General features: G+C 39.6%; 2 protein-coding genes across 4 annotated transcripts; one reads left to right on the top strand and one right to left on the bottom strand.

Moving 5' to 3' along the window:
• Positions 1–34971: 34971 nt before the first annotated feature.
• BTG3 (BTG anti-proliferation factor 3) lies at positions 34972–55564 on the top strand. The gene is made up of 5 exons (XM_058522947.1): positions 34972–35104; positions 39167–39345; positions 43329–43466; positions 49036–49243; positions 54888–55564. Exons 2-5 carry the CDS (start codon positions 39173–39175, stop codon positions 55125–55127), a joined length of 759 nt encoding a protein of 252 aa, XP_058378930.1. The 5' UTR covers positions 34972–35104; positions 39167–39172; the 3' UTR covers positions 55128–55564.
• Positions 55565–55722: 158 nt separating this feature from the next.
• CXADR (CXADR Ig-like cell adhesion molecule) lies at positions 55723–126016 on the bottom strand. Of its 3 annotated transcripts, none has more exons than XM_058522944.1 (8): positions 125643–125793; positions 101711–101877; positions 97992–98196; positions 81329–81484; positions 80062–80184; positions 79377–79515; positions 77787–77970; positions 55723–56080 (listed from the first exon to the last, which is right to left on the bottom strand). In XM_058522944.1, the coding sequence occupies exons 1-8, from the start codon at positions 125683–125685 to the stop codon at positions 56039–56041; spliced, it is 1059 nt and encodes a 352-aa protein (XP_058378927.1). In that variant the 5' UTR covers positions 125686–125793; the 3' UTR covers positions 55723–56038. The 3 variants fall into 3 exon arrangements, with proteins under 3 accessions (XP_058378927.1, XP_058378928.1, XP_058378929.1); XM_058522945.1 differs by lacking the exon at positions 55723–56080 and adding an exon at positions 73687–76714 and having other exon boundaries at positions 125643–125792; XM_058522946.1 differs by lacking the exon at positions 55723–56080 and having other exon boundaries at positions 76735–77970; positions 125643–126016.
• Between the last annotated feature and the right edge of the window lie 7876 nt (positions 126017–133892).

Here is a 133892-nt window from a genome sequence, read left to right as displayed (position 1 = left end):
TCCATAACCATGGATGAACAATAAATAGCACTTTATTTTCTGAAAATCATAGTAATCTGAATCTGCACCCCCAGGAAAATCCAACCTTAGTCGTTATTGACCACTCCCCTAAGTGGGAGAAGAGGAGGGAAAACACAATAGCACTAATTATGTATTTAAGTTACATCCACGCTTTATATTTTGTATAGATTTTCTTACATACCATGCGAACTTGAATATAAATGATATTTTCTCCAAAAATTATTCCATAGAAATAAAAGGAATCACCTTATATTTTAGTCTTTACAAAGTCCTTCCTGTTTTAAGAAGGCCTATTCAACTATTTTGAAAAGCTAATGGCATATACCTGAATAAAAGGTATAGTGTTTCCCAAATTTTTTCTTAGAGATAAAAAAACTCACCTTATATTTGAATTGTTATGGGAAGGCTATTCAATTATCCTGATTCAGTTTCAATCAGTAGAAGTTTAAAATGCTTGTGGAAGTCAGCTGATAGAGTCGGTAAAAAAAAAAAAAAAAACAGGAGGCAAAAATATTTTACACAGATTTGAAATTATTCCTGGAGGTATGCATTATAAATTATAAGAGTTGGGTGACACTGTAAATAGTCCTTTTAAAGATCAACTTAAAAAGCTGTATAGTAAGTGATTAGATTGGAAAGATCATAAATACAGACCCATGGTATGGACAGAATGTTTGTGTCTCCCCAAAATTCATATGCTGAAATCCTAACCCCCGATGTGATGGTATTAGGAGGCGGAGGCTTTGGGAGGTGATTAGGTCATGACGGTAGAACCCTCATGAACAGGATTAGTGTTCTCACCAAACACCAAATCTACCAGTGCCTTGATCTTGGACTTCCCAGCCTTCTTTCCTTACGGTATTTTTGTTATAGCAGCCTGAACAGACTAAGACAACCTACATATGAAATAAACCAACTGTGGAGTAAAGATGACTGACTGAACATACTCGTTTGTTTTTTATACTTTTCTGAAACTCCACTAAAACATAATAAAGAATTTTTTTTCAAGACATCAAATCAGGAGGACAAAGAATAAGGAAAGACACAACAGCATCAAGATTTGAAAGTTGGGAAGATTAATGAAAAGTAACTGATATACCAGATCCAAGAGTGCTGGGTCCCAAGATGGTGGCAGAAAAGCCGAGAAGCATTGATTACACACAAGTCTGGGCAGCTGTGGAAGTAGGATTGAAGATAGAGCAAAAAATAAGAAGTAGTTAGAGCCTCAAATCCGCTATTAAACCCCAATAAAAGCCTAGAAGTTTATGTTTTGGAAAAGTTAAAAGAGATGGATCTGGGAGAGTTGAGGGGCTGCGAACAGAAAATTAAGAAGAGGTGGATCTTGACATAATGAAAATGAAAACTCACCCCTGTCCCCTGGTCCTCTTTCTCTACCTGGCCCTCGGAATACTAGCAATCAAGCCTAAACCTTCCAGAAAGGAGTTCAAAGCTCTTTCTCTAAAGAATCCAATGCAATTCACTAAAGAAAAATTCAAAGAGAAAGTCTGGACCTGCACTGTCCAATATAGTGACTTACATTAAAACGTAATTAATTAATTGCTTAATCAAAATATTAAAGCATCAGTTTCTCAGTTGCACTAGCCACATTTTAAGTGATTGAAGATACATATGGCTAGTGGTTATGGTATTGGACAGTGTAGATATAGGACATGTCCATCATTGCATAAAGTTATATTAGATAGCACCAATCTAGACAGATCTCCCTGAAGCAAAGTCAACAGTCTCCACTCTCACAATCTAAGTGTGCCACACTCTCAAACATATGAAACACAAGGATCACCAGACAGGTAAGACATCTTTTAATACAAAAAATAGAGAAGTGAGTTACAGTTTAAGCAAACTGGAAGAACCAGAGACAATACAGAGAAGAAAACGTCATCATTAATAACTTCATGGGGTTTGAGAAGATATTGTTTCTATGAAACAAGTATAGCCTGTTGTAAAAAAAAATTCAATAAATAAAAATATAAGATATTAGAAATTTTAAAAACACAATGGTATATGTGAAAAACTCAATAGAAGTGTCAGAAGATAAAACTGGAGAAATCTCTCAGAAAGCAGAGCAAAAAAAAGGTAAAGAATGGAGAAGAGAAAAAAAATCATAAAATTAGAGGACAAGTTCACAAGTTCAACATGCAAATAAAAGGAGTTCCCAAGAAACGGGAGAGAAAATGAGAGGAGAAAATTATTTAAGAAACATCTCAACTGAATTTCCCAGAACAGAATGACCTAAGTATCCAGACTGAGAGAGAATCCAGAGTACCCAGCAATGACTGAGAACCACACCAAAGTCACATCATCACGAAATCTTAAAACACTTGGACAAGGCAAGCTTGGAGTGGGTGGATGGGGGGAATGGTCACCTAAAAGTATTAAGAATCTGAATAGCTTTGGATCTTTCAACAGCACACTGAAAGCAGAAGAGCAATGTTTTAAAAAATTCTTTTTTTTTTTAAAGATTTTATTTATTTACTTATTTTCCCCCCAAAGCCCCAGTAGATAGTTGTATGTCATAGTTGCACATCCTTCTAGTTGCTGTATGTGGGACGCGGCCTCAGCATGGCCGGAGAAGCAGTGTGTCGGTGCGCACCCGGGATCCGAACCCGAGCCGCCAGCAGCAGAGCGTGCGCACTTAACCGCTAAGCCACGGGGCCGGCCCTAAAAAATTCTGAAGGAAAATATTTCTCACCATGGACATATAAATCCAGCCAACCTATCAATTAAGTATGAGGGAAGAATTAAGGACATTTTCAGATGTTTAGGATATCAAAAATCTTACCTCACCTGCACCCTCCCTCAGATAGCCACTTACAGGCTCTGCTTCACTAAAGTCAGTGGGTAAACAAAAACAAAAACAAAAACAAAAAGGAAGACATGAGACCCTGGAGACAGGAACCCTATGGGGGAGAGAGGTGGAGGGAATGGCAACGATTCCATGATCCCAGCTGTGTGTGGGCTCTGAGAACAGCCTTTCCAGATTTGGGCAGGTTAGCGTGCTTCAGGAGGGAGTGCTTCAGGGATATGCAACGCTGGAATACCTTATGTGTCTGAACTCTCCAAGAAGAGACTTAAGCAATTGGCAGAAAGTTTCAATTAGGAATACACAGAAAACTAAGCCAAAAAAATTTTTTTGGGAAAACACAGTTGTGAATCGGAGGAATAATCATACTTGCATAAATCACTGTATTCTACAAGGCATAGCTGTGAATAGCATTTACGTCATCATCATATTGCAATAATTTTGATCTAACCCAAATTATGAAATAACTAAACTAGAAAGATGGGGAGCAAAAAAGAATGCATCTGATGGGCTGGGGTGTAGGTATGAGAACTCTTTTAAAGAAAAATGATTATTTTCCAAAATGGGATATATTAACAGATAATGACTGAAACCAAAAAGGCAAGAATGGAAATATTAGCATATTATTTAGAAACATGAAGATAATATACCTAAGAGAAAAAAAAAACAAAACAAATAAAAGAGTTGAAAGTGGTTGCTTCTAGGTAAAGAGAAATGGATGAGAGAGACTAAGGTTTTTTTACACCATCTTGTTATTTTATTGTCTAAACTTTGTGCACCTCTAACTTTGATTTTTTTTTTTTTTTAATTGAGGGGAAAAAAGGTAGAGGGAAAAATCCAAACTGGCTGTCCAGACGTTATATGAATGGCCACTTGTGTCTCATGTAGCATGATACACAAATTCCCTTCACTGTTGCCATCTCTTCCAAGCTTCCACTAGGTTTTCTGTTTTATGGCATGATTCCTGCCTCCAAATTCTTCCATTCAATTTCCCTATGGCCTCTCCCATGTTTCACTTGCCTGCATTTCTGACTTAGAGATATGAACCTAGTACTTCTAGATAGTTCTATATATTTCAACTGCATCTCTAATCACAACAAAATTCTCGAGAACTAGAAGTATGTCTTGTGTTTCTTTGAAAATCTAGCACCTGATTCAATTCTTGTAACAGTATGGAGACACACAAATATTTCCTGGTGATAATTTATTGAACACGTATTATGTGATATACTCACTTTATAAACTGACTACCATATAAAGTGATATAGTCACTTTATACATGTTATCTAATTTAATGCTAAAACAACTCTGCAAGGTGAATTCAATAATCACCATTTTATAGATGAAGTGGAAGAAAGAGAAAAGGCAGTGAAAATTTCACCATTAACTCTGGGTGTAAGAAATATCACATTTCCTTATTTTGTTTAAATCAAATTGAGCTGCTCAGAGCAGCAATCGGCTGGCAGGAAATTCCATTTCAGTCATTTCCAGGAGATACAAAGGTCAGGGGTGGGGAGATCTTCTGCAGTCCAAAATATTGAAAGGAAGGCTTATGGTCCCCACTGGTCCCCACTGATACGATCATTGTCCAGGCCACATGATCATGTCCCCGAGGCAAGCTGTACTCACAGATAAGCTTTAACAAGGGTCTCTGTCATCTCAATTCCTGAGACCATGGCTCCTAGAGTCCTTCCTCCAGAGCGTCCTGTTGCAATCCACCCAATTGGGAGTTCACAAGCAGGACCTGGGCTACCTTCCTTGGAAACCACCCAAACCACCCTCTAAAAGCCCTCATCTTTCTTCTCTTCCACTCTAGGTGATGTGGCATAATCCCCTCAACAGGTCTAGTCTTCTAAAACAAAACCCAAAAAAAGGAACGAAGCATCCTCTGGCAACATCTGCTTTCCATTCAGCAACCCAAAGCCCCTGGGGCAGAGGAACACAATGGCTTGGCTACTTTCTTGGAATGGGAAGGGGAAAAATCCCTTCAGCAGTGAAAACAAAGCAAAAATTTTTTTTTATAGAGCAATAAAAAAAAAAATCCTGCCTCCAATATAAATACACATAAACATATATAATATAAACACGGAGAAGCAGGTATTTATATAATTATATTTATAACATACACAGTTGAATGAATGCCTGTGTGAAAAGAAAATTTTCACTGTAAAAGCAGTAACTTTCATTACGATGACCTACATGTCTCACTCTCTAGTCTTCTATGATTGCAAATGAACCACATTCCAAACCCAGGGAAAAAACATGTTTATAAAACTGCAAAGGTGAAGGCCAGTAATGGAAATTGATTTTACATGCTCAGCAGAGTGTTTTTAAATCCATGGAACAGTCTAAGGGAAAAGAAATCTATGTAATTATTCGACAGTCTTTTGTAGTCCATTAAAAAGGCTCCACAACTGTCTACCTCTCCTGAACCAACTTAACATAAATCCCTCCCATTAAAGAAGCACTTCTTAGAAATTGCACAGAGTGCACCCTTCTGAAGAGGTGAAAACTCGAGGATGAACTCAAACTGAGAATAATGATTCCTACATGAAGACAAGCTGCTTCCTTTAAGTGTTTTTAATGAGGCAGAAATTTTCACTCGAAGCTCCTGCCCAATACCTGAGTAGCTAGTCCCTTTGAACTTGTATTTTTCTCCCTTCACTTTCTGTTTGATGAGATGATGGGGCAGAAATCAATAGCCTCTGCTTCAGAGGCAATTATGGGGCATTTCTGCCTTTATTCTTTCTGAATTTCAGTCTATCGTGGTCAACACTAAAAATATTTTTCCCACATTTCAAAGCAAATGCATGATAATTTGAAATATGATTTCACTGTTATGAACAATTGACTATTTTTTAAATTCTTACCATTTTAGATAGGAAATAAAGAAGAAAAGGGTACACAAATTAGATTTAAGGAGCTATATATCTGAATGGCTACTTGACTATACAAGTAAGGTGCTTACCTTGATAGGTCAGCGCTCAAATGAGTCTCCTGGGACAATTGTTCTCCAGCTAGGCGAGGTCAGACTGCAAGTTCTTCTAAATATCAATATGTTCATTAGATCATTAATTCAATTAATTCCATTTAATTGAAGTTCTTGAATAAGTGTGTTGTCAAGCACTATTGTTGGGAATTTTAGTAGTCTTTCTATATAAACCATAATTAATTAATTATGTATTAACTATACAGTATCTATTCTAGGAAAGTAACTTGGAAACCATGACAAATGGTTTGTACTACCACTATTAGTTTGAAACAAATTGTATTTCAGATTGATTTATAGAGCTCTCTCCCCTATACAGACAAGACTTCACTACACCATAACTGTTCTGTCAAGGTAGGTACTCATCTAAGGCTACTTCTACCTTCTTGTCTTAACTGAAATTTACCTTTCTTCTGATTCCTTCCCTTGCAGCCCATTCTAGCAATAGCTGCTTCCTTCTACTAGTCCTAAACGTGCAAGAGAGTTGCCATTTTTCTTCTTCCAGACTGTAGTTTCCAGCCTTTTTTTTTAAAACCAACCTCAATAATTTCAATTGCTCTTTTGAAATTCATGTTATTTGCTTATATTAGCTAGACCCATCTCAGCCAATTACCCATGACTTTCCATAACATTTTGAATTACTAGGTCAGTTTTCTTCTCCGATAGGCTAATAAATGGGACCATGAAATATATCCATGCTCTAATCCCTGGAACCTGTAAATGCTATCGTATTTGGAAAAGACTTTGATATGATTAAATAAAGGATCTTGAAATGTGATTGTCCTGGATTATCTGTGTGGGCCCTAAATGCTGTCACATGTGTCCTTATAAGAGAGAGGCAGATAGAGATTTGACACCCATACAAAGGAGAAGGCGATGTGAAGATAGAACAGAGAGATCTTAAGATGCTGGCCTTAAGGTTAGAGTGACGCAGCCACAAGCCAAGGAACACCAGTTGCCATCAGAAGCTGGAAGAGAAAAGAAACCGATTCTCCCTTAGAACCTCCAGAGGAAGCACAGGCCTGCTGACACCTTGATTTTAGCCCAGGGGTACTGATTTTGGACTTCCAGCCTCCAGAAGTGAGAGAGAATAAACTCCTATTGTTTTAAGCCACCAAGTGTGTGGTATTACAGAGCCATAGGAAACTAATATACTTTCCTATTCTTGACTTTCATTCTCTAAGACTTCACCGTCTATATAGTGCCAAGAAGTCATATAGAAAACTAGTAGAGAAGGATTCATAAAAGCCCAGGAATAGTCTCAAGAATAAGGGAGCAATCAATATTTTTAAATATTACCAAAAGGTTGAGGTAAAGATTTTAAAATGCCTGTTGGATTAGGCAATTAGGAAGTCTTTAATAACCACCAGAAGAATAGTCTCAATATGGTGGCAGGGATGGCAGTCCATATCCAGTATTCAGTAGACTGAACAGTGAATGGGAAGTCAAAAAGATAAAACCAATAAGATAGACTTAATTTTCAACAATTTTGCCTGTACATAGAAAGAGAAATATAAGGTAATTATCTGGAGTGGAATATAGAGCCAAAGACAAATTTATTACTCTTCAGGGGGCGACCTGAGGATATTCATAAGCAAACAACCAGTGGAGGGAGAAGATTGAACACACAAGAGGAAAGACACTTGACAAAATGAGGTCTCTGACGAGGTGGGCAAAGCTAAGAACAAGCTGCTATGTAAAAAGATAAGCTATGAACAGATATAGGGACACTACTTCCTCTGAGATGGGAACAAAGAAAGTAAAAATGGGCGTAGAGGCAAACGATTTTGTGTTACCATGTGACAGAATGCATTTTCCATCCATATGCTCTTCAGCAATGTAACTGTGCCACTCCTCCATCAAAAGATGGAGTCATTCTCCTACCCTTGAATCTAGACTGTTCTTAGTGACTTGCTTGATCAACAGAATGCAGTAGAACTGACACTCTGGGATTTCCACGGCTTATGACCTAGTTTTGAAATCCTTGCTCTTAGGCCACTCCTTTTCAGACCCAACCACCATGCCATGAGCAGCCACATAGAAAGGCCAACCACATGTAAGTGTTCTGGTCGACAGCCTCAGCCCAGCTCCTAGCTTACAACCAGCATCAATTGCCAGCCATGTGGGAGAGACATTTTGGGCATCCAGCTCAGTCAAATCTTCAACCGTCTATAGGCCAAACTCACTGTCTACAGGTCAAGCTGCAATCACTCAAGAGACCCCAAATGACAACTGCCCAGCTGTGGCTGCCAACGCACAGAATCTTAAGAGAAAAATAATTTTTGTTTTAAGCCACTAAATCTTTGGATGTTTTGTTACCCAGCCAAGGCTAATCAGAACATAGAAGAATGGGGCGTTAAGAGAGTTCACACTTTATTTTCTCTTAGTTGAACAGAATGCTAAGTGATTTGAAATAGCTAATATGAGAAATGAAACAGATAATTGATTAGGGACAGGTAGAAAAATTGTTAAACAGTGTTGAGGACCCGATTCACGTCATAGAACATAATCCGTGATGGCACCAAGCCCCTTTATGATTTTTCCATAGTAGAGCTCAAAAGATTCTTATAGGTTTCAGGCGTGGCAGTACAAATACACAGAAAAACAAGGGGCCAAGAGAGCAGAGGGTGGTGTTGAGAAAGTGGTTAAAGCAGTAACTAAGTGCCAAGGAGCAACGCCAACTGATGCATGAGGTACAGAGCCCAGGCCCCATGAAAACGTTTTAATTTCTTTTAGAAGTGGAAGAAAAAGTAAACTTTTAGGCCAAAGAAAATGTTTTAATACATAGTAATACTTTTATATAAGTTCAATTGTAAAACATAATAATTATTTTTTTTATCTAGGGGCCTATGAAGGCAAAAATGCAAAATGCATAGGGCTCATGAAAGTCATTATGTGGTCCTGCCTAGGAGAGGCAGACAATACGAAAAAAAAGGGAGATGGTAAGCGTCAGAGGACTTAATGAAACTATTATGAATTTGTAGTCAAATTAAGAGAGCAAGAGACCTAGAAGGAGAAGAGATTGTGATGAGGGAGTGGAATGTGAGAGTTTTAAGTTTTTGGAAATGAAGAAGGGTCTCACAGGTGACGAGAAGCTCCAGGATGTGCTGGTGAAAGACGGGAAGGGAGGTGGCTTTTGGAGCAAAGGAGATCAAGGATCATGGTAGGTAGGAGGTTGAGAAAGTGATTAAGGGGGAAGTGATCCACGATGGTGGCAGGAGTTAGAAAGACTAGGATTCTAGTTGGACCAAAGATTTATGTGTAAAAATAAGCACATAAAAATTGAAGTACTAGAAGAAACAAAGGAAATTTTTTTCTTAGTTGACATTTTTTTTGACAAAACTCACATTAAGGGGAATTTTGAGAGGGTCCTTAATCAAATTTTATAATAAGGAAATACATTTTAAGTATTTCTTTTCTACCAAAACAACTGTAAATTTGTTTTTATTGAGGTATAATTGACATATAATATTAGTTTCAGGTGTACGACATAGTGATTCGATATTTGTATATATTGCAAAATGATCACCACAATGTCTAGTTAACATCTGTCACCATGCATAGTTACAACACTTTTTCTTCTTGTGATGAGAACTTTTAATATCCACTCTCCTAGCAACTTTTAAATATGCAATACAGTTTAATTAACTGTAGTTACCATGCTGTATGGAAATTTTTTTAATTATCTCAAAATAGGAAAAGTATTATATAAAACATAGACAGCAAAATGGAGAGATTGATAAACTGGACAATATGTAAATAAAATTGTTCTACATGACAAAACACCAAAACCAAAATGGCAATTCAACAAACTAGGAAAAAATATATTGCAACTCACATTTTAGTAGAGGTCTCTTTTCCTTATTATATAAAGACCTGCAACAAAACAATAAGAAAATAGGTAAAGGTTCTGCATCCAATTCTACCATGTGAGGGCTTTCCCCACACCACCAAGCAATTTTCTGACACTAGCTGGATGTTCTACAACTTGACTCAATTCTGACACTATCTAACTAGAGATAGCATCAGATCCCATCGGTTAAGGGTTCAGTCCCACGATACTGCCCTCCACTTCAGATGCCAATCACCAGTTCAGGTTGTTACCTGAGCTTCTGACTGACTGGCTATAAACCAGAGGTTCCCACAACTCCCTCCCTGGGTTTGATTAGTTTGCTAGAGCAGCTCATAGAACTCAGGAAACCCATTGACTCACTACATTACCCGTTTATGACAAAGGATATTAAAGGATACAACAACAGCCAGATGAAGAGATACATAGGACAAGGTCTCAAACAAAGGAGCTTCTGTCCTCGTGGAGTTTGGAGCCTGGCACGGCAGCACATGGAACAGTTCTGTTTCACCAACCTGAACACTCTCCAAATCCCCTCCTTTTGGGTTTTATGGAGGCTTGATTACATAGGCATGAGTGAGTAAATCACTGCTCGCTGGTGATTGATTCAACCTCCAGCCCTTCTCCCCTTCCTGGAGGTCAGGGGGGTAGGACTGAAAGTTCCAACTCTCTAATTACACGGTTCTCCTGGCAACTAGCTGCCATTCTCAGAGGTTGGACTAAAAGTCACCTCATTAACACAACAAAGGACACCTTTATCGCTCTCATCACTTAGGAAATTCTAAGGGTTTTAGGAGCTCTGTGCCAGAAATGATGAAGACTAAAATACACATTTCTCATTATAATCACAACATCACAATAGGCAAAAGAGATGGTCAATAATTCACAGAAAAGGAAATACAGTATTAAACATTTGAAAAGATGTGCATCCTCACTCAAAGTAGAATTGCAAATTAAAATTTCAATGAAGTATTTTTCAATTATCAAATCAGCAAAGGTAAAAAAATCAATAAAATATTGTGTTGGCAAAGGTAATGGGAAACTGACTCTTGCAAATATTTCTGATGGGTGTATAAATCAGCATACAGGGTATGGAGAACAATTTTGTCAATATCTACCACAACTTTAAAAAAGCAAATAACTTTTGACCCAGCAATCTCAATTCTAGGAGCTCATGCCACAAATAACTCACAAATATAAAAGATGACATAGGTAAAATGTTATTTATAGCAGCCTCATTTGTAATGGCAGAACACTTTTTTTAAAAAGGAAAATTTGTATGTACTGATAAGAAAAGTTATTTAAAATGTTTTGTTAAGCAAAATAAAGAAAGGTTTCAGAGCAGTGTATATAACATCCTACCATTTGTGTATTCCCAAGAAACAATTTATATATCTACATATACATGTATATGATTATATATGCCTAAAATACCTCTGGAAGGATATCTAAAAATTAGTGATAATAGCTGCTTCCAGAAAGGGGTACTGGGGGATTAGAAGACATGGGGGGAAGATAATTTTCATTTCACATTCTTTCTGATGAGGAACCACTTGTCATAGTCCTTAGTGATCGTGAAAGTGACCAGATTAGTTGAGGCAAGGTAGTGGGTGTTAGAATTGGGTGTCATACAACTCAAAGAAAGAGGGCTTTTTTGGATATGATTGGAGTTCCAAGGTTTGGAAGTGACAATGAAGGTCTAAGCGAACATTACCTCCTAGCCCAGAGATACAGATGAAGAAAGAATGGCCAGCATCTTTAAAGAAAGCTGCCTGAGAAGTGATGACATCAAGGAAAAGCCAAGTTTACATTAGGACAAGAACATAGTGAGTTCCGAGAAGAGACTGAGGATGTTGTAGAGAAAAGAATGATTGCCAGAGAGCAGGAGAAAGGGTTGTGAGAGAGGTCAGCAGTGGGAAGCAATGGGAAGATGACTCAGAAAAAAAAACACAGAGCAAGATGGAGAAGAAGATAAGAAAGAGATGCCTGAGGAGCCTGCATTCTAGACCTGAGGGTGACAGCCATAACACGCATGAAAAGAATTAACAGCTAACAAGGTTCTGTGGTTTCATCAACGTCATCTTGGGCTCGAGCCCCAACTTACCCAATGGTATTAGCTGGTGGCCCAGTCGTAAGTGCTGAGATTGGCACTGACTAGAATCCATGTGTTGTCAACATTTGACTATGGCATTTATTCTACAGACTCTTGCCACAATGTCTCTAATAGAAATTCAGTCAAAAATGATTTCTGTGCCACCACAAAATTCAACTCTAGTTAGTATTGACTACCCACATGGAGGGCTTTTCTCCCAACCTCATCACAACCTAAAATTTCACTTTCCGACCTATTTTTCCAACATTCCCAATCACTCACTATAACTGAACTTGCCTTCGCCTTTGTGGACATCTCTAGTATTTTACCATTATCGTTATTTGAGACTCTTAAATGAGTAGAAAAGAAAAGAAACTTGAGAGATCCTCTACCCTAGTGGTTCTCAAGTCTGGCTGCTCAATAGAAATCACCTGGTATTGCAATAACATGGATAGACCTTGAAGGCATTATGCTGAGTGAAATACGTCAGACAGAGAAAGGCAAATATTGTATGATCTCACTTATATGTGGAATGTACAAAAAAAAATTGAACTCATAGAAACAGAGAGTAAACTGATGGTAGACGAATGGGTGAAGGTGGTCAAAGGGTACAAACTTCCAGTTATAAGATGAATAAGTTCTGGGGATCTAATGTGCAGCATGGTGACCACAGTTAACAATACTGTAGCGTATACTTGAAAGTGTTTAAGAGAGTAGATCTTAAAAAGTTCTCATCATACACACACAAAAGGTAACTATGTGAGATGATGGATGTGTTAACTAACGCTATTGTGATAAGCATCTTACAATATTTACGTACATCAAACCATCACATTGTATACCTTAAACTTACATAATGTTATTATATGTCAATTATATCTCAATAAAGCTGGGGGGCGGGGGGAGAAATCACTTTGCACGCTTTAAAAAAACAAAAGCCAAAAAGCAGATATCTAGGTCACACCTCCCAATCTGATTTAATTGTTATAAGATAGGGACCAGGAATAACATTTTTTAAAACTTTCTCAGGCAGTTCTACGTAAAGCCAAGTTTGAGAGCTGATTTATTTCAACATTTTGTTATAAAGATGAAGGAACTAAGGGAGCTTATCCAAGGTCAACCATCTAGGAAGCGGAGGTAGGGTTGGAACCAGGTCTCCTTGCTCTCAGTCTAGTACTAGTTCCTCTGAATCACACGGCTTTGACCCATAATTCTGTCCTCACCTGGCTTCACTTGGCTCTTTACCCAACTTTAAGGCAATAATCAAAAATACCAAAATGTGACCACCATGACCTTCAGGTGGACCCACATGTCCAGCTCCCAACACCTCTGTAAGCCCAAACATCTATGTCCGTTCCAGTAGAGGCTGCGGTGCGCTGCTTGAGAAAGTCGCTTAATGGCGCCAATTAGCATCACTACATATTCATGATCTCCAACCTCAGCATGTCCTCATTCTGGTTGGCCATCTTTATTTCACCCTTCTTTGTTCCTTGTCGTGTCACCCAGAGAGGCTGCTCCAAATCTTTTCTATGCTCCTTGAATCACCTGCCTTAGCTCCATACCCCCTCAGCAGATTTAACCATCTGAAATTAATGCCATCTACTGCCCTAGCCTCTCCTCTGCCTGAAATCATCTCCGTATCTTCACCTATCCTCTTTTCAAGTCTACCTTTTGCCTGTGATTGGACTTAACTTCTCTTTCTCTCTAGTACATGTTCTATCCGTCTGTTCGCTCCTTCTTCTCCAGTCAGTCATTTCTTCTCTACTGCCTCATCTTTCTCAGCTTACAAACTGAGGAGTTTTTCCCATCCTAAAAGCAATCCTTCCTTTACAATTACCTCCCTATTAAGCTACTAACCACCACTCATCTTTTTTCTTTGCTGAATTTTTCCATTGGATGGTTTACAATCACTACCTCAGTTTTTCTACCTTCTATATGTAATCCGACCTCCCATCATCCATCGACTGAAACTATTCTCTTATTTATATATTTTGGCTTAACTGACAAAAATCAACAGTATTATTCATTGTCCCTGCACTAAGGAGCCCTCCTTTTTTTAAAACTTTCTTCTCCTTTTTTTCATTACATTGCATCATTGCATTCTCAATTTTAATTCTCTCTCTCTCTCTGCCTCAGTCTCTCTCCTCCCTCTCTCTCTCTCTCTCTCTGCACCTCAGTCTCCTCTGGCTCTGAATTTTCTAGCCATACCTCAGCACCTCAGGGTGGAGGGCCTTGCTACTCAATATGCCCATGGACTAGCAAAACTGCTGTGACCTGGGAGCTTGTCAGAAATACAGCATCTCGCGTGCCTATAGGAGACCTACTGAATTGGAATCTGCATTTTTATTTATTTATTTTTGTGAGGAAGATTGGCCCTGAGCTAACATCTGCCAATCCTCCTCCTTTTTTGCTGAGGAAGACTGGCCTTGGGCTAACATCCATGCCCATCTTCCTCCACTTTATATGGGACTCAGCCACAGTATGGCTTGCCAAGCAGTGTGTTGGTGCACGCCCGGGATCCGAACCGGCGAACCCCGGGCCGCCGCAGCGGAGCCCGTGCAGTTAACCGCTGGGCTACCGGGCCAGCCCCTGTAATCTGCATTTTAATAACATGTCCAGGTGATTCATATATGCGGTAAAGATTGAGAGACACACTCTAAGGTCCTGCCCTTGGCCATTTTCTCTAACCTTTGTTCACTCTATTGTTGATCTGATCCAAAACTCCAACTAACAATTCTAACCAAAAATCCCCAAATCTATTCTTCTGACCATGAGCTCCTTCCATCCTTTATACCATGTCCCCATTTTCAACGAGCTTTTGAACATTTGCTATGGGTTTTTTTTGTGTGTGTGTGAGGAAGATCAGCCATGAGCTAACATCCATGCCAATCCTCCTCTTTTTGCTGAAGAAGACTGGCCCTGGGCTAACATCTGTGCCTATCTTCCTCCACTTTGCGTGGGACGCTGCCACAGCATGGCCTGACAAGCAGTGCATCCGTGCGCACCCGGGATACGAACCCGGGCCAGCAGCAGAGTGGGTGCACTTAACCGCTACGCCAAGGGGCGGGCCCCTTGCTATGGGTTTTTAATGGACAACATACCATGTTCAAAGGAAGTCTTAATCTCTTCTTTCTAAAAATTGTTCTTTCTTCCCTATCTCAATTAATGAACAGTCTCCCAGGCATCTGGGCTTATAATTTTTTCGTTAATTTTGATTCCTTCCTCTCTGCAAATGACCTTCACACAATAAAGGATATAATCTTAATTAGTTCTCTCCCTTAAATGCCTTTTGCATTCCTATTACTTAACAAACAAAGATAGATGATAAATAAATAAATAGCAAATATGATAGGTAGATAAGATAGATAACTAGATAAACAACACAGATAATTTAGATAACTAGATAGACAACATAGATAGAAAGACAGATAGCAAACATGATAGATAACACAGATAGACAGATAACATAGATAAACGACATAGATAACACAGATATATAGATAACATAGATAAGATAGACAGGCAACATGATAGATAGATAGATAGGGAGAGAGAGAGAGAGAGAGAGAGAGAGAGATAATCACTTATTTATGGGTCATGAGCCAGGTATTCTTCCAAGAACTCTACAAATATAAACTCATTTAAACTTGCCCTTGTTAGACAACAGTGTCTCATTATCTTGCCCCCTTTTAGACTCTGCTCACCTTTCACCTGGCTCTCTCTACTGCCCAACTGATCTGGTTACCTGCTTGCTTCTACACTCTCCTCAATCAAGCACCATATGACGAAAATACTAACTTCTGTGTAGTTCTTTTTCTTTTCTTTTGAGGACGATCAGCCCTAAGCTAACATCCATGCCAATCCTCCTCTTTTTGCTGAGGAAGACTGGCCCTGGGCTAACATCTGTGCCCATCTTCCTCCACTGTATATGGGGCGCCGCCACAGCATGGCCTGACAAGTGGTGCCTCGGTGCGCGCCCGGGATCGGAACCCGGGCCGCCAGCAGTGGAGCACGCGCACTTAACCGCTACGCCAAGGGGCCGGCACCTTGTGTAGTTCTTTATAGCTTGCAAAGTACTTTCACAAGGATCATCTTATTTAACCCTCACATATAAAAAAACTATAAGCGTAGTCTTATTTATATTTCCATTTTATAAATAAGTAAAACAGGACTCAAAGTATTTATGTGACTTGTTCAAGACCAACAGCTGATTTCTTACTTACCCTGTGCAGCCTTATCTTCCTAAAGCACAGATGCAGCCTCCTCTTAACAAAACTGTTGATGTCTTCTAATCATCTGCAGAATGATGCAGCCTACCTTTCCAGTTTTAACACCCCCACACCCTATTCTGTGTTACTCACTATTCCCGGAATGTACCAGTGCTTTCCCGATTCTGCTTCTGTTCACACTGTTCCCACTACCTGCAATGCCCTTCTTCCCCTCATCATCCAGCAAAGCTGTATGCATCACTCAAGGCCCCGCTCAAATGGCCTCACCTCCATGAAGCCCTTTCCCTATCAGCCACGACAGGCCGAATTAACACATGCTTTCTCTCTTTCACCAAATCATTCAGAGGATGGTGAATCAGAGCATTGCTTCTGGAGCCTGAGTGCCTGGGTTCCAGGCCTGGCTGTGTCATTTACTACCTATGGGCCTTGGGCTTCGGTTTCTATCAGTAAAATGGGAGTAACAATACGTAGCTCATTGGATTGTGATGAAATGCCAAGCACAGTACTAGACACAGGTATATAGCAGAGACCAAACTGATGAGGTTTCTGCAGCTGTGAAGCATCATTTCAGAGGGGGAAATAAACAAATAAGTAAAAATAAATGTTGATATATAGTATCTTAGCCAATCACCTATTTAAAAGCCCTCTGAGAGGTGAAGAACGGAGCAGGGGCCAGTCCATTTCATGTGCTGAAAGAAGAGAGCCCCACGTGGAGCAAACAGCATGTGCAAAGGACTAGAAGAAAAAAAGAAGCTGAAATGGTTGCAGAACTGACATGTCCTGTAGCAGAAGCACAGCCAGTGAAGGGGAGAAGAAAATAACAGGAAATTGGAGAGAAAAACCAGGCTCATAAACCATGGTAAAAAGATTTTATTGTATCTGAGTTATAATGGGAAGAATTGAAACATTGTAAGTCGACAAACAACATGGTCCAGTTTTTGTTTTTAAAAGAATGTTCTGGGAAGGGTGGGAGGGATGGAGGCAGGAAGGAAGGGAGGGAGGAAAGGAAGGAACGGGGGAAGGAAAAAGGATGCTTTGGCTGATGTTTGCGGAAATGAAATGGTGATCATGTTCAGACATCAGCGCAGGGGCAGGTAAGCACTTACTGGCAGATTCTATCTTCCAAAGGTGCCAGCACCAATATACCCCATCCCACATGCTCTTCTTTTATGGGTTTTTTGTGTGTGTGTGTGAGGAAGATGGGCCCTGAGCTAACATCTGTACCAATCTTCCTCTACTTTTTATGTGGGTCACCGCCACAGTATGGCTTGATGAGTGGTGTACGTCAGTATCTGGGATCCAAATCCACAAACTCTGTGCCGCGGAAGGGAGAGTGCTAAACTAAACCACTATGCCACCGGGCTGACCCACACATGCTCTTCTTACAATGTGAAGATACTAGTCCCAAAATTGAGGTGGGCCTATGACTACAGCAGTAGTGATACCATGTGACTTCCAGGCTAAGTTATAAAAGGCAATACAGCTTTGTCATTAGAACTCAGCCACCATGCCGTGAGGAAGCCAAGCAACTACACAGAAGAGCCACATGAAGGTGTTCCAGCCACTGTCCAGTGGAGGTACCAGGTAACAACCAGAATCAACCACGAGACATGCGAGTGAGTGAGCCTTCAGATCATTCTAGCTTTCAGCCTTGAGCCACTCCAACTGATGCACAGTAGAGCAGAGAGAACCTTGCCAAAGCCTGCGAAAATGCAGATTTGTGAGCAATTAAATGTTGTCGTCATGAGGCGACCCCGTGGCGTAGCGGTTAAGTGCACGCTCTGCTCCGCTGCTGGCGACCCATGTTCAGATCCCTGGCGTGCACCGACGCACCCCTTGTCAGGCCATGCTGTGGCGGCGTCCCATATGAAGTGGAGGAAGTTTGGCACAGATGTTAAGCCAGGGCCAGTCTTCCTCAGCAAAAAGAGGAGGATTGGCATGGATGTTAGCTCAGGGCTGATCTTCCTCAAAAAGAAATAAAAAAATAAATGTTGTCATCGTTCTATGTCACTAGATTTTGGGGTGATTGGTTGCACAGCATTGGATAAATGGAGCAGTAAGTGTTAGTATTAATATCATGTCTGCTAATTGCCTATTTATTTGATAGCCTCTCTCCCTTCCCTCTTAAAAGAAGAAGCCCACTTTTCTTCGGAGCAGCAAAATAACCAGTTATAAAAACCTATTTCCATAGATACCTTGCCGCTAGGGGTTGACATGTGAATCATTTCCGGCTAATGAAATGTAAGTGGACGTTGACTATTCAGAGCTTCCAAGAAAGCTACTGCATTCCTAACAAAAAGGGACAGACTCAGTGAGTAGATGTCTTATGCCTCCACCTTTCCCATCTTAGTGCCCAGAACTTGACTACAATATCTGGAGCCATTTTGCAACAATGAAGATAAAGGTGCAGCTTCACGGTTGTGCAACCCATGCAGTCGCACAGGGCCCTGTGCTGTGGTTTAATGCTCTCTGCTGTCACCATCTTAATTCTTAATGTTTGAACAGGGGGCTTCCCTATTTTCATTTTGCGCTGGGCCCCACAAATTACATAGCCAGTCCTGGTGCCACTAACCAGAGCTGGAAGTTAGAAGGAACCAGCGTCCTTGAGCACTCACTGAAAGAGCAGCTGCACCAGCCCCAGATTTCTGCCCTCGGTGCTTCCTGTTATGTGAAAAACAACCCCTTTTCTTGTTGAAAATGCAGCAGAAATCAACATTGACGAGACCCTTTCTCTAGCACTCACCCCTGCTTTTTTTAGATCAGACATAACTATACATCAACATTTCCCCTGTTAGACTGCAGTAATCTACAGAAGGGCTAAGACATTTCTCACTGGTCTGTGTGTTCTCCCTGGACTTCAGAACGGAGCTTTCATTCACGAGTCTATTAAGTCCAGGCACCATATTAAAGACAGGACTCTACCGCAGACACATAAAGAGGTTGCTCCACACAATGCATTAATTAAAATGACATAGCTAACACAGCCTTTAGGGAGCCCGGACGAAGGAAGTGAGTCAATAAATGTTTGATAAATGTAACTGTTGAACGATCGATTACTCACTGTCCCCTTACTCACTGCCATCAGCCCAAGAATGGCATCTTGGTATGTGGTTTTGTCCAGCAGTTTTATTATATCTCTCTATAGCTTGATTAGGAAACCAGATCTATGCATGCTTATTCTTTTTCCATGTTTGGGAACAGTATTTGCACTTGCCTCATTAATTTTTTGTTTTCTTCTGAACTCATAATTTTAAAAAAAAACTATAACTATGGAGGCAGTAAAAAGATCAGAGATTGCCAGAGGCTAGAGGGTAAAGAAGGATGAATGGGCAGAGCACAGAGGATTTTTAGGGCAGTGAAACTACTCTGCGTGATGCTATAGAGATAGACACCTCATTATATCTCATCAAAACCTATAGAATGTAAAACACTAAGAGTGAACCCTAACGTAAATCATGGACTTTGAGTGATAATGATGTGTCACTGTAGGTTCATTGACTGTCCCAAATGTACCACTCTGGTGGGGGATGTTGATAGTGGAGGAGGCTGTGGGGGGGTGGCAAGAGGCATACAGGAAATATCTGTACTTTCCACCCAATTTTGCTGTGAACCTAAAACTTCTCTAAAAAATAAAGTCTATTTAAAAAAATAAAGTCGGCTGGCCCCGTGGCTTAGTGGTTAAGTGTGCGCGCTCTGCTGTTGGCGGCCCGGGTTCGGATCCCGGGCACGCACCGACGCACCGCATCTCTGGCCATGCTGAGGCTGCGTCCCACGTACAGCAACTAGAAGGATGTGCATCTATGACATACAACTATCTACTGGGGCTTTGGGGGAAAAAAATAAATAAAAATTAAAAAATAAATAAATAAAAAATAAAAAAATAAAGTCTATTAAAAAGAAAAACTATTAAAAGATATTTTCTATAATCATAATGTATCACCTTTAAATATATCTTACAAATATATTTCTTTCCCTTTGGGGGTTCTCTTGCTAGATTTGACTGTCATGTTCTTTTATTTCTTGAGCATGGACAAATAACATATTATCTGGCATGGGCCGGCCCCGTGGCTTAGTGGTTAAGTGCGTGTGCCCCGCTGCTGGCAGCCCGGGTTCGGATCCCAGGCACGTACTGATGTACTGCTTCTCTGGCCATGCTGAGGCCGCGTCCCACATACAGCAACTAGAAGGCTGGGCAACTACGACATACAACTATCTACTGGGGCTTTGGGGGAAAAATAAATAAATAAAAATTAAACATATTATCTGGCAGTGAGTTAATTGAGAGGGTTTAATTGCTTGGCCTTCAAAGTCGGACAACCTGGCCATGTGAGTTTGAGTCTGTGTGACACCTCTGAATCTCAGTTTCCTCGTTTGGAAAAGCGGAACAACAGTTCCTGTGTTATAGGGTTGTTTTGAGGAGGAATAAATGAGGAGATTTAAGGTGTCTTGTACATATTGTGTGCTGAATAAATATTAGTACAGTGGACTGTTATTGATTCTGGCTAGTCATAATCCACTCCCTCTAAGTTTGGTAGCCATATCCCTATTTCCCTTCAGGGCAATACCTCTGCCACTCTCAGACTGTGTGGTTTTGTTGGCTCTGGCCTCACTTCAAGTCCAGGTGGTACACTAGACACAGGCCTGAGCCAATCAACTCATCACACTCCCCAGGCCAGGTTAATTCATTTAGGGATGGTAAGTAACCCAACCCAGGCCAAAGATGCAGCAAGACTTGCTGAGACTTCCAGGACAGAGGCAGACATTCTTTTCTGGTGGCCTTAAGGCTGAGAAAATCTAAGGTCTGGAACCAATATAGCCATTTTTACCATCACAAGAAGAGAGAATGTCTAAGAATGGTGCCAGAAAGGATAACAGCAGAGATCCTGGGAGAGAGAAACGGGCCCTAACAGCATAAGTCCCTGATGGCATCAAAGTATGACTTTCTATTATATGAGCAAATAATCTCCCCTTTTTACGTCACAATGTGGTTTCTTCTATCCAAAGCAAGATAAGAGTTCTAACTGACTCAGCTATTATTATTGATGAGCATTTTTTTGAAAAGATAACATACATCGAGACTGAAAAACGTAATTGAGATATAATATTTTAATTACTCAAAATTATATCAAGCTGACAATTACTTTTGCAGTTTGCATATTACCTCAGAAAAACATGAATAGAAAGGCACTTCCTCAAACTGATAAGAGGCATATATGAAATTCCTGTAGCTAGTGTCATATTAATGGTGAAAGACTCAACACAACCCTCCTAAAACAGAAAACGAGGCAAAGTTGTCCACTTCCACCATTTCTATTCAACATCCACTGGAGGTTCTAACACTATAATAAGGCGAGAGAAAGAAAGAAAAGCAAACAGATCAGGGGCTGGCCTGGTGGCGCAAGCGGTTAATTGTGCACACTCCGCTGCGGTGGCCCGGGGCTCACCGGTTTGGATCCCGGGCCCGCACCGACGCACCGCTTGTAGAGCCATGCTGTGGGGGCATCCCATATAAAAGTAGAGGAAGATGGGCACAGATGTTAGCTCAGGGCCAATCTTCCTCAGCAAAAAGAGGAGGATTGGCATCAGATGTTAGCTCAGGGCTGATCTTCCTCACAAAAAAAAAAAAAAAAAGCAAACAGATCAGAAAGGAAGACATGAACCTCTGTTTATTCACAAATGATGTGATCATCTATGTAAAAATCCTAAAGAATCTGCAAATAAGCTACCAGAACTAAAACTGAGTTTAGTAAGATGGCAAAGTTCAAAGTCAATATACAAAAACCAACCGTATTTCTATATATTAGCAATGAATAATCAGAAATTGAAATTAAAATTTACCATTTGCAATAGCATGAAAAATACAAAATACTTAAACATATATTTGACAAAAGATGTTTATGACTCATACACTAAAAACTATAAACATTGCTGAGAAAAATTAAAGAAGACCTAAATAAATGGAGAGATATATCATGTTCATAGATTAGAAGACTCAATATTGTTAAGATGTCAGTTCTCTTCAAAATGATCTATAGATTCAAGGCATCCTAGTCAAAGTCTTAGCGGGCTACTTTGTAGAAGTCGCAAGCTGATTTTAAAATTTATATAAAAATGCAAAATATCCAGAATAGCCAAAACTACTTAAGGAATGAAGAACAAATTTGGAGGATATCTTGGGTTTTTAAAAGTATTTTTCTAGAAAGTCATTTCTAGAAGTATAATTATCGGATAAAAGGCTAGAAATATCTTTAAGAAAAAACTATCTTATTAAGGTAAATTTTACAGCTCAAATCATTTTAGATTTGAAATATTTTAGAAGTAAATTAGTAGTTGTCATGAGCTTGAGAAAGGCCTGAGTGACTCCATTCTTCAGATACCAGGTGAGAATGAAATGGGATGGGGTGAGGGCGTGGCAGGGGATTACCTGCTAGTGAAGTATATGATGAACAGAAAGAAAAAAATCTAATTTACTAAATAAATTAATATAGTGGCAAATTTAGTAATAAACAAAAAGAAAAATATCCTATTATACAGAAGATATTTTATAAGTATTTGATGCTTATAATTATGCTTTAATAGAGCAAAGAGTAATAACATCAATTTTCAGAAGCTCCAGAAAATGCACTGAACTGAGAATCTGCAGACCTAAAACTTTTAGTACTGGGTCTGTCACTAACCAGCCTTTGGGCAGGTAACTTTATCTCTCCAGCTCTTAGCCTTGACATTTTCAAAAGGAGATTATTGAAGGAAATAATTTCTAAGGGCCCCTTCCAGATCTATACTAAAAATTCTATTTAGGCCTTCCTGTGTTTGTTTTTTTTCAAGTGTAACTACATTTTGAGATAACTTCTATTCATTTCTTCTCTGTAGAATCCAACTCCTTGTAATTTACATATCTTCATTAGAGAACATTACTATGGGATTGTTGTGGTTGTGTTCAAGGAGTCAAGGGCTATAAAATGGTGTTCCCTTCCACCATCCAGGACCAGTAAAGAAGGCATTTATCATTGTCTCTACCACTGATTATGGATACTTCTAATTTTTCTTCTTTCTGCAGTCCTCCAAAATATAATCTTTGACACATCACTCGCATGAAATACCACCGTTATTTCTGTCTACTGATTTCCAGAGCAAGCTAGAGTACTAGAGGATAAATAAGTAAACTAAAAAAGGTTCAGCATTCTAAATGGAAATAACTAGTTCAAGGTCACCAACTGACCTTTCTCTACCTAATCTGAAAACCTCCCTCCAATATTTTTGTAAGTCTGATTGCTGACTTACTGGAAGAGCTACTGTGCTTATAAGGATCTTAGTCTAAAAAGAGCCTTTTTTAGGATCTCTTTTTAGGGCATAAAGCCAGAATTCAAAAAGACAGGCAACACGAATGAAATTTTTCAAAGTCTTAAAAAGTACTTTGTCTTTTAGGTACGACAGAATGAGGTACTCCTACCTTACTCTGCCCTGTGGCAGGTCCCACATGGCAGATCCTCCCATATAGAGTTCCACTATTACGTAGAGTTTAAGAGAGAGAAAATCTCTCCTCTGAAGATCATACCCCAGGGTTCATGACCTTTTGAAATTTTCTTTCCTCTTCTCTTCACTTTATTCCAGAACACATCATTGGTCCAAAAGACCTGCTAATCTTTACTAGTGTGTGTGAGGCCATTCTGAGATATAAGCTTCATACAGTTAAAGAAAATTCCAAGTGTGAACCTCACGTTATGCAATTACCTTAGCACAGATTTAAAGAATTACACTTAAATCTTGGGACCATCTTGACCATAGCTCTAGCCAGAATCTAAGCTCCCTCCTTCAAATCCTTCATACATACAGACACAGGCTTTGACCCAACTCTATTTCCTTTAGTTTTAAGCAGAATTTATACCACTAATGACCACCTGAATTGCCTACTTGGCTTGTGTCTCCTAAATGTCACCCTTTGGAAATCTGAGCAGTTTGTCCTATTCCGCCTTTAGTTGAGCCTCCACATCAATATGCAACTCTGTTATTCTGTGTGTGCTTTTCTTATCTGTTCTTTTTATAGTTCTTCCCATCCTTGATCTTTCCTAAGGCTATTAACTCACATTGTATTCTCTTAAATTTCCCTCTGAACTCTTAAACTTTGTATTTCACAGACTTTTTAACTCGGGCCCCAATCTTAACCTACAGACTGTAAAATCCTTCACTCTTGGAGAGAAGTGTGAATTTTGTCAACTTCAAATGATCCACTCTGAATCTTTCACTATGTGGTACTGAAACTGGAAATAAATAAGTAAATAGGTTATTTCTACCCAAATTCTCAATCATGTTTGCTGCTTCCTGTTGAAATTTCCCAAATTCAGACATTTTTGAAGTAGTGTGAAAGAAATCTCATCTTCCCTTCACTGTCACCAGAATCAAGTGGTGTCTAGCCTACCAAACTTGGGGGTGGCTAGGCAGCACAAACAAATGTCTTTAGCTTACAATCTGTCTTAGACAGCAGTAATGTGGAGAAATGTGTAAAATGACAATCTGTAGAGAAATGCATAAACTGAAAAGGATATCAAGAGGGAATTTTTTTAAAAAAGCGAAAATCATTGATATTGTTATGTTGATCTCATCAGATCTCTATGAGAATGAATATTTGATTATTTGAGGTGTTGCTGGAGTCTGCACTGATTACTGTACACTAAATTTTCAAAGGTAATTCTGGCAATGTTTTAGTGTATTTGAAATTCATAAAAATTATTTCATTAAAAAAGAATACAAGCTGACAACTGTGAGCGCTACCTCACACTTAAGTAAAAACAAAGTCAGCTCTGCCTGGCTGCCGCAGTACTTCATGTGACACTTTCAAGTACTTGGCTTAAAATGAACTAGTGTGCTGGCCAACAAAAAGCAAAAGAGCATGGAAAGCAGTGGGGCGATGAAATTGGGTAAGAGCATGACATTTTCAGTTCAACTGTTTTATTTTATTTTTTTTTAATTTTTATTTATTTATTTTTCCCCCAAAGCCCCAGTAGATAGTTGTATGTCATAGTTGCACATCCCTCTAGTTGCTGTATGTGGGACGCGGCCTCAGCATGGCCGGAGAAGCAGTGTGTCGGTGCGCGCCCGGGATCCGAACCCGGGCCGCCAGCATCGGAGCGCACGCACTTAACCGCTAAGCCACGGGGCCGGCCCTCAACTGTTTTATTTTATAGTCTAGACTATAAAAGCAACAAACTGTAAAACTATACTAAACCATTTACCACTGAATTCTACATGCTTCTACAATAAGTGTCATAATCTACCCTTTCCTCAAGAAAAATGTGTCAGTTCTATATTTCAGCTAAAGAACCTACAATGCCAATGTAACAATAATCTATTTAGCGGGTTTAATACATTTTACTATTCAGATTTCCATCATCTTCTTAATATAGTACTGACTTTTCTGGAATTATCTTAAAGCCTACATTTGCTGTCTCTATTTTCTTAAATTTGGTTTGCTTGCTTTGGTAGGTGTGAGGGAGCTGGGGAGAGGCCTTACGATTCTCCACATCATCTCTCTTTCTCTCCATTTCTGCTTCCTTTGCGTTCTTGATCTATGCCATGCATTTCATCTTCTGCACTTGGCATTCCCTTTTCCACAATCCACCATCCTCCTGTGGAAAGCATCTCCCCAATTATTTTGCTCGCATAAGAACTCCAGTTCTTAAAACGCCTTCTCCCTTACTCTTAGCCAGTCCAAATTCTCTCAAGAAACAGTGGAGAAAGCACTAAGTCTGGAATTAGGAAACCTTGGTTCTAGTCTTTTCCAATACCACCATATTGTGTGACTGCGGCAATTGAGTCAAATCACTTCTCTGGAACTCAGTTTCCTTATCTGTATGATAAAGAAGAAAGATAAGAGGATTCTAAGTTCTTTTTCAGTTAAAAAAATATTATGGTTTCTTCATCTTTCAGCACAGCTCTGTCATTAATTCAACAAACAGTTCCTGAGTCTCTCTTATGAGCAATGAACACCTGCTCTATAAAGCCAACCTGAACACTGCCCACCTCACCACTAACTGCTGGACTTGCTGACTCAAGTGCACTTATTGTCCACACCATTCATTTCAAATATATTATTTTTACACCTCATCATCTTAAATATAGTATTAGCTCCTTAAGAGCCAGGACTTATGCTTCTCTATGACAGATGAAGTTCTCAAACTTTGAAGAGTATAACCTGAGAAACTTGTTAAAAATGCTGATTCCCAAGCCTCCCATCCACCTCCTTCCAATTCTGATTCAGTAACTGGTAACCTACATTGTAATAAGTACCCCCGTCCCTGCCCCATGATACTAATTCAGGTGGTCCAGGGACCACACTGAGAAAAAAACTGCTGTATCTAGCACATTTTCTTGCTTGCACTTAGCATGGGCTCAAAAAAAATTTTTTTTAATCTGTTTTAATTCAGAAGAATAGGTATATTTGCATTGACAAAGATCTAAAATAGAAAATGGTTCAGGAGAAATGAGTAACTCTAAAATATTCTGCCCATAATATCAAAAATAATACCCAGGAGGAAAGAAAAGGGGAAAATGCATAGGCACCCAAGAGATTGCACAAAGTGCTGCCTGATGGATAAGCTACAAATAAAAAAGACATTGGCTCAAATCCTTACCAGTGGTGAAGCGAAGGCTAAATGTCTGGATGAGCTGACACTGCGCAAGGGGCTGTTTAACTAGGTTCAGAGAAAGTATTCAGATCCCTGCTCAGCACAGATGGAGAAAGAAAACAAAATCTTCAAAATCTCATTTTGCGTTCATTCTCTGCTCCAAGCAAAGAAACCTTAAACAAGAAAGAACAAAATAAACATCGTATGGAGAGGATTAAAGAAAAAAAAGGAATGGTAACTTTGAGGGGACTAACATCTTTGATTTGAGTCACTTACAGATTTAGGGTGCACTGTCAATAATCTTTGAGTAAATATTTAAAATAAGAGACATATCAAGAATTTTCAAATTAGATATATTCTGATTTTGAAAGAAGGAAAAAAGTGAATTCTAAACTACAGAGTTGAGCTCTTCCAGACTTTAGAACAGATTATGAAAAAGCTAGTTAGCACTTAGAGATGGAAGAGATGAGACCTTTGAGCTAGTTCAGGTACGCCAAGGACAGGAATACAAACTCCTTGTTTTCTTTTATGATAGATGGGAGATGCTACAGAAGTCGCAACTAATGACTTCAGCAAGGCATTTGACAAACTAATAATATGAATAAAATTTTTTAAAAAGTTGTTCTATTAGGTCAATTCAGAGTTAGCTGACTCATTTTTCTCAGATATAAGTAATAGAGTGAGGCCTCTGGGGGTTTTTGGTGATTTATATTCATTCAACAAATAGTTATTGAACATTTTACCATGTGCCAGGAACTGCTGTAGATAGTAGGAATCCAACGATGAATAAATCAAAGTCCCTGATCTCAAGGGACTTAGTCTAGGGAGACAGATAATAGAAAAGTAAACAAATATAATCTATGTAAGGTAACAGTGAACAAAAAAAAACAAAGACAAAAACAGATTAAAGGGAAATAAAGAGTAATGGGGGGGCCGTTTCTTTTAAAGACTGGTCAGAGAGGCTGATAGATCTGATGACAGCAGAAGAGACCTGAAGGCAGTGATGGAATGAGTTGCGTAATTATCCAGGGAAGAATATTCCAGGTAGCAGGACAGCAAGCACATGGGCCCTGAGATGGAAGCATGCTTGGCGAAGAGGACCCATGATAAGCAGAACAATGATCTCCCAAAGATGTCTACGTCCTAATTCCCGGAACTTTTGAATTTGCCATATTAGATGGCAAAGGAATTTTGCAAATGGAATTAAAATTCCAGACCTTAAGATAAAGAGATAATCCTGGATTATCCAGGTGGATTCCCTCTAATCACATGAATCCTTAAAGGCAGAGAACTTTCTCTGGCCACATCAAGAGAGATTCTGCAGAAGGGGAAGTCAGAGAGATGCCAAGTGTGGGAAGAATACCATGGACTTTTGCTGGCTCTGAGATGTAGGGTCCCTTGAGCAAGGACCTGAAGGAGGCCTCTGGGAGCTAAGGGCAGCCCCTAGCCAAAAGCCAGCAAGGCAACAGGGACCTCAATGCTACAAACAGAAGGCACAGGATTCTGCAAACAGCCAGAGGAAACAGCCAAGCCAATCCAACTTCTGACCTACAGAACCGTGAGATAATAAATTTGTATTGTTTTAAGCTGCTAAATTTGTGGTCACTTGTTGTGGCAGCAATAGAAAACTAATAGAGACCATGACACTGGATTGAAATGAGAGGTGGAGTGTAATAGGAGATGAAACAAGAGAGGCAGGGAGGATGGACTGGAGGAAGAAGGTAAACGAGAGGGCAGCTCCCGTGGGGCCTTGTAGACCATTGTAAGGCCTTTGTCTTTCACTGTGGGTGCAATAGGGAGCCAATGGGATTTTGGGGCAGGCATAATATAATCAAACTTACACTATAAAAGGATCACTCTAAACTACCCTGTATAGAATCCAGTTAGATGTTGCAACAGTTCACACAACAGCGTAAACTAGAGAAATTGTAAGGGAGATAAGATGGTCAGATTCTGGATACATTAGGTTGAAGCATATAAAATTGCAATTTGAGTGGGTCAAAAAGAGTTGAAAAATTAAAGGATGAATCAAGAGGATTTGCTCACAGGCGGTCTATGGGGTATTGGGGAGAAAGGAGTCATTGTTGACTCCAAAATCATTGGCCTGAGCCGAGGGTCAAAGAGTTGTGGGATAACAAATGATGCAGGAGAAACAAGTTTAGTGGGGTCAAAGGGCAGGAGCAAACAAGGGTTCGTCTTGGGACACGTTATATATGAAATGCTCATCAGACATCCAAGTGGAGATGTTCATTAAGCTGTTAGATACACAAGTCTGGAGTTCAGAGGATTGTCTGGAGCTGGAACTATTAATTAAGGAGTCCTCACACATCAGCAGTGTTCAAAGCCATGAGATGCTGAGTTCAAACACCAACGAAATGAGTGTAAAGAGAGAAGAGTGGTGCCTCCTGGCTTATCCCTTTTGAAAGTCTCTCCTCGATGATATTATTCTCCTGATTTGTAAATAAAAATATATAAATAATACCACAAACCAAAATATTTCTTAAATATTTAGTTATGTATTTAATAAATCACCTGCATTAAAAACAATAAAACAATAAAATCCGTACTATCGCACAAAATCCAAAATGAGGAGTCATCACTTAATTTTAGGTCTTCCAAATTAAACACTGATCATATAGTTGAAAAAGCCCAGGGAAATTTGCATAGGCTACACTCATATCAAGAGACTAGTGAACTATATTCCTCTAATAGCTGTTGTTCCGAGACATTTTAACGTCCTAGAATTGTGTACATTTTTATATAACATTTATGCTGATCATCTGGTGAGGAGTATTATTCTCTCAATTCATTTTGGTTCCTCAACACTACGAAAATTCAGTATTTACATGTCTGCAATTAAAAACAAAAGCAAAACAAAACAGAAAATTACCAACCCAACAACTTTGTTCTACTCTTTTGTTTCCTTCCACACATACTGCCCTGTGTTTCAGTTGTTGCTATGATATAGGTCATAGCTCGTTTATTACTCTCACTAACTTTCCTTCTGAAACAAAATGTATGTGTGAGCACTTTAGGCTAGTATAAACACACACACACAATCTGTCATAAATCTTTCTCTCTGTGTCATAAATCTCTTCCTCTCTCTCTTTCTCATTCCTTCTCTCAAAGAAATATATATACATAACCACACAAAGAGTAAAAGAGTTGTTGAAACCTTACTACAACATAGAGAAAAACATGACCCACTGCAATTATCTCTCTAAAGCACTTTATAGGCACAATCACAAAATATTTTTGCCAACCACATCACAAACAATTATTAATGTACTAACTTTAGTTCCATTTTTTGAGCTTCTCTTGGGCTGGGTGTGGGGTGGGAACACGCTCTTTATGGTAACATCTCATTGGATCATCTGCTGACAGGGCAGCTTTTTAAAGCTTACCCACAATCACCCTAATTAGGCCATCAAATGTCAGGACTTGCTGTGTGAATTTGATTCTTCTAGCCATCTCTGTGGGGCAACTGACATTGTCCGCATCAAAGGAGTGGCTCTGCCTTGGAAGCAATTTCCTTGTGCTTATGGCCTCTCCTCCTCCACCTGCCTCTATCGAAAAAGTAGTAAGGAAGGTTTGCAATGCTGCCCTCAGAAGTCTGTGAAGCTTCCTTTCAGCTGGGAGCTCAATCACATCCAAACCTTTTTATATACCTACAACACTGTTGCCTTTATACCTTTTTGTGGCACTTTAATTTATAATACAACTTGTAATATGTAAAGCAGATTGTTCACATGTCTCTGTCTTCTACTAGACTGTGAGCAGTTTATTTATCTTTTGATCCTCTCTAAGAGACACACTGTCCCCAGTGCTCTAGCACAAATATTTGACATGATTATGCAAAGGGGGCCCCTGAAAACCGACATCCAGTCCTTCCCTACCCCATCCCCCAAACCATACAACTGACTGAAAAAAGCAAAGAAAAGTAAAAACAAGAGGATAGCATGTTTTATGTCATTCACTAAGGGATTTATTTATTTATTTTTGGTGAGGAAGATCAGCCCTGAGCTAACACCTGTTGCCAATCCGCCTCTTTTTGCTTGAGGAAGATTGGCCCTAAGCTAACATCTGTGCCCATCTTCTCCTATTTTGTATGTGGGTTGCCGCCACAGCATGGCTTCATGAGTAGTATAGGTCCATGCCCAGGATCTGAACCCTTGAAACTGGGCCACCAAGTAGAGCATGCTGAACTTCACCACTACGCCACTGGGCTGGCCCCACGGATTTATATTTTAAACCTACTTATCAACGTGCCTTTGAGGAAATACTATTGAATGAAGGTTGTCGTGAAGGTTAATTTTATGTGTCAAGTTGGCTAGGCCACGGTGCCAAGTTGTTTGGCCAAACGCTAGATGTTGCTGTGATGGGTATCCTGTAGATGTGATTAACAGTTACAATCAGTGGACTTTAAGTAAAGAGATTACCCTCACTGATGTGGGTGAGACTCCATCCGTTGAAGGCTTTACCAGCAAAAACTGAGGTTTCCCAGAGTAGAATGAATACTACTTCCTCAAAACCAGAACAGAACAAGATTGCAACTTCAGCTCTTGCTTGAGTTTCCAGCCTGCCAGCCTCCCCTACAGATTTTGGACTTGCCAGCTCCCATGATCAGATGAGCCAATTCCTTAAAATAAATCTCTCTCTCCATATATGCTGTTTCTCTGTGGAACCCTAACTAACAGTTGTATTTCAAAGCAATTCTTTCTTTTATAATATTTCTGAACCTTTCCCTAATTCAATATACCTATATTCTTAATTTTGTTACATGGAATAAGGGTAGGAGTCTGTACAGTAATAATACAAGTCAGTTTCTCTGCTGGTATGGAGAACAAGAGAGTACTGTCAAAGGAACCTGACAACAGTGGCACCTCTCCTGCCAAGCAGGGCAATTTTACACCAAGGGTTTCCAATATGAAGCTCTACTTGAGCCCAGAGCGGGCAGCCCACCTAAGTATTATAGCCTATACATTTTCCTAACCTAGTTCACACGAACTAACAAGTCCTAACCGATTACCAATAAAGAATCCGAGAAGCTGGATCAAAACATTTTCTTCTGAAAAAGATGTTTGGGGCATGGCTGGGGCAGGAGGAGGGTTTCACCAGCTAATGCAACTCAAAACAGAAGGCTGGTGTGTCCAGTTTCCATTGCCTCATTCATCAAGAGAGTTTGTGTTGTGACTTTTGGAAGTCAGTTTTATTGCATGATGTAATGGAGAAAATAATGATTATAAATTATCTTTATGCTTATGTTTTTTTAACCACTGCCAGTTTATGGATATTTAAGAAGTTGAAGTAAAGATACTATATTTAGTTTATTTTAATTTAGCCAAATGGTTAAGTTCTGGAAAATTTTGAAGAAATATATTGAATTTTTAGTTTTTAGAATTAAAAAGTCTAAGATCCCACTTGCTAGACCTCCAATAGCCCCCAAAGGCTGAAAATTTTTCCCTGATATTATATAACAGAACTCTCTACATCCACTATAAAAGTGACGGCTTGGGGCTGGCCCTGTGGCCTAGTAGTTAAGTTCCACATTAGTGGCCCGGGTTTGCAGGTTTGGATCCCAGGCACAGACCCACATCACTTGTCAGCCATGCTGTGGCAGCAACCCACATACAAAATAGAGGAAGACTGGCACAGATGTTAGCTCAGGGCTAATCTTCCTCAAGCAAAAAAAAGAGGAAAACTGGCAACAGATGCCAGCTCAGGAGGAATCTTCCTCAGCAAAAAAAAAAAAAATAAATAATGGCTTTGTATTCAGATTCATACTTGACACATGGATTGAGAAGATGATACCTGAAACTGTTCTGTTTTCAATGCTGAACTTCTCTGAGCTCAAAGGCATAACAGATTTTAAAGAGTTATTTAGTGGAAAATAAGTCTCGATTTTGAAAGCTATTTACAGATTTTGGTGATTGCGTGTGAGTCGCGTTCTCTGTGACTTCTGGATACAAGCACAGGATATGTGTGATTATAAAGCCACTGCCCTGTTAAGGTGACTCATTTTCAAAAGAAACCACTGTGCTAAAAGCCAACTATACCTATTAACACACAATCTTAGTGAACATTTAGAGTTCACTGTGAAAAGGAATCAATTGTGAAAAGAAAAAGACATATTAATGTGTAATTGTCTATATCAACTCTGCTCCCCTCTTCCAGCCTCCTAAAGAGGAGGATTCTACTTTGCTAGACTAATTATTTTGGGCTTTTGTGATTCTGACTCAGGAGGAAAGAGAGCTGGGGGGAAACTCTGAAGAACACAGCCAGGGCTGGAGAAGACTAGGGCAAGTTTTGAAAGACAGAGGCACACAAGCAGCTACCTTGTGTGAGAACAGTGGATGAGAGAGAAAAGAAAAGTGTTTAAGATATGCTGTTTGTTATTTATTTGCTTTACGGTGTTCAGGCTGTGAGAATTTTGTGTGAGTGTGTGAGGAAGATTAGCCCTGAGCTAACATTTATTGCCAATCTTCCTCTTTTTGCTGAGGAGGATTGGCTGTGGGCTAACACCCGTGCCCATCTTCCTCTACTCTATATGTGGGATGCCTGCTACAGCATGGCATGATAAGTGGTGCATAGGTCTGCACCCAGGACCGAAACCCGTAAACCCTGGGCTGCCAAGGCGGATCGTGGGAACCTAACCGCTTCGCCACCGGGTAGGCAGGCTATGAGAATTTTTTTAAAGTTATTTTGAAATAAGGTTTCAAGTTCATGCCTGTGTTTTTTCAATACAGTACTGCTCTAAGACTGGACCATGTGGATCACAGATTTATAAACATTACACAAAATACCACTCTTGAGCTATAGAAATTTCTAAACAAAACTTAAGTAATGTTTGTGGCTATGTAGCTATCTTACGAAATTGCAGAGATAAAAACCTTCATCAGTAAAACAATCCCAATCAGACTAAGATTTTAGAATGAAAACATCCTCACATCTCCTAGAAGAGTCCAAAGTATAAATATCAGTATCCTCTTTAAACTGACCAGTACATAACCCTACATAGAAGAGTATAATTTTTTTACAAATAAAGTTTATTGTACCGGTCTTGGGATTGTATATTTTATTACTGCTAAAAAATAATCCTTTTGAATTGCTAATAGGCTATAATCACTAACATCAGTAATAAAAATTTAAAGTCTTCATAAAACTGAGCTGAAAACATGCATCCAGGCCGAGGGGGCCGTGAGGAATCTGGTCAATCTATAACTTGAACAATCAGTTCTTGAGTAATTTACAACATGTTTTAGTCAGAACGAATGAAAACTTGCTCTCTTTTAATAATAAAAAAAAAATTTAGAAATATCTTGTATTTTCCTAACCTGTCTGACGTATATTAAAGTGCTTTCACAAAACTAATACCATGGTGCCAATCGAATATAAAAGATTGGAAAGATGGTCCTCCTTTTCCTCAGAAAGTTAAAGCACCTTTTCCACATTTGTATTTGCTCAAAGATTAAGCTTTGCATCTTGAAGAGAAGCGGCTCAGAAATAGAAAGCCCGGACTCGCAGGGTCTCGTTCATTCGGCGAACCCCGCTGGGGCCCCTCCTTTGCGCAAGCCACTGTGCTCAGCGCCAGGCCGGGACACACCGGGCAACAGGAGGTAGTCTCCGCTCTGAGGGAGCCACCCGCCCGGCCAGGGAAGGGGCCAACTAGGACTTCAAAACAAACAACCTAACATTTAACAGGCTAGCTGCACGGCTGACGTGCCTGCAATTACTACAGCAAGAAGGACGGGGATCAGTCCATAAACGCAAGTCTCCCTTCCGTGTGGTCCGTGTCGCCCCCAGGAGCCTTGGATCTAGAGAACCGAAGCTCTACAGAGCTGGGTCTAGAAGTTGCCCTCCCGGCCGGAGGGTGTCAGGGCGCAGAGCGGCCAGGAGAGACCAGAGGGGAAGAGAGGCCCAGGCAGCCGAGGGGACGCGGCCCGCGCGACCCCCAAAGGCGCTGCAGCAGGTAGGGCGGGCAGCAAGGGTCCGCTCGGCCCTCAGCGCGGGTGTTCCCCGGGGAGGGCAGCTCGCGGCGCTGGGGCCTCGCCGTCGGACCGGAGGGTCTGCGCCCGGCGCGTGGCTGCGCGGAGGATGCTCCCTGAGGCGCGCGGCGCGGCGCGGGTCTCGGAGGCGGGCCCTTGGCTAAGCCCCGCCCCCGGCTCCTCCCCCCCCGGGGCGCGAGCCGGTCCCGCGCGGCGCCAACCCTTTCCCGGGTCATCGCCCCTCCCCTCTTCCGGGCCGCGAGCCCCCCGCGCGCCGCCTCAAGGCCGCGTTCACTCGCTCGCGCGCGCTCGGCCGCCAGCCCGCCTTCAGCGCGCGCTCGGCCGCCCGACGACGCGGGAGCCGCACGCGCCGGACGAGACTCGCCGCGCTCCCTGCCGCCGAGCGCCGGCCGGCTGAGGCGGCGCCCTCGGTTCCCGCTCGGAGACGGTCGGGGCCGCCCAATCTGCGGCCCCAGAGCGGCGGCGGCGGCTGCGGTGAGGAGACCGGGCGGGGGGGAGGCGGCCATGGCGAGGCTGCGGGCAGCGGCGGGATGGTGGTCCGGGCGGCCCTGCGGCCACGTCGAAGGCTCGCGGGCGGGCGGCGCGCGGGAACGGGAGGAGTGCGGGATCGCGCCGGGTTGCTTGGGCTCCGGCTCGGCGCGAAGGAAGTGCTGGGGGCCGGGGGGTGGCCCGCGAGGGCTTCCGCGGGACCCTCGGCGGGATCGGGACGGGGAGACGCCGCCTCGAGGCTCCTGCCACGTTTCCGGGGCGCGTTACCTTCCGCTCGGGGTGGGCGACAGCCCTGCGCCTCCACCCCCCTGCCGCGTCCGTGCGTTTTCTGGAGCCGGGACAGGCTTGCTGTCCGAGGGGAGCCGCGTCCTCGAACCCAGGGCCCCCCAGAGACTGGCGCCTGCGTGCGGGCGGCGGCCCCGGGGGCGGGCTGGAAGGCGCCCCCCACGAGGCTGCTGGGGGAGGAGGGGCCTGGGGCTCGGGCCCTCCCCCTAACTCCGGGAAACCCGCGATTGCAAAAGTTGGACGCGCTTCCAGGCCGTTCCTTCCAGAGGGGGAGAGATGTTTGATGCCTTCAAAAGTCCACCTCCCGGCCCCGGCGACATCCCGTCCCTCCTCCCCATCCCGCTTTGTCACACCGTCGAGGCTGCTCGGGGCCTCCTCACCCTCACCCCCGGGATCCCCGCTCCCTCCACGTTGGGAACGTCCAGCAGGAGAAATACTTGTTTCTAGAAACGATCGCGATTATCTTTTCGTGACCAGGGAGGGAACAGTACAAAGTTACCAGCCCCTGGAAGGCAGGGCTTGGTTCTCCTCTGGTTTTATGTATCCTGGGAGCAGAGGAGCCCGTGGAACAAAGTAGAACTTGAGGAGCCGCCGCGTTGAAGACATCCCAGGATGACGTCACCGTGCGATGTTTAAAATGGGAGCTTTTTGCTCCAAGCGTGGGTGGAGGGATTGCGGCTACTCTTTCTAGACGCCAAAGGTCTTAGTGGCCCTGCTTGCTTCTGGCTTCTCCCTCCCTGGCTTTAGAACTCTCCCTTTTCTAGCTTTTGATACTCCTAGAATGCTGACTAGTGGGGGTGGATTCATTTTTCAGCTATTTCAGGCGTCATTCCTTCAAACAAACAAAAAGTGATTCCATATGACTCATCTGTGTTACAACCAAGAGCAACCACTAAGTGGTTCTTTCCTTCCTTTCTTCCTTTTCTTTTTTGATAAGAAACAGAGCAACAGCAACAAAAAAAAGAAAACCAAACCCAGAAGTGAGATATGTAGAACGTAGTTGGCAAATTTAATGAATGAGGAGAATGATCTAGTTAAGGATTCAGTACATTTGTTTAGTGTGCTTCCTGGTTTTCTTTGGTGAGGGGGAGGCTAATGTAGTTCCATCAGCAACTTTCATCCCAAACCATAAATTAAATTGCAGTGGGTTTTCTTTTCCATCATAACTCATAAGGTAGTGGGATGTAAATATAGCTTCATAAAATGAAAATGGCTTACATGTTTTCAGGAGGAGGCTGCAGAGCAGTTGTGGAGGGCTGGGGTTGTGTGTGCCTGCACACTCTTGTTTGCAGCCCAGTCCCTGGTGCCTGGTAGCTGGCTGTAGAAGGTGGATTTGGCATTCTAGGGTTCCAGGATGAAGGTTTGGGTGTCTTCCCATCCAGGATCAGAGTGGCTATAGCTGCCAGCACACCTCTCAGGTAACTAAATAGAATTTGTTTCACAGTGAGATCCCTTGTTGGAGTTTGCACAGGGCGTAAAGGAACTGTATTATGAAGAGAGACTTTAAGAGCAGATTTGAGAAAAGAAAAATGAAGCTAACAGAATCAGCTTTATTTTTTTGAATGTGTGAGAACACAGACTATCAGCTAGGTTAGTCTGTTGTTATACCAAACGTAGCAGAGGCTGTATGTCTTTGGCTCCAAAAAAGGTGATGTTGCTTAGTAAATGCAGCATCTCAATAACTCCAAGTTACTTACAGCAGCCAAGTGAATGAGCTCATTGAGTAAAGACAGAATATACATTGAAACAATCCCAGGACAAGGTTTTTCCCTTTATGGATTAATCAGTGATAAATCAGATCTGCCATTTAAAGAGAGTTCTTCTTGAGGCAATTCCAGAATGCAGCTAAATCTCTGATTATGTCTTTTAGTTTGATTTTCTGTGGATGACCCTGAATTTCCACTCTCTTAAATATTGTTTGATAGAGCTACTATTTTTTGTCATATCTTTTAGGTAAATGTATCTCTATTCCTGAAAGAATGCGTACAGAAACTTAATACTGTATTTTTTTTTCTGTATAACAGCTTTATTAAGATATAATTCACATACCATACAATTCACACATTTAAAATGTACAGTTGGTTGGTTTTAGTATATTCATAGAGTTGTACAACCATCACCACAGTCAATTTTAGGACATTTTCATCATGACAAAGGGAAACCCTGTACTCATTGACATCACTCCTCCTTTCTCCCATTCCTCCTAGGCCACTAATTTCCTTTCTGTCTATACAGATTTGCCTCTTCTGGACATTTCATATAAATGAAACCATACAATATTTGGTCTTTTGTGACTAGTTCTTTTCCTTAGCATAATATATTCAAGGTTCACCCATGTTGTAGTGTGTATCAATACTTCATTCCTTTTTGTTGCTGAGTAATATTCCATGTAGGGGTTTCCCCCACTAACCAAAAGTAGTGTTCCTGTGAAACCTTTCTAAAGCCAAAATGGCATAAACTGAAGATTTCCCATTAATTTATATGGGAAAAATTTTCCAGCATTCCCAGACACAAAAAATAACCTACCAAATAACACATAAAACCTAAAAGAACACTAACATATAGTAAAAGCAGGAGTTATATGATAAATATACAGCCTACATAAAGTAGAAATAATGGTATGTACAGTGTAGTTTCACTTACCAGAATCTGACAGACAGCCAGCACACTGGAAGGCTGAGAGGTGGTGGTGGTGGTGGTGATGATGTGCTAGGCTGAGTCATCGGTTGGGGTGGTAGGGAGTACAGGTAAGGGGTGTAGGAGAGAGAGGATCATCTATTAACTTCACATCATCGACTGAATCTATCAGGGCAGGCAGGTCACTAACGTCTACACCACCTTCTGTGTCTGCCTGCCTGGCTGTCGAAGGTTTGAGAAGTTTGTTGTTTGCTGAGGCTGATGTGAAAGGCTTGAAACACGACAGTATGCTTGACTGCTTAGCCTCTGTATGGCTTGCTGCAAAACAAACGCTGAACGCTATTTTCGGTTTTTGCCTCTTTTCATAAAAGCGAAAATCCTCTTTAGATTTCTTTGGTTAGCAAACCAGGTACTAATCCAGACCTTTTGTAAAAGTGAAGTGGCATAAAGTGAACTTTCAGATATTGGAGGAAACCTGTATATACCACACTTTATTGGTCCGTTCATCAGTTAATGGACATTTGGGTTGTTTCCACTTTGGGGCTATTATGAATAATGCTACTATGGACATTTGCGTACAAGTGTTTGTGTGGGCATATATTTTCATTTTTCTTGGGTATACTGCTAGGAGTAGAAATACTGGGTCATATAATAACTGTCTTTTTAGGAACTGCCAAACTATTTTCTATAATGGCTCTACAATACTGGGTTTTAAAGTGGACTTTTTATGTTTTAAAGTTCAAATTATTTTACAGAATTTTAAATTTAAATTATTGTGGCTAAATATTGACACATTTAGTAAAACCTTTATTGTGATGTTTTTGTAGTGCTTCTCTTTGAGTGATATGTCTAATTTTATATTAGCCAACAGGAGCAGTTGGTGTGCTCTCTTTACTGAACTTCTTCATAAAGCTAAGTGTTAAGGTTCTTAAACAGTATTTTATAATAAGGTCTTTATGGCATAAATTAATGATTGTTTTTTCCCTACTCCAGATATGAGCCAATGAAACACAAGAGAAAATCAGAATGAGGAAGGGGAACTGTCAAGGAGAGATTATTTTGCAGAGCTTTATCGTCCAGTTTTTATATTTTGGATTTTTGAGAAAAACTGTTTTATCTTTGCAGGGAAAGATGAAGAATGAAATTGCTGCCGTTGTCTTCTTTTTCACAAGGCTAGTTCGAAAACATGACAAGTTGAAGAAAGAGGCAGTTGAGAGGTTTGCTGAGAAATTGACTCTAATACTTCAAGAAAAATATAAAAATCACTGGTATCCGGAAAAACCATCAAAAGGACAGGCCTACAGGTAAAGGGTTAGGTTGGACAGTTGGATTGGACTAAGTGAAGAGGCTAATCAACTCCTGAGATGAGTGCAAGGCCAGAGGACTGAAGTGTGTCCGGCCCGTGCCTATCACAGTTTATGTGCAAAATACAGAACTCTGAAGTGTCGCAGCGTTTTTTCCTTACTCACTGTAAAATACAAGTATTTGTTGTTGGAGTCCTACTGCCTGGACTTGGGAGGCCGATACTGTAGGCTCCTAGGAGTTAGTCGTCCTGTGGTTATAGTTTGGCTCCTGACTGAGTGCATTTCTCTATGTATCACAGGTACTTGGGGGTTTTCACAATTCTTGAGGACCCCTAAAACTATCACCCATAAATGGACTTGGTAGGAGTTGACTAAAGTGAGTGTCCTTGTATCTAAAAGTAAATTACATGTTACATGTTTTTTGAAAAAATGAAAGTTTGATAGCGAACGGGAACTAAGATTATTAGACACCTAATATGTTCTTGACACAAGAATAATTTCATTTATATTGTGCATAAATTCTTTATGGTAGAAGCCAGTGTAACTATTTTATAGGTGAAGATAACTTACATATGATCCACAACTGGTAAACATTAGCTCTGGAATTTGAAGTCAGGTCTAACTGACCCTAAATTCTTATGGGCTTTCCGCACACCACAATGCAGCCACTGCCTTGGCTCTGAGAGGGAAAGTAATTCTCACTTGCAGCTGTTTTTTGCAGTCTGATTTATAAGTTACATTTACAGCTTAAAGTAAAGAGCGGGCTCCTGTAGAACATGTCCTGGCATGCTCACTCCCTAGTATTTATGTGACCACTTGGGAACCTGGGTTGAGAATGTTCTGCTAAACTTATCTGTCAAACCTTGCCCGTTTGTGGATGTGGCCACAAAAAATAAAAGTGGAATAGTTGTAGCTATCAGACTACAGAAATGCTTTTATTTACGCGGATCGCTGCCCCCAAAGTTTCCTCCACAAAATAGCACTTACGAGCTTTGATGTAAGGGACTTCCTTTCCGGCACTGAGCTCTGGCAAGTGCGAGACTATTCCAGTAGTCTACAAGGGAGGTGAAAATATGATTTGTTTATTTCTCATTTGCTAAAAGCCAGGTGAGCATGTGTGGCTATTGAAAAGAAGTGAATTAAAGTCGTTGGTGTATTTTCTCCTTCATTTTTATCCAGAGAGGTTCCCTAGTTAATTGGAAAATGTGGTGAATTAAAGTAGGAATGTAGATGTTCTATATAAAGCAGACTCAAGTTATTATTCTTTATCTTCTCACTTGATTTTCTTAATTTTTTCCTGCACATCTTCATTTCTGATAGAGTGAACAGCTTTCGTGAGTTAGATTGAGCGTTGAGGCTTTTTATACTGATATAATTGACATTGGACGAAGGCTTTTGGAAGTGCCAAGCCACTGTACTATTAGTGAAAAAGGAGACACTGTCAAGTAAATACTTAAAGGTCAGACAGTGTACAGTTTCATTTCCCTTAATTATAAAAACTTGAAAAAAAGTTAGCCAAACAGGATTAAACTGGCTTTTGATCAGAAGTATCATTATTGAGTCATTTTCAAGCTGTCTTTGAAGTAGAAAACTATTAGACTTAATGGTGGGTCGTTACTATTATAAAAATGAATAGAATACAGGATTAACCAGAGTTAGTAGACTCTTCAATTCCATAGGGTAGGTTGGGAGTATTCTGTTTCTTCTAAAGTGTTTATAAATTAAAAATGATTTCTCCACAGTATATACAAATAACCTGCTTTTGGAGGGCAATTTAGCAGTGCTATCAAGATCTGTAAAAATATTCATACTCTCTAAATAGTAAGTCTCCTAAAAATCTATTCTAGAAGCATAATCAAATACAGACAAATATATATGAATATGGATGTTTCTTACACTTTATAATTGCAAAAAATTGGAAAGAACTAAATTGTCAACATTAAGTAAATGATAGATTATTTTTATGCAATGTTTAAAATCTTATTTTTGAAGAGTGGTTAATGGATGTCGTCGAAGTATGTAGAGTGAAAAAACATCATAAAAATATGCAAATTTTGTTGAAGCAGAGTCCCTATTTAAGCATCTATATTTACGTATACATTTTTTAAAATTAGAGCCGACATCACCCTCATTGTAGATAACAAAAACATCTAACATCTGTCTCCTTACCCTTAACTGCTTTTGATCCTGGAGCAAATGGGACTTTTGCGTCAACCTACACAACATTAGAATCGTGACATAAGACCATCTTATTGAAAGGAACAGACAGCATCTTACATGCCGTAAAATAACTTTTTTCACTCTGAATTTGCTGAATTGTTAATGGTGGTGTTAAGATAGGTGCAGACGGAATAGAGTATTGTTTAGTAAAATAAACTTTGGAGTCTGGTGGTCTGGATTTGAACCCTGGATTCACCACTTTCTGGCTGTGTGATGTTGGACAAGTTACTCAAACTCTCTCTGCCTCCTGTCTTTCTTACAATGGGGAAAGTAGTAGTAACTTACAGGATAGTTGTGAAAATGAAAAGCATTAATACAAAGCATTTCAGAAACCATTGCATAGTAAGACTTTGAAAAGAGTTGTTGTTATTTAAAAATATGTATTAGCTGTTACCTGAAGAGAACTTAGATAACAGAGAATAGAGAACCATCTCCACTGTTTTAAATGAAAATTGAAATCATCTAATAAAATGATTTAACTTGAAATAACAAATTATTTTACTGATGTCATTGTATTTAATTAAGGTATAATTACTATTTGTCAATTAACTTGTATTTTCCATACTTTAGAGCTTTAGATCTGAGGAAGGGGTGAAATGACTTAATCTAAATTCACCCAATAAATAAGTACTAGAACTAGTACTAAAACCTGAGTTCCCTTGATTGAGTTCTTAGTTGTAGGCAGTAAATACTTTCATTGTGGCTACCATTACTCTGAGTAAGCAGAATGTTTATTTTAACATGGATTTTTACATTCATACTAGGAGCTATCTTGGAACATTCTGTTAGGTAGATGTGATATTTCTTGGGTTAAAAAAATGGAAGAGAGGATCTATTGGTTTAGAAATTGTTTTCACTTATTTTGACGACTATTTAAAAAATAAAAATAAAATCCTTGGGTAACAGAAGTTAAATAAGGCAGTAACACTTGGATATTTGAATCTTAAGTGTGCGATATGAATGGTTCTCTGTCCTTGATTAATTCTATATTTATAGAGCAGTTATAAGTAAGGCAAAGGACATCCTTAACATTTATTTTTATTATCTGGGATGTGTAAGTAAGATAATAATGACAGATCAAAACTTGTCACAAGAATTTTCTAATATTATTTGAAACATTGGAGGTCTTTTGTTAGTTGAGGATTTTATTATGTAGGAACTTGGCCTGTTAAAACTTTTACTTTCAGAGCTCTTAGTAATTTCACACAACTTTCATACTCCTGGCTCATTTCATGTACATGTGAGGTTGAGTAGTTTCTGGGTAAAATGAGGAAGAGCCAGTTCCGCTGATTTCCCTCTGTTCACGCCAGATGCCCTTTTCTTTCCACCAGACTGGGTAGTCTTGTTGATGCTGCCTCTTTGCCTTTAGTTTATGTTTATTTATTTATTTATTTATTTATTAATTTTTTTTAAAGATTTTATTTATTTATTTATTTTCCCCCAAAGCCCCAGTAGATAGTTGTACGTCATAGCTGCACATCCTTCTAGTTGCTGTATGTGGGACGCGGCCTCAGCATGGCCGGAGAAGCCGTGCGTCAGTGCGCACCCGGGATCCGAACCCAGGCCGCCAGCAGCGGAGCGCGCGCGCTTAACCGCTAAGCCACAGGGCCGGCCCTAGTTTACGTTTATTATCTATTTAGGATAGATGTGCTCCTGGGTTCTCTGCCAGGCTATTTTTTTTAATTCACTTGGGCAAATACATATAATGAGGTTTTTGATTAAGATTCAATTAAAGCTGTTAACATTACTCCACTTTGTTGTAGATGCATTCGTGTTAATAAATTTCAAAGAGTTGATCCTGATGTTCTGAAGGCTTGTGAGAACAGCTGCATCTTGTACAGCGACCTGGGCTTGCCAAAGGAACTCACTCTGTGGGTGGATCCATGTGAGGTGTGCTGTCGGTGAGTTCTTAAGTTTAGCCCCTGAACTGATTACCATGCTGGAACTGATCTTATGAAGTTCTCTCAGAGACTGCCTGCCTATGTATCTTTATGGCCAGGAGCTGGTTGTTTGACTTTCTCAGATGTGAATTTTGTAAAGTGCTCTTCTGGAGGTGATAGTGAAGGACTGGTTACATTCCTGTTTTACAGCTAAAGAAACTCAAAAACTGATTTGGGCAGGGTTTTTCTAGAGCTTTGCCAAGAAGTTTATTGTAGACCAAGAAGTAGAATTTAGACACCTAGATTCCTGAAGGTCAATTATTGTCTTCTTTTGTTGGTAGTGTACTTGTCTTTCCCCTTTGCAAATTAGGACAGAAGCAAATCCCAAATAATTCTGGACAAGAACTTTTGGTTGTCTCTGTTTCTGTTTGTTTCTGCTCTTGCCTCCCTCCTCCTTTTTGGTTTTTAAGTGACTGATATTTTCTTGGTTTTGTTTTCATAGTGGAAATTATTTCTCGTCTTCTAATGAGTAGATTTGTAAAAGGCAAGTGTTAGGTATGGTATCTAATTGAACTTCATTCATTCTGAAAAACATTTGTTGTGGACCAGGCATTCTTAGTTGTGAGATTTTAAAAAATGAAAGCGACATTGTGCTTTCGGGTAATTCAAAGTGTAATGATGGAGAAGAAAGAATAAGCAGGTTACAACAGAGTGCGATTTGTGCTATAATAGAAATATGTACAAAATGCAGTGGCTGGTGGCACAAAGGAGAAAGTTACTGCTTCTGCCGGAAGTCAGGAAAGACTCTGAGTAGGTGATACTTGAGCTAATGGGGAAGGAAGAATTGCAGTTGACTAGATGATAAGGTGGGAAGGACATTTCGAGGCGGGAGGAACAGGATGAACAGATGCATGGAACCCTCTGTGAGTGATTTCCTACAGCTATTTTAGGGTATTTCTCTGTGGTTTTGAGGTACAATTCACCTGTTGACCTTAGTATCAGTGCTTTTTGATGCAACCCTAATACGTTCCAAAGGTGGTCATAGCCTTTGACCTGATCTCCAACAATGAAAGTGGGGGTGAAGACATGTCATGCCAAAAATACATGGTTATTCTTCCACTGAATTTTTCTGGACCACCTTGGAGCAGCTTGGTATAAGCTGTTGGTATAACCTTATTGCTTTGGGAAACGGGCTTTAGGCAGTAGATTCTCCAACACTTCTTTCTTAGTTAGAAAAAGGAAGAGCAAGACATCCAAGTTTTGGTCTAAGAAGGTCCAACATTTTTAGATTCTGGGACTAATTAATGACTCACCTTAGGCCAGGGTCAGACTTTGCAGACTTCAGCCACTGAACCGCTGCGGAAGACCTCAGTAAAAAGAAATAGCTATCACGAAGTTACTGTATTGAATTGTTTATTTTGTTATTAGGCCCGTACTTAGATCCTGATTGACTCTTATTTAACACGCAGTTCTATAAGTTGTGTAGTTTTTCAGCCTGTAAAAATTCTTTTTTTTTTTTTTTTTGTGAGGAAGACCAGCCCTGAGCTAACATCTATTGCCAATCCTCCTCCCTTTTTTTTCCGCCAAAGCCCCAGTAGATAGTTGTATGTGATAGTTGCACATCCTTCTAGTTGCTGCATGTGGGACGCGGCCTCAGCATGGCCGGAGAAGCGGTGCGTTGGTGCGCGCCTGGGATCCGAACCCGGGCCGCCAGTAGCGGAGTGCGCGCACTTAACCGCTAAGCCACCGGGCTGGCCCAAGCCTGTAAAAATTCTAAGCAGTGTTTGAAAGGTGGTTGTTCATAGTAGGCATTAATGCTGCAAAAAAATGTGATATAGTCTGACAGAGGCAGGAGTGAAAAAGCTAAAGAGCTGGCACAAATGTATCATCACACAGTCAAATAATGAATATTCAATACAATGATCTTAAATCATTAGGAAAAAATTTCTATTTCCAAGGATGTTTAAGAAGTCAGGTAATTGTATAAATTTGAAATGCATAAGCTAAATCTTGACATGTGAAGATACAAGCTTTAGTTATGTGGACATTCTACTTAAGTGGATGCTTCCTTACTTGATAATGCCAGATAATGAAAAATTACTGTGCTTTTATCTTGTTAATATAAGAAAATCTTTGTATTCAGTAGCCTTCTGATGATTTTGTGTATAATTAAAATTTTGTCAAAAATTGGCTGTGATGTGATATTTTTTCACAGCTAATAGAAGTCTTCTTCAGAAAGTGAGAGGGGCCAGCCCCGTGGCTTAGCTGTTGGATGCCTGCGGTCTGCTACTGGTGGCCCGGGGTTTGGATCTCGGGCGCGCACCAGTGCACCAATGCACCGCTTGTCGGGCCATGCTGAGGCGGCATCCCACATACAGCAACTAGAAGGATGTGCAACTATCACATACAACTATCTACTGGGGCTTTGGGGAGAAAAAGGGAAAAAAAAAAGGAGGATTGGCAATAGATGTTAGCTCAGGGCCGGTCTTCCTCACAAAAAAAAAAAAAAGAATGTGGGATATTCATTCAGTGATAACCCAAAAAAGAAAGACATGTTAAGTGATTGAGTCAAGATGATTGCTATAAGTTCGTATAGGAGATTGAGATACTGGTTAGTGCTTTTGGACCAAAACTGGAAAGATGAATATTCTGAAAAGTAAAACAAAGCTGATCTAGCAGTTACATAATTGAATAAATGTCTGAGTCATTAAAAATAATAACTCATTGGTATACTAGAGACTAAGGGTATCAAAATATTGAAATGCACTCAAAGAACATTCTTCATCATCTGAGTTATTTCATCAGAATAAAATATTGGAAGGATGCAGAGTGTTATATAGTTAGAAAGGTTATCACTTAGTGAAATATTTAAAAGGATACAGAATAGTTAACACATCTTTCCTATAAGGAGAAGGCCAGAGAATAGCTGGCAGCTTTATTATCTACTCAACATATTCTACACCTTGTTTTTCTTCTTGTAATTTCCATAATTCTTTTCCTAATAAAGAGCATTAGATACTATTGATTTGTTTCAAATTAACTAAATTGGCCTTAACGTTTTAGCAGTGTGTCATTGAAAAATGGAAAGTTTAAAAATTGTCCATTACTGATTCTAAGGAATTAACTGCACATTCTAATGTTACAGTAATATAGTAAACAATTTTGCTTACCATGAAGAGAACCTTCATATCAAAACACTACAAAGGGAAAGATACAGAACACAATTGAACTTGCTGGTCAAAGAAATCTGAGTTAATAAAGCTGATCCTTCAATCATTAAATGTCTGCTCTTGATTTAGGTTTCTGTTTCTACAAAGGCAGGGATTTTTCTCAAATTTCCTGCCTTTCTGTTTTGGTTGAATTTTGACTTCAATAATGGGCAAAACTGAAGGGAGGCCTAAGCCCATTGTTAATATTGCTTGTATTAACATACAAATTAACCTTTTGTTTGTATTGAAATTTGTTGAGTCTTTAAACCCTAGAGAGGACAGAGGGACAAATTTCCATTGCTAAAACCCTATGCTAAGTAAACTTGAAATTATAGTACATGAATTCTGTGCTGTGAGGAACTCACCCAACTGTTTAGTCATCTTGTATTAGGAAGAATCACCAGCTCAAGACCAACCAGTATCCAGCCAGTTCCAGCTTCCTCACCCAGCAAATAGAGGACGGAGGTCTGGAGAGATTAAATGACTTGCGCCTGGTCTCAGAGCTAGTTAATGGCAGAGCCAGAACAGAAATTTGTCCAGTGCTCTTTCTACCATCATGTAGCAACTCCTTTTATGAGTAAACTGAAAAAGAATAGGAAAGGGAGTTATGCACCATATTTAGGTAGTATTTATGGCCCCTTTCAGCCTATGAGAAGGGAAGACAGCACAGCTACATAAAGAAATAGAACTCCTCACCTATGAGACTACTTGATTGCCATATAAACTGTCAAAGACTTTATTGCAGTTAGGCCTTTTGCTTTATTGTAGATATCCTGATTCAGAAATAATTTGAGACAAGAGTTATCTCGGAATGAAATTAATTGACTTCATTGTCAATTATAGTTAACCCTACTTTTCTATTGAAGTTGTTTTTGTTTTTTAAGCTTAGAATCACTTTGTCTTTCTAGCTTGAATTACATGTTGTGTAAGAACTGCTTAATTCATTTCTTTTGTCCTAATGCTTACTAGAAATTGTTTCAGTATTTATGTTGTGCAATCTATTTAAATAGATCTGTGGGTTTCTCCTTTTCGTTACGCTATTTTCCCTCATTGCAGAATTTATTTTCCCTTTTTTGTAGTAACCAACAGCCAAAGTACATATTCTAACAGTTATTTTTCTTAGTCAAGGCTTTAAAAGTGTCTTGGAATGGTAAAAAAGGCTTGCTCATTTTACTTTTTTTTTTTTTTTTTTTTCTTTTTTTTTTTTTTTTTTTTTTTTTTTTTGTGAGGCGATCAGCCCTGAGCTAACATCCGCCAATCCTCCTCTTTTTTTCGCTGAGGAAGACGGCCCTGGGCTAACGTCAGTGCCTATCTTCCTCCACTTTATATGGGACGCCGCCACAGCATGGCTTACCAAGCAGTGCGTCGGTGCGCGCCCGGGATCCGAACCAGCGAACCCCGGGCTGCCGCAGCGGAGCGCGCGCACTTAACCGCTTGCGCCACCGGGCCGGCCCCTCATTTTACTTTTTTAAAAAAATTAACATGAGAGTTGAGCAGTTATCCTAGGAATCTCTACAAGGTAAGCAGTATAATTTAAGCAAACCCCTTTATTTTCCTCAACAACAGTTTTTTTTTTTTTTTTTTCCTTTAACTTCAACAGTTGCCTCAATTCTCCTTTTTTTTTGGTGTAGATATAGGAAACACAGGCACCTTTTTAATTTAATCGTGGTAAAAGTAAATCTCATAGGAAAGGTATAATTATTTGTGACTTGAATACTAGAATCTACATTACAGGGGTCAGTTAAAAATACATTAGGGGCCAGCCCGGTGGCGCAGGCGGTTAAGTGCGCACGTTCCGCTGCGGCGGCCCGGGGTTCGCCGGTTCGGATCCCGGGTGCGCACCGACGCACCGCTTGTTAGGCCATGCTGTGGCGGCATCCCATATAAAGTAGAGGAAGATTGGCATGGATGTTAGCCCAGGGCCAGTCTTCCTCAGCAAAAAAGAGGAGGATTGGCATTGGATGTTAGCTCAGGGCTGGTCCTCCTCACAAAAAAAAAAAAAAAAAAAATACATTAGAAAATTTTACTGTACAGCCAATTTCAATGGTATGTACAAAAATGTAATTAAAACACTGAATTTCTCTTTGATGTTTTAAACAACTGTTTTTGTTAGAAAGCAGTAGAAAAGAAAATTGGGAAAGAGAATGGGGTCACTTTTATTTGTACTTACATAGACCAGAGGTAGACAGTTGTGGCCTGCCTGTTAGCATGGAGCTGGGTTAGAATACTATATATGTAGGATCGAGTTCTGGGAGGGGTCCTTCTTTGCCTTGGACTGATGGCATGTCCAGACCTGTTTACTTGTTTTTATGGACATTTCTTGTTTGTTGATGTGACTTCAAAGTTCGTAAGTGTTTTTGTTTTTGTTTTTGTTTTTTTAGGTATGGAGAGAAAAACAATGCATTCATTGTTGCCAGCTTTGAAAATGAGGATGAGAACAAGGATGAGATCTCTAAGAAAGTTACCAGGGCTCTTGATAAAGTTACCTCTGATTATCATTCGGGATCCTCTTCTTCAGATGAAGAAACAAGTAAGGAAGTAGACGTGAAACCCAGTTCAGTGACTGCAACCCCAAGCCCCGTGTACCAGGTAACCATGAAACAACTCTGTGTTGAAGGTCATGAGCAGGGCTTGCCAGGTCATTCCAGGTAGTCCTGCTCACGTGGCCCAAGGTTTCTAATTTGAGATTCTGGATCATAGTTCTTGCCTTTCCACACTAATGGGAAGCTGCTCCTCTGAGAGGTAAATAAGCATCCTGAGTTACTTTATCAAAGGTCTGCTGTACTACTCAATAAGTGGGGTAAATATATTTCAAAAAGTGAGGCAAAGAATAGAAAAAAATTATGGTGATAAAACATTCCTGATGTTTTAAAAATTCTTGTTGTATTCAAAAATAGTCACTCATTTTTTTGTAGTCTTCAACACTTCCAATTCATACCTTTCAGTTTAACTTTCTTTTTTTTTTTAATTTTTATTTCTTTATTTTTTTCCCCCAAAGCCCCAGTAGATAGTTGTATGTCATAGTTGCACAGCCTTCTAGTTGCTGTATGTGGGGTGGGACGCGGCCTCAGCATGGCCAGACAAGCAGTGCGTCGGTGCGCGCCCGGGATCTGAACCCGGGCCACCAGCAGCAGAGCACACGCACTTAACCGCTAAGCCACGGGGCCAGCCCTGGGTTTAACTTTCTTGTTCTTCTCTCCCTTTCCATAATTAAAGAGAAACCTCGCTAAATTATATTTCAGTTAATTTTTTATTCAAGCCACAACAATATCTCCTTTGCTTTAACAGTTGAAGAGTCATATAGCAACCATGCATGCACTTATAGATTCTTTCACTTATTTATTATGTATATCCCACATACTAAATAACATTTAATATGCATTAAAAAGGGCCGGCCCCGTGGCTTAGCAGAAAAGGTATTTTATTTTTTTTTTATTTATTTTTAATTTTATTTATTTATTTTTTCCCCCAAAACCCCAGTAGATAGTTGTATGTCATAGCTGCACATCCTTCTGGTTGCTTTATGTGGGACACGGCCTCAGCATGGCCGGAGAAGCGGTGCATCAGTGTGCACCTGGGATCCAAACCCGGGCCGCCGGCAGCAGAGCGCGTGCACCTAACCGCTAAGCCACGGGGCCGGCCCGAAAAGGTATTTTAAAGTCAAAAAAATTTAAAGAAATCTTCAGAGTTAAGCCTTATTCTGTACGTGTATTTTTTTTCTAATTTTGAGTGTATTTTAAAGTACCTATTTTGATTAATTTGGCCTTAGTTAGATATAATGAAACATACCAGATCTATGGTAGGGTTGGATTTGGACTAAAATGAGAATTTAGAGCTTACTAAGAAATCAGAGTTTTGAATATGAGAAACTAAACCTTTAAATTCAGCATATATTTGTATAATGAACATCCTTTCAGTATAACGTAATTTTTTGATTTCTTTTTTTTTTTTTCAGTTTTTGAATTATCCTTCCTAGGCTTGAGAGGGAGGTTAGTTCTGAACATTATCATATTTTTAGGGATATATGTATATGTGTGTTGTTATAAGATAACATGCACCTACTTTAAAAAACAACTTCAAACAGTATATGAGAGTATAATAGTGATAAGCCCTCCCTTTCCCCCAACCACCAGTCCTGTGCCCTTCCATGGAAGTATTCATTACAAGTTACTTTTGTATTCTTCCCAAGAGATTCCCTATATAGATAAATAAACATAATATTTGTGTTTCAGGGATCATTTTTAAGACCTTTGCCATAAATACTTAGTGCATTTTTTTCTCTGCGTGATGTATTATAATACTGCAAATTCCTGTTGTTAAATTGCCTGGAATTTATTCAGATGTGGCAGTTTTATTTCAGAATTTTATTTATTGTTACTCAACAAAGCAAAAATATAAGTCCCAAAATGTGCTGATTACTGCTAATTTTTTACAAGTAAATTGACCTTTAATTTTTAGCTTTTCTTTTTAAATTAAATTGTATTTATTTTTTCCCATGTTGGAAGACTGTTGGGATAAAATTATAACAGAAAGGCATGAACATTGAAGTGTCTTTTATGTGCTTTTTAAATATAACATTTCTTTTTTGTGTGAGGAAGATCAGCCCTGAGCTAACATCTGCCAATCCTCCTCTTTTTGCTAAGGAAGACTAGCTCTGTGCCATCTTCCTCCACTTTATATGGGACGCCGCCACAGCATGGCTTGACAACCGGTGCGTCAGTGCGCACCCGGAATCCGAACCCCAGGCCGCTGCAGCGGAGCACGCACACTTAACCGTTGCGCCACCGGGCCAGCCCCAATAAAACATTTCTCATTGACGTTATGTTCACTAACAAAACATTTCATGACAGAGAAGCATGGCTATTACAGGCCATTCTGTAGAAAGCTGGTGCAAGTGGCCCACTGTAAGCTTTTCTTCCTATCCACTTTTTCATCTTGAACCTGGCATTGCCGAGAGCTTTAATAAAGGGGTTATCTAAGTAAGGACAAAGAATTCCTAGGTTAGGTTCTTTGTTCTCTGAGAGGTCTATGTGTTTTCTGAAATGTACCCCCAGAAATAACTCTGCACTAATTAAGAAGTGAAGAGTATGTCATTTCTTCTCAAATTGATCTATAGATTCAATTCAGTATCAATCAAAATTCCAAAAGGCTTTTTCTAGAAAGTAAAAAATTGATTCTAAAATTTTAAAAAAGGAAAATCAAGTTGGAGGTTTCATACTGATATAAAGCCATTATGGTAGATCAAGACAGGGTGGTAATGGGTTTAAAGATAAATATATTAATGGAACAGAATAGAGTGTCTAGAAATAGACCTACATATATGTACAGTCTTTTTTTTTTTTTTTAATAAAAGTGCCAGCGCAACTCAGTAGGGAAAGTCTTCAAGAACTGGTGCTGAGGGGCCGGCCCCGTGGCTTAGCGGTTAAGTGCACGTGCTCTGCTACTGGCAGCCCGGGTTCGGATCCCGGGCGTGCACCGACACACCGCTTGTCTGGCCGTGCTGAGGCCGCGTCCCACATACAGCAACTAGAAGGATGTGCAACTATGACATACAACTATCTACTGGGGCTTTGGGGAGAAAAAGGAGGAGGATTGGCAATAGATGTTAGCTCAGAGCCAGTCTTCCTCAGCAAAAAGAGGAGGTTGGCATGGATGTTAGGTCAGGGCTGATCTTCCTCGGGAAAAAAAAAAAAAAAAGAACTGGTGCTGTAACAATTGGATAATCTAATTGGAAAAAAAGAAAAGAACCTAACTGCTACCTGACACCATACACAAAAAAATTAATTTGAGATGGGTCCTGCTGCCAGCTGTGCCTGACCACCTCACATGGATCTCAAGGAAAGTCAGCTCAAAGGGAAGAAGACCATAGGAGGCCCAGAGAGAAGGAAGAGGGTTTTAGGTCATGGCTTCAGTCCCCTTGCCAACTGGCACCCAGCCAGGTTCCCAACAAGGGAAAGACTGTGGGATTTGCAGTTGAACAGACTCAAGATTAGACCTAAACATAACAGCTAACTCTTTGACACTTTTGGAAGAAAACGTAAGGAGATACCTTTATTATTTGGGATAAGGCAAAGATTTTTTCCTGGGACAAAAAACCCAAGAAAAAAAGTGGATAAATTTGACTTCATCGAAATTAAAAATCTTTGCTTATCAAAAGAAACCATTAAGAAAATGAATAGTCAAAGCGTAGACTGGGACAAAATATTCTCAATACATAAATCTGTCAAAGGACTTGTTTCAAGAATATGCTTTAAAAATGACTCCTATAAATCAATAATAAAAGACAAATGACCCAATTAAAAATAATGGGCAAAAGATGTGAATAAACACTGTACAAAAGAAGTTTATAAATGGCTAGTAAGCACATGAGAAAAAATGCTCAGCCTCATTTGTCATCAGAGAAATGCAAATTAAAACCACGATGAAACACTGCTTCTTACAGAATGGCTAAAATTAAAAAACCTGACAACACTAAATATTGGCAAGAATGTGAAGCAGCTGGATTCATAAACTGTTGGTGGGAGTGTAAAATGATGCACACCCACTTTGGAAAACTATTTGGCACTTATAAAGTTAAGTATGCATCTACTCTGTTACCCAGAAGTTCCACTCATAAGTATTTAACAAGAGAAATGAAAATAAATATCCACAAAGCCTTGTATTAGAATGTTCATAGCAGGTTTTTTCATGTTGTAAAAAAAACCCTGAAAACAACCCAAATGTCCATTAAGAAGTGAAGAGGGGGATTATGATGTATTCATACAGGAAAATAATAGCAATAAAACAAAACATTAATAATAGACATGATATGGAAGGACCTCAAAACATTTGATTGAGTAGAAGAATTTTGCCAGACACAAAAAAATACATGCTGGATGATTCTATTTATATGAAGTTCACAGAGAAAGCTCAGTCTGGTGGTAGAAATCACAAGAGTAGTTGCCTCTGGGGTGTGAGAATTAACTGGAAAGGGGTAATGTAAGCTCCAGAATTTTGTCTGCTTTCTGGCAGTTTTAAAAGCATATCAGCACCCCAATGTAGAAAGAAATGAAAATATTCCATTTTGCTCCTGGTTTGTAGTACAGGTCAATTATTTGAACTCTGAGTTCTTCCCTATTTTCCCATTATTGTAGATAATTAAGAGTTAACTATACTGAGGTTATTCACTGCAGCATTGTTTTGTTGTTGTGTATTGTTTTTTAATAGTAAAAGACTGAAAGCAACCTAAATGTCTCATTAATAGGACACCAGTTAATTGAGTTATGGCATAGTCATTGCATTACTATCTAGCTGTAAAATAACAAAAAAGGTCTTTATGTATTGATATGAATGTCTCTGAGATGTATTAAGTGCAAAAAGCACTATTAAAAATTGTACGAGTGTTTTTTTAATGTGTATAGATGTACACACAAGTATGTGCATAGAATATCTCTAAAGGTGTACACAAAAAATCGATATAGTGTCAGTTGCCTCTGAGGGTAATTGGGTCGATGGTAATCAGAAAGAGACTTTTCACTGGATACACTTTTGTACTTTTTGAATTTACTATCATATGAATGCAATGCTATATAGAATATAAATTTTAAAATACCTATACTAAGAAGAGAAAATTAGAAACCAGAGAATTCTGAAACTCATAGTCACAGAGTATAGATAGCATTCTGAGCAGAGAGGTCCAAAACTGCTGAGAACATTTTGAATAATGGGAACTTGATGTCCCACGTGACTTAGGGGGTAATCTAAGACTGTTGCAAAACACTAAACTGGCTCCATCAGAATCACCTGCAGAGTGTGGTCAATATACCTTGGCCTCTATTCCCAAGATTTTGTTATTGTTCAGTAGACCAAGGCCGGGGCCTGAATGTTTTGTGTTTAAAATCTTCTTAGGTGACTCCTTTAACCAGCCAGCTCTGGAAACCACTGGTCTAAAATATGTGTCCTTACAATCTTCCATTCATTCTATGTTTTGATCTTTTCTGGTTGTTTTAGAGTGCTGTGTTTGAGTTTATTCATTTTCATTCATTCAGAAAACATGGATTGATCACCTATTATATATGAGGTTTTTAACATATTTAGACTTGACCATAGGAATGTCACTTTAGAACTACTCTTAGGGTTACGGGTGAGTGATTTTATTTTTCTTCAGTGAGGAATCCGGAAGGTCACCTAGTTTTTATGTAACACATGACTAATTTTTCCTTTGAATTAATTTATTGGTTTCTCTTCCCTACAGATTTCAGAACTGATATTCCCGCCTCTTCCAGTGTGGCATCCTTTGCCAAGAAAAAAGCCAGGAATATACCGAGGGAATGGCCATCAGAATCACTACCCTCCTCCTGTTCCATTTGGTTATCCAAATCAGGGAAGGAAGAATAAACCATATCGCCCAATTCCAGTAACATGGGTACCTCCTCCTGGAATGCATTGTGACCGGAATCACTGGCTTAATCCTCACATGTTAGCACCTCACTAGCTGCTTTTGATTCTGTTGGTGTCATGTTGAGAGAAGGTAGAATAAGCCTGACTACATATTAAAAGTTAAAAGTTCATACTCATAGTAGTAAAGTTAGATGGGCCAAACCATCAAACTTATTTTTATAGAGAAGTTATTGAGAATAATGTTTCTTAAAAAATATATATGCACTTTAGATATATTGATATAGTTTGAGAAACTTTATTAGTCAAGTGCCTGAGTTTTTAATACTGGACTTGAGTATTTATATATTGTGCATCAACTCTGTTGGATACAAGAACACTGTAGGAGAGGACGATCTGTTCTAGCACCTTTGCGCATTTACTTTATGGAGAGTATGTAAGTTATTTATACACATGGAAGTCTATTTTATGTCATTTTTGTTTAGAAGAATTGCGTGAAATCATGTAGTTGCAAATAAAAAGTAGTTTGAGGCATGACAATGTGTGCTTCTGTTCTGTGCATAAGAAAGAAGGGAGAAAGAGCAAAAGTGATATCTCACTTCAGTGTTTAAATATTTAGCAAAGAAAAAAGCAATGTAAGAATTCAAACTTTCTGTTAAAAAAATCAACTTTTTATTAACTATACCTTTCCCAATGGCTACAGTACCAAAATATGCATATAAAAAGTCTAAAATTTATTAGTAGTAGCTAATTGGAAATATAAATATAATAAAACATCTTTCAACCATCAGAGTCACTATACGTAGAATTTTCTTGACCAAGAATCTGGCCTGTACTAATTTTGGTATGACATCTGACTTATATGCCTAATGCTTTGCATAAAGCAGAAATGTTCTTAACAGGCGCTCTAATCTCTTGACTGGTGCTTTTTTCCAACATGTCTTTACTAGAGGTCTAAAATAAAGCCAAATAGTACAGTGCTTCAGATTCTTCAGTAGTGCTTCATATTTATACCACTGTAACGCCATCAGTCTTGTGAGCATGCTTCAACTACAAAAAGAGAAAAAGAGAAGAATTTGGAATTTTTTCAAAGTTAATTTTTAAAAAAGTAAGATCAGTACACTTTTTCCCATCACTCACATCTTTAGATTTCTAGTCTTAAATTATTTGACTTATCAGAAAAATCACAACTTGCTAATAAATCATGAGATGTCCTTGGCTATTCTAAATAATCCTGTTGTCATTTTTTATTGAAGTATAGAATACCAGAAAAGTGCACAAATAAGGATACATAGCTCCAAGGTTTGTAGAATTTAAAGTATTTGCAACATCAACAGAAAACGTATTTCTGAACCTTAGAGACTTTGCTAGTTTTAATCTTCTACTCTTTGATAAGCCATACATGACTTTTAACATATTTCTAAACCATATTAATATCTACTTTTTTTCCTGGAATATATAGTGAATGCCTATTCACACTTGAGTGTATTTTCCTAGGGGTAACTGGCATCACAAGGGAGGTTAGTTTTATTTATTTAAGTTGGAACTTTTTTTATCTGTTACTGTTCCCTTACAGGTCCTAGAGAGTTTTGTGTGATAATGGCAGATTTGTGGGCAATTGTAAAGGTGGCAAGTTTCAAGTATTTATATCATGGAGTTAGCAGATAGCATTAGTTCTATTAATTTGCTCGTGTCATAGTTATAAGCTTGTTGGGAAAATCAGAAGCATGATAGCCATAGTGTCAAGAAGGGAAGTGTCTTTGGCACAGACCTCATAACCAGACCTTTCTTTCCACATTAGATTACTATAAAATCGCCTAAATCCCTTATTCATTCATGCTGACAACTAAATGGCAAGAGTGCCATGGAGAAAATGCTAATTTTGAAGTTGACTGCATATTAGACGTACTACTTGTAGAAGATTCTGCCCTTTATTGACTATCCACCCCCTAATTTTATTCCAAAATTTATTTAAAGCAAAAGAAAATACTCGTCAATATGGCTTTTCTAATCCATTCCTAGTAAAATAAAGCCATCTATCTCTCAGCAGCTGGTCTTAAATTCAGTCTGGTAAGAATGGGGTCGAAGAGTCTGTCAAACTTTTTAATGGTAAGTGGGACTCAAGGAGTTGTGACATCTCTAAGTCTGTCTCCCTCAGATGGCTCCAGGACTGCTCTAATGAGGACAAGCATAGCCGTCTCATTTCAGCTTGAAAGCCTATCAGTCTTTCTAACAGGAGTGGTTTGTGACTGAATGTTGATAATTTCTCTTAATTCTCCATTTTATTTTACATTTGTAGGCATAACTGCAAAGCTCTAAATTTAGAGGTTAAACTTGGACATGGAAATTTTAAAAAGAAAAGAATATAAATTACTTTGGTAAGTTCTATTATATCAATACTAAAGTGCTTGTTTCTGTTTTTTTATTGTACTATTTATCTCAAAATATTTAACTTCTCAGCAAACTTCTATGATTTCAAGCTAAGATAAAACATTTATGTTGACTTCTACTCAGCTATCACTGTTAAAGTGATTTCTTATTTGATGATCAGGAAGAGGGGAAAAAAGCCTACAAACACCTATCATGCACTTACCTTGCCAGAGTAGCCATTCTACCCATTTTACAGATACTAGTAAACAGTAAGTTTTTAAAATTTTTATTGCTGTGTGCCAACAACTTGTTTATTCCTCATAATAACCCCATGCGGTAGGTACTGTTATTATCCCAGTTTAGACAAGGACTCTCAGAGAAGTTAAAAGTGCTCAAGATCATAGAAAGCTAAGTGATGAAGCCCTGACTTTAAAAACAAGCTGGGCTTTGTAAAGCCCGTGCTCCATGGTGCATTGGTTCAGTTTGTTACCTGTAAAATCTACCAACTCTTGAAACTTAGGAGAAGGTTTGGTATCAAGCAAAGATTTGAAAAAAAGGAACAGATGCAAAGATTAGATTGAGCGAGGGAGAATACAAGACATTAAAGTATCTACTGATTAATGACTAATAAGCCTTGACAAAGTTCTTTTTTACAAACTCTTCAGATATTTCTGAAAGGGGGCAGGCTAATAACTTGATAGGCATTTGCTTGAACTCTAAGTCAAATTGCAATATAAAATACAGCCCAATCAACTGAGGGTTGAGATGACAAACCAAACTGTACCAATGATTGGTCAAGGGGAAAGGTCACACAGAGAATTAGTGATATTAGTAAGGCCCAAGTTTATCACAGGCTTTAACTTTTTTTCCTTAGTCATCAAATATTTGTTGATTGAACACGGCTCACAATGTTATTATCTATTGTCTGGAGTTTGTATTCCAGTTGTGAGGCAGTAACACTCTGAGGCTCTAAGGGAGACATCACAGTATCCCTGCATTACAGATGGAGCTTTATGGCATCAGCTCATCCTGAGAAGTTGTCACACAAGCACTAGTTATAGAGAAGGCTCATGCAATTCTCCTTTAAAATGTGCACACCTTATTCTCTGCAGAAAGCATCCCTTGCCTCCCAATTTAATAGCACTAGGTACCGTCCAGGTTCGTTTGTTCTTTCACGTATAATGTGTAAAGGATAACATAAGGACCAAAATGGAAACACATCTAACCGTTATTGAAGCAAATTCTCCCTTAGGACTTGTAGCAGATATACCACTGCAATTAGGGTGGTTTGATGTTTATTTCTTAAAGCACATGATCAGCCCAAATAAAAGTACTGAATTTTATTGTTTCTACCTTCAAAAACGAAATAGCTTGCTACAGCAATGACCTGGAACTTAACACTCATGGGAGCCTTGCTTAAATTTTATAGGACTTGAAAATACCAAGTATTATGATATAGACATCCATAGATTGGCTTAAAAACTCTACCATTTTTTTAAATATATTTTAATATGTATAATATATATTAAATCTATAGGAAATATAGGTAGTAAGCATTTCTACCCAGGCTAGAGGCTTAATGGATAACTTCTGTACACAAATTTCAGTGTCATAACTGATAAATGTATGACCTTCACTAGTAATTAAAGCAGTTTATTTTGGCAGTCATAAGGTTTAAAATGCCCAATGTTGGTGAGAGAGTGTGGGGAAGCAGTCAGTCTTCATATAGTGTTAGTACAGGTTTAAAGGAATATTACCTTTTTGAAGGGCAATTAAAAATGGAAAGGTGCATATCCTTTGATCAAGCAACTGTACTTACTTCTACAAATTTATAGAAATAAACAAGGGGGCCATTATCTGTGTGAAAATATTCATTGCAAAATTGTTGTGAATGGCAAAAATAACAAAAACTCAAGTAGCCACCAATAGATAAACAGTTAAATAAAATTTGAACATCTATTCAAAAAATACTATGGAAAACACTACACACACAAAAAGTGCATCAGTTTCTAATGATGTGGAATTAAATATTGCAAGTTGGGGAAATAGTGCAAGTGGAGAAAGAAAAATAATATATCTAGGATGGTGCCAGTATTGTGTGGAAAAATAAATACCAAACCGTTAACAGTAGTTAGTGTTCTCAGAGGCAGGGGAAGGGACACAGATACAGAGAACTTTATTTTTCTAAATTGTACATTTCAGTCTTTAGAATTTCATACTGAGCATTATTCTTGGTAACTGGAGGGATAAAAAGACAAACTTTTTTAGAAGCGCTTAAGACAAGTTTGGCAGATTTATTTTTAGCAAATACAGATACTGTACATCACTGATAACCAGATTACATATATGTTTCATGGGCACTCTGTTACATTTCTAAATTAAATGATTGCAATGTGGTTATAAAATTTTTTTGTTGATCATATGGTGTCTAGAAGGAAATATTCCAAAATAATAAATGCTTTTAATAGAGTGGTAGTATTACATACTTTTCCTCCAGTGTTCCCAATTATATAAAATATAATATTTCACGAGAGAAATTTAAAATATACTTTGTGGGAGAAAAATCCCTATTGTTAAGAAAGTATTAAATACCTGGAAATAAACTTTAACAATAACAGAAAGAAGTGAGTCCTATAGAGGAGAAAAATTTATAAAAATTTGCCTCAAGACACAAATAAAGAATTGACTAGAAGGATATACCATATTTCCAAATTGACTCAATGTTATAAAAACTTTTCAAATTAATATGTAAAATCAATATAAATCATAATTAAAATCCCAATTAAAAAAACTTTTTTTTTTTTTTTTTTTTTGCTAAGCAAGATTAGCCCTGAGCTAACGTCAGCAATCCTCCTCTTTTTGCTGAGGAAGATTGGCCCTGGGTTAACACCTGTGCCTATCTTCCTTTACTTTATATGTGGGACGCCTGCCACAGCATGGCTTGATAAGCGGTGCGTAGGTCCTTGCCTGGGATCCAAACGTGAATGCTGGGCCGTCGAAGCGGAGCAGGTGTACTTAATTGCTATGCCACCAGGTCGGCCCCCCAATGAAATTTTAATGAAACTTGAAAACCTGATTTTAAGTTTACCATGGAAGAAGAATACTCAAGAATAACCAAGAATTTTCTTTAAAAGGACCATGGACAGGGATGTTCTTTCTTTTACGTGATTTATCAATACATACTCTAAAGTATAACATATGAGTGAACTAATACACCAATGAAACAGAATTACAAGTGTAGAACCAGAATCATTTATATACAAACATTTAATCTACAGTGAATGTGGTTTTCCAGATTGGAAATAATTCACCAATAAAAAATTAAGAGTGAACTATTTGGCTATGCACTTTGTTTTTTTTGTGTGTGTGTGAGGAGATCAGCCCTGTGCTAACATCTGCCAATCCTCCTCTTTTTTTTGGCTGAGGAAGACTGGCCCTGGGCTAACATCTGTGCCCATCTTCCTCTACTTTATATGGGACACCGCCACAGCATGGCTTGCCAAGCAGTGCGTCGGTGTGCGCTCGGGATCCGAACCGGCGAACCCCGGGCCGCAGCAGCAGAGCACGCGCACTTGACTGCCTGTGCCACCGTGCCAGCCCTTGGCTATGCATTTTTTAAAAGTTAAATTCCTACTTAAACCATAAAAATAAATTACAGATGGATTAAAGATAAAATGTAAATTATGAAAGTACTGAGAGGAAAAAAGGGAAGGAGATAATTACAAACCTTAGCTTAGGAAAATTTTCCTCATGATGACAGGAAGATTGGCAGTTTGGAATGGAAAAAAAAGTTTAAAATGCATATCAAAAGGTATCATAAACAAAGTTAAAAGACTCCAAAGAGGGAGAAAATTTCCACAAAATGTTTAAAAGAAAGTGAATTAATATTCTTAATATACCAAAAGCTTCTACATATAATTAAGTTATTTAGCAGAGCCAAATAAATATAAAGAAATACAAATGGCTAAAAACAAAAGATGTGCTAATGGGACACTAATGATAAGGGATGTATATAAGTTGAAACCATGAAATACCATTTTTCACCTAACAAATAGACAGACATTGACAAGATTGTGGTTTGCATTCTTTGTGGAAGACAATTTGACAATGTCAAAAAATTTTTTTAATATGTGTATTCTCTTACCCAGCAATTCAAATTCTATGTATCTAGAGGATAACTTATAAAAATACTTTTTCAAATGTATAAAAATTGATGTACAATTGATGCAGCATTATTTCCCACAATAAAAGATTACAATTCATTCATACTGTGTAAGATCATGAGGCCAATAAAATGATCTGTGTCTGCTGATGTGGAAAGATGTCCACCATATTGTGAGGGGTGAAAATGGGTGCAAAAAGTGAGGACAATAATACAACTTAATAGGTTTATCATAGAATGAAATAGATGATTAATGGAAAACACTCCAGTACCTGGCAAATATCAAATGCTCAATAAATTTTATGTTTACATAAGGTGTACGAAGGGTGAAAAGAGAAACAAAAAATGAGAATAATAGAACCTACCCAGATTTATCACAGGATAATGTTAACCATTATAGTTCATATGTATGCATACATGTATAAAGCATTTTATTTAGCAAAATGGAATTTTGTTTGACAGGTACTATAAGTAAGTGCTTTGCTTTCTATGATAAACCTATGTATGTTTTGGTATTCTCATCTTACACATGAGGAAACCAAGTCTCAGAGTATTCTAGTAAGTTGCCCCAGGTGACGTAAACTAGCAGGGCTTCAAACCCAGGCAATATGACTCCAGGACACAAGATTTTAGGGCCTAGATAGAGGGTTGGAAACATAGACTAAACTGTTTAATAATAGTGTGTGAGCATTATTTTTTGTCATTTAGAAAGCAATAGAGATATTTTGGTATTATTCTCTTGGTTTAGACTGCATTTCAATGAAAAGGAATCAATCACCTTGCAAAATTACTGGCCACAAGAGGGCATCAGATATTCTTTTCCAACTTCCAAGCTAAAAAATGTATTTGCAAATAATCATTTCCCTTCTCCATGAAAAGCATTAGTGGTTATAGTTTAAATCACTGCTTCTTCTATAGAGCTACATGTAGAAATTGCCAGTGGTAATCAAGAATTTTAATTATGATGTCATAGTTATTATACACAACAAAACATTTCTTTATTAGATTTATTTTTCTGTTAATAAAAGTAATATTGTTCATTTAGGGGAAAAAATACCTAAAAGCACAGAGAAGGATCATTAAAATCACCTATAATCTCTATAGCAGAGATAAGCATTATTAATATTTTAGTGGATGGGGGATGTTTAAAAGAGGGAGCTTTTAGGGGACGGCCCTGTGGCTTATCGGTTAAGTGCTCGCGCTCCGCTACTGGTGGCCCGGGTTCGGATCCTGGGCTCACACCGACGCACCACTTGTCAGGCCATGCTGAGGGGGCTTCCCACATACAGCAACTAGAAGGATGTGCAACTATAATATACAACTATCTCCTGGGGCTTTGGGGGGAAAAAAGGAGGAGAATTGGCAATAGATGTTAGCTCAGGGCCGGTCTTCCTCAGCAAAAGGAGGAGGATTGGCATGGATGTTAGGTCAGGACTGATCTTCCTGGAAAAAAAAAAAAGGGAACTTTTACTTTTTATACTCCTGTACCGTTGTGTTATGATATGAAATATATTCATTTTATAGTCATACAATTTGAAAACGTGGAACATTTCCTTATATCATTGATTTTTTTTCCTAAAACAAAATTTTTAGTAGTTTCATGGTATTCATATGTATGTGCCTTAATCGATCTTTATCATTTGATATTAAGCTACAGATCTCTTTTGGAAAACGTCTTTTAAGTTGTATATCTAAATATAAACCACCTTGGTTGGGGTGGGGGGATGAGACTATTCCTTTCAAATCCAGAAATAGACAAGTTGATCTTGTAACAGAACTGCCAACTTTTTAAATTCACACATAGAAAATATATATATAGATGATAAATTTTGGGGAGTTATATTAATAAGTAAAGCTGTAAAATTCAACAGAAAAACAGCCAGTGTGGTTAACTGGCTGTTTTACTAAACTCAATGGGAAAAAAAAACATTGTTTTTGCATCTTACAGATATCCATCAAACATTTCTAAAGAAGTGAAATAAAATTTATTGATTAAAATGAAAGTGTATTTAAAATTTTTGAACTTTGTCTAAAGTGGCTGGAACATGAAAAATGTAAAATTTCAGTTTTGTCATCTGAGTTATTACTAAGTGAAATCTGACGATTTCATGTTTCCTGATGTTGCCCAGTGATAAGACAGGCCATATATAAAACCTGATATTGACAGCTAGCAAGATCCTTTGGTAAATAATTTTGAAAATACCATTTGCTTGATACTGTGAAATCCAGAAAGGAATACACAAAAAGTTAAAATACAGGATCTGACATAGGGATTTGGCATGCAGGTCTACAGTAAAATCCCTCTTCCATGACACAATTAGGAGTGCCAATCAATCAAAAAAGTTTAAGTGAGAAGCCATTAAAAATGATATATCCTTTAAACATTTTAAATGTTTTAAAATATATCGGTATACTTTGGGTCACCAAATTCTTGGTGTAAAGAATTTTTCTTAGAATATGGGTCTGTTGCTAGGAGTTATCTGTGTTTTCTTTTCTCCATAAGCTGCGTGCACAATTTATCAATTCTAATTTAAAGTTTGGTTTCTTGCAGTCGAGTGAAACCAATATATTTGTGAAGCAGTGTGCCAACAGAATCATTTCCTCAGATACGTTGTTTTCACCATATCTAGTACAGTTGATATGTACAATTTACTTAAATTATGTAATCAGCAATATAACAAGCATAAACAGGCTTAGTACCAAACAAAGCGGACACTTGTCAGTCATACACCTGCTGGGGCCACCATGGGCATTGAGAGAGTGCAGCTGTGGATGCTCAGCATGCCTTGGGCATCGGTGACCACGTTTAGGAGAGGGAACAGAGGGCACTGGTCAGGCCAGTCTGCCCTCCTTTCACTCGCCTTCTCCCTGGCTGATGTTGCTGGGAGGGGAGAAAGAGATGAGCGAGCCACACACTCTGACTCTTCCCTTCTTTCCTTTTATATACGTAGTTCTCTCAGCTGCGAATGCCAGGGACACAAGGTTCCTAGCAAAATACTAGAGCAGGAATCGGGAGACCTGGATTTTGTTCCTAACTATGTGGCCGTTAAATCAAAACCTTTCTGGATCTTGATTTTTCCATAAAATGATATTGAACTAGATAACATAGCCTATGCATATTTTGCAGGGTTTTTTGTTTTGTTTTTACAAAATTTGAACTGCTACATGAACTCCTCACTTAACTATATCACAAATCTTTTGCCCCTAATATCACAAAAAGTTTAAATCAAACCTACATAAACATGTTCATAAAGCCCTGTTGGCTACTATACAGTGCATAGTTACCTTGTCCTAGACATAGCAGATAATATCTTTTAGTTGTCAGGGCAGAGATTACATTTCCTTTCATGTAATTATTTCATTTTGCTTTGTGTTCTGTTTTTTCTGTAAACACATAAAATGTCCCCTCCTTGTCAGTAGAGCAAAAGACTGGTGGAGGCTGAATGTTGGAGGACTGATTTTCCAACAAGTTCCAAGTCGCAGTCATTAGTATTTTCTCTATCACACTTTCTCCTCTCAGAACTGCAAGGTCATTCTACTGTTCCCTGGAAATGTTCTCACCGTTGACAGTTCTGGGACTACGTGAGAGGAAAAACGTCCTGCTTAGCAATACTAAAAGAGCACAGTGCCAGCAGCCAACATTCAACTTGGAATAGTGTGTGACAGCTGACCTAACATGTGACCTAGACACATCTTCAAGTGCAAGATAACTCATTTTCTTCATTAGTTTAGTTTGTGCTGATTCCATAAAACTGCTCTGAGCAAAAACTCGAGAAACTTGAAGAAACCAAAGATAAATTAAGAAGAAACACAGTGTGATGGGGATACATGTGGCAATGCCTTGATATGAACATAGCCAGAGCTGCTACAATTATCATCAACAAAGAGTACTGAGAATCGATGTGTGTTGAGCACTTAGATGTAAAGATGCTCTGCCTTTTGGAAGTCCAACATCTGCTTAGGGAGAGGAGACAAACACGTGAAGACAGGTGACCCCCAGCTTCCTCTGAAGGTACAGTTTCAAGGAGCGAGAAGTGAGGTTGAACCAGGACAGTTTCAGAAGGATTAGGACTACATGGGCAGAGAAAAGTAAGACCATAAACAGAGTCAAAGAAAAAGGATAACCTGGCAAAAAACGTTCCATTTCATATCACAAAGGGCTAATTTTATTAATATTTATAAGCTCCTCCAAATGGGCAGAATAGTAATAGAAAAGAAAAATGGGTTGGGCTGTCCCCGTGGCGCAGTGGTTAAGTGCACGTGCTCCGCTGCGGCGGCCTGGGGTTCGCAGGTTCGGATCCTGGGCGCACACCAACGCACTGCTTGGCAAACCATGCTGTGGCGGCATCCCATATAAAGTAGAGGAAGGTGGACACGGATATTAGCCCAGGGCCAATCTTCCTCAGCAAAAAAGAGGAGGATTGGCATCAGATGTTAGCTGAGGGCTGATCTTTCTCACAAAAAAAAAAAAAATGGGCAACACTATGAACACAATTCTCAAAAATACAAATGGTTTTTAAACATAGGAAAAGATGCTCAACTGAACAAATAGAATTTAAACCATGAGATAATTTTCTTCTCAGAGATTGGGAAAGATCAAAAAGTTGGATCAGTATTGGTGGGGATTTCAGGGGAGATAAGCACTCTCATCCACTGCCAGCAGGAGCTGCTACACCTTCTTAAGAAGGTATTTAATCATAGCTATCAAAATACTCTTTACTCAGCACCTCCCATCTAGAAATTTACCTTAAAGATACATTTACCCATATGCAAAATGATGTATATGCAAACATACTGCTTGTCATTTTACTCATTATATCAATAAGATGAGATCAATTTAAATGGCCATCAACTGGACACTGGTTAAATGTAAGTTATCCGGCGTCACTTTGATGTAGTTATATATACAGTTTTGAAAACAAATAAGGTTGTTTTAGATAGACCAATACATAGATGATACATAATGGATACATAGATACAGAATGGTCTTAGAGGATTTATTTAATTTAAAAGTGTGTATAAAACCTTATTTTTTTGAAAAAAAATATACATGTATATGCAAGTGTAAGTAAGCTTAGAGTATGGTAGGTGGAGGGCCAGTTGTGAAAGTCTAAAGCCAGGCTTGAGTTTGGACTTTGTTAGAAATTGTCCAGGAAAGTTCTTCAGCAAGAGAGTGAACATAAGTGTTTTAAGAAAATTAACCTGGAAGTGGAGACCTTTAATCAACTCTTGCCTAGAAAATAGGTAATTGTAGAGCAATGGCCATCTATTTGCTTCCATAATCAGATGGATTCTTATTTCTTTCTAATGTGGTCTGTCACCTCTTCAGGGCTTCCTGAGGTTAGATGCTTCCAAGACCTCTATAAGCAGTAGTAAATGAATGGGAAAGGTTGTTTCCTTTTATAAAAGCAATAGAAATGAAACAAATCATAAATTCATACAAACACGCTTTTATTGAGCACTTATTCTTAGTTGCAGTACCAGACCCTAAACAGGCCCGGCGTAACACATTCATGGTCCAAACTTCATCTGCATTCTCAGGACCATTCAGTCGCTTTTCTGTGCGCTTAGCCTCTTCTCTCTCCCATTCTTCACCTGAAATTTCCTAAATGTCACCTCTTCCCTCAGTCCTCTTACCACCTAGCTACCCACCCCCAACTTCATGGAGAAAAGTCAGATCATCTGATTACATCCCATCCACACAGCCATGAACCTATTAAATCTGCTCCCAACTTCACTCACTGTCCCACCTCAGTCTCTGGAGAAAATGTTCTTGCCCTCTTCTTCAAGTTTATCCCACCACATCCCTTTTGGCTCCTTCCTTCTTTCCAGGCCCCTTCTCCACAGCTTACATTAATTATGCTCAAGTGTCTCCCATCCTCACAAGCTAACCTTTGCCAGACTCTAATTACTGTGCCCCTTGGCTTTCTCCTTCCCTTCATGGCCAAGAACACTGAAAGAATAGTCTAATATAGCTTTCAAATTGGGTCTTATGAACCAGACGTCTCAGGAGCCAGTGGGGATCTGGTGGAGGCGGGAGGTGGAGAGACAAGCAATAACCACTTCATCTTTTATATAATTTGGACTCTGTAGACGACTTTTATCTGAGCCAGTTGCCATTTTAAATGCTACCTGTATTTCTACTCCCTTAGACCTCATTCATGCTTCAATACACTGAAGTAAGGGTTGGCCCTACCATTCCACCAGAACTGGTCTGTCAGCGTGAATGACTTCATTCCCCAAATTGTTTCTTTTTTGGTCTTTTGTGCCCCAGGGGACTGACCCCCGGGTCCTCTTCTCATTCTACACACTGAGTGATCTCACCCTGTTTTGTAGAATTAACCTACATATGCCTTTGGCTTAAAAAGGCCAGAACTTCACTTTTTCCCCTTACCAGGTTCCTCAAGTTGTAGTCTAGAAATCACTGCATCCTCAAAAAACAGCTTGTGAAATGATCTGGTGTCACTGCATCCTCAAAAAACAGCTTGTGAAATGATCTGGTGTCGTAAGAAACAACAGTGGTTTCACTTAAATCCCACAACTTAATTTGTCCTAACAACCCATTGTTTTAATATCTGTGCTCTAAAATTCTTCAAAAGAATGGGAAAAAAATTCTAGGAATGCAATATTACATATAACAGAATATTGGAAATATACTCTAGATCCAAAAATAAGAAAATAATGAATCATGGAACATCAACTTAATGAAACCATGCAACTATTAAAATGGATATATATTTAAATACTTCTAACAACAGGTAAGATGTGTACCTTGATACAATATCAAGTAGGAAAAAAGAAACCAATGGAGTACATATACTTTAAAAATAATATATATACTTAAATACACTAGAAGAGAAATAGAACAGAAAAGTTTTGGTAGTGGTATCATTTGGGTGAAATATTTTTAAATTCATTTATTGTTGTTGCAATGCTGTCCTAACAAGGAAACGGTTTTTTTCAAAATATTCCACCATTGAGGCAGATGAAAATCAAATTTTGAATATGCAATGAGTTATAAACACATCCTGGCTTATAGAGATGGAAATTTCTTCACTGTTTCCCATTACTGGTAAGTTATTTCTAAATAACTCATGGAACGATCCCACACATTACAGTTGTAGTGGTGCATGTTCTAGACTTTTGGGGACAATCTAAACATAAAGGAAATTTAATTATATGTAAATTTAAAATATAACTATATTAGTGCTGCTTGTGATTCAACAGTGACAGAGGTGAATAGGGCCATTTCCTTTTTTCATGCTGAGTAACATATCACCAAGACTCTCCTTCCAAACTTCTCTACAAACCCCAAAGGTAGGGTAAGCATAGATCTTATTGGCCAATCTGAGACATTTTTGAGAGCTAAAGGTTTATTGCTGTTAGTAATTACAGTGAGATAACAGGCATAGGAGAGAACTGTCTTGGGAAAACTGGGATATAGTTACCTTATCCTATATTAATAAGAAATGAGGCAAATATTACTATTATAATACAACGATGATGATGAGAGCAACCAACGCTAATAGAGCACTCACCAGGTGCCAGCCCAACTGCTTGACATGTATTAACTTATCAATCCCAGAACAATTCTACGAGGTAGGTACTATTATCCCTATTTTATTGGTAAGAAAAAGGAGTCTAGAGGTTGAGTGGTGTGTTTAAGGTCATCCAAATAGAACCTGGCAGGCTATCTCCCAAAATCATTTTATGGTGTTACCCTGTCGGGAGTACTGATGAAGGGTGCCCCCACACTACACTTATTGCATTTAATACCAAAATAAAATTTGTTCAATCAACGGATCCCTGATGGGCATTTTTCTCCTCTCCCAAAGCAGCAATCCCCTACAAAATAAAAATCCAAATTTGAGAAATAGGAACTCTTCAAAATACTAGAAAAACTTCCAACAGGAGGAGTAGCAGATGGAGTCAAGCAGCTCTTCCAAAGTTTCCAGGAATACTCGCTCCACTGGCTGGCAGCATTGGACCCCCACAACATCAACCATGTATATAAATATATTTCCCCCCCTTCATTTTCCTACTTCCTATTTAAGTGAAGTGCCCAGAGTTTGGTGACTTGTCTTTAATAATCTTTAACATTTACATGCTCTTGACTCCCAACCTTCAATCTCCAGCCCAGCCCTCTCTCAGACGCTAGGTGCATATATCCATGTATCTGTTCAACATCTCCCTTTAGGTATCTCATAAACTTCCCAAATTCCACGTTCAAAACTGAACCCCAACATTCAAAGAATCAGGGCTCCCACTTCCACCTTTATTTCTCGCTGCATTCTCTGCCATGATTTCATCTATTCTTATCTTTAAAATCTATTTTTGTGCTTATGATGGCCAAATTTTTATCTCCAGCCCAGAGTTTTCTACTTAGGTCCAGGTTTGTGATTCACCTGCCTGCTATCATCTTGCCTAGATTCTAATAGAAACAGACACTCTACTTTCAAGTTAGCTTCTCCCTCCATCTTTCCCAGTCCAACATCATAATTTTTCAGTTGCTCCAATCAAAAACTTAATATTCCCTCACCCTCCATGACCAATCCATTCACTGTCAACTTTTCAATATAAATATCCAGGATAAACTCATACACATACAAGTGCCTGTATATGTCTAGAGCATTTCTAGAAGGATAAATAAGAAATTGATCATACTTCTCACTATATACTCTTATACCTTATGAATTTTGTGCCCTGTGAATAGATTACCCATTCAAAAAACTAACAGAATTTAAAACACAGCTATGCCTCTTGAAGAGAACTGGGGACAGAAATTGAGAAACATGATTGTGATTTACATTTTACTCTATATCGTGCATTATATTTGAAATATTAAAAAAAAATTCAGATCCACAAAAACTCTAAGTAACTTAAAATACTGAACTTATTTTAAAACTATTTCCCTGGAAAAATATAGTTTCATCTTGTCAGCAAGATTCATAAGAGAAGACAAATCCATAACCATTTCATCAACTACTTTTTCACTTGAGAAGCACATGTGAGGTTAACAGTGTATTATGGCCACACATATTTGAAATAAAGATAGTACACTCCTGGGGGTGGGGATGGGGGAGACTGAGAACCATGAAATAACTACGTTGGCACAGTTATTTAGGTGCTGATATTTTTATTATACCACTAAAAGTTAAAAATTTCTGGGCATCACATGCTCCACATCAACTTTCACTATTAGTCTTTTTTCATAATTTCCAATCATCATTATTGCTATGGGTTGAATTCTGTGCCCCAAAATTCCTATGTTGCAGTCATAATCCCCAGTACCTCAGAATGTGACCTTTTTCGGAAAAAGGTCATTGAAGTTACAGTTAGTTAAAATGAGGTCATTAGCGTGGGCCCTAATCCAATATGACTGGTGTCCTCATAAAAAGAGAAAATTAGGACACAAGGACAGACACACAGAGAGGGAAGGTGATGTGAAGAGACACAGAGCAGACGGCCATCCACAAACCAAGGAATAAGACCTGGAGCAGATCCTTCCCTCACAGCCCTCAGAAGGTACCAACTCTGCGAACACCTTGATCTCAGACTTCTACCCTCCAGTACTGTGAGACTAAATTTCTGTCGTTTAAGCCACCCAGTCTGTGGAACTTTGTTATGGCAGCCCTAGCAAACTAATGCAATTACACATAGAAATGAATTGTAAATGACTAGTCATTTCTGAACACTAATCACGTAAGAAGACAAAAATAACTGACATAATACTGTTCATTTCTTTAATTCACCCCGACCTACTCAGTTAGCATCTCTGAGGAAGGTTTTAGAAATTTATTTCTAAAAGGTTTCTCCACTTCTCCAGGTTTTTATAATAATTAGGTTTGTTTTGTGTTGGCTCCTATTGAGTCAGGTCTTCTCATTCTGTATTTGTACAAGTTAACTTTCTAAGCCATGGGCAGACTTTCCCCTCACCTCATGCACACACTCACCCTTTTTCTGTTGACACTGCCTTTTTAGAAGAGACGAGGCCAGTTGTCTTGCAGAACACCTGACCCGAGGCCAGTTGTCTTGCAGAACACCTGACCCGTACTTAAAGAATGCATACTTGCCCTTAGTGCCCGTAGTTTCCATTCTAAAAATTCATTCAGCATTATGCAAGTCAGAGTTAGGCACTGAGGATAAGGGCGAATAAATCAGCTTCAAACTTGTAATGAGGGCATGTTAAATAGAATGAAAAAGGTTTTGGGCCACAAAAAACCTATACTGGCAATGTTGAGGGCCCAGACACACCCTCAATTTAGCTTGTCAATAAAGGGCAGGGGTGTGAATCAGGAAAAATGACTCAAAGGAAATAGTGTTTGCAGTTACACTTGGCAGGGCATGTAAACAAGGAGGGCCTGTTCTCTGGTTGAGGAAACTGCCTGTTTACAAAGGTATGGAACCACAGCCTCCTGCTGTTGCATAAAGGTGTACCTGGAGGTGTGGAGAAAATAAACCTCAGATAAAGGAATGGACCATGAGAGACCTTTTCTATCAGATTAAGATGATCTGGTTTTTAATATGATCATATTCACATTTTAAGACAACCAATCCACTAGAACTGGGGACAACGACTTAGAAAGAGAGAAGTCAAGATCCTGATGGCGTGTTGTACTTTGTTGGCGACTGACATCAGGCTTTACCTCGGTCCTGTATCTCCTCCCACCTCCCTCATTCTCCATTAGAGCTCGAATTTTCACAGCTCAGCAGTGAAACGAGAAGCAAACTGATCAAGGACCTAGTCCTTGGTTAACTAGATGGAAATTTACTTCTTGGATCTTTATTAATTCGAGAAATTCTTCTTTTTCTGCAGTTACCATTAGGACAACTTTTTTTTGTACAGTTATCAAACTTTAAAAAATTTAAGTAACAAAACAACCAATCACATTTGATTTATACCTCAGAAATATGGGGCAAGAAAAACTAAGCTGAGTTCCCAGGACTGGCTTCCTGATCTTTTCACTGTTGCCTTTATTGCATTTAGAAATTACATTTGATTGTGCCTTAGACTTAAAACTAGACCATTTTGATTTAATACAAATTACTTTATATTCAATTGTCTCAATTTCATCAGTGTTGCCATTTGGTATTTAATTAACCAGAAATATGATCCAGCCTTTAGAGCCACAAGATTAAAATATGGTCTAAATTAAAGGCATTAAATTATACTCAGCAGTTTCACTTAGCATATTTTATTATAATCTTGATTCTTTGAAAATCTGTGTATCACTCTTAGCATCCCAGCTACCGGGGACAAATGAAAAGAATTTTCATTACTATATCAATTCTGTTTCTTTAAAACCTTCCAACATCCCCTGTGATGTGGGTATTTTTATCCCCATTTTAAGTACCAGGAAACTAAAGCTAAGGAAAGCATCTAGTAATAAGTGGTATTCAAACATGTCTGACTCCAAGGCCTATGCTCTTCTCCTTTCGACCTGAGTAGAAAATTTCACATTAGTATAAAACAAAGGTTCTCAATGGGGGCGATTTTGCCCCCACCCCAATGTTTGGAGACGTTTCTGGTTGTCACATCTGGGGCAGGGAGGAAAAGTGCTACTGGCCAGAGAAGCTACTAAACATCTACAATGCACAGGAGGGTCCCCATGACAAAGGATTATCCAGCCGGAAAGTGCCAAGGTTGAGGAATTATCGTATAAACAAAACATTCCTCAAAATGTCTTCTTACAGAAGCATTATTACCCCATCCTGTTTTTTTCTGAAATCAATGTTTAGAGTCAATGAAAATAGCTTTAAACCATAACTAGATGCGTATGTATTTAATACATATATGCGTGCACATTTTTAATGCATCTGAAAAACTCTTTGAGTTTGTACTGGAAATTGTGAAATGATCACAGGACTTCGGAGGTTTCAACCCCAAATATTATATTATGTTATATACTGTCTGTCATATAAATGCACAGGAGTGGGGAAATATATATGTATGTCTGACATGTTTTCACTGATGTGTAATCGATCTTCATTCTGTGTAACAAAAGATGCGAGGAGGAGGGAAAGGAAACCCTGACTCAGGAAAGCAGGGAGGAACAGCAGAGTGAAGCCTTATAAAGGAGACACTTTTTAAAAAGGCACAATGAAGCCACACCATGAGGCAGGAAACTGCTTTCTTGATTTTATTTTAAAAGTACACAAGGTCACAAAACTAGAGCAAGTTTTTGTTTTTTTAAACAAATTTTGTTCTTACAAACTTAAAAATCTGCACCATTGGATACCTAAGCCAGAAACTTTAAATACAAAATCATTTTTGAAACTGACACTATCAGTTCTCTACTTGTATATGTGAAGTGTCAAAATATTTTTTCTCAGTAGTACAAGTGTATTTATCACAAAAATTCACAGTTAGGGACGAGAATAAGTGAATCAATGAGCTGTGGTTCTCTTAACACATGTGTCAATAAACAAGTTAGCAGAAATCAGAGAGTTCTTCCTGGATTAAAGCTTTTAGTCTTCATGACCAAAACCAAACCCAACTGATATTCACCATGCTCTTAAATTACAAAACAGAATATTTTGTAAAATTTGATTTTAATTAATAGTAAGAGGCTAGATGAAGCAAATTATTTGCTGGTGTTACCATCCATAAGATAAACAGAACCACAATTCATAGATTTATTTATTATTCTTCCCTGCTTCTATAATATTTATGAGTAAAACTTGCGCTCAGTTATGAACCATTTTAGTGTCAAAATAGGCAAACAAGTAAAAAATCCAACTGCAGAACATGTTGCCTTTATTGCAAGAATATCCAAAGGCATTTGAAATATTAAAACTTGCCCAGAACATTTACACTACTAAACACAGGAATATTATAAAGATATATGTACATATATATAATATGTAATGTCACAAGCCACTAAAAAGTTAAAATTGTGCCAACATTTTCTACAAACTACTCCTTACATGACACATCAAAGCATTAACCACATAAAATATGGACTTTTTCTGTTCACGCTGGAGTAAGGCATGTGAAAGCCCTAAACACTGTGGAGATGAAAAGAGATTAGAAAAAAACTTTAAACATTCACATAACTTCAAATTTACATGCTGCACACACATAAAAAGACAGAGAATAGTTATTTCAAGAAGCCATGCATTACAGAATTTGATATCCAACTTCATGCAATGGGTTCTCTTTATATTTAATCAAAATGTTTACTGCCCCCTTCACTTGCTTTGAATTTCCAGAACTCAATCATAAAAATTATCTTTGTAATGAAAATCAGGTATTTCTTCATATCCATAATCTAATTGTGTTTCTTGAATTAACCTCCCCTAAGACACACTCAGGCTGTGTTTCCACTGTAACAACTCCACGGCAGATAACCCAAATTTAAAGGAAGTTATTTGCCCCGGAATAACTGGTCAGTGTAATCAATAAAGAGATTTTTTTTTGGCCTTCTAACAGGGGAATATTAGTAAGACTGCTAATAAGAAAAAGAACACCTATAAACTACTATATTCAAAGCAGAGAACTACATCCTCTACAGCATTTCTTTTCAAGTTATCTTGCATAACTCAAAAAGACGGTGTCAAGTCTCGCAGGTGTAAAGTGGAATCAAATGGTTTTGCTTCGAAGATGCAGTTCCATCCTTGACTATGCTGTTCGGCTTGCTAAGGGAAATGCCTGAATAACAATTTTTTGTTGAATTGTTTGATCGTTACCAATAGTAATTCTAGTACAAATATTTGATCTCTGGCTCAACTGAAATGATGACTGAGAATTACTGGGGAAGTTAGTACTATCTGACCTTTGGATTAACTGAAGCTTACAATGGAGTCACAAGAAAAATAGGCCTAAAATTGAATTCTGTCCTCTAAACTCAGTCACACCCCGTAGGTCTCCGAAGGTCACATAACCCATTCTAACAATCTCCTATCTCAGGCTGTGGTTGGTATGGACCTAAACTCAAAGTGCTTCTAGGAGAGATTCTGATTTACTTATAGCCAACCTAGACTAGAAAGTCTCACGGATGTCCACCTTTTCTAGTAATTCCTACTTAGACTGATAGCATAATCTTCATTTTATGGAAATCAGGAATAGGCAAGACCAAAAAATTTTTATCATTAAAGTTTGTGATCTGTTATTTACTCTTATAATATCTTATAAATGTTATTCATATAAAACAGGCCAGACATCCAGCATTCAAACAGCTACTGTTATAAAATCAGAAACACAAAGAGTGTTGGGGATGTTGAAATTTTAAAATCTTTATGAAGACCACAAACAGTTAAGTTGCATCCAAAAAGAACAGAGAAGAGGAGGCAAGACTGGAAGTGTGAGGACAGCAGGGAGTCACAGTGATGCGTTGTCAGGAACAGTACCTTCACCTCTAAGCACCTTTCAGGCGATAGCTAGCTCATAGGCACCAGAACTTCGTAATACAAACTAAATTATCCAAAAGGCACAGATGAAAATGTTAACACAGTAGAAAAGCAATATTATGTAAGGTTAAAACTTACTTTAAAAAATGCTTTCAAATATGTAAAACGATACACTAATCCATTACACAGACATTCAGCTTAAATTTACCGTTAGAAGTGCACACAATACTCTGCCTAGTCATAAATTCATGCCAACATTACTTTATAATGTAGCATTTACCACCACAGCACCCAAAAAGATCAAGAGAAACCAAGTCCCTACTAAAATCTAGGGAAAAGGTTTTAGAGCTACTAAAATATTTATTGCAGACCTCATTTACTATAAAGAAACTGTTGGCTCATTCTACTATAGCCACACTCCCTCACAGTCTTAAGGGAAACACAATAAATTCACTTTCTTCCACTAAAACAGTATTTAACACATTTGGCAGTTAGGAGTATTCCTTTAACTCCATTTGCTTTCATTTCTTTCTTTTTATTTTTAAAGAATAAATCACTTTCACAAAACTAAGACTCAAACTTCTCAAAGCTCAACTTGATTTTCTGCAACTATACAAAGACATGTTGGCCATACAATAGCAACTGCACATCCTCCCAAGTTTGAAATACAGAAGCAATGGAGGACACTTACTAGTTTAAACTCTATTTCATCATTCTGAGTCTATGAAGAAAACATCCTCCAGGAACTGCATTCAAGAGAGTAAATTTAGGAACTACGTTTTGAGAATACATAATTTGCAACACTATCCAAAAAAAAAAAAAACACATTTAAAATTTGGAATCAATAATTAGGGAATTTCCATCTGTAATTGTCAAATAATAAATGAGTTATAATTTTTTCTTATTAGAAAAATATCACCTAAAGTGGAGGGGCAGTATTTAGCTGGGAACTGTACAATACTCTATATTTGATCTGGCGGGTCATAGTTCGGAAGACCACCAGAGGCCCCGAGGCATCAGCTCACTTATCAACAAAATCCACCCTCGCTACCTCACCACTAGTGTCATCACTGGAGGTAGCTGATAGCAAACTTTCTAAATAAATCTGATAGATGCTCATTTATTTTAGCATATAAAAGAGCTATGTCCCTGTTGCCTGTAGCAGTCTATCAATTAAATACTTAAATCATTTCATAGACAAGGTTTATGAATGACTCCGAAGTAAAACTAATAATTTCTAGAACACTGTAGTGTTTTCTATGTTATTAGAGCTATTCTCAACACATTTAGAGTTTTCAAAGAAGCTATAAAAACAAGAACAAACATAAATGTATATAAGTATTTTGCCATGAATGTTTCTGTGCCAGTTTGGGGGGACTACCGGGTCATAAATTAATTGACAAAGGCATCCTAAAAATAACGGCAGAAATTATAAAGTACCACTTTCAGATGCTTCAAGTATCAACTTGGTGTGCATGTGAGTTCACCAATTTCCTCACCTATGATTTCATATTCAAAGTGCTACATCTTACTTAAGTATTGATATTTAGAAACCTATAAAATTGACCTCTTAAAGGAAATCTTTTTCAGATGGTGAATTTCTCTTTAGTAACTTTAATGCCTTTACTATTCAATATAACCAAACAAAACTTCTGAAGTATAGTTCTTACAGTTTCTGCTTAACTTCTTTTTGATATATTATGAGGCTGGTAACAAAATTTAGAACAGAACAGGTTTTCATGTTTCAAGAGAAGAGAGGAAACTCAGAGAGCAGAGATGAAAGGTGCGGAGGCTCTATACTATAGACCCGTCCTTGCTCTGTGCTGGAATCATCACCGGCACCGCTCCCATCCTACTCAGATTAGGGGCAGCTACCTTAGCAGGTGGGAGAGTTGGACTCTGAGGAGCGCGTTCAAAGTCTTCGCTTGGTACTTGGTTGTATTGAGTCTTGGAATATCCTTCCATGTTGGAAGGGGACATGGACCCCAGGGATGAGTGATTGCTGCCGATGTAGCTCCTGGCAGTGGACGTACGGCTCTTTGGCGGCGGCACGTCTTCCCTAGAAAGCAAAGATCCCAATATAAGTTTAAAGAACAAGTTTCTTTTTTTTTTTTTGGTGAGGAAGATCAGCCCTGAGCTAATATCCATGCTAATCCTCCTCTTTTTGCTGAGGAAGACCGGGTCTGAGCTAACACCTATTGCCAATCCTCCTCCTTTTTTTTTCCCCAAAGCCCCAGTAGATAGTTGTATGTCATAGTTGCACATCCTTCTAGTCGCTGTATGTGGGACATGGCCTCAGCATGGCTGGAGAAGCGGTGCCTTGGTGCGCGCCTGGGATCCGAACCCGGGCCGCCAGTAGTGGAGTGCGTGCACTTAACCACTAAGCCACGGGGCTGGCCCCCAAAGAACAAGTTTCTAAAAACCTACAATCATCTAAGCTATGAATCATGGGTGGCAGTGAGGGAAGATCCTCTATTTAAGCATTAAGTACATAAAAGTGTGACACAAAAAAAGCAAGCACGATAAAGCACAATATCGTGAACTGTGTATTTGTCCCAAATTTATCACTTATAGAGTGTGTATCTTCACACATGATGAATGTGGTTTTCACAAAAATTTGTGATTCTGTAAATGTCTTACAAGGAATAAATCTCAAATATCTTCATATTCTAGTATCACTGATCAAGATAATCTAGTTATAGTCACATAACACCTTATAGTTGATAAAGCATTAACACCTACAGATATATTTCCACCAAAAAAAAAAAAAAAGAAAGAAAAAGAAAAAAATCTTTTTTGTTATGAAAGTTACTTATCTAAGACCTTAGCTGAAAACTTAGCCGATTTAAGTTTGCAAAAACTGGGAATTTTGGCATAAGAATTTTCACACCAAGCATTAACAAAAAATATATATCTCAGTTACCTTTGGTGGATTTTAAAAATACAAGTGCCCAGATCCCATCTTAGATCTACCAAATGTCAATTTCCTGGGTGTTATTTAAGTCATTTGTTATTATTTTTGAAAGTTCTATAATCCAATGTGCAATTCTAGTTAAGATATACTGGTTTAGAAAATTCTAAAAAATAAAATCACATTACCAATAGTTCCATCAACTACCTATGTCACTTAATACAATCAGGTCTTTTATTTTAAACCTTAACATCTGCTCCATTTTTTGAAAACTTCATGCCTGGACTTTATTGGGACAAGGCATAGTCCTGAGATAAGCATTTTGCAGTGGTTTTCAAAATGGGGTGCAAAATGGCGTGGCGGGGGGAGGGCATGATGGAGGTTGGCTGGATCTGCACACTTGAAATTGCAAGTAAAAGCTTTCAAACGTCTTGAGAAGAGCTATAGCCTTATCCAGTTCTCATGGGGGTAAATGCTGCAGATGGTTAAGAGATTAATGCTCTAGAGACATAACAAATTTAGTATACATCAGTCAACTCACGTCACTTAGTTACCTGATATCATGCTGAACTTCCTTTTCATATTTTTCTTCTCTGCGCTTTTTGTGACAGCAAAACATGATAAGACCAATGAGCACTAGAGCAAGCAAAGTTCCTATAACAGCCCCAGCAATTGTTCCAGCTCTGTTTGAAGCTAGAATAAGATGTTAATAAGAAAATAATTAATAGTAAAAAAATTCTGTATTTAGTCATATTGAAGGTAAGGACACACATTGACAAGACTGATTTCACTGCATATATTAACTTTAAGAGACAAATTAACTAGCTTTTTTTTGGTTCAGGGGAAAATCCACTAAAAGAACTTTCTTCTGAACTTCGTAATTTCAAGCATAAAAATGATAAAACCAGACTAAAAAATTTTAACATTCACAGCCATCTTGGTTGGCCTATAAGAATGATCTAAACAGCTTGTACTTATAATGGCTAAATATGGTGCAAGAGTTGATTTGATAACTCTCACCTTCTTAATGTTGCTAGAATAATGAAGAAGGTTTTATGAATAAAATGTAGTGTTCTTTTCCTTTCCATGACTTATGAAAGCTAATAACCAAGCCACAGAGCGCTCTGCTCAAAGTTAGCATCCCCTTCCCTCAACATGCACTTGCTGCCTGAACCAAAGGAGGTTGTACAAAAGCAAGGAAAACAACAGGATTATAATAGACAGACAGAAGACACTTACGAGGCACGACGTCCAGGCGCAGCAGGCACTGATCAGAGCCCACTCTGTTTTGGACTGTACAGCTGTATGTCCCAGAATACTCAGTACTGGCATTTTTTACAGTTATAACAGGTGAAGTCATTTCTATGGGAAGAAAAGGAGGGGAAAGAGCAAACCCCATTTTTACAGTATTGTATTGCTGGGTTTTTAGTTAAGGCAAACCCTACTAAGTTTGACAATCCAGGTAAAAGTGAGACAGAATGAAGCTGGGTGCAGAACAAACTGCCAGGGAGACACATGCATGTCTCCAGAAGGCAAACAACTGTGCCTCCAGTTCATCTGTATCCATGCGAAAGTAACCATGGCTGCCTTAGTCAGGCAGAGTCTCAGCCGAAGCAGAGCCACAGTGATCACGGAAAATATCCCATGCCACAAATGCTCTTTGGTGCAGCAGGAAGACTTGTAAAACCTATTTCATCCCCCCAGATGGAAGAAACATACAAAAGCAAGTCAGAAGGGGTTATATAGCCTGGCATCTTAGTATAAAAAAAGAAAGAGAAGTGGAGAGAAATCCTACTTAAGACCTGGGTAGGCAGGGTGGAGCTTGGTAATCAGTTTGAATAACAAGTCAATTATAACAAAAGGTAAGTGATCAGATTTAACCAATTTGTAACTTTCTAGTTAGTGTCACACAGGTGTTTTTTTGTTTTACAGACACACCATGGGTAAATCACCAAATCTTCAACATGAATCTCAGCAAAGCACTCAAGACCCAGCTGTTGGTATAACTTAGCCACTACTAATTTATGATCATGAACATTTTCCATCAGTATTATCATAAATTAAAAAGTATATACCAGGGCCAGCCCCGGTGGCCTAGTGGTTAAGTTCAGCTCGTTCCGCTTTGGGGGCCCAGGTTCGGTTCCCAGGCACAGATCTACACCACTCGCCTGTCAGTGGCCAAGCTGTGGTGGCGGCTCACGAACAAAAACCAGAAGATTGGCAGTGGATGTTAGCTCAGGGCGAATCTTCCTCAGCACAAATACCAAAGAAACAAATTATAATATCCTAAACAGTGACATCGTTATAAAAATATCTCTTCGTGTATACTACATGACACTAAGTTGTCATTATAAAATGCTGAATAATTCCCAGGGAATCCTGACTGTTCTGTATAAAAAAGGGAAGGTATTTGGGAATTAAGAAATACATGTACATACACACACAACCCTACTAGATTTAACCCGAAATCAACAGCACATGGTACAAATTGTATAATCAGCAGTACCTGGTAACCACGAGGTGGGCAGCTTCCGTGAGTCAGACAGTTTTTGCCATTCATAGCGTAATGGAAGTGAACCTTCTTTGGATTCACATTTTAGTTTAAAGTCACTTCCAATTTCTTCTGATCCATCAATGTAACATTTTGTGCTCGAAGGCTTAACTGAGAAAAGAAAATAAATTATAACGTTATACAAGAGAATAGAATTTGTTTACGATGATTACTGAAACACACAGCATGCTGCACTTGGGTCCAGAGTTGACAAGACTGAAAGACTACAATAGGTTGCCAACACCAGTTGACTCAGCTTTATCCAACACAAAACAGGCAAGAATAAGCTCAGGCAAGCAGCCATTCATAAGGAGGTCTGGCAGCATCTCAGGTGCAGCTCTGTGCCCCTCCATTCCAAGGAAAAGAAAGGATGATGCAGGCTGGGCCACTTCAGACTCAAGGAAGCTTTCCTCCCTCCATTCATTACCTATCCTTCTCAGTGCTTGACATGAAGCCCTCTGGGAGTATGTGCGATGTCACATCCCTCTGGGTGCTGTAACCCTGCCAATCAGGCGGTTTATAATAAATAATGCTGATAACAGGGACAATTTGCTTACTGCAGCAAGGACCAATTAACCTTCTGCATTTACATGAACCCAAAACCATCCACAGAGCACTGTTATAAAAAGGTCAATCTAAGGTTATATTCTAGGTCCCTCTGGGGAACTATTTAGAGCAGCTGCTAACCCCATTACTTGCAACTCACCCCAACAATGGATTAACACCATGGCGTTTCATACTCTTCTGCTGAACTTCATTAAGGCATAATATACATACAATCAACATATTTTAATCAAAGGTTGATCATTTTAACAAATGTGTATATACACACACTCGGTAAGCACCACTCCAATCTTCTCCCAAGCAAGTCCCCTAAGTGGATGTGGTCATCTGAGGTCACAACCCTGGCCCCATGCAGCCACTGATCAGATTTCTATCACTACAGAATAGTTCTGCTTCCTAAAGTCATATAAATCGATTAATATAGTATGTACTTTTTTGTCTTGCTTCTTTTATTCATTGTAAGGCTTCTGACATGGGTCCATGTTGTTGGATAGATCAGTAGTTCATTCTTTTTTATTGCTGAGTTGTAGTCCATGGACTGACTATAACATAAACTTGCTTATCCATTCATCTGTTGATGAACACTGTTTCCAGTTTTTGGGCTACTGTTAAAGCCTAATTAGCTAAACTGAACAGGAGCAAGTGTGGAGTCTGTCAAAATCAGACTGACTGAGCAGTGAGGAAGCCACTGTGAGGAGCTGTGGAATGGCACTGGACAAGAGAGTAGGGATTCTGAAGGATTCTTTTTTTTTAAATTATTTTATTGAGGTCATATTGGTTTACAACATTGTGTAATTTCAGATATACATTGTTATATATCAGTCTTTGTAAAGACTGCATCATGTTTATCACCAGGTCTAGTTTTTATCCATCACCACACATATGTGCCCCTTTCCCCCTCCCCCACCCCCTTCCTCTCTGGTAACCACTAATCTGTTCTGCTTATCCATGTGTTTGATTATCTTCCACATATGAGTGAAATCATATGGTATTTGTCTTTCTCTGTTTGGCTTATTTCGCTTAGCATAATACCCTCAAGGTCCATCCATGTTGCAAATGGCACAATTTTGTCTGTTTTTATGGCTGAGTAGTATTCCATTGTGTATATATACCACATCTTCTTCATCCATTCATCCACTGATGGGCACTTGGGCTGCTTCCACATCTTGGCTATTGTGAATAATGCGATGAACACATGGATGCAGAAATCTCTCTGAATTGTTGATTTCATGTTGAAGGATTCTGAGGAGAGTCTAAGAGAAACGGAGACCAGTTCTGAATTGGATGCTGTTTCTGAGGCAGGACTAGGAGAAGCAAGGATTAAACTGGAACTGAGGGCCGTTTAGCAACTGAGTCTCCTCTGCAAAGGAGAGTAATGCAGAGTGGGGGCAACACTGGGGAGACAGCAGCAGTCTCTAGTTCCTGCTGCTCCAGGACCTTGGGAGAAGCAGCGCTTCCTATAAACCCTGCAGCTGGCTTCATATCATATGTCCTCCCAGCCTGAGAAACAGCAGGACTGCTTTTTTCTTTTTTAGTCTGAGCTGATTTTCATTCTTTCAGTCCTCGATGGGCTTTTATTCTTTCACTACTACAAATACATGTGAATGGATTTTACAGTTTTGTGTTATTATGAACAACACTGCTTGAACACTCAGGTAAACTGGTATATGTTTTCCTTTTGCTTGGTAATTGCTGGGTCATACATGGTTAAGTGTACGTTTACCTCTATAAAAAACTGTCAAACTGTTTTCCTAAATTGGCCAACAGGATCTGTGATATCCAGGGGCCCTCTTTAACTAAGGTTGTCAATCATGATTTCACTTCTTCACACATTTCTTGATAATACTAAAGATTGATTGTATTTCTCCCCTTCATCTGTTACTACTTGTGCTTTTTAGTAAGAATCAACAGACGCATTTAAATGCATTGTTTATCTTCCTAAGTGAACCTGTTTCTTTTTCAGATTGATCGACTGCCCCATAGACTACAGCAATTGGACTTGTAAATCAGTTTTGCAAATTATTTCATCCTGTCAGTCTTCAACAAAATGAGGCTGTTCTTCATTTCTTCAAACTACCAACAAATCTTTTATTACATCAATTAGCAGTAAGTGAGATAGTAAAGCAGTGCTTTGTACATCAAACATCTACTGAACACTGTATTCTAATGCTCATCTTTTCTACTGAAAATGTCCCCTTCCCATATTCCAAACATATCTAATAATGGGCACTTACTTAAAGTGGCTACTCAGGAAATTCAGGGCCCCACTGAGTTTGAGATCTCAACATACTCCATCCACCCACAATAGAACAAGATTTTACCAACACTGGTTTCTTAGTGTCACTTTGGAGTGGCCTTCCACCAGGAGAAGAAAATGCAAGTCTTTTACATGCCAACCCCCAACCATTATACCACAGGAAGATTAACTCTTAATCCATGGCACTCTTGCTGGTTTGAAAGAAAGATAAAACCACAAAGGGAACACAGATAAAGTCTTGTCCTCTAATGTTTCTCTGGTCTGAGGTTCCAGGATACTTGGCCACTGTCCTCGGAACATTTGCCTCCATGATCATTAACAAGTCAACAGTCCTTCCCAGGTAAGGTACATGACCATCAACTTGTACTTGGCCAACGCCCCAACATTTAGTAATGCTGTGCTCCATTCACGTATTGCATCATCATCCCTCCGTGCTAGTAGCCTACCTCAGTCTATAGGAAACACACTCTAAATCCCTATTTGGGACAGGATATACTTTTATCATCATGTCATCCATTAAGGAATGCTATTTCTACTTGGTTCAAAATACCCTGACTCCAGGCAAAATCCATCCATAGATGCTAAAAATCAATGGGCAGAAGTTTGAGGAGACACAAAATATTTGCATAGTCTCAAAGTGGCTCCCCCAAGACATTTTTTAATTACAGAAAGAAAAATTATAATTTTATAGGGGACAAACCCCTCAAATAAAACTTAAACCGTGATCATGATTCACAATGAGACATGACATCATGTGCCCCTTGACACGATTGGAGGAAACCACGGAGATGTAAATGCACTGTGGATCTTAGACTAGATCCTAGCACAAAAGGACATTAGTGGAAAATTGTGCAATTCGAAATAGGTCTATAGTTTAGTTAATAGTATTGCCCAACACTAATTTCTTGGTTTTGATAACTGTACTATGATTTTGTAAAATGTTAACAATATTACAAAGTTGATGATGTGTATACTCTCGGGAACTCTCTAGTATTTTTGCACCTTTTCTGTAAAACTAAAATTATTTCAAAGTAAAAAGTGAAAAAGAAAAAGGAAAAGCTCTGCTCTGTACCAATGGCTTGCAAATCCTTCAGGCCCCGAGCTGAGTGAGCGATCACACATGCTGCTCCCACCATGTTCTAGTGGTATGGGTGAACTGTGAGTGCACCACATCATCCAGGAAACTGTTAATGGTGCTTGTGCAACTCTTCAAGACAACCCGGTCTGTTTATACCAAAAGGTATCAATAACAGGCCCTTTCAGAGTTCCAGGGGGAAGAGGCTGGTGATAGGTGGCCACCATATTAACCCTCTATCAATTCCCTTTGTTAGCATCCCTTGCTTTCAGCTTCTTTATTGAGCTGCATCCACATGCACTTTGGGTGCATCTGATGGAATGGGGCAGGTGCCGGCAATGCGGCAAGCTATGGTATCACATCACCCCTCACACCCAGGCAACTAACAGCGTCATCCCAGTTCATGTCCACACAGCACATGGGGCTCAATGAATGAACTCTCACTACTCTATGAACACCATGCTGGCATCTTCTCCAGATTTCCCACCAACAAATCAAGGTATTAGGCAGGCAGAGCCTCTAAGAGTGAACCAAGTGAGAGCTCCACTGGACCATCACTCATTCGGGTCCCTAAAGGGCACTTCATTACATATTTCCTACAGATTCTCCAAGCAGAATTTTCAGATAAAGCTAACAGATACACTTCCATCCAACACTCACTTTCAAGAGAAAATTCTAGTGGTTTCTCCCAGCAGCAGTCATGACTCATCCGAAAACAGGGAAGAAAGAGCTACAAGAAATTCTCCTCTGGCTCTGAGACAGCCTTGCCGGATTAGAGTATTAGTCATCCCCACTTCCCTTCAGCAATCACTTCCCCCTTTCTCCTCCTACTCCCTATTAAGGCCCTCGCTCTCTCCCTGGTTTGAATTCACAGCTAGCTTGGCCATGGTGATCCCCCACAGAGCTAACAAAAGGAGTTACTGTGTCAGTACTTCTCACTCCTCAATCCTGAGCAATGAGAAGTTGGGGTTGTGAGGTTTAATGTCAAAGGGACATTCCTCCCACCTGGCAGTCATGGCTGCTGCCATGAGTGTGCTTAGCCACATTATGTGCCAACACTACTGGCCAACTCAAGTTCCTTCTGGGATATATGCTGCTGTTTGCTATAATGCTTCCTTCAGTCAGGACCTGCAAATTCAATCCAGAACCTCGTCCGTTGGGATCACTCACTCACTCACACACACACACACACTCAAAGTGTGCTTGTCCACACCTCTTCTGGGAATACACACCAACTGCATTCTTCCCAGCATACCTGCCCCCATCAGGGATTTCACAACAAATAATTCTGATAACCAGGTATAATCTGGTTGGTACCTCACTTCACTCAATGCTTACTGGAGTGCAGTGTTAAAAGAAGATATATAGGCAGAGTTATAATCCCAGGTATGCTTGAGTCTGGGATAAGAGTTCAGACAAGTTATTAAACTTTTGCCTGTGCTGGGGCTCAGGACAGGCCGCCTCAAGACGTCCCACAATGGCATATTGACTATTTTGAGTTCAAGTTACTTAAAAAGCAAAAAGGGCTTTCTGACCCTCCTGTCTCTGTTCCCCCTGAAAGCAGGAAATAAATCTCCCATGCGAAAGGTGCTCTCCCTGCCTCTGTATCGCCAGAGCTAGGGAATTCAAGGCTAAGAAGCCTGCATAGACAAACCTTGATAATTACATACCCCAGACCTAAGTTTCCTTGTCCTGTCAATTCTTCACAAATTTATTGTTTCCCTGTGTCAAAGATATATACACTGCCTGTTCTGTTCACTCTCGGAGCATCATTTTTTTATGGGCTCCAATGCGTACGTATTAAACTGGGTTTTTGCTCCTGTTAATCTGGTCTTGTGTCAATTTTACTATTAGTCCAGCCACAGGAACACAAGGGAAGGGGATTTCCCTCACCCCGACAGTTTTGGCGAGCCAGCCAGGAGACCCACCGGCTGGAAAACTGCTTTCTCCCTGAGGCTGCTGCAGCTCAGAGATCCTGGGACATCGACACAGAAGCCGGTGAGAAGGTGAGCTTTCTCACCACACCAGCCTGCCAGATCTCTGTCTGCAGAGTCCAATGGGTACAAAAGTGGTGCGAGTTTCTTTTTCTCTCTCTAAATTTAGACTAGCAGGAGAAAATATTTGTGAAACTAGTTTCTTGGACTTTAGCAACTTTGGCATTTGGTAAAGGAGTACTCTTGGTTTTGTTGATCCCTTCCTCCCAGAGGAGGTCTTTGTTTTCCTTTGTCTCCATCTGTTGTGTCGTTTGTCATAAGGAGAAAGAAGCAGAGGGCAGGACGGCAGCTAAAGGCCCTTGATAAGCCTGCTGTTGGAGCCAGCCTCATAGACTGGACTTTTACGGTTCTCACCAGGCCGGCATCTATCTCCCCTCTGCAAAAACTGGATGAGGTTTTTCCTGCCGCCTTGTTCTGTGTCCTGAGAGCTTGGCTTTGTGACCAATGAAAATGTTTTCTCTGGTCTCCGCCATCGGAAGGTGTATTTACTGAGGTACACCTGGCTGCCAGTAGAAAGACTGGGGTTCCAAGACATGCGGTCACAAGCAGCACTCTCTTTGTCTGGCCGTGCCGGCTCTCAGGGCAGTCTGTCATAAAGGGTCCATAAGGGCTCTTGTCGTCTCAAACTTCGTTGCTTGTGAATGCTGGAAAAATCCCATTCCTGCCTGGTGTCACAGATTAGCAGGTCTGTGACTGGAGGCGTCCCACGCTCTCGCGGGAGACCGGAGACACCGTTTACACTACACGATCCTTACTGCCTATGCGACGAAGGTCTTTCCTTTCCAGACTATTTTTGGGAGTGAACTTTTGGATCTTGTGAGGACTGTATCCTTTTGCACTCTCTTTTGGGGATGCCCCTTGCATCCATCTGTTAAGCCACAAAAAGGCTTATTGGTTTGAGTCACTATTAAGATCCCACTCATCAATGGCCAGACAACGGATCCTTTAAATTGGAAAAACTTCTAAACTGAAAAAAAATTTTTTAAAGAGCTCTCATATTAGTATAACAGCTAGCCATTAAAGACTCCCTTAATAAGATGAAAAGACAGAAAGTAGAACAAAAATCAAGTCCACTAAGACCCCTTCTTATTTGCCTTCAGACATTCGCAGATATTATTTAAAAAAGAAAATCAGGACATTGGAAGTACAATTGTCTGGCACTTAAGAAGGAAAAGGTTAGGGGTTCCCTAATAAGACAAGAGAACAAAAATTTAGACTTAACACTAAGATCTAATGTAAACCCCCTTTTTAAAATCTGGCTCCATCTGCCTGTTTTAGCTTCCTTTTCCTACAAGATTTAAAGAGAACACTCCAGCCTAATCTCTAAGAGTATACAGGCTACTCACGTAAATGTTGAAAGCCTAAAGATAAAGCGGCACCTGGGACAGGCAATAAAGCTCGCTCTGCTGGGCTCTATAATCAGGCTCTGCCAATTCCAGGCCTTCCTATGCAATATCCTTTGCAGATTTATCCTAGAACCCCCTTCCCAGGGAATTTATGTCCCCTGGACAACAGCTCTTTCACCTCTAGTCAATGGCCATTCCGTAACACTGGGTCAAAAAAATTGTTTTTTCATATTGTCCCTTCCTTTCCAAATCCAGACCCACTGATTATTGACCCTTCCTCTCCCAGGGACAGCTATTAACCTTCTTACTTGCCTCACTTAGTGTCCTAAGGGCTTGGCTTAACTTTCTGCCTGCCTGGGACACACATGCAGGCTGTCACTTCCTTCTTTTGTCTATCTTTGGGAATGACTCTGGATCTTGGGAAGATAATAATCTTTGAGGACACCTCTTGGGTCCACAGAGTTGTTTAATACTGCCAAAAATATTTACTGTTTGTCTCAGCTGAAAACTGACAAGATATTTAGAAGGATTTGTTTAGTAGCTCTATGGTCAAAGCTTGGCCAAATTAAAAACTGATATTCAGGCCTTGATAAGAATTTTTTTTAATAGGCCTTCTTCCCTAAGTTAAAATAAACTATGCACCCAGGGAAAAGAAGCAAACTAAGAATAATAGAATTGGACAGGTAAATCAACCTATAATGTCATTTAAGTTACAACTCAATTTCTAAGAAATTAAGAGAAACTGTCCTTACCTTACCAATCTTTGCAAAACTAAAAATGCAGCTCTAAAGACAGTTCAGATTCTACCCATTCCTTTTTTTTTTTTTTTGTGAGGAAGATCAGCCCTGAGCTAACATCCATGCTAATCCTCCTCTTTTTGCTGAAGAAGACCGACTCTGAGCTAACATCTATTGCCAATCCTCCTCCTTTTTTTTTCCCCAAAGCCCCAGTAGACAGTTGTGTGTCATAGTTGCACATCCTTCTAGTTGCTGTATGTGGGATGCGGCCTCAGCATGGCCGGAGAAGCGGTGCATCGGTGCACGCCTGAGATCCGAACCCGGGCCACCAGCAGCGGAGCGCGCACATCTAACCGCTAAGCCACGGGGCCGGCCCTCTACCCATTCCCTTTCACCAGTCCCAAAACCTCCCCTATTTTTCTCAAAAGACATGTAACCTCTCCTTATTTAGATCATTCCCAATTCCTAAGACTGCAGGAAAATTTTAAATCACAATTATCCTGAAACTCCTATAAAAAAACTTGCATTTTTCTCTCTGTCACTAGAAGTTATAAATTTTACCATGTCTTTAAAATGTAAACACCCCAAAAGATAACAGCCCATAATTGCCTGAGACTAAACCTGGCTAACTCAATCAGTAAAGCCTAAGATTAAAAAAAAAGTTTTGTTTTAAACACAGGCTGCTGAAGAGACTCTGTTGCCCCAAATCTAATTTACGGCTTCCTTGTCTAAGGCAGGCATATCTTAAAAGCCTTCCCCCAAACTACTGACAACAACAAAACTTTTAAGTAGGTAACCTTAACTTGTCCCATCTTGTAGTGACACAATTATTTATAAATTAGTTTTATATTATACCTGATTCAGGGCTGAAACTTTTAAAATAAAAGCTGTAAGATCTCTGTTTGTGTCTGTCTATGTATACGTATGTATATTATAGATATTTTCTACCTGCAGATGGTATTAACAACATTCATTTCTGTAGAGCTCTATTTAACAAACTAAGCACTTACATAAATTATTTCTAAATAGAATAAAAACCAATCCAAATGTTTTTCAAGTTAATGTAATAGAAAATCATCTTTGATAAATAAAAGCTTGCGTAAGTTTGTTGGCTTAATTGAAACAGGCATGCCTTCACAGTTATCAACGTTGGATATAATGCAAACATGCAACTTTTGTTCTACCTGGGTTATTAATCAAATAAACTCACGTTATCTCTGCTATAAAATTGGTTAGCAAAAAAATAGTAATAATAAAATAATGGCTAACTGCTTTAATGTCTTATAAAATTTTCATACATAATCTAAGTATAATTGTTAAGAACAAATAAATTATATAGATGTTAATAAAATAAAGATTTTTTGGTACAATAACTGTGTTTTATGGTGTATGTACTTAAAAATAACTTCCCCCAGTCTTTTTTTTTTTTTTTTTTTGTGTGTGTGTGTGAGGAGGACCAGCCCAGCCCTGAGCTAACATCCAATGCCAATCCTCCTCTTTTTTTGCTGAGGAAGACTGGCCCTGGGCCAACATCCATGCCCATCTTCCTCCACTTTATATGGGACGCCGCCACAGCATGGCTTAACAAGCGGTGCGTCGGTGCACACCCGGGATCCGAACCGGCGAACCCCGGGCCGCCACAGCGGAACGTGTGCACTTAACCGCTTGCGCCACCGGGCCGGCCCCATTCCCCCAGTCTTTTTGATGGCTTAAAATGTTAAAGTTTTACTAGGTAAGGTTAAATAATAAAATGTTCATTAAATATCTATATCATCTCCAGATAAGATAAATTAATAAAATATTAATTACTGTACAGGGGTTTATCTACTTTTGGCTCCTTATTATAGAAAAATTAAAAGATAACTTTGAGTCTATTAATAAACATGTTTTATGCTTTGTTACAAAATTACACTACGAAAAAATGTTTCTAAAAATTATAAAACATCTTCATAAATTTGCCAATCTGAAGAATATGGATATAACATACAGTTCACAATTGCTTCCTTCTTAGTTTTCACTAGCAATTAAGGTTTCTAAGGGTTAAAAATTCTAATGAATGTATACCTAAACTACTAAAATTAATAAGGGAGAAATCTCTGTCTAAAAAAAGATGTATGTTTTTCATAAAAGGTATAAAAAATGAAAATACATTTTGTTAAAAAATAATAATTTTGTCTGAAAATAAAACTGGTTATTTCTGGAAAAAAAAGAGGCAGCGAGTGAGAGAAGAAAATCTTATGTTGTGTGATCAAGTTAGCAAAATTTTAAAAATTTTAAAAATAAGCTTTAATATCAATAGTATATTTATATAAAACTAGAACTTAATTTTCGTCTCTTAAAAGAACAAAATTTTCTTGGAATATCGGTCTGCTCCTGATAAGAGATTATGAAAGATTTTGCCTTACTTTTTTGTGTTTTATCAGAACTACTTCCTGTGCCTTATGTTAAAAGCTGAGTCTTTTCTATTAAAAGAGCTACGATTTTGCAACTATGTCACCTTATTTGTCTTTAAAATATTTTTGTCACTTTGGTTAAAGAGATAATTAAATATTGTTTCATAATGATCTGTGATCATATTTAGGCAAGCGTTTTAAAACCTCTGATATTTTTGATAAACTTTCCAAAATCAAATTCTAGATGAAGTCATTCTGACCTCTAGCTAACTTTGGGATTTTTCAGAGGATCCCTGAAACATCTCAAAGGATTTGTTCGCTCTCTTTATAAAAAGAGGGATATTAAACTAATTAGATTTATTTGATATGTTAAATTACATGGAAAACATTATCAAATAAGAAATAACATTAAGTCTTCTTGACATTGTATCTATATAATTATTGTATGTTAGAAGAGATCCAGAAATTATGTGAAATTCCTGGAAGTCCAATGTATCCTGGTGTAAAATGTTGTCTGTCATCAAAAGTGAGGCTCACACTAGATATCAGGAAAACGTTTGAGCTGACTTGCATGCAAAGGCAGCAATAACAGAATCTGTAAGGGTTATGACACAAGTGGATGAAGTCCATTCTGCTTCTGCCAAAGGAAAAAATTGACCCCTCGTTGCCAGACTTTTGCCATCCTGATGTCCTTATAATATGGCAACCGTCTGCTCCTGAATCAGAGAAATTAAGATGGGTAAACAATGCCTATAAATTAAACAAACAGCCAGGGCTATGGGAAACCCAAGACAGTCGATTGGTTCTTCCCAGCTCCCGGGCAAACTCCATTTTTCAGTTTTCACATTCCTTCATCCAACAGGAAAAACTATTTGTGTCCCCAGAGGCCTCAGAACTCCTCCCTCTGGCTCCTTTGAGCACCTCCAGTTGGACTTCATTCAACTGCCACTTAGGATGGGTTGTCAACATGTTCTTGTTATTATATGTATGTTTTCTGGATGGCTTAAAGCCTTCCTTTGCCACAAGACTGATGCCCTCACAGTGGCAATTAAAACTGTTAGAAAATTGTTTCTCACTTGCCGTATAGCTTCCACAATCTTCAGTGACTGAGGCACCTACTTCACTGGGCAAATTATATAAGCTATAACAAAAAACACAAACTTCTTGGAATTATCACTGTTCCTCTCACCCTCAATCATCAGACAAAGTTGAGAGAACTAACAGAAAAACCGAATTCAAGCAGAACAAGAATTAATTACATAGGACTGAATGAACTGATGAGGATGATTATAATTTTTTATGACTTTTTGTCTAAAATATTACTGGTTTTTTTTAATCTTTCATTTTTCCAGATTTAAGGAAACCTTTTTGTCCTTTTCTCCTACCTATGACTTACAGCAATTTGGTGAATTATGCTTTTGTAGACAGAATTAAAATATTTATCTTTTTCTAACTGATCCCTCCAGAATTTGGAAACTCTTAGTAAGTGAATATTATCTCATGGCAATGTATTTATTTGCATAAGTTCAATAAGAATCTGTTCTCCTTATAAGAGGACACAATTGGAAACACTGGTTATATTACCAAAGCTTTGGCTGGAACATCATATTTGAGAAAAACATACAAACTCAGATATGACCAGACAGCTTTTGAGAGACAAAGATTGGACTTTATGGAATAGAGCCATTTGGAAATAATGGCCTGGTACCTTGTTTATAGCATACCAACAACCTTACTGAGTAAGTAAGGAAGGTCACTTATCTGGCAGGTGCCTGGAACCTCAATATTTTGGGGAACTTCAAAAAAGAGAAGAATTCACCCAAATCTGTAGATATTACAGGCTTTGTCTGATCAGTCCTTGGCTTTCCTGGCCTTGAGAAGCCTTTAAAGTTCAATCTGAGATTCGGTATAAAAAGTTCCAGCTAGGCAGAATAATTGGGCCAAATAAATTTATTTATAAATTTACTTATTTATTTACCTACTTTGCTTATTTACCTTTACTTACTTATTTATGGTGAGGAAGATTAGCCCTGAGCTAACATCTGTTGCCAATCCTCCTCTTTTTGCTGAGGAAGACTGGCCCTGGGCTAACATCCATGCCCATCTTCCTCCACTTTATATGTGGGATGCCTGCCACAACATGGCTTGATGAGCAGTGCATAGGTCCGCACCCGGGATCTGAACCTGCAAACGCCGGGCAGAAGAAGCAGAGTGTGCAAACTCAACCACTATGCCACTGGGCCTGCCCCGGGCCAAATTTATTAAAACTAGTCTTAGTTTACAAACCAGTCAGTCTTAATTTGGCTATCTTTGGTAAAAGTAAGGGTGATTTTAGAGAGAAAAATTGTTTCAGTAAAAACTATAATACACACTTGTAAATATTAAATTTTATTGCTGTTAATTTTCCTTGAAGTTTGTTATTCACCTAAAAACTGGTCTAGATCTTAAATTCTTCTAATTTCCTCAAATATTTGGCTATAAATCTCCAAACTAATGTTTTCAATTTTTTCCATCATTTATATTTGGAATCATTGAAAACTGAACCTGCCCTTTTCCTAAAGCCCTGCAACCTAAAGCTGGACAACTTGATATAAACTTAAGAGAGATTCACATCTGCTGCTGTGTAAGCCACTCAGAAAGATACCTGAACACCTGATGACATCATCAGAGACATTTCAAACCGCAAAAGACACTCTGATTCTGACATCCAGAGACCTTTTTGACTGGCTGCCCCCTTGGCTCAGAAACTGGTTTATAATTTGCTCTAACCAGTAACCACTGTTTTTCTTTGTTTCTGTAGAAATGCCTCTTATTAAATACCTGATTGCTTGCACCGTAGACCTAACTTTGGGAGCCCACCTGCATCACTGCCTCCTGAAATGAAACATAACTGTTTAACTGAACTGACCTATTTTCAAGACTAAAAGATTAATTCAATGAAAAAATGAAACAATCTACCAGGTCAACCTTTAATATGTGACACTTCCAGGGAAGTTTCAGAGGAGGGAACTGTTGGGGCCCAGGACAGGCCACCTCGAGATGTTCCACAATGGCATACTGACTATTTTGAGTTCAAGTTCCTTAAAAAGCAAAAAGTGCCTTCTGACCCTCCTGTCTGTGTTCCCCCTGAAAGCAGGAAATAAATCTCCTCTGTGAAAGGTGCTCTCCCTGCATCCTTATCACCAGAGCTAGGGAATTCAAGGCCGAGAAATCTTTTTTTTTTTTTTTCATTTTTTGTTTATTGCAGTAACATTGGTTTATAACATTATATAAGTTTCAGGTGTATATCATTATACTTCTATTTCTGCATAGATTACACCATGTTCACCACCCAAATACTAACTACAACCCATCACCACACACTTGTGCCAAATTATCCCTTTTGCCCTCCTCCCTCCCCCCTTCCCCTCTGGTAACCACCAATCCAATCTCTGTCTCTATGTGTGTGTTTGTTGTTGTTATTATCTACTACTTAATGAGGGAAATCACACAGTATTTGACCTTCTCCCTCTGACTTATTTCACTTTGCATAATACCCTCAATGTCCATCCATGTTGTCACAAATGGCTGGATTTCATCATTTCTTATGGCTGAGTAGTATTCCATTGTGTATATATACCACATCTTCTTTATCCATTCGTCCCTTGATGGGCACTTAGGTTGCTTCCAAGTCTTGGCTATTGTGAATAACGCTGCAACGAACACAGAGGTGCACGTATCTTTACGCGTTGGTGTTTTCAAGTTCTTTGGATAAATACCCAGCAGTGGAATAGCTGGATCATATGGTAGTTCTATCCTTGATTTTTTGAGGAATCTCCATACTGTTTTCCATAGTGGCTGCACCAGTTTGCACTCCCACCAGCAGTGTATGAGAGTTCCCTTCTCTCCACATCCTCTCCAACACGTGTTGTTTCCTGTGTTGTTAATTATAGCCATTCTGACGGGCGTGAGGTGATATCTCATTGCAGTTTTGATTTGCATTTCCCTGATAGTTAATGATTTTGAACATCTTTTCATGTGTCTGTTGGCCATCTGTATATCTTCCTTGGAGAAATGTCTGTTCAGGTCTTTTGCCCATTTTTTAATTGGGTTGTTAGTTTTTTTGTTGTTGAGATGCATGAGTTCTTTATATATTTTGGAGATTAACCCCTTATCCGATGTATGGTTTGCAAATATCTTCTCCCAATTGTTAGGTTGTCTTTTCGTTTTGTTGATGGTTTCCTTTGCTGTGCAGAAGCTTTTCAGTTTGATGTAGTCCCACTTGTTTATTTTTTCTATTGTTTCTCTTGCCCCGTCAGACATGGTGCTTGAAAAGATGTTGCTAAGACCGATGTCGAAGAGCGTACTTCCTATGTTTTCTTCTAGAAGTTTCATAGTTTCAGGTCTTACATTCAAGTCTTTAATCCATTTGGAGTTAATTTTTGTGTATGGTGTAAGGTAGGGGTCTACTTTCATTTTTTTGCATGTGGCTGTCCAGTTTTCCCAACACCATTTGTTGAAGAGACTTTCTTTTCTCCATTGTATGTTCTTGAAGGCCGAGAAATCTGAATAGGCAAACCTTGATAATTACGTACCCCAGACCTAAGTTTCCTTGTCCTGTCAATTCTTCACAAATTTATTGTTTGCTTGTGTCAAAGATATATATACTGCCTGTTCTGTTCGCTCTTGGAGCATCATTTCTTTATGGTCTCCAATGCGTATGTATTAAACTGGGTTTTTCTCCTGTTAACCTGGTCTTGTGTCAATTTTACTATCAATCCAGCCACAAGAACACAAGAAGGGAAGAAGGGGATTTTCCCCACCCCGACACCTGCTTTCATATTTATAAAAAAGAAAGGTAACTCCATGTTTACTGAACGCAGACACAGAAAGCTAGAATTTCCAACATGATGATATTCCTTTTCCTGATGCCTTGCTCAGGTTCACTTGCTTTCATACCATAGGAAACATTCTGAACTAGTGCCATTTAGAAATGGAGTGCCTTTTATCAGGACTCTCTTGTGAGCCCACTCAACAACGCTGCCAGTGGAAGACTGCCTTACCAACCAAGACAACCCCTGAAGTTGCCATTGGGATGCACAAAAATCCACACTCTTGTTCCTAGTCTATACCTGCTGTGATATTCATTCTTTAGAAAAGAGTGATGTTCAAAATGAGTCTGGAAACCAACACATTTAATTACTTCTCCATCCTCCCCTTCTAAACCAAAAGGAATGAGGTAGAAGTTGATGTGGGGGAGACCTGCCTTGATTAGTTATTTCCAGGGGTACAGGCAGTACTAGCAATCTGAATTTCCTACACAAAGTGGGTACCCAAATGTCCCCCAAAACAGGAGACCTTAAGTCACAAAACAGGGGAATTTCTTATCATAAAACAGAGCCAGATAGTTGTTTTTTTCTACGTGGCAGCCATTTCTGTGTAACATCTACCACAATAAGATTTAAAAGTATATTTATGAACAATGACCTTTCAGAGTTTCCTGATTTGAAGCGGTTAAGACTGCTTGTGCACGACCACAGAATCTAGAGAAGGATAATGAACTTTTCGGTCTTTGACAGCTTACAAAGCCATTTACACTTATCTCCTTCTTAATTACCACAGAGAGAGCAAGACGATATCCCAGTGATCATCTGTCTAATCCCCTCAACTTTAAGGACAAAAAACAGTGAAGCTCAGGGAAGGATTACCTGACATTTCATGGCCTTATCCCAATTCAACATCCCTTCTACCATATTCCATCTTCTCTGTTCCAAATACTCCAATCATTCATCATAGAAACCTCATTTACTCTGAGTAACACAGTTTGAAAAAGCTTGAAGCGCCCATAACAAACAACTTTGAACTGAATGAGATCAGGTAGAGATTTAACGATAATTAAATCTTTTTATGTTTCAAAAAGATAGGCTGAGGCCCAGGAAATGAACAGGTTCTACTGAATTCTCAGGGCAAATCTACAGACAATGCAAAAAACCTGGATCTCCTAACTCCTGGCCTAGGGTTCTTCTCCCATATCACAAAACTCCTTCGTTTACCTTCAAATTCTTTTATGAATTTCACAAAGCAGCTGGTCACTTCTTATTTTTTAAAAAAGTGTGCCAGCTTTCTGTTTTATGTTGTTTGAGGATGTTAAAATTACTTCAAATGTTTAAAATTATTACTCTAAAACACTAAGCTTGGTCTCATATAAATGCTGCTACTGTAGTACTATGACTAATCACCCAATAATAAGTAACATTAATACAAATAACTTACCAAGAACTGTCAGCTGAATCTTCTTATTTGCCACACCAGGAGCTTTTTTCACTTTGCACTGATATGTGCCAATATCCGACAACTGTAAATTGGTGACATTTATTGACGCATCACCAGCCTGGAGATCGCTACTTGTAAAATGTACTCGTCCTTTCAGATCTTGGTAGTAGTCATCATAAATTTTGTCTCCAGAATATAAAATAATCTAAAAGAAAACCAAAATGAGGCAGGAAAAAAACAGACAAACAAGTGAACCCTCTGTCTCATTCAAGGAGCTCTGGATATTCCACGGTACTGTGGGATCCAAAAAAAGAGTTAAGAACACAGTATTATGAGGAAACCTACAGTTATTCAAATCACAGATTAAGAAAACGGAAAGAGATCAATATGATCCTTGGTTATGGTCATAAATTCTCATTTTAAATGGACAAACAAGACCCAAGATGATCAAGTAATACAGCCCTATATTAGAGAGTGAGTGAGTGAGACTGGACAACAACACAGATTTGTGAATTCCTATACACTGTTATGCCAATCAAATGTATAAAAGCATTTTATACATTTGTACATACCACCACCACCACTCCCCCAAAAAGGCCTATGATAACTTACCTGTGGAATCTAACAAAAAAGACAACATTTTTGTCTTAGTATCTAACTTGGAGGTACTTTCGAATTCTACACTCTAATACAGTCATGTGTCAATTAACGATGGGGATGTAGTCTGAGAAATGCATCGTTAAGGTGATTTGGTTGTTATGTGAACATCATAGAGTGTACTTACACAAACCTAGATGGTATAGCCTACTACACACCTAGGCTCTACGGTACTAATCTTACGGGACCACTGTCATATGTGTGCACTCTAATGCTGACCGAAACGCTGCTATGCAGTGCATGACTGTAGATAAAATAAACCTCTTAAGATACATGTGCCCAGGTTAACATAACCTTTCAATTAATTTTCTGTGACTAAGAGTAAAGACCTCTTCCTAATTCCACTAAGTTTTCTGAGCCACTGTTACAGGCTTTGATGGAAATAATTAAAGGCTAGATTTAGAGAGAAAATAAATTCTATGTTAAACTTGACTTGGAAGAGAATTATAGTAGTCATCTCTATCACTAAAATAATTGAACATATTTCATAATTTTTCACATTTGCTAATGAAATCCTTCATTCTGGTCATCTGAGACCCAGAGGCCAAAGAGAAGTGGTGCCAAACTCAAATAATAATCAGAAAACACGACTAGAATCTAAATCCTGCAGGTAATTATCTATCTGTGATGTTCATTATGGACAGCAAATCAGAATAAGTGTGTCATCTGCAGGAATTTCTCGACGGCAGAGACTTGGGTTCTTTTCTGTATTATCACCTCTCCTTCCATGCTGACCCCACTCCTAATCCACTAAACACTTTTTATTTATACAGTAAACGTCTGCCTCTAGGACACACTCAATATGAGTTTGCTAATTAAATAAAAGAAGCAGTTGAAGGTCCACAGCTGACTTACTCTGTAAACACAAGCCATTACTTTATTTGCTACATCTTCTTGCCATACCCACTTGTCAACAGCAACACTGAGAACTCCTCAAATAAGGCTGCCATATCTTCCTCTGCATTTAACTACTGACTCCCTTGTTGTGAAAAGCCAAAAAAATGAAACATGGAGGCAGTACAGGAGAGTGCAAAAGATAATCAAGTGCAGGAGGGCAGTCAGAGAGCCCTGGGTTCCAACCCCAGCTGTGTGACCCTGGGCATGTTTCTGCAAATCTCTGGGCCTCCATTTCCTCTTCTTCACGTGTATAATAATTCTCAAGTTAAGGTGTTGTTTGAAGGCTTAATAAATAAGCATATATAATTAAAATATATAAAACACTGCCCAGCACATAGAAAGTACATAGTATATTGCAACTGTTTGCTAACTAAACAGATCACACAGAGAATAAGGACGGAAATTTCTCCAGCCAGCTGGAGACCACACCAGCTGCTAGCTTAAATATATTAAAATAAGGGCTCAGCTAACATAGAATGTAGCTGAAATTCTATACAAGCATCCTCTTCTGACCAATTTCTCCCTAACGCTTCTTTCTTTTGGTCTGATTTTACTGTGTGTTAGGTCAGAGGCTACGTTTTTAATCCAGAAATGGACACTTCACCCAGTCCCTGCTTTCACACTTGTCTCACAAGTCCTGGAGGCAGCAAGGCTGTGCCTCTCACTCAGCACAGAAGACTCTGGGCCCTCTTCCATGAACAGACACACAAGGCTACAGCACACGCTGTGCTTCTTGGTCTCCAGACGCACCTTGTCACAGGGTTTCACTCACAAGTCTAAGGCAGAAGCATTTAAGACCCGCGCTCTCCATTCATTCATCTCAACCATGGGAGCAGAGTCCTGGACTCTGAGGGGAGAGGGCAGTGCACTGGCAGGGGCATGAGGGGTATGCAGGACTCAGGCAGAGCCGTGTTCAGGGTGCCAGCACTGCCATGGAGAGAGAGGGGGAAGGAGAGCAGGGCATGGAGGGAACGGGGTATCTGGGCTGAGCAAACAGAATGAGTCAGGCTCAATTTATCCGGCTTAGGGAGACAGAACCAAGTTCCAGTAGCAGAATCAGGGCAGCGGCATGTCCTTGGAGGGGGTGGCCTTAGTCATTCAACTTGGGAAAGCACCTTAGTTATTTCCTTTAACAGATATATCATGGGAAAACTGCCCAGATTTAGCAAAAATAGTAATTACCTAACTGCAATGATTCAGCCATTAACCCCTTCTTTTATATGGACCATAAGTAAAATTAAAATTTCTCTTCCTAATATATATATTACCATATTCTTCTAAATATTTGGACTTTTCTTTCTCTGGTCTAATATAATTTATTAACATTGATTTTTTTAAAATTAAATGTGTCAGATGAAGCTAGTATGCAACACTGTAAATTAAGCGAAATAGTCTGGTACCATTAAAAGGCAAAGTGTAATATATGTATTTAGAGATGAGATTACCGGGCAACTTTTCTTCTTCGTGCTACTTTTGGCTTTCTAGTTTTCTACGTTAGGCTCTTATTATTCTGTAATTAGAAAAAAATCTTATAACAATATTTCGATAATTTTTTAAAATTTAAGATTGAACGTTTTATAAATTGTTTTTTTGCTATAAAGACTGTTTTGCTTTTTAAGAAATTCACTGTACAAGATATTTAACTTGAAGAAATATGGAAAATAGACTCTAATAATATGTATCCACGTTACATTATGTTACACTTGATGACCTTTATACTGATAACAGAATCCTTGGTTGTGTAAAACTTAAAAATTCAATTCGATCTAACTTTTCACCAAGTCAACTCACCATCCCCTAACACACTGTACACATTCCTGTCACACAACCGTGCCTGCTCCACATACCCCTCCACTACTCCCTGTCTTGAATATACTTCCAAATCCAGATTTTCGGAACGTTCACAAGTTCTTCCTCCTTCTAAGTCTAGTGACCTTCTCTTCCTTTGAAATCTTAGGTCACTTATTATCCATTTCATTCCATTACACGTGTCCTCACTTTCCACCAGAGCGACTGCCTTCCTCACCTAGACCAGAAGCTGGAGGAGTCTGCGGCTTTCTTCACAGCTCCCTCTGCTCCCCCAGCGGTGTGATCAGCACAGGGACGGACACCTAAGACAGGTTCCACAGACACTTGCTGAGCGAGCAAGTACTTAGCAAACTTACCACTTGATCCACCTTCTGATTATCAGCTGGGGATAGCAGCCACTCGATGTCCAGCGGTCCCTGGTCTTCTGAACCAACGGTAAATTTGCACGGCAAATAGGCAGTTTCCCCTTTGGCCTTCTCAATCATCTGGTCAGGAGTAGTAATACTCAAACTTCTGGTGAAATCTGGAGAAAGAAACATGTACACGGACTGAGCATCTGCTGTTAGGCTGCAGCACGGTCAGCGCATCCAGCCATTCAGAGAAGGTGCACAGGATGCAATGGAAACAGGATGTGATTTGGGACCAAGGTAATGGAGTTCCAACTCAATCATGCCCAGTTTTTAGTTTGTGCTCTGTAAAAATGGAATAACAATATTAATATCTATCTTATTTGATACAATTTCCTTTAAGAGCACTGTGAACCTCCCAACTTTATGTAAGTTTCTATTAGCAGAGGGTGGTTTTATATCCAAGCAGATGTTTAAAACTGAATTTAGCTTGGGGCCGGCCCCGTGGTGTAGCGGTTAAGTGCGCATGCTCCACTGCTGGCGGCCCGGGTTCGGATCCTGGGCGCTTACCAATGCACCGCTTGTCAGGCCATGCTGTGGCGGCGTCCCACGTAAAGTGCAGGAAGATGGGCACAGATATTAGCCCAGCGCCAGTCTTCCTCAGCAAAAAGAGGAAGGATTGGCATGGATGTTAGCTCAGGGCTGATCTTACACACACACACACACACACACACACACACAAAACTGAATTTAGCTAGAGTCTCTGTAAGGTCAGCTGGCATACTAGTTCAAGGCTATATTAATTCATGCTTGCCACGGTGCCACAAACACAGGGGGAATTCTTTGTCACTGGGGCACATGCTGATGAATTCTGACACGTTTTCTGCCAAAACTTCCTCAATTCTAAATCTTTATTAAAAATCTGATTCTGGAAGTTTCATTGAATGCTTAAAAATACTTCTAAGCTAAGAAAGTACATCCAAAGAGTTCTCATCACAAGGGAAAACAATTTTTTTTCTTTTTCTTTTGTGCCCATATGAGATAATGGATGTTAACTAAACTTACGGTGGTGATTATTTCACAATATATGTAAGTCAAATCATTACGCTGTTCACCCGAAACTTTATACAGTGCTGTATGTCAATTATATCTCAGTAAAACTGGGGGGAAAAAGAAGAAATTGTTTAAAAAAATATTTCTAAGCAATAAATTTTGATGACAATTCAAAAACAAAGGCAACTCTGTCAATTCATATATTTTTAAATTTATCAAATAGTTACCTCAATAGTATCTTTAAGACATTTCTTACTATTCATCCCATCCTATTTCCCTTCTGAAAAAGTCAGTCATATTTATTATATTATTTTTAAAAGACATCTTAAAATTCCATAACTTATTCTCAAATTCATATTCTATAAAACTTCCATTTACATCACACTTAAAGAGAGAATTAATGCTGAATGGCAATATTTGAAAAATACGTAAAAGCCAAAATAAGATGTCCTAAGCCCCAAACAAACAAAATTCCAAGAGACTCTTCGGATGGAGTTTGTTAACGAGAGGTGGCTTAAACCCACTACAACTCTATAAGAACTGAAAAAAAGTCTCCTCTTTGCTGCTAATGGTTTACACAAAACTATTATCTTTTATATGCATAAAAGGTGGAAATAAACTATGAGCAAAATGGCATGATTTCTTCATCTATATAAAGAGAAAAAATACCAAGTTTAATCAATTCACATCTTGTTTTTCTTTAAAAAAAAGCAATTTTATTCATTTCAATTCACATATAAAATAGATCTGTTCACTACGTATGTCTTATAATAAGATTGAAGTTTGAACAAGCCAGTTAATTACTCAATAGAAAATGCAAATTTAGTCTGCAAATGAACCATCACACAAAATTTAATTTTTTTACTATTTACACTATAAAAGTTTGCAAGGCACTAGTTTGTCACATCTATGTTTTCCTTATGACAACCCAACATTTTCTTACATACAAATTCAAATACCTAACGTATGCAGAACCCCAGTTTCAAATAAACAGCAAATTTCAGCAGCTCTACCACTTGGACCTCTACATCACCCAACACTGACTTGCAGGGCTGGAGGATGATCCGGCAGAGGCCCTGAGCACGAAGATTATGGTACATGAGGCCTGCTTCCCTCCCCTTCCCTGCCCCTGCTTCCACCATAAAAACAAACACACTAGGGCAAAATTAAGAGTCAGTAAATCCAAGTCCTAATTCTCCATAATGACTACTTTGATGCCGTTTTTCCAATAATACATTCCAACAGAACAAAACAAAGAATTAATTATTAGCCATCCCATGACCCTTTCCAGGAACCCTAAAACAAGTTTACACACATGGACTATCATTTGTCATAAAATGTTAACTAAATTGAAGCCAACAATCGAGAAGGAAAGAAAAGCCAGATTACATTCAAGACCATTGATATTCAGGCACCATCCTGAGCTTTTATCACATTTAAGTGCACTCCTCAAATAGCAAATTAAAACTGGACACGGGTTCTCTGCACCTCTTCCCTTAAATGTGAGACTGTCCCTGCCTTAACAAGAGAATGTAGCACGAGTGCTGCTGAGCGAGTTCCGAGGTCAGGCCTCAAGGGGCCTTGCTGCTCCCTCGCTCCCTCTCACCCTCTCCAACCCCTGCCACCTGCCGCCATGTGGACAAACCACATAAGACAGAACTGAGGTGTATGACGCACAGCTGCAACTGCCCAGCATGCAGCCACCCTAGAACACCCGCCCCAGTCCAGACCAGCGGTCTGCAGCCCCATGAGTGAGCCAAGAACTTCCCACCTCCGCCTGGCCCAAAGTGACAACCCACAGGATCATGAACTAACACGATTTTTGTTTTAACACCTCTAAAGTTTCGGTTGGTTTGTTATACAGCAAAGATTGATGATCCACCATGCAAACCCACTGATCCAGCCCAAACAGATCACTTAAAATCCCCAAAACAGTCCATACTACTCCAGTCTCCATTTCATGTCCACATTTCTATTTAAAATTATATGATTTGATATTTATGTGTACAATCTCAAGTGCTTCTCCTGAATTAACAGTCAATCCTCCAAATAAACACTCTCTCTCATTTCTAATAAACTCAGGCCCATTCCTACCTCATTCCCTAAGGCATTCTTCTACCTCTCTAGCCTGCAGGGACTTTGCTTTCCATCCTCCCAGGAATGCTGACAGTACTTCACTGTCTGCTATCCCTATCAGCATTTGGCACTTAGCACATACTAGCTTGGGTCTTTTTTCCTTCATAAACTTTACTGGGAAGTTACTTAGGCAGGCTCCATGGTTTTGTCATGTCTTCTAGATGTTGACAAGCTTACTTCCCTACTACCTTGTATTTTTAAGTGAATTTTTAAACTACATGTCCTGATTTACCATTCTATTGTTACCACCACCAGGGCTGCGAGAAATTGTCAGTCCCTCTATCTCCTGTTGTGGTTCCTTGCACAGCAGTAGAAAAGAACTGGTGACTGGATTATAACTTCGATCAATTTTAGAAATGTTGAGAAAGAGCATTCATCTGCCAGAAGAAGTTCCTGCTACTTAAAGATCTCCTTTCTATAGCTACTACAATTTGTTGCCTGCATTTAATTTGTTTGGGTATTAATACTTTATGTATGAAGTAAGATAAGAACAATCTAAGCACACTCCAGAATGAAAATTTCACTTCAAAATGAATCAAGACACAGTCCCAAAATATGGAGGCAAGAATATATAAGTGAGAGGAAAAATTTGTCATAAAAAACAGTTAAAACTTCCTGGATGCTCTGTGCTTCTAGAATTTTTATTTTATAAAAATCAAATAAAAATGTTAAATGATGGGGCCAGCCCGGTGGCGCAAGCGGTTAAGTGCGCGCGCTCCGCTGCGGCGGCCCGGGGTTCGCTGGTTCGGATCCCGGGCGCGCACCGACGCACTGCTTGGCAAGCCATGCTGTGGCGGCGTCCCATATAAAGTGGAGGAAGATGGGCACAAATGTTAGCCCAGGGCCGTCTTCCTCAGCAAAAAAAGAGGAGGATTGGCGGATGTTAGCACAGGGCTGATCTCCTCACAAAAAAAAAAAAAAAAAAAAAAAAAAAAAAAAATGTTAAATGACATCCATTAGATATCTAAATGGGTAGAAATTCAAATCCTCCTAATTCATGCTCTCAGTACTTATACTACACAAACTCAGAATAAAACGCAACTTAGTCTTTATGAGAGTATCCTTCATTCTTTCTTGTTTGATATATAAAAATTACTTTTCTCTTAAAAGAGTACCATAGAAAACATTTAAATGTGTATAAAATCTGGAAAGTTATATATCAAATTGTTAGCAGTTATTTTTAAGAACTGAGATTTTAAGAAAGGTGATTGCCCATTTCTGCTTTATACTGAGATTTTCTTAATACGTATACTAAAGAAATTTTAAACAGACTTTTAAATGGCTGTCAGTATTTCTCTTCCAAAAAGTGTTTAAAACATTCAACTGCTCTTCATTGTGTTGCACTAGAAATGAATTAAAATCTCAAGATCACACAAAACAGTTACTGGGTTTCCTAGCAACACGGAAGGGGCCTCTTTTGCAGAGACATAGTTTTTCAAGTGTTGATGTGTGCAACAGTCACAAATTGCAGAAGACAAAAGGCAGACACGTGGTCTCATGCAGTGTCTCAGGATTCTTTCCTAACACTGCCCAATTCTGTTTATGCAGCAAATCGAGTGATAACTGAACTTGCAAACTACTTGCAAGTTCAAACATGGTCTCAAAACTAAATCAAATAACAAATCTTATAATTTTATTCAAACTTATATCCAAAGTGTAATGAAATACGTGGCACAAGTATATGCAGAGTCCAATGAATACTCACTCAGCACTGAATTAGATAAACAAACTGAAGCATGTCCCATTTTAGCAGTGACTGCAATAACACCTCTCAGTTTTCTGCTTGCCTTTTTTAACCCCCAAATTCCAAATCACCTGGATCTTTATGGCGCTCCTCTTCTGCCCAGTCTGACTTCTATCTGAGCATCAAAACGACATGAGTTCACCAGAGCATTTTTTAGCCCTTGATGGATGTTGTTCTCTCCTACTAAGGCCTTAGATCTGTTCCTACCCTAAGAATGGGGCAGAACTAGAGATGAAGGAAGGCGCTACTCCTCTAGAAGGAAGGCAACCTTTGGAACTGATGACCTGCCTTGACTTAATTTTTTTTTTCAAGTTTAAGCTACACATTAACCTGGATGGTCTTCAGCTCTCCTTTTTTTCCTTCTGGCAATCTTCAAGTCATAGGAAGATGGAAGGTGCTCATGAAACTTTATGGTTGGTTAAAAAAAAAAGAGAGAGAAGTAAACATGTGAGAATTTTTAACAGTGTCTTGAGTGTGGAAAGCCTTAGAGAAAAACAGAGAAGAAACACAAACGCTATGAAGAGAAAGACAATTTAACTAGATTAAATATTTTAGGTTAGAAAATCATCAGCTAGCATTCAACAAACACTTGCTTAATGAAGGAAGGTTTTCTGTTGTTCTATCACTGAGGAAACAAAACAAAAGGCACGGTTAGAAACATTTTCCATGAATTTACCTATACTAGTAAGACAGTAAATGTGAAGTCTGTCCAGGGATGGCATAAGCACAGCGATTTTAAAGATCATGTCTGAGGCAGAATTCAAGCAGTGACAGGTGAGGTCTTTTCACCTGGGTGCAGAGAGAGGGGTATGAATTACGAAACAGGCAACTACATAAACTGTCTATAGAGATCTAAGCCATCAGCAAAGAGCTTAATCACAACAGAATAAAGCAGCAGTCAAGAATTCTGGACGCCTGGAGGTAAGCCGGTCACAATTCTGGGATATGCTGAGGGAAGAGGAGGCCAAGCAAAGCTCACAGGCACAAGTACCCTTGCGTGAGAACGGAACCAGAAAAGGCCAAGCTTGGCCAAAGTGCTGAAGACTGATGATGGCCTACATGGAGAGTAACTGAGCACAACTTACTGTCCACACAACAGCAGGACTGTGAAACATAAACGTGCAACCACAAGAGGAGACTTGTGAAATATAAGTGTGAAAATCCACTTTTGGGAATTGCAGCTGAACTCACAAGAGCTACTATGTGCAAGAATACTATTCACTGAAGTGCTGTGTGATACAAAAACATCTGAAAACAACCTAAATGCCCAACAACAGGTAGCATCTGAGAACAACCTAAATTCTTTAATAACAGGCAGGAAAATTAGGGTAAGAAATCCAAGCTCATCTACATGAGACAAAGAGCTAGGACAAATACACAAAGCTAGAACCAGTCCCCCAGCAAAAAGACCTTACTAAAATATGGCTCTGGGGTGGTAAAATCGACTTCCATTCATATTAATAGATGTTTGACTAAATATTGCGGCCTCCAGGTTTAATTCCATTTACCTGATAGCAAAGATAATCATCTAATCATTAGATCTTTCAAAAAGACCATGACTTTAAATATATGTTTAATAATAAATATACAAATATAATACTACTTTTCTTTGGACTGTGCTACAGACTAAATTGTGTCCCACCAAAATTCATGTTGAAGCCCTAACCTGCCCCTTTCCCCCATGTGACTGTATTGGAGATACGACCCGTTACAGAGGTGATTACGGTTAAATGAAGTCATAAAGGTGGAGCCTTAATCCAAGACAACTGCTGTCTCTTAATATATCTGCAATATGATGATTTATAATAAGAAATATATATCTGTTCTTAGTCCCAGTTCCTGGCACAGAGCTCCTAAGAGCGATAAAGGTATCTTTTGTTATGTTAATGAGGTGACTTTTGGAAAATCCCTAGGTAACCTAAGGATGGGCTGGTTGCCAGGGGAACCAACCCTGTGAGTAGAGGATAGGAACTTTCAGTACCACCCCACCTCCCACCTCTGGGAAGGGAGAGGGGATGGAGGTTGAGCTCCAGTGAGGTCAACTGAGATTGGCTCAATCACCAATGGCCAATATTTAATCAATCATGCCCATCTGATGAAACCTCTATAAAACCCAAAAGGACAGTGTCCAGAGTGCTTCCGGGTTGGTGAACACGTGAGGACGCAGGGAAATTGGCATGCTCGGCATAAGCGTGAAAGCTCTGCACCCCTTCCCCATACCTTGCCCTATGCATCTCTGCCATCTGGCTGTTCAAGTTACATCCTTTTATAATAAACGGGTGATCTAGTAAGCAAAATTTTTCTCTGAGTTCTGTGAGCCACTCTAGCAAATTAATTGAACCCAAGAAGTGGGTTATGGGAACCTTAGATCTGTAGCCAGTAGGTCGGAAAGAGAGGTGACAACCTGGACTTGCAATTGGCATCTGAAGTGTGTGTGGGGAGGGGGCAGTCTTGTGGGACTGAGGTCTCCCTTAACCTGTGGGATCTGATGCTACTTCCAGGCAGACAGTGTCAGAATCAGGTTGAATTGTAGGACACCCAGCTGGTATTGGAGAATTGCTTGGTGGTGTGGGGAAAAAACGCACATCAGAAATGGTGTCAGATTCAGAATACCCCAAATCCAACCATTTCTATCTAAGCTCAGGCCACTATTATCTCACAGCTTGATAACTGGCTCCCTTGCACCATCCACTCTTCCCCATTCTAACCCATCTCCATATTTCACCCAGAGTGTTCTCTACACAATTGTTTTTTAAATTACGTCACTGCCATGTGTGAAAACCTCTGGTGGCTCCATATTGATTCAGACACCTTAATTCCCCTACAAGGCCCTCTGATCAGGCACTTCCCCACCTCCAGTTTCCTAGCAGCGCTGCGCCCACTGTAAGCTTCAGCCAGTTCTTCCTCCGCTCTTCCCATTTCACTGAGCACCGCACACTCTAGATACTGCCTTCCCGCTCCATCCCACCTTCTCAACAACTCCTACTACTTTGGTCTCAGTTCAGGGGCTTCTTCCAGAAAGCATTCCTTGTGCCCAAACACAGGTGGAATCAGATGTCCCCCAGGTACTCCTAGGGCAGCTGATAAGGCCTCCACCATAAGCACTGCTCCTGCTTTACTGAAGTTGCTTCTTGACTGTGTCCTTCCTGCACCCCCAGGGAATATTTCACATTTGATTTTGAAGCCAAAGACTACGCTTCTGGATTGTCACTGGTTTCCTTCAGCGCAGCAAAATTTCAGGTACTCAGCTGGGGAAGAAAAAAAAAAAGCTCACAGGCACAAGTACTTTCACCTAAGAGAAAGGTAATAAAGGATCTACCAGAGATCAAAGATAGTCCTTTCAAAATGGTGGAGAAAAATTAACAAGTTGTAATGTCGCTAAAAGTAGGTGAAAATAAGTTACGACCTTTCTCTATTACAGATGGAACTACAACAGTACAAGTGTCACGGTCTGGGCCCAATCATAGAAGGACATCAAAGAAATCAGAGGAAGCCCCAATGGGAAAAAGACGAGTAAGTCCATATTTGTGTAGCACTTGTGTTCGCTCACACTTTCCCTTGATGCAATGCCCACTCTCCCCCTTGCCCCACCCTCTCCCACTGAGAGCGCCTCCAGCCATTTCTCAAGAACCTCTGACCTCATCTCCTCTCTGAAGTTTTTCCTGTTCCCCACAGGCAGTATTAATTGCTTCCTCCTCCTATTACACAATGTGTTCCTCTACTGGAGGTAACTGTTTACATGCCCCTACCCTTAAGCACACACTTTCACTCACATTAACAGGGTCTCAGGGCTTCACCCCTGGCGGGTATGTCCCAAGCCCTATTTAATAAGCCCCCAGACCTGTGTTGGACAAAACAGATAAACTGCAAATGGAGGGTGGGAGTAGAGGGAAGGTGAAGGAACTATTTGAAGAGGAGTGGTAATGGGAGACAAGAGCAACAGACCTTGTGGGGAAGTCATGGAAAGACCATGTATCCAGGGAAGCAAAGAAATGGAACAATGAAGCCAAGACAGGAAATACAGCTCAAAGGGGGCTGAGGAAGCCCGGTCATATGCTGATGGGAGCGAAGACTAATGCTTATTACTTTAATAGCCATACTATAATAAATGCCTGCAAATCTGGTAAGAAATTAACATGTATGCAACTTTATATATAGTTATTTAATCTGAGAAATATGACACTAAGAAAAACTTTTGCGAATATTCTAAAATCACAACTACGGATAAAGAATCTTTCAACTATCTCTAGAACAACATGAAGCAAAAAGAGAAAAATATTACACACTGATGTGTGGTTTCTCAAAATATCTGGAGTCATTCCAAAGATATTAACAATAACAAAAAAAAACTAGAAATAAAAATAAGAATTTAAATTTACATTCCAAAAGTTTTGCATATTTCTTTGGTTTCTTGGAAATGGTTATGATGACAAACGTCAATTGTGATACAGAATTTCTCTGATATTGACTTTTTTGAGAAATGTCAAAGAAGGTCGTAAGAGTTACTATTTTAAATACAGAGGACACATTCAATCATATTCCTGAGTTCAGATCACAGAATTCAGGTATCTTATATAAACAACACAATATTAATCAAAAATGATTTACTAGAGCAATGTTATGAAACAAACTGGACAAATCAGAAAGTGGTGTGTTTACAGGATTGATCGGGACAAGTATAATCTTGTTGGGTGTGTCTGATAACAAATACTACAGGTGTCTGTCACCAAGATATTACAAACCTCGTGCAAAAATGCAACCACCACACTATTTAGAGCATTTCCTTGACCCTAACTCCAACCTGTGCCAACTTTCCTCACCAGAAGTTGCTTTGGGATTAGCAATATTTAAAAGTCACCTAAACAGTGTTTCCAGAAAGGAAAAGGAAAAACATTTTAAATATGTGAATACTAGTTAACTACTCCAACCAGGCCTTTAAATATTGCTGGCAGAGAGAAGAAAACACCCACAGCAAGGTAGAAACTATGCTCCTTGCTGTCTAGGAGTTTTAGTTGTTCAACTCCCACGTGCGCTACTCAGTACAGTACATTAATACAACTTACAGCTAAGAAAGTAATACTTACAGTTAGATAAGTTAATAACAATGAGAATGACATTAAGTCCACTTCTTTAATTTTCTCTGTAGTTTTTCTAATATAAATTCCCAGTTCCCCACCCACCACGAGAAATCAAAAAGCAGGCACCCAGCAAATAAACTGAGATGCAAATGTGGGAATCATCATCTTCACAACAAACAGTAACAGTGACTGAGGACTTATTACGTGCCGAGCACTTCTCAAAACATTTTATACGTATTAACTCTTTCAATTCTCAGAACAACTCGGAGGGAGGCAGTACTATTATGCCCACTTGACAATGAAGAGTCAGACACTGAGAGGGAGCTAAACCACAAAGGGAGCAAGACACACATCTAGGCAGACCGGCTCCCAACCCCACACGTCCTGTAAGTAGAAGTCTACCAGTAAACACTCCTGGATGTAGAGATTTCATTGTAAAAATCACTATAAAACACAGTGAGGAGGTTATTAGACCCCATTCCAAACACTGTGGTGGAGCAGGGTTTGGAATTTACACTATTCCTCTCCTATACTAAATTTCCGAGACAGCATTTTAGGTAGCACATGGTTCAAGAGCTTGGGTAAACCTTTTTTTTTTTTTTTTTTTAGCAGGGAAATAAAAAGCAGACTAGGAATCTGTTGTCAAGTCTGTCACAAAAAAAAACTATCATTTTGGACACGTTGATTCTCTAGGGCTCAAACATAAATTAAAGATGTTGAACTTAATTATCTATTTCAGATCTAAACATGTCCTAATTCTAGACCATCCATCAATCAATCAACAAGACGCCTTCCCCTGACATCCATCTCCTCCCCTCCTCCCACAACTCCAAGGCAGCACAGTTCTCTGAGTTGGCCTCACAACAAGTGCAGACACTTCTGAAACATCAGCCTCTTGAATTACGGAAGCCGTTCTGCCCAGTAATAGCATGGGCTCTGAAGTCAGATCTGCATTCGAATTCAAACTGAGCTTACTAAACGCTTGGCCACAGGCAAGTTTCTAGCCTTTTTAAATCTTACCGTTTTCTTCTTTAACGTGGGAATTAATAGTAATAATGCCTACTTCACTGTAGGGATTACATAAAATAATGCACGTAAAGCTCTTAACAATTTCAGCACAACATGGTATCATTCTTTCAATAAATGGCAGCTAGTATGACAATTCTTCACCTTATAAGCCTGTCACTCCCTAGTAGGATATAAATTCCTGTAGTGTCGGGAAGGTGTCTTTTAATCTTTTATCCCTAACACCTAGCAGTGCCTTCTGTATCGGAAGAACTCAAAATTTGATATGTAAATAAATGATACTGAAATATATCTACTAGGTTTGGCAATCAGAATATCATTGGTGACCTAAGCCGAATCTGGTTTAGTGAAGCCTTCGGGGACATGCACATATCTAACTACAGAGGTTTAGATTATGTGAGTAGAGACAGAAGTGACTATTGTTTTGAGGAACTTGGTTTTCAAGGGTAGGAGAAAAGGAGCAGAGCGTGATGCGTAGTTAAGGAAAGGCTGTTTTGAAACGAGAAATGTAGAGCATGTTTATAGGTCAAAAAGACGGGGCAAATAAAATGAGAGAGGTTAAACATACATATAGTAGAACACTTAGAGACTGAAGGATCAAGTCCCCAGAAAAGAATGATACCTAGAAAATAGGGGATAAGACACCTTTAAATATGAATGGAGGGAAGGACATAAGAGGACCAGTACAATTACGGATAAGTTTAAACACTGGGGTCAAGGAAATGAAGGGAATTTGTACCTGAGAGCCTCTTATTTCCTCTGTGACAAAGGAGGAATACAGCATTTACTTAGAATAAAAGAGGCAGCAAATATGGGTAGAGGGTTTTTGGAGACTGGGTCAAGTCTGAAACACCTGTGAAGAGGAACGGGAAAAGAAATGAAGGACTCCAGAACGGTATCAAAGGTCCAACTGAAATGAGCTGATAGGTGACGAAGCTGAGCAAAGATATGCTGTGGGTTTATCACATCATTTTTTCTAGTTTTATATATACTTGAAATTTCCCATAATAAAAATGTTAAAAAAAAAAAAAGAAAAAAAACCATAATGATGCGGCACTACACACCCAACAGAACAGCTGAAATGAGAACAGGCTCTGAGGAGGATGGGGTGCAACTGGAACTTTCACACTTTATTGGTGGGAGTGTCAACCGGGACAATTAACTTTGGAAAACTGTTGGGCAGTACAACTAAGGCTAAACATACGTATAACTTATGGGAACCAGAAATTTCACTCATGGGGAGAGAAATGTATGCACATGTGCACTAAAACAAATGTATGAGAATGTCATAGCAGCATCTTTCACAATGGCAAAAACTAGAGAAAAATGTCCATCAACAGTAGAATGGGCAAATCAGTGGTGGTATAGTCACACAATAGCATACCATATAGCAACGCAAATGAATAAACTCAAGCTACACAACATGAATAATCTTACAAACATGGTAACAAGTGAAAGTGAGACAAGGAACATACACTGTGTAATTACATTTAAATAAAGTGTTAACACTCATGTCTATTGTCAGAAATCGGAAGAGAGTGAAGTGACTGGAGGGGGCACAGGGGGACCTCTGAGATGCAGGTTATGTTCTATTGATCTGGGTGATAATTACACAGATGTGTCTCCTCTGTGATAATGCTCTGACCTGTACTCTTATAAACAATGCTCTAACCTGTGCTTTTCTATGTATGAATGTCATACTTCAAATAAAAGGTTTATTTAAAAACAAATTTTAAAACAGCTGAAGGAGTTAGAGACAGAAAAGTTATTTTTATTTTGTTTTTATTAAAAATATAATGTTCTGATGCTTTATAAATGTACTTTTAAAAAAGTCTAGCCAAATTGGACAATGAACAGGCTCCCCCGTGCACCCAGCTGTGCATTCGCACTTTTTCTCCATCTGTGCACCACAGGCCACGAGCAGGAGCAAGGCAATCAGCCTGTAGGACTGATCCATATCAGGAAGGGGAGCTGGAGTCTGACCCCGGGACCCTGGTTTAGAGAAGAAATTCTGGTTTTAAAGTAACCAGAAGACCAGAGCAGGGAGGAAGGGGGTAAAGCCTGGAGCTCTCAATGATAGCAAGAAGGTGTGATGGAAGTTTGAGAAAGCTGCGAGACAGTGAATAGAGTTCAAGATTTCAGAGCTGAAGAACTAAGTATAAGATGAGCTGCCGAAGTAAAATGGATAGAAAATCACTGTATTTGAGAAGTCAAGGAACTGTGGTGTAAGGATGTTAAAAAAGCGAACTGTGAAATGTAAATACTAAAATGCCAAGGTAATGCTATACTGGGGGGCAGGGGAGTGCAGAGGAGGGGACGGGAGGATGAGACAGGGAATTTCTTGGTCCATGTGGAGAAGCAATCAGAAGTTTGGTGTAAGCAGAGGGCAGGAGTTTTAAAGGCTGAAGGATTGGTACACAAGGTGGAAGGGAAATAGTCTGGAGAAGCCAGTAAGGTCTCAAGAGAAAAATCAGAAAGCCACGAGTTTTTACATCACAGAGCACATCAGCTCTGATCCCCATCCTGCTCTGCTTGGTATCACAGCTGGGGAGTAAGGGCCTGACTCCCTCCTCCGGGTTGACGCTTGCGGTGAGTACTGGAACGGTAACTTCCTCGTTTGTATCTCCTGAAGCACCTAATAAAACGCCTTGCCCATATGGACACATGATATTACTTATTTACACCCAACTTCTTCCACAGGGATTGAGGTTCTTCATAAGAAATATTTAATATATAATTTATAAATCAGGAACAGAGAAAATGTAAATTATACTGGAAAGCCAGACAGGGGGAGTTAAGAATGTGAACATGCAGATAGATTTTCCACAAGTATTTGTTGAATCGGATTGTGATCCACTCCTTTCCCACTCTCCTCACACACAAAGACACACTCATCTCAGGAAAGCATTCAAATTTTAATTCCAATAGAAATTAAGGCTCGGCGTTTTTCCAATCCATGTAGTATATTAACTTCTCCCTGTTCTCTAACACACAGACGCTAATTTCAGAATTCTCTGGCAAAACAAATGCAAATAGGATATTTTGCATTATGGGTAAAGCAGATCCGTTGCCATGGTGAATATTTTCATCACCTTCATAGAATACTATGTATCGCTCCATTTTAAGAAATCTGCCTTTGCCTCCTTGCTCATAAAAACCTCACGCTCTCTTCTCTTCCTTTAATTAACATGAAACAGGAAAAGAGACTGAGTACTCGGCAAAAATAAAAAAACCCAAAGAACAAAAAACTCAGGTGAAGTGTCTTATAAAGATGAGATCACAGAAAATAAGAAAGCAAAGAAATAGACATAACAACAAAACGAGTAATAACGTTATCTCCTCATGGAAAATCCTAAAGTTAATAAAGGCAGGGTTAATTATAAGAAAATCATTCCTGTTGTAAGCATGTCTAACTTGATTGCCTCTATCTTGGCATTAATTCCTTTCTAATATCCCAAAGTGAATTGAAATTTCCCTAGCAACCATCACCAGGGGCCATTCTATTCTTATTTGCTATCTCTCCATAAATACATTTATTTCCCCTATAGGCAGGTTAAAAACATTATTTTGGTGCATATATTTGTTTTTGCTGCCTTATATCTAAAACGTAAATGAATATAACTATCGAATAAGGACAGCTGATATAATTTTGTGTGTGTAACAAATGTTCTGATGATTACAAGAAACTAAATAAGAAACAAGAGACTTTATTTAGCTTGTTGCCAACAGGAATGCTATGTGACACAAATAATTATTTTAGACGTAAAATCTCATGAGAGCAACTCCAAAGGCATGTTCCATTTGACAAAGCTGTTCTGATGGCACACCACACCCACGCTATTTTAGTTAGCAGGATGTTCTGAAACTAGATATGGTAGAAGGTGATGGAAACTAAAGCTCCGAGTCTGAACGTGTGCTGATCAACAGGGCCGCTGCTAGCCACATATGGCTACTGAACACTTGAAATGTGGCTAGCACAAACTGAGACATGCTGTAGGTCAAATACTGACTAGATTTTGAAGACTCAATATGAAAAAAATTTTTATATCTCTTTAATGCTCAATTACATCACAGATGGAATTAATACTTTGTATATATTGGGTTAAAGAAAATATATTCAAATTAATTTCACCTTTTTCTTTTTAGTTTTAAGTGTGGCTACCAGAAAATTTTAAATTACATATGTGGTTTGCATTATATTTCTATTGGACAGTACTGTTTGGACCAATGCCATAATTTATTGGTCTTAGGCCTTGGATTTACAACTTGATTCCTGAAAATAAAAATATAATGTGTCCTTCCTACCCCAAAGTGATCAGGAGAGTAGATTCAAATGAGATGCATGTGAAATTGTCTTAAAAAAATAAAGGGCGATCACTTTTCTAGCCCAGATTTACCAGTTCATTCTAAAAGTATCAGATTTTACATTGCACAGCCAAGTAGGTTAAAGAACCTTCTCAATTCTTACTGTAGAAATACTCTACACAAACACAAAACACTCACAAGTTTTTGTCCGGTCCATTACAGAAAACCCCCATAGGAATCTTCCGGTATTCAAGAGTTCAAAGCACTCTTCACGGGGGAATCTGAGAGAGACCGAGGGGGGTCAGCAAGAGTCACTCTAACAACTCAACAAAGATGTGGCTCAACATTTGGTTCACTGTATCTGCAGTTCTTTGCGATTCCTTGAGAGCATTTTAACTGTGCAGCCAAACCATCCTTCCTTTGGAGAAACCTGTAAAACTCACACAGAACATACATCCACACCACGGGAAGGTGGAAAAAGTAACCACAATTAGTTATGTTGTTTCTTCTTGAAATCTAAACACATTTTTATTTCTTAGAAGTAAATGAAATCAAAGTCATTCCCACTGCAACTTGTAAAATATCTCTGAAAGAATGAAAGTATTTTAATAGTTTCTAAAGAAATCTGCATGGATAAACGTTGGTTAATTTGACGGTTACCAAAGGACCAAGAGAAGCGTCCCACTGATCTCACACCTACCCTAAAAATAGACTGTCATTATCTCCCTCCCTTATCCTATCTCCCTTTTGTGCACAGGGCAGGCAACAGTCTTTTCTTCTAAGAGCACCCTGCCAATTAAAATAAATTGCAAATACTGCTGAGTGAAGTTAAGGCCTTTAAGGCTTAAACTCTAATTGGCTAACTCTTTATTAGAAACCAGAATGGGTGAACCAATGAGATGAGGGAAGAAAGGCTACAGAAAATACTAGTGGGAAAGCACAGAAGAGATAAAATGTCTCTTTAAGTCACCATTTTGCCACTGAATGCAGAAACATTTTCAACTTCCTTCCCTTTTTCTTTTATGTGGAGACAGTAATGGATTCAACAAAGTGAACAAATTACAAAGAAATACTGATAATAGATCCCCAAGAGATCACCAAACCATGAACTCTACTGGCTTCCTGAAGAGATCACTTCACCACGCCAAGGTGAGCTCTCCCATCCCCGCCACACTCCGCCATTGCCAGAAAACGTCACTGCTCCTTACTCCTACTTAGTGCCACACTCTTAACAGAAACCAATCTAATTCCAACACCAATCTAACAATTATTCTAGAATATTAGACTTATTTTCTTAAAAAACACAAGATAGATGAAAGAGTACGATAAAGCCATAAGCTCATTTTAGTTAGATCATTTTTAATTACTTTCTAGGTTATGTTAATAATTATTGTAAAGTTCACATCCATTGCCTGCTAGCCACCAAATGAACCAAATCAAAAGTTCTCAGTCTCAATTCTAGCCTTTATTTAATTATACCTGATAATGATTGGTGTATGATAGAGGAAAGGTAGAAACAAGGGGAGGGAGAAAACAGGCTGCAAACAGGAGATTAAAATGGGATTGGAGTGGAAACATAAGTTCACTTCACTAGCGAACATTGGCAAAGCTGACCTGTGCAGCATACCCAGCCCAGCCCTGTCTGCCTCTTCCATGATGTATCTATTTTTGTTCTTCAAAATGCTCTTTCCTCTCTGGGTCTTTTTCTCAAGCCAACAAACATGAATTCCTGTCTAGCACACCTTTCCCCACTACTCAATTAACACACTGTGCCACATACTGGGAATGAAATGAAAAACAGACAACCCCTGAGCTCATGAAAGGTATGGTCTGGTCAGGGAAAACAATTACAATAATGGCACACTTGGTAAGTGTTAGAACCTGTTCCAGTAACGGGATGTGCCGGGAGCACAAGGAAAAGCTCACTTAATCAGATGCCAGTTATGAAGCCATTTCAATCATCTTAAGAGATGCTGGTATAACCTGGACTATGCATAGTGGCTGGAGGGATTCAAGTGACTTAGAAACTGACTGGATGTAAACAGGTGAGAGAATGGGAAGTCAATTAAGGTACCCAGATTTGTGCCTGAGCGTTTTGGTGGCTGAAAATGCCATTTAATATGAGAGGGAACAGTGGTATGTAGACAGGTTCAACTGGAGGTGCCTGTGGGAAGTCTCAGCAGAGATAGTAAGTGGGTGGCTTGAAATTATGGGCAAAGCTTGGGAGATAGACTAGAAATAGACTGGAGGCTGTAAGGACATAAACGGTAACTCAAGCCATAAACGGAGGAATCCCAACACTTAATGTACAAAGAGGAAACTGGGCCCATAAAGGAAAATGAGGAAAAGGTTCTAGGTCTGAGTGGCTGGAAGCTAAGGGTAGTCCTTATCCGCTGGCTCTACCTTCTCCCCTGCGTCTGCTACTGTCCCCTAGAATCAAGGCCCTATGTGCAACTCCTCACTGCCAAACCAACTGCAAGTGCTCCATACATTTCTCATTTTCCACTTACCTGAGGCCCACTCCTCAATCTATTAAAATCGAGCTTTACTCTCACCACTACAGAAACCGCCCTCCCTGTGGAACCGACAACTTCCTGAACGTTCTCAATAATCTCCTAATGGTAAGACCCACTGGCCTCATCTCTAGGACACCCTATCCTCTAGTTCTCCTACATTCCCCATCACTCCTTATTGTTCACCTTCTGTCCACCTATTAGATGTTGATGGTCCCCAGCGTCACATTTCACCTTCTCTTCTAGTCCTACCTGCTCTTCCTGGTTAACCTTACACGGATGCCACCTGTCAGCGGTGATTCTCAATTCTGCATCACCTATCCTCGCCTCTCCCCTGAGATCAGTCCTTTGTTTAAATCTTCTTACTGGATATTTTTTACCTCCATTTCCCTCAGGTACCTCAAATACAACCTGTCCAAACTTAAGCTCATTGTCGCCCTCTCTGAAACTTGCTCCTCTTGTCTTTATCCCCTGTAGGTTAGTGACTTCACCATTCACTCGAGCCAGAAATCTTACTGCTTCTCTCCAACTTTCTTGCCTTTCATTCAACCAACCAGAAGTCAGGTTCCACTGCATCTCCCTCAAAAGAACTTTCCAGATCAAAGAGGAAGCCCAATTCCACTCTGCTGTGTTTCAACAGGGACTGCTTATGTCCAGATCATCCCAGATAGATGATCTATCAGTTCCCCCTGCCTCCAGAACCTCTGCAGAGTTCTGCATCATTCAAGAGAATCATCTCAGTGTATAACCTCACTTCTTTAATGCCTTTGCAAGCTTCTTAATGCCACTGTGGGGGGTGGTATAACTCGACAGATGTCTATCATCTCTCCTCTCCTACTAAGTTCTTGGCATAGCCTTCACATCTTTGCCCGCCCAAAGTGTGGTCTGCAGTGACATCAACGGGAATTTGTTAAAATGCAAAATCTCCGGCTCCACCTCACACTTTCTTATAAGAATGACTCAGTTCTTCTTATCACATAAAAAGTTTGAGAAGTGCTGATTATATGCGTTTATTTTTATTTATTTATATTTTGTGAGGAAGATGGGCCCTGAGCTAACATCTGCCAATCCTCCTCGTTTTTGCTGAAGAAGACTGGCCCTGGGCTAATATCCATGCCCATCTTCCTCCACTTTATATGGGACGCCGCCACAGCATGGCCCGACAAGCGGTGCGTCAGTGCGTGCCTGGGATCCAAACCAGCAAAGCCCGGGCCGCCCCAGCGGAGTGCGCGCACTTAACCGCTTGCGCCACCGGGCTGGCCCCCTAGATGCTTTTATGCACTGAATTTCTCAATTCCCGAGCCACATCACACCCTTTCAGATATCCAGGTCTTTGCAAAAGCCGTACGATCTGCTGGGGATGTCCTAGCAAACCTTTTGCACCTAGCACAAGCACAGTACATAGTAGGACATAAAATTTGAATGACTTGACCATTTAATCAATTAATTAAAGGATGAGTTCAGCTCCAGACTTGCCGAGTCTGCCGTACTAAAGTGCATTCAGGCGGAAGCTGAATGTCAGGCAGCTGGAAATAGTGGCCCAGAATTCAAAGGAGAGGTGGGCTGAGCTGGCAATATTTTTAAGTCACTAGCAACTATCTGGAGGTTACAGTAATGGAGAGATAAGGTCACCCAGATTTAAGATGGAGACTGAGGACTATGGGCCAACTCACTGAGAAGGCTGACATTTAAGGGACCTATTGTGCAAGGCAGTGAACAGCAGGTTAATAGAAAGAACCAAAATAGGTGTCAAGAAGCTCCAAAAAGATAAATGGATTTGGCACACAGCTACTGTTACCTTTGGCACTGAAACAGGGGGGTGGAACAGAACCATAAGGTCAGAGATAAAGCAGAAGCTTAACTTTAGACTAACAACCGAATGAGACAAGGCTAGTGGAATGATCCCTACAAGGACCATCTTTATTGTATGAGAAGGGAGGGAAAGAGAGATGGAACTGATAAGAGTTGTATCATATACACAGGCCCAGTGGTCAAGAGGTTGAAAACTTTCAGTTACACAACATTTACTGAACACGTGCTCTCTGCCAGGTGCCACAAGCTAACACCGGGACTATAACCATGAACAACACAGGTAATGTCCCTGCCCCCTGACCTGGTGCAATGAGACAAATGAGTAACTGATGGACACAAGAGATAAGGTAAGGAGCGAATATAGGGTGGCTTGCCTTGTAAGACAGGCAACTTTTGCTCTGGTGGTTGGTACAACGGCAGGAATGTAAATAGCAAGAGAGAGGTATATGGAGCGGAGAGAGTCCACATCTAATAATCTTCTTTTTGTTTTTTTTTGCCGAGGAAGATTAGCTCTGAGCTAACATCTGTGCCCATCTTCCTCTATTTCATATGTGAGTCACCACCACAGTATGGCTGACAAGTGGTGTAGGTCCCTGCCCAGGATCCGAACCCTCGAAGCCAGAGTGTGAAAACTTAACCACTAGGCCACAGGGCCAGCCTCATAATCCTTTTTTCTCATGTAAAGGAAAAGACTCCAGGAAAGCAAATCGATAAACACTTCACTTTGCTCCTCAACAACTCTGAAACAGGAGGATCCCCATTCTTTTTTTGTGTGTGTGAGGAGGATCAGCCCTGAGCTAACATCTGCCAAGCCTTCTCTTTTTTTTGCTGAGGAAGACTGGCCCTGACCTAACATCCGTGCCCATCTCCCTCCACTTTATATGGGATGCTGCCACAGCATGGCTTGCCAAGCAGTGTGTCGGTGCGTGTCCGGGATACGAACCGGCGAACCCCGGGCCACCGCAGCGGAGGCCGCGCACTTAACCGCTTGCGCCACTGGGCCGGCCCCAGGATCCCCATTCTTGACACATAAAGCAACTGATGCACACAGAGAAGACAGGTGCCTGCGCCATTAAATGGCTAACAGGTGGTTGGGAGGCCAGAATCCTTGGCCAGTACTTTTTTAGTTCTGCTCATGTTGACAGCATGAAAAACAGCAGCATCACAAACTTTAACAAGATTCCCAGGTGATGCTGATGCTTCTGGTACACGGGCCACATTAGTTTACAACACCAGTCTAAGCCCTGGATCCTCGTGTTCTTACAGTAGTGCTCGAAAGTATTCAACTAAGATCAAGAAATTAAAGGGATAATAATAAAAGCCTTCAGTACCTGGCACACAGTCAAACCAACAGGTGGTTTTTAATAAATGACAGATAACCAGTGAGAGAAATTTAGAATGTCAATTAGAGGTAATCAAAGAGGAAAGTGGCTGTGTAAGAGGCAGAATAATATAGTGGTAAGAGCAAGGATGAAGGAGGAAATTCGTGACCTTTTCAAGTTAAGTTATATAACCACTCTGTGCCTCAGTTTCCCCACTTGTACAACAGGGATCATTATAATACACACCCTCTAGGGTGCTGGGTAGACTGAGTCAGTAGAAATAAAGCCCTTAGAGCAGTGCCTGGTATTTAATAACTGCTCAAGCAAGGCTTTAATTTTACTACCATTGCTACTGCTCTACTACTACTGCCACTACTATTTCTAGTAGTACGAGTTGCTACTAGGCAGGCAAGAAAAACGCACCAAAATGAGTTCCACCAGCAACCAGAGTATACCACAGAACTCTTTACAATCCACATAAAGAGAGATCTAGAGGAAGATCTATCACTGATAACACTGATTTTTTTTTTTTGCTGAGGAAGATTGGCCCTGAGCTAACATCTGTTGCCAATCTTCTTTTTTTGCTTGAGGAAGATTAGCCCTGAGCTAACATCTGTGCCAATCTTCCTCTATTTTGTATGGGGGTTGCTGCCACAGCATGGCTAACGAGTGGTGTAGGTCCACGCCTGGGATGCGAACCCCTGCCAGCGAAGTAGAGCATGCTGACCTCAACTACTACGCACCCGAGCCAGCCCCCACTGCAATTTTTAATATGCAAGCCTCCACCTTGTTCTGCCAACTTGTAGGAGCCACTCATGTCAGCACTCAACCTGAGTTCATAGCAATAAATTTCTAAAATGACGAGAAGTATCTGAAGAAATACTCAAAGCTGTACATCAATTACATGGTTTTTGAGTTGCATCCTAAGCTGGAAAACTGGAATTAAAAATAGCTGTCTTGTTTACCTGAAGACAAGACAATCGTCCTTTAACAAGACGCCCAGTGTAACCTCGTGTACACTTTATGAGCAGAATGACTCTATATGTATCAAAATATCCTTGATTGAGGGGCCGGCCCCGTGGCTTAGCTGTTAAGTGCGCGCGCTCCGCTACTGGCAGCCCGGGTTCAGATCCCGGGCGCGCACCGACGCACCGCTTCTCCCGCCATGCTGAGGCCGCGTCCCACATACAGCAACTAGAAGGATGTGCAACTATGACATACAACTATCTACCGGGCTTTGGGGGGAGAAAAAAAAAAGGAGGAGGATTGGCAATAGATGTTAGCTCAGAGCCGGTCTTCCTCAGCAAAAAGAGGAGGATTAGCATGGATGTTAGCTCAGGGCTGATCTTCCTCACAAAAAATAAAATAAATAAATAAATAAAACTGTTAAAGAAAAAAAAAAATCCTTGATTGAAATTGTGCCTACCAAAGTGAGGCATCCAGAAAAAATGAAATCCAGACAATTATCTGGATATCCCCAGAAAAAAAATTCGTCTACCTGGTTTATGTTCTTCCACTCTTCTGCCTTAGATGTAGGCTAACATCTTTTTCCATAGAGAACACAAACGCTGCGTTCTAAGCTGCAACTCCAGTTCAGTCCTTGACAAAACAAAGGTGGGAACCTACCATGTAAACGGGTTACTGACCCTTCACCTTTGCCGGAAGCTCTACTTCGGAAATTTCAGCCAAGTCTAAGTGATATGTATCAAAAAGGTGGAGATAGTGCTCTAGACTCAGATTGAACTTAGACTTGTTAATAGAATGTAGATCCCATGAGTAATGCTCACAGCTGTGGCATCCAACAATGGAATTAACATTTCAACAGGAAGCAGAGAGCCGTCCCAACAGAAAGGGCCACTCGATCCTGCTTCAAAGCACTTAAAAAAAAATTATCCTTCTGGAGGCTACACCAAGTGTGCCTCCTAGGGTCCCACCTATAGATTTTTTTTTAATGAGTCATTTGGTTCTAAAATGCGACAAGTGCTTACTCTGACGAACAAGATCAGCTGGCTGAAACACTGACATGAAAACAGATCAGTTTTTCTAAGTGTCAAACGATTATGCCTTCTAATGGTCCAAGCATTTTTTTAAATGCTGTTTCTTCCCTCCCGAGAAAGGCGCAGTGGAAAAATGTACTTAGCGAATCCTTTGGGAATTACCCTGTACATGTCATCCCATCTTATCTTCAAAATGAACCAACTCATTACAAACTCAAAACCGAGATTACTAATTACTCCTTTGCACTCTGCCCCGGGACTGCGGCAATCAATACTGCATTTTTGCAGGAACCTACTTTTGATTTTTCACGGTCTACTTCGCCGAGTTACCATCTCGTTAACAGCTCGTGCCTGGGCTCGCCTCTCCGACCAGATCAAGAAGGCTCACAGGCTCCCGTGCGTTCAGCGCCTCTTTCCTAGAAGAAGCTTGGACGATCCGAGGCACTGAAAAGCTCAGTGTCCATTTCACCATGGCGTTTGTAATTCAGCCTCCCTGCCTGGACCGCTCGATACCTGAAAACTTGCCGCCCCAGGCATTTGAAATGGGGTAACCCTGCACGGACTCTACACGGCGGCGAACAAGGGAAAGGGCAAGGAAATAAAGCAGAGCCCGCACCCGCGGCAAAGACCAGTCTGGGAGCGACGCCAGGCGCACCCGGCACGCCGCGCCCACCCACACGCGCCCGGGAGCCCCTGCACCGCCGCTCCGTATCCCCGGGCTCGGTCTCCCGCGCCGCCAACGCCCCCCGGACACCCCACGTCCCCGCAGGGCTCCCTCCCGAGCCGCTCCACCTTCCCGGCTGGCGCGCCCGGCCCGGCAAACCAGCCCCGCGCAAAGCCCCCCGCACCGCCGCCCCCTCCCCCACGCTCATTGTTCCCGGGTGGCCGCCGGCAGCCCGCGCCCCAGGGCTGCGCCGGCAGTGGAGACCCAAGGGACCGAATTGCCCCCACTCACCCGCGACTCCGCACAGGAGCACGAAGAGCAGCAGAAGCGCCATGGTGGCGGCCCGGCCGTGGGCGGCGACGGCAGGTAGGCGGCTCTCACCCGAGGTCTCAGTCACCCGGCTCCTCGCGCGCTCCCGACTGGCTGGCGGCGGCGGCACCTCCGCACCCCCGTCCCACCCCGCCCTCGCTCGGCAGGTGAAGCACGTCACTTCCGGTAGCGGCGAGCCCCGGGGCGCGGGCCGGCTCCGCCGGGCGCGTGGGGTTGCCGTGGCAACCGGGCGCAGTGCGCTGGCTGCCCCGGGAACCCTCCCCGGGAGGGACCTGCCCGGCCGGCCGCGCTCGGCGTTAGCGTGCGCCGCAGCCGCTCGCCCCCAGCCTGAGCCTGGCTCCCCGCCTCAGTGCCTTCAGTTAAATCGGGGTTTGTGCCCGAGGGTCGGGCCAGCCCTCTCTCCAGACAACTGCAACTGCGGTTGCGCCCTTCCTTAAGGGCGCGGCACCGGACAATACTCGCCCGCCTGCCGGGGACCCTGAAGAGCGCTAATGCAGGGATCCCGCCTGCGCTCACCCCGCCCTCCCCTCGAGGCAGTAGGGGGTGGGGGCCCCGGGGGCCCCCCCAGCCACGCGTCCCACCTCTGGCGATTTGCTACAGGGGTGGGGTCTCCCACCTAAGGCTCTGGGGAAAGCCAACCGGGCAGCCCCCAGCATTTGTTCCCATGTCATTGAGGCGGATGGGCTGATGTAGAAGAAGGCTCGAGAAGGCTTTTCTCCATCTCCAGTAATGACTGAAACCCTAAACTGCAGCTACGGGTTTGGGAAATATCCAGACTGGGTTTTTTCCCCCTTTGTATTGAAGGTTATTCTAGCCCTGAAATTGACCAATAAGGACCAGTGAGATTGAAAAGTAGGGCTAAGCAGGGGTGGTTAATGGCTTGGGGAGGGAGAGGTGCTTGAGGGCCGGGGAATTAGATCTGTTGAATCGCCGGATCAACCCTGCCATGTCGCTTCGCTTCTGCCTCCTGGTGCCCTCCATACTTGTTCTTGTGTTATTTTGCCGCTTGTTCTCCGTTGCTCTTTTTAGATAACGTTTATTTATAACTGCTGAGAGACGAGTGTTCCCAACAGTTCCGTATCGGGAGTGAATTAGAAGACAGAAGCAGTGTAGCACAGTGGGTACGTTCTTGGGCTCCAGATGGGGCAGGAACTGGGCAAGTAACTTAGAAATAGCACCTGCCTCAGGGGTAGCTATGAAAATTAGATGAGATAATGCACACAGAAAAATTCTTGGCACCGTGCCTGGCGCATAGTGAGTACTTAGTAAAGTGGAAGCTAATGAAAAATAATATTGGAAAATTCTTATTATTTCTTGAGCCAGCAAAGAAAATAAATCAGTTACCAGGAAGACCAAAATTGCCCAACTGCAATCTACCCTGGTGGCTTGCAACCCTGGCTGCACGTGAAAATTATCCGGAGAACGTATACACAATACTAACACCTGAGCCCCCACCAGCGATCCTGACTTAACTTGTCTCCAGTGGAATCCTGGCTGATGTAAGGAGAGTCCACAGTTACCCCTAGGGGCTTCCTGTTAGTTGAGGAAACAGGAATTCTACTGGATGTAATTAAAGATATGAAATATTTGAAACTTAAATTTTTACTCACCACACTATACTTTCTAAAATTAGAAAAGATTAAGCGCTAAAGTTGTTTGTATCGATTTCAGACTGTTTTATGAGAATTTTTCTAGTATTAATCACTTTGAAGTAGCACACACTTGTTATAAAGTTGCTACCCTGTCTCCTCCAGTAGAATGCAAGTCACCCTTGAGGAGTCCTCTCAACCACTTACTAGAGGAAATCTTTAGAAATTACCCGAAAGGATTTTCATCTTAATCCCTTCCCTTCTGGTACTTTTTCTTTTTACAGTCCCTACCTTTTGCCTCCTTCTGTGGTAGGCGTTTTCATACCTATCAATCACTTCTCTTACTCTGAATATTTCTAGAAGGCCAAAAAGGCCCATTATTCATCTTTGTCACTCTTGGAAGCACAGCCCCATAGTAGGTTCTCTAGTATTTGTTGAATTGAATATACTCCATTCATATGTTAATTAATATGTTGACTATATTAATAAAAAGTATTTAAATATCCATGCAATAACTCAAAAATCATTATAGCCTAACATGTCTTTTTAGAATGTACTTTTAAAAATGTATATTTTACGAAATTAATGTTTTATACTTCTTTAGATTACGGAACACAAATTTTTCCAAATGTGTCTAAGATTTAAGTAACTTTTAAAGGATCAGTTTATCTTATTTAGGGAACTATTGTTATTTAAAAAATTATATTAAAGATGAGGAAAAAAGGAAAAAAAGTTGTATGAAGTCATCTTTAGACTTTGGTTTGTGACTACATTATTTCATATAAGCAGTAAGCTAAAATCACTCAATTATGTGAAACTTCTTAATGAACCTTAAAAAGCCTTTGTGGCTGTTGTCAGCTTTGAAATTATGTCTCCTGGAAGCTATCATGAGATAATCTCATTAATTCTGGAATGTACAAATTATTAATTGTTTGATGTCCTCAAACCTAGCTAACAAATAGTGCACAGCCATTAAATGAATTGCCCTGTCTTAGTAAATCAAGCCGACCACATTGTATAACCTCTAAACCAGTAGAAAGGTGGTTCCTGGTCCATCAAGAAGGTGGTAAATAGAGAGACATAAATAACTCTGTGGTTAATATAGCATCGGTCCTTACAAAGACTTCTCAGCAGTAATGGATTTGTCAACACACCCACAGATTATTAAAATTCTATGATCACATTCAGAGGTTAACTTACACTTAAGAATTAAAGGATTTTCACCTCTCTCCAGCTTGGAATATGAAGGCATGTGAAGCAAGAAACTTTCTTTCTTACATGACACTGCTAATTTTTATATTTTCCGGAAATTGACAATGCTGTTCATAATAAGAAATGAAGATTCCCAGCAAGTTCGAGTTCTGCTTATATTCCCCAGAACATTGATTTTATGGGTTAATACCATCCAAGTCAACTATTTACCCCTAAGCGTATGAATTTATAAATACATACATTTTAAGTTTTATGCCATGTTTATGAATCAACCCGTAGCAAGTAACCCGGCATTTTTTTTAAGATTCCTAATAATGCAGATTCCAAAATGAGTACACAAAAGAGATAAGTTTATACAGACCCAAACTGAGGATTTTATTGATGGCCTTTTTTAATGTTCTTATCCAAGAATAATCTATTTCTTCTGATTGCTTTCTTCTCATTGTTTTGGTCTCTCTCACTTCATACTAGTTGCTTTCCTCCAATTTCCACTGATACGTGGTTTTCTGCTCAAAGGTTAAAATAGGGCAGAAAAAAGAAGCATATTGAAAGTTTTGGGCTTGTAGGTGATACTTTTCTATGGGGTCAATTTAAGGAGTACCCCAGTAAACCTACTTTTAGAAAAGACCACTAATATCCAGCACTCGATGTAAACCCAGGGTGGCCAGCTCTCTGGAGGGACGGCTGGAAGAGCACTGGGGCCATCAACGTGGGTATATAAACCCGTGTCTGCGCAGTACGGTATCCCCGCCCTCTCCCTGCGTGATATCTCCTGTCCCAAGACGCTCTTTTTACCCACCCCATCTTATGTCAGCTCGCAGAAAGGGTAAGGGTGGGATCTCAGCGTTTAACTTCTTGTTAAACTAACTCTGAACCAATAGCCCTGTTTTAGCCCCACCCTCATCCCACTCTCAGATATGCCTGATGCCACTGAATCCTGAATCTCTTTGCAGGTTGACTTTGACCACTGCTGGTTTAGAATTCAGCTTTCTTGAGTGCATTCAGTCCGTCAACTTGTGTCCCTCTGCTTTCCAGTTTCCAAAAGTTTGGTGGTGGTGTCTTCTGTCCTGTTGTCATTTTTCTTGTACCTGGAGGCCTTTTTTAAAAAATCCAATCAAGTCTGAAGAGAATTAACATCTTTACACTTCTCCTGGATAATACAAGGCTTTTAGACTGGTTTAACGCCTATCAAATCCCCCTCCTAATTTATAGTGTAATCCAATGTTTTTGTTCTGTCCATCTGATAAATTATACATTGTCCTTTTTTTATAGAGCCAATGTTTTATTAGATTTGTCTACATATCTTTTTCACCATTTCTTCTTGCATCTCAAAACGCTTCTAGGATAGTTTTCCTTCTTCCAGAAGTATGTCCTTTACAAATTCCTTTACTAAAGATCTCTTTAAGGTAAACTTGGTTTCTGTTTGTCTAAAAGTATCTAGCTTTAATTTGCCCTCATTCTTAAAAGGTAGAGTTCTTGGTATAGAATTTGGGGCTTACTGGTCTTTTCTGTCGGTGCTTTCAAAATACTATTCCACTATATTCTGGCTTTCTTTGCTGCTCTAATGGAGTCAATCTTATGATCTCTGTAGATAATCTGGCTGATTTTAAGATCTTCTCTTTGATTCACTGTTTGATTTGATTACAATGTGTCTATTTTGGGATTTCTTTTTATTTATCTAGCAATGAATTTCCTGAACCTGAGATAATTCCTGTCATCCCTCAATGCTGGAAAAACCTCAATATTCAAACTCTTGTTGAATGTTGGTTTTCCCACACTCTGTTATCATCCTCTGAGATGCCAATTAGATGTATGTTACACCTTCTCATTCTAGCCTTCACATCCTATTCTCTTATGTTTTTCATGTATTTGATATTCTGAGCTAAATTCCTGGTAATTTTTTTCAGTTTTATCTGCCTATTAACAACTTTGCTCTTCAGTTGTGTTGAATCTACTATTCAGTTCTGCAAATGCATTTTAATTTCAATTATATTTTTCATTTATAGATATTTAATCTTTTTTCATATCTGTTTGGTTTCTTATTCCCTACTCATACTTCCAAATATCTCTTGTATTTCTTTAAACATATTAAACAAGCTTAATATATATTGTGTGCAATCATTACTTGATTTGAAATCTTTGTGCATCTCATTTTGTTTTTTGTTTATGCAGATTCTTGCTTATGTTAAGCTTCTTTTTTCATGTTTTAGGATTATTTTTTCTTGTTAGCTCATGTTTGTGGAACTTTGTGTGAATTATTTGAAGGTTTTAAGTGCTTTCCTTGGAAGAGGATTTGTATTAGCTTCTGCCAGGATCCTAGGGGCTCTACCAATCCAGGAAAACTTTTAAAATAATTTTTGGCATTAAGTTTCACAAAGGACACAGTTAATGTAAATTTGGATGAGAAACCAGCATGAGGGGGGCTGTAGTTACGGATTTTCAGATGAGGTTCATCCCTCTCATCTCTTCAATAGCCTTTTAAATAAAAGAACACTCCTGGGCTCTGTAGATTAGCTGTATAGAGAAATCAAACCACATCTTCCTTTGTTGATAATCCTCCACGGTTTTTCACTTACTTTGCTCCTTTCGGTTTGTTGAATCACTTGAAAAACATTACATTTGGTTGCTTTTGTGAGATTCTCTGGTGTCTGGATAGAATAAATAAATCCTTATCAAGGATTTCCTGAGCAAGTTTTCTTAAAATGTCTAAGTTAGGGCATTTCCCGGGCCACATTCTGACTTTCAGGGCCATAGGTATTTTCCTTTGTGGATTCCTCCCACCATAAAAAATATTTAAAATTATCTCTTATGACTGTGTTGGTATAAAGACAAATTTAATCCAGGCTGGATCATATCATTATTTCTTCTGATTTTAAAAGAAATGAAAACATTTTCACAGGCTCTGGATAAGCTGGCTCTGGACATTGCTCATCTCTCCCTCCCTCTTGCCACCCCTAATATAAGCCGTTCTGGTGATACCAATAATATTAGAGGTTTCCTTTGGAAGGGAAGGAAAGGAGTGAACTTACAAATTTCCCCTTCATCTCTGTCTCTGTTTCACCTCTTTTGCCCAAAGTCCCTATCCTTATGGAACTCATCCTCAGTCCCTTTTCTCTACTTTTATTCTTAGGCCAGAACAATCCACAGAGTACTAAATTTGCCCAGTACTAAAGATAAGAAAGAAATATTTACCTAGGAATAAAAGTCTATTGATTGTTTTATTTAAACTCTTCCTTCATCTCCACATTTCTCTTGTTTGTATTTTGGCTTTGAGGTGTTTTTGTTTGCTTGTTTGGGTGGAAAAAAAATCAGACTAGTAGAGTAAACCAGGAGCTTATATCCTCTTCCTGGGATATAGGAGTTAGTCACACTGACTTTGGTGGTGACCTTTAGAATGAAAATTAAACTCTGAACTCTATCATAATCCTTAGGAAGAAAGAATTACAGTGGCTGGTGTTTGTGATGTACACATAGGGTATTTTGAGGATGGATGACTTAATGTTTGCACAGTGCTCTGGGCATTTTAGATCAAAGATGCTGTGCTTACCCAGTGTTAAACCCATTTAATTTATACCCAGATTATAAATTTAAATGTTACAGAAGTGGATGGAGCCTCGTACACTTTATATCTTGCTGGTTTCTTTTTGGCTGGAGACAGCTTTCTATCTGATAGGTAATAACAATGCTTCCCATTTATAGGCCCTATAACAGCTTTCATCCAAGGAGTTCAAAGAACTCAGCAATTATGACTCATTGTTCCATAAACTATCTCTACAAGACTCAAGATGACACACATTGAGGTAAACTGTTTATAGGCAAAGAAGCTAGAGTCATGGGGGCATTAACATGTTGACAAGGCATTTCAGGAGTCGGAGATGGAACTCAGAATAAACAGAAAAACTCAAAGAAAGGGATAAGTCCCTTTCTTTGATTAGATGGTAACCAGTAGCCCACATTCCTTCCCCATAAAGAGAAGCTCTTCAAGGGCTTCACTTGTGTTTATGATAAAGATAATAATTCTTGACTATGAAGAGTTTAGCTCTCACCTACCTCTCCAAGCTCATCTCATACTCCCTCTCCCCTCTGTAGCTAAGCCACTTTGCAGATGCTGTTCCCTCTGCCTGGAATACTTGGCCTTCTCAAGTGGATATCTCCTAGGTATCCTTCCCATTTCAGATCTAGTGTCCCCCTCCTAAGAGACCCCCTGATTAAGTCAAATTCCAGCATTATAGTTTGTCAGACACCTCTCCTTCAGAACACTTGCCATAGTTGCATTTTTATACTTGAATGTGTTAATTATTTGATTGTTTGATTAGTACCTATCCCACTCACCCAACTGTAGGTTCCATGAGGGCAGGGAACATGTCTGTACTGTTGTCACCCCAGCATCTAGTTTAGTGCTTAGTGCTAAATATGGACTTAAAACGTATTTGTTGACTGAATTAGTTAGATTTTAAGAAATTTTAAGAAATTTGAACCCAAATCCTGAAACTTCAATTTGGAATTATAATCAGGAAGAAAATGGTTGGCATTCTAAATTACTATTCTAACATATTTGAACAAGAAAATGGAGAATTCCTTAACAACTTAATTCAAACTAAAACCATTAAAATCTAGTAAGATAACAAGAGACAAATTAGGAAAACAGTGAAAGAGGGGAGCTCAGAAAAACTGTGATTAAGGGGAGCTGCCACAATTTAATTCAAAATTTATCTCTGGTTTTTGGAAATCTGAGATTGGACAGGAAAGCCAGTGTGTTATTTCTATAGCAGGAGTCCCCATTTGAATCCAAGAAGTAGACTTTTCTGTATATTTCCCTTTGGCTCTTTGGCTTCCAGTCATCTTCGTATGTTAATTTGAGCAGTGGAAGGGGCTCACTGTAGATTTTTCTAGGGCACCTGAAGAAGACTGAGAAGACTAGATGCATTCGAGTTGTCTGTTCCCTGGCCTTTTGAAGTGCTCACATCTGAGACTTCTGGACAGTTGCTGCCAGCAAAAGCCTTAGATATACTGACCAGTTGCTTAAGTGTAACACAGAGTGGGCAAGAATCTCTCTTCTTCTGAAGTCAGGTTATTTGATTTAGTAGAAAGAGCAATCCAATGTGTTTGTGTGTGTGTGGTGGTAGTGTTTGTTTTTGTTTTAAACAGGGCCTGTCATAATCCTCTCTGTGTTTTGGAAAGGAAACTCTAGAGGCAGGACCAAGGATGGCTCTGAAGAGAGTAAGAAGGAGGTCATTGAATAAATTGTCATAGTTACGGTAAAAGCTGGTGGGGTCTGAACTCAAGTTGTGGCGGTGAGAGAGGTTTGGGAGATATTTCGGAGAAAGAACCAGCAGGATTTGAGCCCTGTTGGATGTGGGCAGTGGGAACAGGAAACAATGAAAGCCATCTCAGGTTTCTAGGTTTGGGC

The sequence above is a fragment of the Diceros bicornis genome, chromosome 27, assembly GCF_020826845.1.
Source record: "Diceros bicornis minor isolate mBicDic1 chromosome 27, mDicBic1.mat.cur, whole genome shotgun sequence".
NCBI classification, from domain to species: Eukaryota; Metazoa; Chordata; class Mammalia; order Perissodactyla; family Rhinocerotidae; genus Diceros; species Diceros bicornis.
Note: the sequence above shows the minus strand (reverse complement) of the source record. Positions and strands in the feature narration are given on the sequence as shown.

Excerpts from the sequence above, each read along its gene's own strand:
- CXADR (XM_058522946.1), bottom strand. The coding sequence starts at position 125,685 with ATGGCGCTTCTGCTGCTCTTCGTGCTCCTGTGCGGAGTCGCGG. Across the intron at positions 101,878-125,642 it reads GCTCCTGTGCGGAGTCGCGG|ATTTCACCAGAAGTTTGAGT; the intron begins GTGAGTGGGGGC and ends TTCTTTCTCCAG. Across the intron at positions 81,485-97,991 it reads GATTCAGCTGACAGTTCTTG|TTAAGCCTTCGAGCACAAAA; the intron begins GTAAGTTATTTG and ends TTCTTTTCTCAG.
- BTG3 (XM_058522947.1), top strand. The coding sequence starts at position 39,173 with ATGAAGAATGAAATTGCTGCCGTTGTCTTCTTTTTCACAAGGCTAGTT. Across the intron at positions 39,346-43,328 it reads TCAAAAGGACAGGCCTACAG|ATGCATTCGTGTTAATAAAT; the intron begins GTAAAGGGTTAG and ends ACTTTGTTGTAG. Across the intron at positions 49,244-54,887 it reads CCCCAAGCCCCGTGTACCAG|ATTTCAGAACTGATATTCCC; the intron begins GTAACCATGAAA and ends TCTTCCCTACAG.